The sequence below is a fragment of the Podarcis erhardii genome, assembly GCF_964252035.2.
Source record: "Podarcis erhardii genome assembly, chromosome: 12".
NCBI lineage: Eukaryota > Metazoa > Chordata > Lepidosauria > Squamata > Lacertidae > Podarcis > Podarcis erhardii.
This window is the reverse complement of record NC_138513.1, coordinates 791,717-931,406: the sequence shown is the minus strand read 5'-3', so window position 1 is coordinate 931,406 and position 139,690 is coordinate 791,717. Positions and strand designations below refer to the sequence as shown.

Below are 139,690 nucleotides of genomic sequence, written 5' to 3'. Positions count from 1 at the left end.
AGCACCACAACCCCAAAGTCGGTCACAACCGGACCTAACGGTCAGCGGTCCCTTTACCCTTTACCTTTAAGATGCGGACTTACTTTCACTTAAAAGTTATAGGCTTTTAATTTCCTTATTAAATAATGACTATAAACTATTTGCCAATATACTTGCCAACTGAATGAAAGGAGTTTTGGTAGAAATAATTCATCATGATCACTCTGGTTTCCTACCAGGACACCAGATGTAGGATAATACAAGAAACATAGACTATCTAGAGGTCAGGAATGAGAAACAAGCTGCTTTAATGTTTATAAACACTGAAAAGGCCTAATATTTCATGGGCTTTTATGAAGAAGAAAATAAAAAAAGATGAATTTTGGGAAACTATGGAACTCCCTCCCACAGGGTGGCCACCAACTAAGAGATGCCCATAAGAGGCACCTGGTTGGCCGCTGAGAGACCAGGATGCTGACCAGACTGGCCACTGGCCTGATCCAGCAGACAGGCTCTTCTTATGTTTTTAATGGAACCTCCAGGTCCACAGGCAGTCTATGTAGAGTCCCAAGTTCTTGGGGGGTATTTGGCCACACTGTAAGAACAGGGTGCTGGACTAGAAGGGTCCTCTTGGGCCTGATCCAGCAGGGTTCTCCTCGTGCCCTTAAGGCTGAGGGAGGCAAGCGCTGCCTGCCTCAACTGGAGATCCCAGAGCAGCCAAAGGCAGCAGCAGCAGGCAGGAGGAGGAGGAGGAGGAGGAGGAGGATCAGCCCCTGGCTCTGGGCTTGCCAGAACAGCACCCAAACTGGTTAGGCGGGTCTGGCTGCTCCAGGTCTCTGCAGAGGCAGATGTCTCTCAGTGTCATGCCCCCCCCCAGAGGCAGGGAAGGAGAGGGGGCACTGCAGGCAGAAGGCAGGGGGAGGAATGGGTCTGTCCAAGAGGGAGAGAGAGGTCCCCCCCTTTCAGGAAGCCTTGGGAGCCACACAGATAAGCAGTTCATCTCCATCTCTTGAACCTGCCCCATGGAGGAGGCATCTCAGGATGGGGGCAGGGGCGAGGGCTGCAGACTGGGTGGGGCCCCACCCAACACGCCTGCCCGGGTCAAAGCACAGAGTTCAGCAAACGGGGAGGCCCTCCCACCCCCCACGGGATTGAGCTCAGCTCCAGCCGCGCCCCAGCCCTGCCCAGACAGGCTGAGCCAGTCTCTTGCACAGAGCCCCCCCCCCAACTTCTGCCATCACCTCTTCCTCCGCAGCCTCTATGCAGAGACTCAAACCTGGCCACGGAATCATAGAACTGTCAAGTTGGAAGAGACCCCCAAGGGTCATCCACAAGGGAATCTCGATCCAAGCATCCATGATGAGAGATGGCCGTGCAATCTCTGCTTAAAAACCTCCAAGGAAGGTTTAAAACCTCCGAGGGAGACTTGTCCAAAGCCAAACTGCTCTTAGCTCCTCACAGCTATTCTCTAAGACCCAAACTGGGGGAGGCTGGGGTCCTATCTGGACCGGATGCCAAGAAGGCAGGCAAAAGGGTCCCCTACCCCCGACACACACACCTTCAAAGCCCTGAATGACTCAGGCCCCCCATATCTGAAAGGCTGGCTCCTTCCCTGCAGACCCTCTCGGGGGCTGGTTTGGGGCGGCGGTTAAGGGGAAGAGGGCCTTCTCTGTGGTGGCCCCTAAACTGTGGCACTCTCTGCAGTGGTGGGTCTGGCACCTTCACTATTCAGCTTCCGGTTAAAGCAGAGGACACCCCACGGGAAGCGTATGCCTTGCTTTTTGCGACTGAAAGTTGTTTTAAATATTGCATTTTAATGTTGCAACCCGCCTTGGGACCTTGGGGTGAAGGGTGGGCAACAAGTAAACAAACAAAGCTGCTCAGCTTCATGAGGGCCAGGGACTTGGGGGAGGATTTAGGGAAAGTGAGTCAGAGCAGACTGCCCTCCTCCTGGAGACACACAGGACTGCACAGACAACCCCAAGGACACGCCTCAGTTACCTCAACACATTCTGACTTCCTTTTCCCAGGCAGAAAAGAGCAAGAATGCAATATTCAAATGCAAATATCTGGAAGATTCATATGCAGATCGGGGAGAACAGCCTCCCCACAAAACATGAACCAGAGCCAGTTATCCCAGAACTGGGAATGGCAGGATTGGAAGCGGAAGGCACCAGCACCCTGCAATGTCCCCGTCTCCACCCTGACCCCCAGTGCCCTGCATCCCTGCATTGCAGGGGGGTGGACTAAATGACCGCTGGGGTCCCCTCCAACTCTATGATTCTGTGATTCAAGCTAGGCTCCCTCCTTTATTCCGACAGGCCTTCAGGAACTGGCTGCTTTCATAGACAGGCCTGGTGCTCTGTTTCTCTGGCTGCTGCTATTTGCATTTTTAATAGATTTGATTTTTATATTGTTTAAATTTTATTCGGACTTAATACTTTCTGATGACAAACTTTCCCCCCATGCTTTTAGTTTTTCTGTTTTATCTCTGTGCTGCATTTTTTATCCATAAGTATACTTGGGACACGGGTGTCGCTGTGGTTTAAACCACAGAGCCTAGGGCTTGCCGATCAGAAGGTCAGCGGTTCAAATCCTGACGGGGTGAGCTCCCGTTGCTCAGTCCCTGCTCCTGAAATCCTAGCAGTTCGAAAGCACGTCAAAGTACAAGTAGATAAATCGGTACCGCTCCGGCGTTTCCGTGCGCTGCTCTGGTTCGTCAGAAGCGGCTTAGTCATGCTGGCCACATGACCCAGAAGCTGTCTGCAGATAAACGCCGGCTCCCTCGGCCAATAAAGTGAGATGAGGCAACCCCAGAGTCGGCCATGACTGGACCTAACGGTCAGGGGTCCCTTTAACTTTATAATAATAATAATAATAATAGTAATTCCTACCTCACAGGATTGTTGTGAGGATGAAATGGGACGGGGGGAGGAGGAACTGTGTGTGGTGCCTTCAGCTTCTTGGGAGGAAAAGTAGATTATAATGTTCTAAATGAATAAATGAAAATGTAAGGGCCCTCTGAACAGTAGCCAAATATGCATCCCCCCCCCGGCAGAATCTCAGAACTGCCTGTTGCGTTGCAATTCTGCCCTGAGACTGAGATGTAAAGGGGTGCACTGACTTCAGTCCAACAAACACAATTCCTTGTGGTTTTCCTGACCCGCAACTTGGCTCCTTCGCTGCTCATGCCTCACTCTAGATGACTACGATGAACTCGAGGAATTAACTTCCTACGGGTAACAGCAAGAATATTACACACAAAGGCTTGGAGGTTACACAGAAAACCCACAAGGGGGGGGGCATGAAAGAGAGCGGAGGAGATATATGGGAATCGGCTTTCATGGCAAAATGGACATTTTTGCCTCCGCTGGTAAAAAATAATAATCAAAGAATGCAAAGAAGAGAAACATGTTCTCACAAGTGGTGGCTATTAAGGTTTATTATAGCTCTGTGTGTTTCAAAACGGCGCTTGCTCCTCCAGGAACGACCGTGAGACGATCAAAACTGCAAAAGTCAGCTACTGCTATATTAGAGAAGCACTACGCAACAGCATTTAAAATATCTGTGATTGAAAACAGCTACCAATCATTTGAGACCATTGCATCAAACAGAACCATGAAAACTGTCAGGACTACACAGACGCCCCTGCAAAAGCCACAATTGTGAGACTGCAGCATCTCTGCAGCAACCCCAAAGCCTCTCTGGCCACTTCAGAGAGTCTCCCTACAATCCAAAATTCTGGCCTAAAGAGACACCTGGGGTGGGGCCCTCGCCTTGCCATGCACCTGCCCTGACAGGTGGGAGAAGATGCACCACTTTGCCCAGGCTGGAGGGGGGGGGAGGCACACTGGGCACCTGCACTGCGGCCTCAGATTTCTTTTGCATCTGAATTCAGCCTTTTGTCTTACGCTGCTACACAAGACTGTGCAGGCAGAGCCTAGACGTCCTGACTAGTAGCCAGGGTTCAAAATTAGCCAGGCGCATTTTGCACAGGGCTATTGGCCACTTGCGACCAAGTGAAGATGCCTGGGAGCCAGGATGGGGCCTGACATCTTGGCCGCCTGGGGATCCTTGGATCGGGACTGTTTTCACACACTAAGACCCCATCCTGCAGAATTCTATCTGTAGATATTTTATCTGCACAATCAGAATGAACTTCTGTAACCGAAATGCTTTTTCTGGGCAGCCAGAGCAGGAGCAGCAAAAGATGTTATAGCTAATTGTTGCTTGTCTTCATCCCCCCCGCCCCCCTGCTCACATATGTGAAAACTATGCCTACATTATGAATGGTCACCATTAAGAAAAATAATCTTGAATAGGCTATATCTGCAGACTGTCCCTGGATCAAAGGACTTTCCTTCTTTAAGTTTTCAAAAATCTTAACCCTCTGAACTAGCCAGATGTTTCACTGAGAATCAATCAGTCAGTTCGCCATTTGAAAAATAAAATTTTGGAGCAGTACGGCCTTGAGGGCTAACAAATTCATCATGGCACAACCAGCTTTCGTGGACGGCCATCGACCTGCATCAGGCGGCACAATCCTGACTTGCAGGTTCCCATTAAGGTGCGGGGGGGGGGGCTGCAAAAAGGGAGCTCAGAAGGAAAGGAAATGCAGGAAAGCCCAGACAGGGACTGTGGAACGGAGCGAGCCGCCTGGCGCAGGGTCAGGCCGTGGATCCATCTATGCAGCGCAGGACTGATGACCCCAGCCCCGCCCCAGGCTTCGCTCAGGGGGACCCGGGCGTCTCTGCCAGGAACACTAGCAAAACCTGAATTCTGTGGAATTGCAGCAGCAATGCAATAAAATGTAATATGTTTTAAAGAAAAGGAGGGATAAAAACACAATTAGAAATCACTCGGCATCGCAGTGGCTGCAAGAAGCATGATAGGCATTGGGTTGTCTGCCAGGACCCTCGGAAATCTTCAAGTGGGGGGGCATTTGGCTCTCCAGGGTTTCAGGCAGGGGTTTGTGCCAGCCCCACGGCCCCCTCCTGCCCCCTTCCTCCTATCCACAGACCGCAGGTGTTGCCTGACATCCCTGCCCCCACCCAAAACACACAAGCTCCTGGTTTGGCCTCCTGCCCAGCTCCTTGGCTTGGCTTGCCATCCCTGGCGATGATGACCTCACCTCACCCACCGGCTGGTGCCCAGGCACGTCCCTCTGACGTTTACCTGCCCTTCCTGTGCCAAATCTGCTTCCCACTTGGCCCCTCCTGCCTCCACCCAGCATCTTCCCACCAGAGGCTCCCTCCAGACATCTCAGGAGGGCCACTGGACCTCAGGGCTATGGAGCAAGGAGAGGACCTCACCCTCTGCCCCCAGCAGAATCTCCTGGTAGGACCGGGAGAGACCCCAGGGCCTGAAACCAGGGTTAGAAACTCAGGTATATAAGTGAGACGGCAAATGGTCCCTTAAACCAGGCTGACAGTCACTAAAATGGATTGCCTAGTTGCCATGTGGGGGCCTGACAGCTCAAAAGTCGTATTTTTCAGTATGACATTTGGGTTCCTGAAATTTATTCTGCTTCTGCAGATAAAATATAACAGATAGATTTCTACAGGACGGGGTCTTAGTGTGTGAAAACAGTCCTGATCCAAGGATCCCCAGGTGGCAGAGATGTCAGGCCCAATCCTGGCATCCTCACTTGGTCACAAGTGGCCAAAATCCAGGTGCAAAATGTGCCTGGCACTTGGCAAATTTCGAACCCTGCTCCTGGGTGCTACCTTGGGGTGCCGGGATGGGGGCAGATAGAGCCTGGGGCCTCCTCTCTGGGGCACTTACCCCAAGTGCCGTCCCTGACCCACTTCACCTCCCACCCCAAACCATTGGGCCTGTGCTTCGTCAGAGGCAACGCTGGATCAGAGCCTCTTGACCCCTCCCCCTATGGACCAACATGGCTAGTCTGCGCTTTATTGTACGCAGATCTGGCCAGGTCCTTGGGAAACCTCAGAGGATCAAACTCTGCCCCCCCAACACTGAGAGTCAGGAAGTTCTCCCATGGCCAGTGACAGAAATCTCCCAGACGCATTTTGCAACTGGCATGGGTCCGACTGTGACCACACGGAGATCTCTGGGTGCCGGGTTGGTGGATGGGGAAAAGCCAAATGAGCTGAAAGATTTTCCTTGAAGCCGGAATTAGTTTTACTCTGGGTTGTTTCATACGATGTTTTAATTGTGTTGTGAAGAGCTTTGGGATTTGTTCTTTAAAATATAAAGTGACATAGAAACGGAATTACAGTCGTACCTTGGTTTTCGAACAGAATGCGTTCCGGAAGTCTGTCCGACTTCCAAAAATGTTTGACAACCAAGGCACGACTTCCGATTGGCTCCAGGAGCGTCCTGCAGCCTATTGGAAGCCACAGAAGTGGCACCGGACATTAAGCTTCTGAGGCCAAGTTCGCAAACCTGAACACCTACTTCCGGGTTTGCGACGTTCGAGTTCCAAGTTGTTCATGAACTAAGCTGTTCAAAAACTAACAAACAACTGTAATAATAATAATAATAATAATAATACTTCGTTGGGAAAAGGCACCTAGACATTCCATGGTGGTGACTGTACCCAGGTTTAAGATACCATTTGGGAATTAGATTGTGCACCTGAGTTTCTAGCACTGCTCACGACTCTCTTCCTTCTGCGCCCCCATCCCCCCCGAGAAGACTCCTCTGCTCCCCCTTCCCACCAGCAGCTCCTCTGCTTTAGCTTCTGCCCCAGCCAAGGACCTCATGTCTTGAAGGATCCACTCGCAGCAAACCAGGGGGGAGTAGGAAGCTGCCTTGCACAGAGTCAGAGCAGGGGCCCCTCCAACTCCATACTGCCGGCACAGACTGGCAGCAGCGCTCAAGGATTTCAGGCAGAAAATCTCTCGCCCACCCCTGCCTGGAGGGGCAGTGGAGACAGAGGCATAGCTGTCAACTTTTCCCCCCTTTTAAGGGAAATTCCCTTATTTCGAATAGGATTCCTTGCAAGAAAAGGGAAAAGTTGATAGCTATGGACAGAGGTCTTCTGCTTGCCAGGCAGATGCACTGCCCACTGAGCCACGGATTAATAGCCAGGTGTTTGCCATGGAAAACAAGAGTCTGCAGTCCAAACGAAGTGTCCTCTACCTGAAGATGCCTGGGGGGGGGGTCGAGGGGCCTGTCCTGTCCCCCCACGTTCCCAGCTGGCCCACTGCTGGGGTCTCTAACTGCCCAGCGGTGACAGAGGCTGCCTATGTGGCCAAGCTGTGGGGTGCAGGGCTGCAGCGGCTCAGAGGCCCAGAATCCTTTGTCTGCTGGCACCCACCTCTCTCCTCTAGGGCAGCTATGAACCAGGTGCTCTGCACATCTGGCCTTGGAGAGACGAGGGAGAATGGCTCTTTCCAGAGGTTCTTGGTACAACGATTCTGGGGCCCCCGAGGTGGTGGGGGGAGACTCCCACATCCACATTCCTGGCCATCCCTAAACATCCTCTGCATTCCTGCCTGCCCTTGGCTTCTTGTCTGTGAGCAGCCAGAGGGAAAGGATCACAGGGTTGAAAGGGACCCCCAAGGGCCATCTAGCTCAACCCCCCTGCAATTCAGGAATCAGGGTGGATAAAAATCAATAATTTTTCTTAAATCAAAAAATTTGGATTTTTAAAATTTAAATCGGATTTTTAAAATAAAATGCTTTTGGAGGAAAAATATTTCTAAAGATAGTTTTCTGTTTAAGTTACATTATAGTCTAAAGCAGGCATAGGCAAACTCGGCCCTCCAGATGTTTTGGGACTACAATTCCCACCATCCCTGACCACTGGTTCTGTTAGCTAGGGATGATGGGAGTTGCAGTCCCAAAACATCTGGAGGGCCAAGTTTGCCTATGCCTGGTCTAAAGGCTATTCATCAGGAAATAAGGATTTGTTTTACGTTTTTCATTCAGTCATATATATATATTTGTTTAACCACATCAGTTAACAAACATGGATACATAAGTTATAATGTTATTGTTTTAGTTAAATAAACTATTCAAATTGTTATTCAGGAAATGATTTTTTTCTCTTTTCAATAAAGTACAGCAGAAAAGTTGTCCAACTATAAACAGTCAACTTATTAAACCTCATGATAATTTCATAATTATCTATGTATTTCTGACAGTATAACCAAATCAGTATTTTTTTTATATAACTGTAAAAACTACTCTGAAAATGTATTATTCCAAAAATGAAACCTTCATCTGGTTGCAAATATTAAGATTATACCAGCGAGAATGAGTCTTTCTGTAAAAAGAGAGAGAGAGAGAGAGAGAGAGAGATTTAAATCAAGTCTTACTGACTAGTCATTTAAATAGTGATTTAAATCGATTTGATTTCCATCAAATCTACCCTAGCAGGAATCATAGCTGAAGCATCCCTGACAAGCGACCTGCTAAAAAGCAGCCAGGGTGGGGTTGGGTGAGAAGAGAACATTTTAAAGGGAGCCCTCTCCCGCTGCAAACCACACCACTTCCATGCCCCTCCCTTGCCAGCTTCTAGACAGACTCCAGCTAAGCGCCCCCCCCCCCGCAAGAGAGTTTGGCTGTCCAGCCTCCCTCCAGAGCTACATTGGCACCAAGGGCAAAAGTCCTCCTGGCACAGCCTCAAAATCTTTCCCCAGCCCAGCCAAGGGAGACTCCTTGGCCACAGTGGGACTTCAACCAACGGCTCTCGGCTCTCGTGGGGTCTGCAGATGGCCCCTGGGCCTAAACACCCCCCAGAAAAAGGAGTGGACTCCTGCCAGCTGCCCTCCAGCAAGCCCAGTCTCAGATAACAATGCTAGCAGCCTACTCTGCAGAGTAGCTGGGTAGACAACCAGTCAAAGTTGCAATCATAATAATTATTTCAGCATCCTGTACGTAGGGCTAAAAAGTTGCAAACGAGAGTTCAGGCATAGACCACTCAAGGGAGCAGGAGGAAAACACACAGGAAGGAGCTGCCTTCAAACACTCTATACTCAGCACTGCCAACCCAGACTGGCAGCACCGGAGGTCCTGTGTGCAGCTGCCAGTGGGGCCTGAGCCAGGAAGGTTCTGCATGCAGAGCAGGTGTTCTGTCACTGAGCTACGATACCCGAGAGCCAGTGGTGGAGCAGTGGCTAGGGTCGTAGAATCACAGAAATTAATCAGAAGGGACCCCAAGGGTCATCCAGTCCAACCCCGCTGCAATGCAGGAATCTCAGCTCAAGCATGACAGGTGTCCAGCCAAGCTCTGCTTAAAAACCTCCCAGGCAGGAGAAGAGGACCGCTGTCTAAAAGCTCTTAACTGCCAGAAAGTTCCTCCTGTTCCCACAGCGGCCAACCAGAGGTCTCAAATGGAAACCAGCAACCAGGATTCGAACTCAAGCCTGGGGTTTCCAGCGACTGGGATTCAGGTGCATTGGTGCCTGTGACTGTGGAGGCAGAACAGAGCCGGTAGATATTAAAAGCTGCCTCCGCCATGAATTATTTTACAGCCATCCCTGTCTCTTGTGGCAGGGAGTTCCACAGTTTAACTTTATTAAACTGACCAGCCAACCTCTGCTTCAATGGTCAGATGGGAGAGACCACCTGGGACAGACCACGGTTCAAATCCACCAACTCAGCCATGAAGTGGCCAGTCACTCCCTCAGCGCCCAGCCTACCGGGCAGGCCTGTTGTGTGTGTGTGGGGGGGGGAGGAATATGCAGGCCACCCCCAGCTGCATGGAGAAACGAGTGGGATACATATGCAACAAATAAATCAAAAACAATATTTGTTTTATCTTTGTTATGCATATGTAATATTTTTGTTTCTATATTGTATTGTATGGTTTTGTTATGTTTAACTTTTTTTCTTTTTCCTTTCTGTAACTTTCAAAATTTTAATAAATATTATTTTAAAAAAACAACAACAAAGAAATCAATTAAATATAATACCGTCCACCTCCCCAGACCCCCCACCAAAGAAGATCACAGCCTTGGTGCTACTTCAAGGGCGTCCCCCCCCCGGCTTTTCTCCGTCCTTACCGGGCGCCCTCCCGCTGCTGCGGCGACTCCCCACCGAGACGAGGACGGGCTCGGCCCCCGGGAGGCTCCAGAGGGCGCTGGCGGGGCTGGCGCGGGGGTCGAGGGGGCTGAAGGAGCGGCCCGCGCAGCGCTCTCGGCGCCGGAGGCGGCCCGCCAGCAGCTTCCAGAGGCTGCCTCCTCCTCCGCCGCCGCCGTCGGGGCGCGCCCGGTCCCCGCGGGGCTGCGCGGCGTCGGGGTAGAGCAGGTCCCGCTTGCTGGGGAAGGTGTGCAGGGAGCTGGCGTCGCCCTCGCTGCGGGTGCGGAGGCGCGCGGGGCGCAGCAGGCCGGAGCCCGAGCGGTGCAGCTCGTGGCCGCGGCGCAGGCGGAAACTGAAGCTCTTGCGCAGCGAGCTGAGGCCCTTGCGCGCCCCGTCGGCGCGGGCGCCGAACAGGTTCCAGCGCCGGCTGCCCCACAGCGAGCCGCCGCGCAGGAACCCCCCGGGCTCCGTCGGGGGCGCCTCGGCCGGCGGGAAGGCGGCGCTGGCCGGGCGCGGCGGCGCGCCTTCGTCGTCGGGCCGTCGGGGCGAGCGGAGGCGCAGGAAGTCCAGGAAGCCGCTGCGCGCTCGCGTCGGGGGCCGGGCGGCTCCGAGAGGCCCGACGCCCAGCCCGTTGCCCACCGAGCAGAGGCTCTTGGGGCGCTGGCGCTGGCGCTCGGCCGCCTTGAGGGCCGCCTGGACGGCGGGCACGCCTTGCAGGTCCAGCGACTCGCACACGCTGACGGCGCGGCGCGGGCACGCGCGGGGGGTCCCCGGCGGGCGGCCCGCTTCACGCCAGCGCCAGCCCTCGGCAGCCATCCTCGACGGCGCGCCCTGGCCGGCTGCTGCCGCTGCTGCGCATCCCCGCGGGGCTCACGGCCGGGCCCCGGCGGCCCTGCGCCCCATGCCGCCGCCGCCGCCGCCGCCGCGTCCGCGCTGGCCTGGCCCCGTCGCTGGCAGAGCCTCCTCTGGCTCGCGCATCGCAGCCCGCGCCAGGCAGCGACGTGCCCGGGCCTGGCCCCGACAGCGCCTCGCAAACTCTGGCGCGGATCCCGCCCTGCCCGGAGCGGAGGCCCGACGGCGCGCAGCTGGGAAGGCGGCCTCGCCCAAGACGGAGCGGGCCGGCAGCGGCGCGGCTCCCACGGCGGGGCCGAGGAAGAGGGCGAGCCGTCGGGCCACCCAGCCCTGGGGCGCGGTGGGGCCAGCCGAAAGGCAAACCCGGGCTCGGCCGTCTGGGAGGCTGCGGGCCAGATCCACTCCAGAAAGGCTCGCTGTGGGGCCAGTTCTGGAGACTCCAAACCCGGCCCCCGAGCTCGGGCCTCTGCCAGGAGGGACGGGCACCCATTAGCCCCCACCCCCAAACCCAGCCCCAGACCTTCCGAACCCCCGAACCGTTTCTTTCCTAATGCAACAGCACCCTCTGCTGGACCGTCGAGGCCGAGCCCGGCCAGCTCTGCGCAAAGATAAGGCCCCCCCCCAGGTCAAGGAAAGGTTAATCCAGGCAGCCCAGAGGCCTTTCCTCTGGCGAGGGGCTGTCACTCACCTGGGACCATCTGCACACAAAAGAGCCTCCTGCTCTGGAGGGCAGGACTTGAACCCATGGCTTCAAGTTACAAGCATTGAGACTAAACATCAGGAAGACCTTTCTGACAATAAGAGAGCTGTCCGGCAGTGGAACAGTAGTCTCCTTTGGGAGGCTGTGGCCTTTCCTTCCTTGGAGGTTTCTAAGCAGAGCTTGGCGGCCATCTGTCATGGATGCTTGAGCTGAGATTCCTGCATTGCAGGGGGTTGGACTAGATGACCCCTGGGGTCCCTTCCAAGTATACAATTCTGCGAAAGCAGGGGGCTCTGCCACTAAGCGTCGCTTCTGCCAACAGTCAGCGCATGGAAGCTTCTGGGTGCAAGAGGTGAAGGAGGAAGGACAGCTGTCTCTGCCTCCGCTGAGGAGCAACATCTTTGGCTCAGGTGCATTTGTCGGGGGCAGCTTCCACCAGAAGAACCCCCTGCACACGAGTAATAGCATAGCTGTTACAGGTACCACATAATCTTTTAGCGTGATCTTGGCACCTGCACTTTGGAACTCCCTGCCTATTGATAGCAAGTAGGTGCCTTTACTGCAATCTTTCTGGCACCTGCTAAAAACATTTGTATTTGGATAAACCTTCCAGTTGCTTAGGAAGCTAATGTGAGCTTTACTGGGGGGTTTTGTCTGTTGTTATTTTAACTCTTTGAAAGTTTTAAATTTTTCCTATTTTATTTATGAGATTGGGGTTGATTTGTTTTTCCCAGCAACTGGCATATAACATTTAGGAAATAAAATAACCCCCAGGCAGAAGCTCACAGCCACCCTTTATACTTACAGCTGCAGATTCGCCTGCCAGGCTGCCTTGGACACGCTGGGCATTGGTGGCCAATCTGAGGTTTGCAGGAGGTGGCACACGCCATTTCCTACCCACCGGAAGCTGCCACGTAGAGCTGGCTTGTTGGATCCCCGGCCAACGTCCACACAGAGCCGCGCCAGTTCCTCCCCTCAGACTTTGCCGCTTGCCTGAGGGGCCTCTTTGCGTGTGAAAGTCCGGTCTGCCTTTGGCCGGGAGAGGCGGCCTCTGAAGGGGCACGGAGGCCCAGCGACCCATCCAGGTTCGGGAAAAGTGGGTCACTCCTGGAGCCCCTTCACAGAGACTCAGCCCACTGGAGTGACTCTGATTCTCAAGCCGTTATTGGCATACGTACAGTGGTACCCTGGATCACAAACTTAATTCGTTCTGGAGGTCCATTCTTAACCTGAAACTATTTTTAACCTGAGGTATTCTCCCATTGCCCGGTCCCAGCTCCTGCCAACCTAGCACATCAAAGTGCAAGTAGATAAATAGGTACAGCTCTGGCGGGAAGGTAAACGGCGTTTCCGTGCGCTGCTCTGGTTTGCCAGAAGTGGCTTAGTCCTGCTGGCCACATGACCCGGAAGCTGTATGCCGGCTCCCTCAGCCAATAAAGCGAGATGAGCACCGCAACCCCAGAGTCATCCGTGACTAGACCCTAACGGTCAGGGGTCCCTTTACCTTTACCACTTTAGCTAATGGGACCTCCCACTGCCACCGCACCGCTGCTGCACGAATTCTATTCTCATCCTGAAGCAAAGTTCTTAACCCGAGGTCCTATTTCTGGGTTAGGCGAGTCTGTAACCTGAAGCATCTGTAACCCGAGGTACCGCTGTACAAGATTCCAGGAGGGTTCAATACAAATACAAAAACATCCCATAAAAATACCCTGCATCTGACACTCAAATTAGTGCCATCTAGCATTCACAAATCCTCACTGCAGGTTGCAGAAACTTGGCTACTACCTCCATCCTGAGTAAACCTAAGGCAGGCTACCTTGCATTTGTCCAAATTCCACTCCCTAATAGCAACCAACTGATGAATAAACATAGATCGAACTGTCAGATACCAGGGTCAGTGCAAAAGAACATGCAAGACTCATTCCATTTGTCTCTGTCCACATTCTTCCTGCCAGTGCTGTTTTCTGGAATCTCCCTTGCAGCGCTGCTGAGGGCAAGCCATTCAGTCTCACCGGCATCTTGGCCCTGCGTCCATTTGGGTTGGTCCAAGGGGAGAGAAAAGTCGGCCCTGGCTTCTCACCTCACACAGTCCCCAGACTTGTCCAGGTGCTCTTCCCAGTTTGGCTGCCAAGTTATTGGACTCTGTGGTTTTAACAATCTGCGTTGGATTATCTCAAACGTGGAATTTTCGGACAAGCCGCACAAGGTCCTCTGGTGAGATTCCTCTCCTTCTCTCTCTCATTTTATTCTCAATCCCACTGAACCATCCCGATGGTTGGTATTTGGCTAACATGTCCGTAACCAGGCTATTAGGTTCAGCCCCGCAATGCAGCCGCATTCGAGGCACAGGCACAGGGCAGCGTAGGGGACACCATTTGGTACATCAAAAATTGATGGAAGGATAATAAAACCTGTCTAAGGGCAGCAAAGTCCACAGAGCAGCTTTGCAGCCACAGGGGCCTTGCAAGATCTCTTCAGAAGCTGAGGAATCTGGCTCTGTTGCTCTGCTCCAAATCTTGCTCCTGGCTGTCTCCCCGTAGAAAGCCCCCCCAACACAGAGGCCCTGCTGTCTGCACCAGCCTGCAGTGGGGTAGATCAGTCAGCAGAGCCTGAGACTCCTCATCTCCTTACTTCTCTCGCCCTGATCTTGCCACAGTGATCCACGCGACGGCCACCTCCAGACTGGATCATTGTAACTCGCTCTATGTGGGGCTGCCCTTGAGACTGACCCAGAAACTCCAGCGGGTGCAGAATGCCGTGGCGAGACTCCTTACGGGGTCCTCGCTGTGAGATCACATTCACCCGGTGCTATACCAGCTGCACTGGCTCCCGGTGGAGTATAGGATCAGGTTCAAGGTACTGTTTTTCACCTTTAAAGTCCTATACGGCCTAGGACCCTCGTACTGCCACTCTTGGTATGTCCCACGGAGGACCTTATGGTCTTCAAACAAAAACTTCTTGGAGATACCGGGCCACAGAGAGGTTAGGCTGGCCTCGACCAGAGCCAGGGCTTTTTCGGCTGTGGCCCCGATCTGGTGGAACGCTCTGTCCCAAGAGACCAGGGCCCTGTGGGACTTGACATCTTTCCGCAGGGCCTGCAAGACGGAGCTGTCCCACCAGGCCTTTGGCCAAGGCACAGCCTGACCCCCTCCTTTGGCAATCCTCACAGAACTCTAGCCCAATGGTTGCCATTAATTTGATTCTGAATTGATTATAGAATGAATTGATTTTAGAACGTATTTCAATTAACTGATTGTGATTTTATGTAAACTGTGTTATTTTTACTGTTGTTAGCCGCTCTGAGCCCAGCTTCAGCTGGGGAGGGTGGGATATAAATAAAATATTATTATTATTTTTTATTATTATATCATGGTCACGGGTTCAAGCCACACGCTGGGCAAAAGAATCCTGCATTGCAGGGGCTGGAGCAGCCGATCTTCCCGGTCTCTTCCAACCTGTACAATTCTATGGTGGCCACTGGAGGGCAGCCGAGGCCACTTGGAGGAAGGACCTGAGCTTTTCCTTTGCCTTCTGGTTTGTGGGCCAGAGTTCAGCAGGTCAGCAGAGATCTCTGGGACCCCAATCCGCCACCCCTCTTGCAACAAAGCCTGCCTCATCAAGGGCATCAGTCATCTGTGTGTGACACAGAAGTCGGGGCCACCACATAGCCAGGTTTCTTAGCTGGGGAGTCCTTGCTCAGAGGCCCCTGCTGGCCCTTCAGCTCTGCCCTCCTGGGGGGAAGGGAGTGAGAAGGGTGCCCCAAAGCCCCCCTGAAGCCCCTGGGGCCACAGAACCAGAGCTGCCTCAAGGAGCCCTCTGGACTCACTCAGCTGAGGAGAGCCCCCTCTCCTCCTTGGAAAGGCTTCTGAGTCACTGGGGGCTGCATCTTGTGGCACTGAGTCCCACAAGCTGCAGACCCTGGCTGCTATCTTCTGCAGTCTCCGCTGCTGCAACTGTGCAAAGCCCCATCAAGGCCTTTCAATATCGGCACCTGGATGGTGTATTTATTTGTAAAAAGACTTGTATGCCTGTGTGTCATGGACAAATGATCAAAGCAGTTTGCAGCAGTAAAACCAGACAAAAAAAGTTAGCAAGAAGGCATCAGTTCACCATGGATTAACCCTGAGATTAAGGGTCTTCTGCTCTACCAGCTGAGCTACCCCTGTTTCCTTCTCTCTCCCACTTGCTTTGGGGGCATCCTGGGGGAGGGGCCCTCCCCATGTCCTGACTGAGGAGACGCTTTGAAAGGGGGAACAGAAGCAAAAGGGGTTTCTCTTAGGGCTCCAGCCAGGAGACCAAGAGAAAGGCAAATTGGGAGTTGTAGAATCACAGAATAGAATCACAGAATTGCCAAAGAATGGATGCTTTTGAATTCTGGTGCTGGAGGAGACTCTTGAGAGTCCCATGGACTGCAAGAAGATCAAACCTCTCCATTCTGAAGGAAATCAGCCCTGAGTGCTCACTGGAAGGACAGATCCTGAAGCTGAGGCTCCAAGACTTTGGCCACCTCCTGAGAAGAGAAGACTCCCTGGAAAAGACCCTGATGTTGGGAAAGATGGAGGGCACAAGGAGAAGGGGACGACAGAGGACGAGATGGTGGGACAGTGTTCTCGAGGTTCCCAACATGAGGGAGGTAGTGGAAGACAGGAGGGCCTGGCATGCTCTGGTCCAGGGGGTCACGAAGAGGCGGACACGACTAAACAACAACAACAGAATCACAGAATGGCGCATGGGGAGGGACCCCGAGGGTCATCCAGCCCAACCCCTGCAAGGCAGGACTCCCAACTAGAGCGCCCATGACAGGCGCCCCCCCCACCTCCGCTTCAAAGCCTCTGGTGAAGGTCTTTCGCGTGGGATCCACGTTCTACTCAAGAGTAGACCCATTGGGTGCTCTCAACTGCTGGTCCCCGGCTGATAATAGCAACGGGACTGAGTTGGTCCCTTTATTTCAACGGGTCGCCTCTGAGCAGAACTGAATCGGCGCCGGGAAGCATTGGGGGGGGGGGAATCTGAGAACAGGGGGCCCAAGACCCTCCCCCCATCACAGGCAAGGGGGAGGGGAGGGCGAGGGTGGCCCCCCCCCGTGCCAGGCTGCTGGCGCCTGGAGAAACGTCGGGGGGATTTTTTTTTTGGGGGGGGAGAGTGACGCCCGCCTGTCCGGACGTCAGTCGTGGATCCGGAGGGGCTGCGCAGTTGGGCTCGCGCGTCATTCGGGGACGGGGGGGGGGGACAGGAAAGAGCTCCGCCCCCGCACGCCCCTCCCCCTTCCAAGCCGCTCCGTCCGCCTCCCCCCCCCCGGCTGCATCTCTCCCCCCAAACCCATCCCTCCCTCCTCGCAATGCAGAAAACCCGCCTGCGGAAGAGCAGCCCTGCAAGCTCTGCTTATAGCGAAGGGATCCCGGCGTCGCCGCCGAGTGAGGAGGGCTCCCCAAAGGGCATCTAGCCAGGAATTGCAGCTCAGAACCTCCTCTTCCAGGTCTGCCCTTCTGCCAGCTGCAACGGGGTCCTTCTGCTGTGCACCCAAGGGTGGGTCTGGCACCTATCCAGACATCACCCATCACCCTTCTGGTCACTGCTGAAACCCTCACTCCCCCCCCCCCCGCCTCTGCTCCAGCCCTTCATTAATTGCACTCCTCCTGCAAGTGACTTCACAATCCCACCCCACCCACGTCACCAGATTATTATTATTATTATTATTATTATTATTATTATTATTATTCCTCTGCCTTTTTCTCTGACAGGTTCTCAAGGCAGCTTACAGATAAAATAAGAACAGCTAAAGACATTGGGGGGGGATGAATAAAAACAAATAAACATTGATAGAATTAAAACTATCTATATAATAAGAATAGCACGGCACCAGCCCTGTCCTCCTCCCTTCAGGAAAAAAGAAAAGTGATGAAATATGGAAATATTGTGAGACTTGGAGTTGCTTTGATGTTCAGGCTGTGGGAAGTAGCAAAATTAGAATTAAATTCAGAATTGGATTTGTTTTTATGTTAGTTTTTTATTTTCATTGTTTTATGATTTGATATGCTAATTGGATGTTTTTATTGGAATATTAATAAACGCTCTAACAAAAGAAAAAGTGGTCTACTTTGCAGGGCTGGCGTAAGTTGCCCTCTCTCAGCCACCTGCAAGATGTGCCAGCGCATCTGCATTGGCATCAACAGTGCATTTTAAACGTTTACAGACTTAGAAGACGTTTTTATTTTGGCATATGAAGTGCGGCCCAGGTCTGCGCTCAAACGCTGGATCCCCAGAAAAACCAGCAGAAAAGGCTTGAGGAATGTGTGTTTTGCTCTGGCTTTCTCTGTGTCTATTGGCTGGATCCCTCTTCCCAGATGCCAGTCATTGCTATGACTCCTCTCACTGGCTGGAAATGCCAGAGAGGCGGGAGTAGCTGAGTTCCCCCGCAGAACCAAGGAGGATAAAGGGGGTTGTGGCTCAGGAAGGAGGAAAGAGCCACATTCCATGCGCAGACCCACGTGGTGAGGAGGAAAACGTTGCGGAGAACACTTTGCAAGGACAGCCCAGCATTTGTTCCCAGTTAATGACAGGGATAGGTGTAAATCTGCCCATCTGAGGCTGCAGGTCCAGCGCATGCATTCCTGTGATGCCCTCACTTCCGAGCAGCCAGTCACACACGTGTGAATGTCTGCAGACATGCGCCCAAACATGCGCACTCTGGCATGCAAGGCAATTGCCGGGAGTCCAGCCTCCTCCCTGGCCTGATCTGGCAACCAACACATGATTATTGATTATCAAGAAGCTCGTTTTTCCGAGCTCTTATGCACAGGGTGCAGATGTGAAAATAAAGGGCTTTCGAGCATTTATTCCACCATTTCAGACAGGTGTTAAATCTCACATAAGTGCCTGGAAAAGGGGAAACAGGTGGCCCACAAAGAGCCCCCCCTGGTAGAGCATCAAATGCGTCACTGGCAATGCATTAGAACAGATCAGAGAAAGACCTTCTTCACGCAGGGCAGAGTCAGACGGTGGAACTCCCTGCCACTGGAAGAAGTGATGGCTTCAACCAACCTGGTTGGCTTTAGAAGAGGATTATACAAATTCCTGGAGGAGGAGAGGGCCAGGGGTGGCGACTGAGCACAAGGGCTCTGCTCTGCCTCCACAGAGTCAGCCATGCTTCTGAATCCCAGAACTTAAGACGCCACAGGAGGGCAGAAAGAGGTTCTTGCACTCAAATCCTGCTCCAGGCCAGGAGAAGAGTTCATATCTGTCTCCTAAAGGCAACTTCAGAACAAATCCTGCTTGCAGGTTCTCCGTAATGGGCATCTGGTCGGTGACCGTAAGAACTAGAGGGTGTTGGACTAGACGAGTCTATGGCCTCATCTAGCAGGCTCTTCTTACAGAATCAGAGTTGGAAGGGTCCCTGAGGGTCATCTAGCCCAACCCCCTGCAATACAGGAATCTTTTTGCTCAACCTGGGACTCAAACCCATGACCCTGAGATTGAGAGTCTCTATGGATGGAGCTATCTGCTATGTCTTCAAAAGCATCTTAAAAAGCAGAGACATCACCTTCCAACAAAGGTCCATATAGTTCAAGCTATGGTTTCCCCAGTAGTGATGTATGCAGTTTAAGTAGCGGTTATCAAACCGCTTCCTAAAAAACCATCTTTAAATGCTGCCAATATGGCCAACTATCTTGAAAGACCTACACTGGCTCCCAGTACATTTCTGAGCACAATTCAAAGTGTTGGTGCTAACCTTTAAAGCCCTAAATGGCCTTGGTCCAGTATACCTGAAGGAGCGTCTCCATCCCCATCGTTCAGCCCGGACACCGAGATCCAGCTCCGAGGGCCTTCTGGTGGTTCGCTCACTGCAAGAAGCCAAGGTATGGGGAACCAGGCAGAGGGCCTTCTCGGTAGTGGTGCCTGCCCTGTGGAACGCCCCACCACCAGATGTCAAAGAGAAAAATAACTACCAGACTTTTAGAAGACATCTAAAGGCAGCCCTGTTTAGAGAAGATTTTAATGTTTAATAGGTTATTGTATTTTAGTGTTTTGTTGGAAGCCGCCCAGAGTGGCTGGGGGGACATCATCATCATCATCATCATCATTATTATTATTATTATTATATTATTATTAAAGTGAGAGCTGGACCATAAAGAAGGCTTAGCTCCAAAGAATTGATGCTTTTGAATTATGGTGCTGGAGGAGACCATGGATTAACCCTGAGATTAAGGGTCTTCTGCTCTACCAGCTGAGCTACCCCTGTTTCCTTCTCTCTCCCACTTGCTTTGGGGGCATCCTGGGGGAGGGGTCCTCCCCATGTCCTGACTGAGGAGACGCTTTGAAAGAGGGAAGAGGAGCAAGAGGGGTTTCTCTTAGGGCTCCAGCCAGGAGACCAAGAGAAAGGCAAATTGGGAGTTGTAGAATCACAGAATAGAATCACAGAATTGCCAAAGAATGGATGCTTTTGAATTCTGGTGCTGGAGGAGACGCTTGAGAGTCCCATGGACTGCAAGAAGATCAAACATATCAATTCTGAAGGAAATCAGCCCTGAGTGCTCACTGGAAGGACAGATCGTGAAGCTGAGGCTCCAAGACTTTGGCCACCTCATGAGAAGAGAAGACTCCCTGGAAAAGACCCTGATGTTGGGAAAGATGGCGGGCACAAGGAGAAGGGGGCGACAGAGGAGGAGATGGTGGGACAGTGTTCTCAAAGCTACCAGCATGAGTTTGACCAAACTGCGGGAGGCAGTGGAAGACAGGAGTGCCTGGTGTGCTCTGGTCCAGGGGGTCACAAAGAGGCGGACACCACTAAACGACTCAACAACCACATCTGCTATGTTCTTACGAAAACCAGAGGAGGGGAGAAGACTTGTACCCGTTTGGGGGTTTCCCTTGGGGCAACTGGCTGGCCGTTGTGGGAACAGGGGGCTGGGCTGGGTGGGCCCGATCCAGCAGGCACTTATGAAGGTCTACATCATTGCGCGGCCACAAGCTCCTCTCTCAGCCTCCTCGATGGGGATGGTGGCAATGTGACAACTCTCAGCCTTGAACCAGAGAGGCTGCTCCACACGGCCCATAGCCTTGTTCCCGGGGCTGTCGGGATGCGGTGCAAGGCCTTTCCAGAATGGGAGGGCTCTCTGTTTCCCGGGAGCAAGCAAGCAAGTAAAGTGGAGGGGGGGTCGTTGAACAGGGCTGGCATAAGAGACAAAAAGGGGTTGGGATACGTGGGCGAGTCTGTGACCTATTTGAGGCTCCCCCCCCCCCGACTGCTCAGACACCTGACTCAGCCTGCAAAAGTGTGCTGGGGGCGTTATTTGTAAATATCTCTCCCCCCCCTTTTGCTTGGGTTGCTGAGTCACCTCATCTGGGTCACCCGGCTCAGCCAGCTGTGGCTTCTCAGTGGGGCCCAAGGCAACAGCTGAGCCATCAAGTCAGGACCCCATTTGCTGGGTGGGCAAAGAGAGGAGGACTCTGTGAGGAAGGCTGGGGAGGAGCCCAGGGAAAGGGGGGTTCACCTGGAGATCCAAGCAGGGGGGGGGAGATGGGGGGGAAAGGCTTGGGGGGCACCTGGCACCCAGGTTCACTTTCCTCCCTGTAGGCAGATGGAAAGATATTTGCAGAGGCGGCGAAGGGGCTGGAGGGGAAGGGGAGATGCAGAGCCAGAAGAGGCAGGTGGGGGAGGAGAGTGACCCCCCCCTCCGGAAAAGCAGGAATTCCAGGAGGCAGTCTGTGTATGAGAGGCTAGGCGCTTCCCCTGGAGTGGAAGCCAGGGCCCAGCACACCATTCGCCACAGGACAGCCTATAGAGGGAGGGGCACATGCAGTGGTGGTCAGAGGCTCACCGAGGCTGAGAGGGACCAAAAGTGCACAGAGGCAACATGTCCTCTGGGGACCTGCCTGGCCTTAGAATAACAGCAGCAGCAACAACAACAACAACAACAATTATTATTATTAATACGCCGCCCATCTGGCTGAGTTTCCCCAGCCACTCTGGAAGGCTCCCAATCGAGTGTTAAAAAAAATACAGCATTAAATAGTAAAAACTTCCCTAAACCGGGCTGCCTTCAGATGTCTTCTAAATGTCATATAGTTGTTTATTCCCTTGACATCTGGTGGGAGGGCGTTCCACAGGGCAGGCGCCACCACTGAGAAGGCCCTCTGCCTGGTTCCCTGTAACTTCACTTCTCACAGGGAGGGAACTGCCAGAAAGCCCTCGGCGCTGGACCTCAGTGTCCGGGCAGAACAATGGGGGTGGAGATGCTCCTTCAGGTATACAGGACCAAGGCAAAGAATTGTAAAGTTTGGAGGGACCCTGTGGGTCGTCTAGTCCAACCCCCTGCTATAGCAGGAATCACAACTCCAGAGACCCTGGCGGGTGGCCACCCGGCCTCTGCTTAATAACCTCCAACGAAGGAGAGTCCACCACCTTCCGGGGAGTTGAAGAGCAGAAGCAGACAGCCGGCTATGCAGACGCCTTGGACCCCGGCCTCCCCTGGGCAACTGAGGGGCTCCTGCCTGGCAGAAGAGGAGCTGCCCCCCCATGGGAAGAAGCACTCTGCTTGGCAGGGGCATCTCTTAGGCCTTTCAACAAGAGAGGGATTGAGACTGGCTCTTGGGGACCCAGAGCCAAATCCCAGGGGCAAGGAGGAGCAGGAGAGTGGAAGCAGCGAGCAGATAATTGCAAAGAAAGGCAGAACAATGCGCTGAGTCTCTGTTCTCAGTTCTTCCTTATGTCCCCCCTTCTGAGTCTGGGATGGCCTTGAAACGAAGGTAACCAAATTCAGACAGGTGACAAGTGACCCCAGAGGTCCACTGTGCTTGCTGGGCTGCATCTCCTCTAGACTACTGCAAGGCGCTGGCTCTGGGGCCTCTGCTGCAGAAGTCTGGGGAGCTGCAGTTGGCGCAAAAGGACACAGGAAAAATAGTTGCCCATGGGTGGGGGATGCTATGACATGAACACGCTGCGTTCCTGGCCCCGTGAAACTTCTTTCCCAGAGGGGCTTCCCTGGCACCGACTTCATTCCCTTTCTGTCCCCAGTTTGCCCAAGAAATTGGCAGAGTCCATTTCCAGTGCAATTCCACTTCCATGGGACTGCCTCTCCCGGTCTGCCCCACGAAGGACCTTAAGGTCCACAAATGACAACACTTTGGAGGTCCCAAGTTGCAAGGAGGTTAGATTGGTCTCAAAAGGGCCAGGGCCTTTTCAGTACTGGCCCCGACTTGGTGGAACGCTCTGTCACAAGAGACCGGGGCCCTGCAGGACTTGACATCTTTCCACAGGGCCTGCAAGACGGAACTGTTCTGCCTGGCATTTGGTTTGGACTCAGTCTGACCCTTATGTTTCCCTCCCCTTACGGTTTTGATCTATGGGCTACTTTTAAAATGAGGCTGCATTTTAAATTACATTTTAACCTGTATTTTAAATTGGTGTTTTTTTTCCTAGTATGTTTTTATTATAATTTTACTGATGTTACCCGCCCTGAGACCAGGTCTGGCTGGGGAGGGCAGGGTATACAGTGGTACCTCAGGTTAATTACTTAATTCGTTCCGGAGGTCTGTACTTAACCTGAAACTGTTCTTAACCTGAAGCACCACTTTAGCTAATGGGGCCTCCTGCTGCTGCTGCGCCGCCGGAGCACGATTTCTGTTCTCATCCTGAAGCAAAGTTCTTAACCTGAAGCACTATTTCTGGGTTAGCGGAGTCTGTAACCTGAAGCGTATGTAACCTGAGCGTATGTAACCCGAGGTACCACCTTACCGTATTTTTCCATCTATAAGACACACTTTTTCCCTCCTAAAAAGTAAAGGGAAATGTCTGTGCGTCTTATGGAGCGAATGTGTGGTCCCTGGAGCTGAATTGCCCAGGGGCAAAAAGCAGATCATGTTGTTGTTTTTTCTTTTAGAAAGAGGGAAGAGGGTGTTGAAATGAAGCCGCTGATCGGCCAGCGATTGGGAGGGGAGATAAGGGACTCTGAAGATAAAGGAGGCTGCCTGGGAGGGGGGAGGTAAAAGCACATGGATCCTCAGGATTTTTGCATTGGGTCACCCCAAATTCACCATCAGATCACATAGCATGTCCATGGCTATAACCTGCACCAAAAAATCACGCATCCATTATTTCGTGGGGCCGCAATGGCGCAAAAACGTGGTTACAAAGCACAGATCCACATGGATCCTCAGGATTTTTGCATTGGGCTACCCCAAACTCACTGTCAAATCACATGTCTGTGGCCACAGCATGAACCACAAAAATCATACATCCACTGTTTTGTTCAGAAGGTTTTTTTCTTGTTTTCCCTCTCTAAAAACTAGGTGCGTCTTACGGTCAGGTGCGTCTTATGGAGTGAAAAATACAGTAAATTTGTTGTTGTTGTTGTTGTTGTTGTTGTTGTTGTTGTTGTTGTTGTTGTTGTTTCCATCGAGCCGTTTCCCTGTGGCATTGGGCTTCTACCTGCTGCCATTTGTCCCTGACCCTGCGCGGCATTTCTTCCAATTCTCAGGCTGCGTCCGTTGCTCTGGGAAACGAGGCTGAAGAGCAGCGCCCGTTCAAATAAAAAACGGCAAGGAGGGGGAAAACTATCCACCTGAACAGCGACCAGAAAACATTTTGCTCACTGCAGGTCTGCGTGATATTGCAACCCCAAAGGCGACCCAAATCCATCTCCCTGCTTGCTGGCATCTCCCCGCTGCTGAAGGGAGGAGTCCGGGGGGAAGGCAAGGCCAGCCGGGCATTGAGACCCAAAAGCTTCTGCAGGCAGTAGCTGAACAGGAAGAGCCTGCCTGGAACCTCAGCCGGGTTTATTAATAACACTTAGCAGAATTTGGGGCTGCTCAGCCGAGTCTCTAAATCCCACCTGCTCTTCTGCAGGGAGGCAAAATATTGCTCTGCCCAGGCGTATTTCAGAAGATACAGGCTGCACCCACTCCTTCCTTAATGGATTCAGATGACAAGGAGCAGCCCTTTGGGATCCGGGTGGCATTTATCCTGAGGCAGGCAAGCAGGGAAGCTGCCAGAGCTGGTGCCCACCAGAGCCCTTTCCGAGCCTCAAAGGGGACATTGTGTCCTCTCCTGGAGAACTTCTGCTGCAGCCTCTTTGTTTCTGCAGAGGCCACAGGCTGAGCCTCCGTCTCGCTTGGAAATCAGGAAACTGAGCCCCCAGCAACACGCCAAAGGCGCTTCCTTCCCATTTGCAGAACAAGTGTCAAGAGAAAGAGTCCCGTTTTGCTGTCGGAACAGGAGCAGCTGTCTGGGCACCACAGTTCAAGAAGGACACTGACAAACTGGAACGTGTCCAGAGGAGGGCAACCAAAATGGTCAAAGGCCTGGAAACGATGCCTTATGAGGAACGGCTAAGGGAGCTGGGCATGTTTAGCCTGGAGAAGAGGAGGTTAAGGGGTGATATGATAGCCATGTTCAAATATATAAAAGGATGTCACATAGAGGAGGGAGAAAGGTTGTTTTCTGCTGCTCCAGAGAAGCGGACACGGAGCAATGGTTCCAAACTACAAGAAAGAAGATTCCACCTAAACATTAGGAAGAACTTCCTGACAGTAAGAGCTGTTTGACAGTGGAATTTGCTGCCAAGGAGTGTGGTGGAGTCTCCTTCTTTGGAGGTCTTTAAGCAGAGGCTTGACAACCACATGTCAGGAGTACTCTGATGGTGTTTCCTGCTTGGCAGGGGGTTGGACTCAATGGCCCTTGTGGTCTCTTCCAACTCTATGATTCTAGGATTCTAATTTGTTCCTCCTGGCGGATGAAGCGTCACGGCAGTCGTTCCCTTAAGCCATTTGCCACCTGCCTTTTGCAACCTGGCTAAACAGTAGGTCTCTGCAGCTGGTTTGGACCACAACTCCCATCAGCCCCTGCTTGACACAGCTCCACGGCGGTGGGGCAGCAGGTGGGAGCACAGTCACGCTGGACTGGGGATGATGGGATTTGTAGTCCAGCTTGGAGGGTGCCAAGAGGGGGAAGGCAAAGCTAAGGAATTCGCTGTTGTGGTTGTTACTAACTTGTGATTCTAGGTTCTAGGGAGTGTTGCAGCACAGGAAAATACAAGAAAGGCAAAAGAGCCCCTAGTTCCATGCACACCCTTCCATGTATGCCCCCCCCCATCTGTAGACCTCCGGGTGGTTCACAACATAAAACTGCAGTATATAAAAAGGGGGGGATTTGAGGCCAGGTCTCCCAGACAGATGCTTTATAGCCAGATTTTAAATCTGCACCAGCTCATTCAGCACAGGACTTAAGAACCAGGTTGTGTGCAGAACTGGAAACTGTTTTACACCCCAAGGCTGCATATTTGACTGTGGAACAGGATCCCTCAGAAAGAGGTGGTCTCTCCTTGGCTGGATGTTTTTAAGCACCGGTTGGATGGCCACCTGTCAAGGATACTTGAGTTGAGATTGGGTTGGACTAGATGATCCTCAGGGGTCCCTTCAAAGTCGGCCATTCTAGGATTCTATTATTCTCCCCTGTCCCAGTTGGATACTTTATCACCAACCTGCCTCCCTGTTTAGGGAAGTTTTTAATATTTAATGCTGTATTGTTTTTAACACTCGATTGGGAGCCACCCAGAGTGGCTGGGGAAACTCAGTCAGATGGGCGGGGTATAAATAAAATTATTATTATTATTACTACTACTACTACTATTATTATTGTTACTCAAGGAGACAGAGCTGGAAAATATTTTGCATCCCAGGGAACTGCACTCAAGTGGGAAAGTTAAGCAATATATTGATATATAATCCAAAACCAGTTTGAAGTCCGTATTGTGATATCGTGACCTGGCAATATACTGCAAATCCTGGGATTTCTCCTGGTCCCGCCCTGCTCTTCGCTGCACTAGCGACGGAGAGGAAGGTCACCGCAGGACAGAGATCTTAAGCCCTGGTTGGCACTGCCAGATGGGCACACACGTCCCCTCACCCCCCTCCTCCTGCTCAGCGGGTTTGCCTTTTGCTTCTGACCCCTGGGGAGCCTGGCAGGCGGGCAGAGAAGGTCAGGCAAGCTTCCTCTCCAGCTGTGAGCTTGCTGGCCAGATGTGCAGCAGCTCAGGCAGGCGAGAGACTCTGGCGGACTCTGCAGGTCAGGAAGGCACCGATCCTGCGAGGGCTACAAGGCCTGGCCTGGCTCTCCTGCCAGGGAGAAAAATGCAAGCTGGAATCTAGGAACCTTGGGGGCAGCCAATCTGCGGGGTAAAAGCCTGCTGGTTTGGGGAGAAGGGGGTTGCAGGAAGCGCCATGAGGGCAGGCAGCTGTCCTAGCACAAACTGTGATGGATCCACACCCAAGACCCCGATTTCTCTTAAGAAATCAGCCAGGAAGCTAAGAAGGCCAGTTGAGGATGTCCTGAATAACACAAGCAGAGTCTGCCAGATTAGGCCAGTGGCTCAACCCGTCCAGCCTCTTCTTCTCACAGTTTCCTCCCAGATGCCCATTATGGGAAATCCACAATCAGGATTCGAACACAAGAACCGCATTCCCCCCTTCTGTGGCTTCCAGCAACTGGTATACGGAAGCACTGCTGCCTCCGACTGTGGAGGGCAGAGCCAATAGCCCTTTCCTCCTCCCTGAATTTGTCCAAACCTCTTTTAAAGCCATACCTGCCTCCTCTTTTAAAGCCATACCTGTGGCAGTGAGTTCCACAGTTCAACTTTGCACTGCATGAAAAACTTCCTTTTATTTGTCCTGAATCTTCCAGCTTCATTGGACACCTGGCCCGGGAGCGGGTTCAAGGTGGGGCTCCCCACACACAAGAGAGACCCCCACACTCCACAGGCTACCCTTCCCCTTGCGGGGGTTGGGCTAGATGACCCTCAGGGGTCCCTTTCAGCTCTACAATTATATGAATCTGCTATTCTCCCTCCACAAGATGGAGACCTCCCTCTCTGGGTTTCCTAGGCAATGACAGAAGCCAAGGAGGCTCTGGGCTCTCGGGCCAAAAGGCTTTGCCAATTCCCACTTCCAGCTGCAGGACTGGGAAGCAACCTCTTGCCTTTGGCAAGGAAAGGGAGACACTCCGTGGGAAGAGGACTCGGCTGGGGAGGCAGGAGGCAGATTTATGTTGGGGCTGTGGTGAGCCAGCAGGCCTTCAGAAGCAACCAAGAACCTGGTGGGTGGTGGGGAGTAGATGAATCGGAGAATTACAGCGTTGGGACCCCAGGGGTCATCTATCCCAACCCCCTTCAATGCAGGAATCACACCTAAAACATCCAGGACAGACAGCCCTCCAGCCTCTGTTGAAAAACGCAAGATGAAGGAGACTCCAGGGGAGTCTGTTCCACTGCCAAACAGCTCTCCCTGTCTCAATGTTTACTTGCAATCTCCTTTCTTGTCAATGGAAGCCACGGGTTCGAGTCCTACCCTCCGGAGCAGGCGAAAACAAGCATGTTCCCTCTCCCATGTGACAGCCTTTAAGATAGTTGAAGGTGGCTCTCGTATCTCATCTCAGTCTCCTCTTTTCCAGGCTCAACATACCCAGCTCCTTCAGCCGTTCCTCATCAGGCTTGGTTTCCAAATTCTCTGCCCACGTTCCAGCTTGCCACAGAGTAAGAGAATACGAGAGCTGGAAGGGAACCCCAGGGGTCATCTAGTCCAACCCACTGCGGGGCAGGAATCTCAGCTGAAACATCCCTTGTCCATATCCTTCTTAAATGGTGGTGCCCAGAACTGGGCACGGGACTCCAGGACAACCTGCTCTTGGGTGGGGGGCTTCAAAGCCTGACCAGCCTGGTCAGGACAGAGGAAAGGAAGCCCTTCTTCATGCAGCACATAAACTGTGGAACTCCCTGCCACTTGGGGCAGAGATGGCCACCAACTTGGAGGACTTTAAAAGAGGATTAGACAGATTCACAGAGGAGGAGAGAGCTGCCAGCAGCCCTTAACCACCCTGGCACGGCTCTGCCAGGGGCCAGCAACACTTCTGAATCCCAGCTGCTGGAAAAAATGTTTAAAATAACCTTTTCTTAAAGAAAACCCCCAAAGCCTTCCTTGGAGGAATTCTAAGTGCCAAAATCCCATTGGAGCAGGAAAGACTATCTATGTTCGCAACTACAGCTGTGCGGATGTTACTGGCCCAGAGATGGAAAGAAGATCAAGTCCAGAGAAGGCAGGCAGATCAAGTGGATGAATTATGCCAAAATGGCCAAAATGACCGGAAGAATCAGAAATCAGGAAGACCAAAATTTCAATAAGGAATGGGGAAAATTTATAACCTATCATAAAAACCATTGCAAACAGTTAAAACCTTTAGTAGGATTGGAATACCACTCGTAGTTTAAAGGTGAACTTTGGACACAACGGAGAGGTAAAAGATTTGGATTATCATAAAAGATGCAGGAGGAAATGATTAACAGTAGGACCCACATTGCTTTTCTTGGGAGAAAAGCAATGGCAAACCTAGACAGCATCTTAAAAAGCAGAGACATCACCTTGCCAACAAAGGTCCGTATAGTTCAAGCTATGGCTTTCCCAGTAGTGATGGATGGAAGTGAGAGCTGGACCATCAAGAAGGCTGATCGCCAAAGAATTGATGCTTTTGAATTATGGTGCTGGAGGAGACTCTTGAGAGTCCCATGGACTGCAAGAAGATCCAACCGATCCATTCTTAAGGAAATTAGCCCTGAGTGCTCACTGGAAGGACAGATCCTGAAGCTGAGGCTCCAAGACTTTGGCCACCTCATGAGAAGAGAAGACTCCCTGGAAAAGACCCTGATGTAGGGAAAGATGGAGGGCACAAGGAGGAGGAGACGACAGAGGATGAGATGGTGGGACAGTGTTCTCAAAGCAACCAGCATGAGTTTGACAAAACTGTGGGAGGCAGTAGAAGACACGAGTGTCTGGCGGGCTCTGGTCCAGGGGGTCATGAAGAGGCGGACACAACTAAACAACTAAAAAACAACAGGACCCACAAAGGGGAGGAGGAGGGAATTCTGGGAAATTCCTGGGAATCTTACTTATATGTTTGATATGTGACTGTAAAGTTTTAATCTGAAAAACCAAATAAATATATGTATTGGGGGGGGGGGAGAATCCCAGTTGCTGGAAATTGTGGGATGGGAGAGAGCTCTTATGTTCAGCTCCACCTTGGGGCGTCTGGCTGACCACTGCCCTGATGCAGCAGGCTCTCCTTGGATTCCCAAATCGAGCCTCCATGGACAGAGCCAGTCTACCTTGAAATGGCAGAGAGAAAGAGTGGGGAAAGGCTCCCCTTTGGAGGCATTTGGTTGGCCGCTGTGAGAAGAGGCTGGAGGGCTGGAGGAGCCACTGGCCGGATCCAGTTGAAGGCTTTCCTTGTTTTGCCTTTGTCCACACATAGCCAAGGAAGGAAGAGGGAAGGAGGAGTCCCCGGAAGGTGACAGCCGTGCCTGTCCTCCGGCCCCCCCAGGGAGCCACCACTGGGGAAACCCAGGCGGAAGCCGCAAGAAGCCGCCCACAGCCACCTGCGCAGCCCAACAACTTCCTGGTGCTGTCCGCAGAACTTCCTGCCTCCCGGGGCTGCTCTGAGACAGGCAGGGTCAGGCAGGCAGCGCCAGGGAGGTGGGCAAGACATGCCCAGAAGGGCACTTCTAGGAGGAAACCTCAAGGAATTCGGCAGCTTGGCAGAATCCCTTGGGGTGACTCCAAAGAGCTCAAAGAATCATTGAACTTCAGGGCCAGAAGGGACCCAAGGATCATCTAGTCCAACCCCGTGCAATACAAAACCCACAGCTGATCACCCAGATGCTGACTCCTCTCTCCAAACACCTCTGTTTCCTACTTCTGAGAGCCAGGTCACTCACTGTCTTTCTGAAGGTGAACCTCTTTTTAATATTGTATTTTAATATTGTATTGGAAGTCGCCCAGAGGGCCTGGGGAAACCCAGCCAGATGGACAGGGTATAAAAAATAAATTATTATCATCATTATTATCATTATCATTATTATTTCAATACTCCCCCCTCCCTTTTCCCTATTTTTGGACAGGCATAAAATTGAGATTAATCTCTTTATTGCCAGATCCTGAAAGGGAGCTTTTAGCTGTGATTTTCGCATTGCAGGCGGTGGGACCAGATGGTCAATATCATGTTCCCCTTATACAAATCTAGGGTGCAACCACATTTGGAATAATACTATAATATTGTAGAGTTTGAAAATGTTCAGAAAAGGGCCACCCAAATAATTGAGGGGAGGAGCGACTCCCTTAGAAAGAAATGTTGCAGAGTTTCGGACTTTTCAGTTCAGAGAAGAGGCTAGTGAGAAGTGACATGTTAGAATCACAGAATTGGAGAGTTGGAAGGGACCACACAGGGTAATCTAGTCCAGCCCCCTGCCATGCAGGAATCTTTTGCCCAATGGGGGGGGGGGGCTCAAACCCACAACTCTAATAAATTACAGTTGTACCTTGGAAGCTGAACAGAATCCATTCCAGAAGTACGTTTGACTTCCAAAACGTTTGGAAACCAAAGCACAGCTTTTGATTGGCTGCAGGAAGCCCCATTGGACTTTTGGCTTCCAAAAATAGTTGGCAAACCGGAACACTCACTTCCAGGTTTGCGGCGTTCGGGAGCCAAAACGTTTGAAAACCAAGGTGTGACTGTATTATAACGCGTGGAGAACTTGTGGACCTTCAGTGATGTTGAATGAGGAGATTCAGGGTGGATGCAATAAAGTTAACCTGTGGAACTCCCTCCCACAAGAGATAGGGGTAGCTTGAAGAGAATATTAGAGGAATTCATGGATACAGATATCCATAGCTGGCTCTGTTCTGCCTCCACAAGTCAGAGGCAGCAATGTTTCTGAATCCCAATTGCTGGAAACCCCTAGAGGGGACAGCATTGGACTTGAGTTCGAATCCTGATCACTGATTTCCATTTGAGGCATCAGGAAGAACTTTCTGACAGCACTGGCATTCAGTGGCAGCCACAGAGCATGCCAGGCAGCCTGGACGAAACGGCGGCTGAGGGCAGTGCCAGCCTGTGAGTCAGAGGGCAGAGATTCCTCATCCAGCTCCAGCCTTCTGCCCCCACCCTGCCAGTCAGCTGGTGACCCAGCCCCCACCCCAACTCCCACGCCAGCTGCCGGAGGGGAGGGAAGCAGCTGCCCCATGGCTTGCCAAGGCCTGGAGGGCAGTGACCACGGGCAGCTCAGGCCCCTTCATCACAGCAGCAGCCCCTCGACCGCCCCATGGAGCAGAGGCGGAAAGGGAGCCTGGAAGAAGTGGGACCCCCCAGGGAAGGCAGGAAGCCCCCCACCCCAAGTGGGCTTCAGCCAGCCCCCTTTTCCAGCCTGGCCTACCTCGCAGGGCTGATGTGGGGACGAGGCGGGGAAGATGGGAGAAGCAGGCAGCAACCTCCCTTTGCCCCTTGCCAGCCAAAGGACTTCTGCATTTTTCAGGAAACTCAAATTGTTGCCTCTGCGATTCCATTTGTAACCAGCTCAACGTTGTATTTGGTGTTGCATCCTGGAGCCCTGACAGCTGCCACTCCCTCTTCCAGTTCTCTCTCCGAAACAAGGCTCCCTTTTTGTAAAAATCCACCACCAAAAATCCCCTCTCTTGTTGATGTTGTTTAGTCGTTTAGTCGTGTCCGACTCTTCGTGACCCCCTGGACCAGAGCACACCAGGCACTCCTGTCTTCCACTGCCTCCCGCAGTTTGGTCAGACTCATGTTTGTAGCTTTGAGAACACTGTCCCACCATCTCGTCCTCTGTCATCCACTTCTCCTTGTGCCCTCCATCTTTCCCAACATCAGGGTCTTTTCCAGGGAGTCTTCTCTTCTCAGGAGGTGGCCAAAGTCTTGGAGCCTCAGCTTCAGGATCTGTCCTTCCAGTGAGCACTCAGGGCTGATTTCCTTCAGAATGGAGAGGTTTGATCTTCTTGCAGTCCATGGGACTCTCAAGAGTCTCCTCCAGCACCAGAATTCAAAAGCATCAATCCCCTCTCAAAACACCTCAATTCCCTGATTCTTAGAGCTGAGCTCTCTCTCTTAAGGCAAACCTCTTCTGCCAAGTCTTCGTTTCCTTGACAAGTTACAGACGGGCATAAAATTGAGATCCATCTCGAAAATCACATTATTTGTAGATGGGGGGAGGGACACACACACGCAGCCCACCTTTTGCTGTGCTTCATGCATTGCAGAGGCTTGGACCAGATGACCTTTGGGATTCCCCCAATTTCTACGATTCTATATGCCAACTTTGATTTGGGGATGCTTTCAGGCTGGGAGCAGGAGAGTTTTCTAGGGACCCGGGGGCAAATTCCTGACTTCTTAGAATTGGGGGGGGGGTTAGGAATCACGGAGCCACAACACAATATAAGATTCAGTGCAGTAACATTTCCAAAGAACAGGATTTGGGGGAGCCTGCAAGACCCCAAATATCTGAGCAACAGGGTGGATAAAAATCAATGGTTTTTTAACAAATTTAATCAGATTTTTTAAAATTTAAATTGGATTTTTAAAATAAAATGCTTTTGGAGGAAAACCCTTTCTAAAGATAGTTTTCTATTTAGAATACATTATAGTCCAAAGGCTATTCATCAGGAAATAAGGTTTTGTTTTAAGTTTTTCATGTGTGCTAAAACTCAGTCTAAGGGTTTGTTTGTTTTTTAAAAAAATGTTTAACCACATCACTTAACAAACATGGATACATAGGTTCTAATGTTATTGTTTTAGTTAAATAAATTGTTTAAATTGTTACTAAGGAAATGATTATTCTTCTCCTTCCATTAAAGTACAGCAGAAAAGTTGTCCAAATATAAGCAGTTAACTTATTAAACCTCACAATAATTTCACAATTGTCTGTCTATGTATTTCTAATAGTATAACCAAATCTGTATTTTTTTATATAACTGTAAAAAGTACTCTGAAAATTTATTATTCCAAAAATGAAACCTTCATCTGATTGCAAATGTTAAGATTATACCAGCAAGAATGAGTCTTTCTGTAAAAAAATAATGATTTAAATCAAGTCTTACTGACTAGTGATTTAAATCAATTTGATTTAAATCAAATCCTCCCTGCTGAGCAACCACGCCCTCAGACAGACCCCACCACAAACACACACACCCCAGTCTCTTGGGCGAAGTTTGGCCCCGTCACCTGCAATGGGGAATCTGCGGGAGGGAGGCCAAGTTCCACTCACCCGCCTGGCCTTGGGCAGCCCCCTGGGCACCACATCTTCCTCATATGCCTCTCCCAAGCAGATGCCCCCAGCAGCACCTGCCCTCTCCCTGCTCAGCTGCCCCAGCGACCAGCCCAAGGCATGGGTCAGGGTGGCACAACATGGCAAGATGCCCACTCAGAGGCACCTGGGCCCAGGCAAACTCAGGGGTGCCAGGTGCTCTTTCTGTGTGCAACAGGACTGGCATCAGCTGCCCATCTGCCAGGCTCTCCTTGGCTTCCCTGGCAGGAGGGAAGTTGGAGAGGGTGGCATCAGCCCTGTCTCACATGGCAGAGTCGCCTGAAGCCAAGCAGAGGGAGCTCAGTTGCTGGAGCATAATAATAATAATAATAATAATAAAATTTTTTATTTATATCCAGCCGTCCCCAGGCTCAGGGCGGCTAACACCAATAAAATAACAGTGAAAACATAATAGGGGGGGATTTAAAATACAGGTTAAAATGCAATTTAAAATGCAGTCTCATTTTAGTAGTAGCGGCCCATAAATAAAACCGTAAGGGGAGGGAAACATAAGGGTCAGACTGATTCCAAACCAAAGGCCAGGCGGAACAGCTCCGTCTTGCAGGCCCTGTGGAAAGATGTCAGGTCCCGCAGGGCCCTGGTCTCTTGTGACAGAGCATTCCACCAAGTCGGGGCCAGTACTGAAAAGGCCCTGGCCCTAGTTGAGACCAATCTAACCACCTTGCGACCTGGGACCTCCAAGGTGTTGTCATTTGTGGACCTTAAGGTCCTCTGTGGGGCAGACCAGGAGAGGCGGTCCCATAGACTCTTAATCTCAGGGTTGTGGGCAAAAAGATTTCTGCATTCATTGCAGGGGGCTAGGCTAGATGACCCCTGGGGTCCCTCCAGCTCCAGAATTCTATTTTTCTAAGGCAGCGGCTGTGCCAGTGTCAGGATGTGTCTGCTGCACACAAGCTACGTGGTGGCAGGCCCCAGAGTGCCACGTGGTGCCGTGGGGAGTGCTGTGGGTGGGTGGAGAAGGGGAAAGGTGGCCCCCACATGTGGGCAGAGGGCGAACGTCCTTCTGAGCCTGGGCCTCCACTGCCAGGTGGTAATGTTTCTTACGGTCAGGCCGATGTGCAGGATTTAGCCCCGTGAGCAAGACCATAAGCCCAAAGGACTCGCACTCAAGACCAGCAGAGGCAGCTGCCAGGAAGAGGGGTGCTGAAGCCCCAAGCAGCCCCCACTCCCCCCCCCGGCAGCCCAGATAGCAGACGGCAGCTCCCTCCTTGCACTGTCCCCCCCCTGGTTTGAGAGGAAAGAATCTTTGAAAACGTGACAGAAATGTCTTCTGTTGCTTGGAAACCAAACGGCAAAATCAAGCGAACCCCCTAAATTACTATTCTTAGGTTCTGGAGCGGGTGGTCGCAGACCAGATCCAGGCGCTCTGGGAGGAAGCAGGTTTTCTGGATCCGTTTCAATCGGCAATTAGGCCTGGTCTGAGCACAGAAACTGCTTTGGTCTCCCTGCATGACCACCTCTCTTGGGAGAAAGAGGGGGGAAATTTGTCCCTGTTAATTCTCCTTGATGGCTCAGCGGCTTTCAATTCCATCCGCCATGGGATTCTTTTAGACTAGGGGTGGGTGGAACCGTTTTGTGGTGGTTCCGGTCCTACTCAGACGGTTTGTTCCCAGAGGGTGATGCTTGGGGGGGGTGTTCTTTGGCCCCATGGAGCTTTCACTGTGGGGTTTTTGAGGACTCAATTCTATCCCCTATATACTGTTCAACATCTACATGAAACCACTGAGTTGTGTTATTCTGAGGTTTGGGGTACGCTGTCGGCAATATACTGATGACACACAACTCTACTTCTCCTTGACACCTGCAGGTGAGGAGTGGAAGTGCTGGAAGTCTTGCCTCAGTAATGGACTGGATGAGAGCCAACAAACTGAAGCTCAATCCAGATACGACTGAGGCACTGTTAGTGGGTGGTTCCTCAGACCAGATGGCTGGGAGGTGGCCTGCTTTTGATGGGGATACGTTTCCTCTGAAGGAGCAGGTTAGTAGCCTGGGGGTCCTCCTGGATCAGCTCGGGGCTCAGGTGGCCTCAGTGGCCCGGAGTGCCTTCCATCATCTTCAGCTGGTGGCCCAGCTATGCCCCTATCTGGACAGGGAGAGCCTACCTACTGTTGTCTGTGCTCTGGTATCCTCAAGGTTAGATTACTGCCATGCGTTCTACGTAGGGCTGCCTCTGAAGACTGTTCAGAAACTTCAGCTGGTGCAGAATTCAGCGGCCATGTTGCTCAGCGGAGCAAGACGGTCTGAGCATCTTACACCAATTCTGGTCCGACTGCACTGACTACCGATAAGTTTCTGGGACCAATTCAAAGTTTTGACCAATAAAGCCTTAAACGGCTCAGGACCGCAATACCTCAAGGACCACCTCTCTCCATATGAACCTACCCGGTCCCTGAGATCACCTTCCGAGGTCCTTCTTTGTGTGCCTCCTCCTCGAGAAGTCCGCAGGGTGGCAGCACGAGAACGGGGCCTTCTCTGCAGTGGCTCCCCGTCTGTGGGATGCTCTCCCCAGGGAGGCTTGCCTAGCACCACCATTACATCTCTTTAGGCACCAGGTGAAAGCATTTCTCTCTAACCAGGTCTTGGCTGATGAACATTCTTTGGCCTTTTCTGTTTCTGGGAGGGGGGCGAAGGGTTCGCTTTTGCTCTTGTTCTTATCACGCATTTTGGCTTCTCACTTCACATTTCTATGTTGTGAATCACCCTGTGGTCTTCAGATGAAGGGTGGTACACAGATTTAATAAATAATAATGAATAATAATACTATGGTGCTCGTTCCACAATAAATGGTGACCTATGAGATTAGGAAAAGAGATACGAGGGAGTTGCCAGTGCCCACCCACCCCACAAAAAATGGGTCAGGCTGAGTGGCCAAGAAACGTGTGGGAGGGTGGAAGGAAGGAAGGGAAGACTAGAAGCTTGTCTTTGACAGAGCCACAGAAGACGGGCGGGTGCCTGTCCCCACCCCCAGAACACTTGTCGCCTCCAGCACAAGACAAATTGCAAGAGACAGGCCAACGCCCAGGAATCTGCCACACTCCGGCCCCCCAGAGCTGCTTGTGGGTCAGTGGAGCTCTTGAGCCACAAACACAAGGCAGCTGCCGCAGGATCCAAGCACAGCAAAAGCCACAGAAAACCCAAAAGAAAAATGTGGGGCGTTTCGTACCCTAGCTGTAAGAGCCCCAAGGAGGGGGTGTGGCTGGGAGCGACCCACAGAATCATAGAATTGGAGCGGTGGAAGGGAACTCCAAAAGACATCTAGCCCAACCCCTGCCATTGCAGGAATCAGAGCCGCCTCCCTGCCACACTGCCGGACCACCCCAGACTTCAGTTCTTCCCCCCGCCGGACTCCAAAATCCAGGGTTCTTCAGAGACCCCCAAGCAGCCCAAACGAACCATGCAGCCCAAGCAAAGGGGCACAACCCACAAATCTGGAATGGAATGGGGAGGCCATGGGCACTGTGCAATATATATATATATATATATATATTACCAGCCCTCTGCCCACAATACACTTTTGGGGGGGGGTGCAGTGGAGAAGAGCAGAGTTGGCCACTAAGCCGGTTGCCCACTGTCTGGCACCAAGCAAAAGGCAATTTGTTCCAAGCCAAGCTTTCCTTTGCAAATCCTGACTTGAGTGTCCCTCCAATGAAGGTGGAACAAGCTGGTTTTCTGCTGCCTGGATTCAAACTACAAGAAAGGACATTCGGACTAAACACCTGGAAGGACTTTCTGGCGGAAAGAGCCATTCAGTGGTAGAATGGACTCTCCTTCCTGGGAGGTTTTTAAGCAGAGATTGGGCAGCCATCCGTCAGGGATGCTTGAGCTGAGATTCCTGCATTGCAGGGGGGTGGACTAGAGGACCCCTGAGGTCCCTTCCAACTCTGCAGTTCTACAATTATATGACTCCCTTTCCCATGGTTAGCTCAGAGTTAAGAGTACCTGAAATGGGAACGGGCACAGGAGCAGAACCTGTTTCTGGGCCCCAGGATGGCTGAATGTCCCAGAGGCAGAGAGCAGGACCCCTTGCAAGCCTTGCTCTCCCCCCACCCCCAGCCCAAAATTGCAGAAGGGAAGGAAGCAACTTCTGCCACAGCTTCACTGTGATACAAAATTGCTTATAACACACATAGGAATGTATCGGATATATTTAATTCAACTGAGATCTTAGGAAGATTAAACTACAAAGCCGAAAGTTTCAGCTGTGTGAATTCGTCTTTCGCTAGCGGTAACACAACAAAGAAGCAAACGACATGCTGGGCATCTGTACAGTTTTGCCAAATTATATACAGTCATACCTTGGGTTACAAGGTATTTCGGGTTTTCGGGTTGTGCACTGCGCTGAACCCAGAAGTACCGGAACGGGTTACTTCTGGGTTTGGGCACTCACGCATGGACAGAAGCACTAAATCACGCTTTGCGCATGCACAGAAGCGCCGAATTGCAACCCGTGCGTGCGCAGACGCAGCGCTGTGGGTTGCAAATGTGCCTCCTGCACCGATCACGTTCGCAACCCGATCGTCCACTGTACAGTGGTACCTCGCAAGACGAATGCTTCGTAAAATGAAAAACTCGCAAAACGAAAGAGTTTTTCGTTTTTTGAGTTGCTTTTGCAAGACGGATTTCCCTATGGGCTTGCTTCGCAAGACGAAAACGTCTTGCAAGTTTGTTTCCTTTGTCTTGCAAGTTTGTTTCCTTTTTCTTAAAACCGTGCATTCACTTCGAGGAGCAACTCATAGCACGCGGTGTGGTAGCCTTTTTTTGAGGTTTTTGAAGACTTTGGTGATTCTTGAAGCTTTTCCAAAGTCCGTGCTTCGCGAGACGAAAAAATCGCAAGACGAAAAAACTTGCAGAACGAATTAATTTCGTCTTGCGAGGCACCCCTGTACTATATTTGAAAGAGCAGGTTAAAAGTTCTGTAAGAGCCCCTTTCCTTGATCCATAGGAACACAGGTGGACTAAAAGCAAGAATGTCTCATTTTGTATCAACTGCAGGGGAAGCTGTATCCAGTTAATGACTAAGCAAAATAGGACTCCTCAGAGGCGCCACAAGAAGACCAGAAAGTATCGTCCTTTATGTTGGAAACATCAGGCGAAGAAACTCACTTTCCATTTTGGTGTCTCTTTCCCAGAGAAGAAGCTCTTAGGGGATATGTGAGACCACAATGACACTGAGACCTTCTCCCCCTGATGCTGACAGGGCCTGAAAGCAACAAGGTCACCTCAACAAGTCCTAACAAGAATCAGAGAACTGCAGAATCGGAAAGGACCCCAAGGGCCATCTAGTCCAACCCCTGCAATGCAGGAAGAACCCAGGATAAACCAAAGAAAGGCAAGCCAGTTATTGGGAGCTACACGTTGATGCTGACCCCTAATTAGGGAATGGCCCCTAGTTAATGGAGATCTTCACTAAAGACTCCAGAGGAAGCTGAATGGTTGTGGGGCGAGAGGAGAGGTCCTCCTCCTTTTGAAGCAGAAGCTGGCTAGAGAACTGGAAGTGGGGAGCAGAGACAAATGGGGCTGCTCCCCACAGAGGGATGTGGAAAGCACCCTCAGAAAGAGCAGAATTAGGGCATGAGCTTTTTGACTTGTACATAAATTGTCTGGAGTCGGGTGAACAGTGAGGTGAAACTGGAAGCACCAAATCCCCCACGCGAGAGATCATTAGGAAAGGAACCGGAAATGAAACTGCCATCATGCCATCTATAATGTGATTTGGGAGGCCTGCGCCCCGTTCTGTTCGCCTCTCCTCCAAGAGGATATCGCACAGCTAGAGAAGATTCCGAAAATGATGGAGAAGGGGATGCAGAAACTCCTCTCTGGGGAAAAGTTGCAGCACTGGGGGGTTTTCCGTTTACAAAAAAAGGTGGACAAGAAGCGACAAGACGGATGTTTATAAAATTAGGCACAGTGCAAAGTTTTTCTTCCTGTCTCACAATGCAGCTTTGTGAGCCACCATCGAAAGGGAGATCCAGAACTGACTAGAGAAAGTCCTTCCTTCAAGCAACTTGTAGGCAACTTGAGGAATTTGATCCGGCCCACCTGCAGGGCTCCTCCGAGGTCCTCCTGGCCTGATCACCACCGGCACACACCTAGTGAACAGGTATGGCACAGGTAACAACGCCAGGGCTTTTCAGGTACTGGGGGAAGCCAGCCGGCGTCCAGCAAGTGGCAAGGCCAAAGGAAGGCAATTCCTAAAGGCTGAGGACCCCGTGGGTCAGGCAAGTCACCGGCTTCAGCACCCAGCCTCCCCAACGGGGCCACCAGGGATGCCAGCTGCTGAGGTGCCCCCCAAATCTGGGCCATAGCAATCTAAACATGGCCAGACCAGTCTTAGAAACTCCGATATGTCAGCTAGGTACCCAATGGCACCTGAGAAGCAAGGTTACAGTCAGCAAAACGGAATGTCTACTTGCCATTTTTGGGGAAGATGGCTCTCTAAAGTCATTTTTCCAAATGAGGGATTGAGTGTGATTGAACATCCAGCCATTTCATATGACAAGGCTGAGATGGGTGAAGAGCTTTGAGAACTTAAAGGAGGAAAGTCCCTTGATCCAAGGACAATCCACCTATATATTGGCCTATCCCGACCTCTTTTTCTTAAGGTTGAGACAGATCATTCATAAAATAGGGACATTCTTCGGGAGTGTGAACTAGGCTGGGGTGGGGGGGAGCAAAGATAAGCCACAACAATTCACTTTAACATTCCTTCCAGTAGCACCTTAAAGACCAACTGAGTTAGTTCTAGGTATGAGCTTTCGTGTGCATGCACACTTCTTCAGATACACTGAAACAGGTTTCCTGTTTCAGTGTATCTGAAGAAGTGTGCATGCACACGAAAGCTCATACCTAGAACTAACTCAGTTGGTCTTTAAGGTGCTACTGGAAGGATTTTTTTTATTTTGTTTTGACCATGGCAGACCAACACGGCTACCTATCTGTCACTTTAACATTGGTCTCTTCTCCTGCTCAAGGCTGCACGGCAAAAGCATTTCGGTTCCTGAAATTCATTCTGATTGTGCAGATAAAATAGAATGGATAGAATTCTACAGGACGTGTTGCTAGTGTGTGAAAACAGTCAGGATCCAAGGATCCAAGGTGCAGGCGCGCACCTCCAGATAGTGGAGACGTCAGGCACCCTCCTGGAACTCAGGCATCTTCACTTGGTTGCAAGTGGCCAGGAGCCAGGTGCAAAATGCGCCTGGCAGATTTCGAACACAGACCCAGGACACCCAAGGAGGCTGCCTTTGAGGAGTTCCCTTGGCTGCACCTGAATGCCACATAGAGATTCTGGAAGGGAAAAGGACACCCACAGAAGGATACAGGATGGGTGCAGGGTTCAACGCCACCCTCACCCCTGGACTTCCAGCATTGAAGGCCAGAACTGGATGAGTCCTTGGCATAAGGCTGGCACCTGTGGGTTGACCTGGCATTTCCAGCTCTTGACAAGATCCCCGCCTCCGAAACCAGTGATGCCCTCTCAGTCCCAGGTGTCTCCTTTCAGGGGGGGGGGGGCTCTTGCAAGGCTCCTCCCTTCCTACCAAGCAATGAATGCCAGGCCACAGATAGACAGAAGGCACCTCTTTCTGATTTTTCCTGCTGCCGCCAAGGCCCCATCCTGCCCCTGGCAGCAGAGTGGACATACTTTTGAGGCTCCTACCAGCTCCCAGCACTGCGCTGGTTCACCAGAAGTGGCTCAGTCATGCTGGCCACAGGACGCGGAAAAACTGCGGACAAACGCTGGCTCCCTCGGCCTATAGAGCGAGATGAGTGCTGCAACCCCAGAGTCGTCCGCGACTGGACCTAACGGTCAGGGGTACCTTTACCTTTTTACCAGCTCCCAAATAGTAGTGGGAGGCAGAAACCCCCTGCCCTGATGGATCATCAGCGGAAGCTCAAAGTCCACCTCCCTTTCTTTTTTTCTTTTCTTTTTTGAAACTATGTGTGGCTTCCATTCCCTGCAGCAGCAACCTCCCTCCCTCTGATCCTGCCAGCTTCTGCGTGTCTCTTTCCTTCTTCTTCCACCCAGGGATGCCCAGGAACAGTCCAGACTCTGCCCTTCTCTTCACAGGGGTCCCCCCCCAAGTACACCCCAAGCTCCCCCGGATGCAGGTGGCCCTTCCCAGACACCATCGTCTCTCTCTCTCTCCCCCCCCCCCGCCCTTTGTCCCACGCCAGTCTCTCACCCGGAATCGTTTTCTTCCTTTGAGGCTCCCCGAGAGCTCCTGCCAAGCAGCACAGGTGGGGAGGTGGCGCTACAGGTTTGCCAACCTGCCAGCGGAGCGCAGGTGCTGTGCTGCCTCAGGGCAAGGCTTTCGGAGCAGTTCCACGCCCAGGTCGTGCGCAGAAAGTGCCACCCGCCTTCCCTGCCCGACAGCTTCCACTCCCCCAGGCTGCCCTTCTTAGCAAGGGAGAGGGAAATGGGGTGTGGGCAGAACAGCTGGCATGGCTCCCGCCCCCCAGAGCCCCCCCCCGCCATGCAGAACAACAGCAATGGGCGCAGGCAGTGCCACGCAGAAGGGCCTCCTGCGCAGAGAGATGAAGCCGCCAGCAGAAACCAAGGGAAATGGAGGGTGCTGCCATCGCCGCCACCGTCTCCATGGCACTGAGCCCCCACCCCCAGGGTCCGCCCCAGAGGGATGCTTTCACACCCTGACCCCAGCCAAAGGCAGAAGGGTTCTCTGGCCTGGGCACTCCAGCCCCAGGACCCTTCCAGAGAGCACCCGCTGGGCCTCAGAGCACCGGCATGAAAACAGTGCCTCTGAGCTCGTGCAGAGAGTGTTTCTATAACTGAAGCCAGGTTCACCGCAGAGTTTACCAGGCAGGAGAAGCAGAGGGTGGGCAGTCTTTGGTTCCTTGGAGGGGTTTGGGGCCCTCCTCACAAACCGCCAAGGGTCCTTGCCTGCAACAACGCCCAGTCAACCTCCCAAGCCCAGGACCCCCTTGCTGGAAGGCGGATGATTTGGGGGCTGCCCACCTGTTTTTTGGGGGGCCTTCCTGGGGTTCAGAATGAGCTGCTTTGCACGCCAGGCTCCACTGCCCAACCCTGGAGGTTCTCCAGACCCCCAGCTGGCCAACAACCCTCCATCCCTTTGGGGCGCATCTGGCAGCATCAACATTTGCCAGTCCCCTCTCTGGCCAGGAAGGGCACAGCCAAGGGCAGCCACAGGCATGGGGTGTGGAGGGGGGCACAGCGCCACCCAGGGAACCTGGCGCAAGAGAGGCTGGCTTTGTGCGAGGAGGCCAAGGGGGTCTCCTTTCTCCCCCTCCCCAAAACCAGGGTCCCTTGCAAAGTGCCAACAAACTCTGCCAAGTGCCAAAGCACGTGGTGTGGTGGTGGGGGGGATGCAAGAGGAGAGAACGGAAGGAAGGAAGGAAGGAAGGAAGGAAGGAAGGAAGGAAGGAAGGAAGGAAGGAAAGGAGGAAAGAAAGGAGTGACATTTGGCAAGGGATTAATCACAGCCTCTCTGCAGAGCCAATAAAACCTCCCCCCCCCAATCGGGAGCTCCATTTTCTGCTGCAGGAGAGAGAGATGCACACATAACAGCCCCCCCCCCCGGGCGGAGGAGGCGGGGGCGGCTCCTCTGGCAAGGCAGGCGCCGCACAGCCCCTTCGGCCGCATCCTTCCCAGAGCATCCCCGAGGCCGCGCGGCGCCTGAGAGCCCCCGCCCCATCCCTTGACCTCCCCCCCCCCGCCGAGGCCGCCGCCCCTCCTCGCCGCCGCAGGAGCCCCGGCGCCCCCGGCCCTGCCCCCCCCCCCCGCCAGGGGTCTCACCCTCGATGGAGATGACGTGCTCTCGGATCTGGCTCTGCAGCGCCAGGTCATCGACGCGCTCGACCAGGTCGTAGATGGCGTAGATGTTGGGGTGCACCGACTCGAAGCGCCCGATCTCGGCGCGGATGGCCGCCGAGTTGGACAGGCCGAACTGCGGCGAGGGCGCGCCGCCCGCGCCCGACGGGCCCGACGGGCCCCCCGGCGCCGCCAGGCTCTGCTGCGAGCCCGGCCCGCCGCCCTGCCCGCCCGGCCCGCCCTGGAAGTTCATGGCCGGCGCGGGAGGAGCACGAGCACGACGACGACGACGGGGATTAGGAGGAGGAGGAGGACAAGGGCGAGGGGGCGGACGAGGCTCGACGGGGCGGCGGGCGCGGCGCGGCGGGGCGGCTCAGCGGCGCGGGGCGGCGGCGTCCGGGGCTGCGGGCTCCCGGCGCTGCATGGCGGCTCCCGGCGCTGCTCGGCGGCGGCTGGTCCTCCTCCTCCTCCTCCTCCTCCTCCTCCTCTCCGGCCGGCGGCCCCGCCAGCAGCACAAGCAGCAGCGGCAGAAGCGGCGGCGGCGGCCCCGCGTCACGCAGCCGCCCCCGCTCCTCCTCCCGCGTCAGCGCCGGGCTGGCACCGCCCCCGGACGGAGGGAAGGAAGGAAGGAAGGAGGGAAGGAGGAAGGCAGGAAGGAGGAGGGCGGCCGAGAGGGAGGAGGGATGCAGGGATGCGGGGCCGGCGGCGAGGGAAGGAGCCGCCTGCGCAAGCCCGGCCAAGGCTTATGTAAGGCGCGCGGCCGCGCCGTCGGGGGGAGCCGCGCGTGGCCCTCGCCCGCCTTGCGGGGACCCTCGGAGGGGGCCGGGCGGGGGTCCCGGGGCAGGAGGAGCGCAGCAGCAACAGCAGCAGCAGCAGGAGCGCGGCTGGTAACGGGCAGGCCGTCGGGGGGCAGCCTCGGAAGATGAGCCCGCCGGATGGATCAGCCCCAGTCCAGCAGCCTTTTCCCACGGGGGCCGAGACAACGTGGCTCCTAGCCTTCGCCGGCCCCCTCCCCCTGGCAGGGGCGCCAACCTGAATAAAATATGGTGGGCGCACCCTGCATAACCAATCACTAGATGTGGCACGTGCACACCATTTTAATGGCAATGCCCATCAACTTTGGGGGGCTCAGCCCCCTCAGATATTTTATTGGTGGGGGGTGAAGGGATCTCGCCCCCTAAGAGAGGGCTCCTGTGCCTCCAAGATGGCCTTCTCCAGCCCCACAGCTTGGCCAAAGCGTCCTTTGGAAGCCCATCACTTCGACTCTGTGCTGAGAAGCCCTTCCTTCCTTCCTTCCTTCCTTCCTTCCGCCTGCCCAGTTTGGTGCCTCCAACAGGGGAGGTGACAGCGGCCGCAGTTGGGGGGTGACCCACACCTCCTCCAAGGCCAGGGGCGTACCTAGGGGCTGGCTCCCACTGAGGGTGCAGGCGCAGGGGGAAGGATGCTTCCCAAAAATCTCAGAGTAAGATGGAGAGAGCCAGAGACTGAGAGCTCCTTGCCAAAGAAGGGGGCCTAGAATGGGTCAGTTTCGGCCCTCAGCCCAACCCAGAGAGCGTGGAGTCCATTTCATTTATTTCAGAGACTTCTGCCTTTCAAAACACAGTTTTCTCAAGGCTTCTCACAACAAGTGTAAAGCATTTTTTGAATAAGAAACATCAATATCTAAAATACTAACAACAAATATAAAACAAATTTTAAGTAGCAAACACCAGTATCTAAAATATTAAAAACTAACAGAACAGCATAAACCAGGCCAGCACAGCAAGACAGGAATGGCAGATTCATTGTTTTTTAAAAAAACAACAACCAACAAAACACAATTTAAAACAAAGAGGATCATTAATTGAAAATCCAGTCCATCTTCTCTCTTAACTCTCTAAATATGTTTTTTTTATCACTCATTGCTTCCTTATCTTTAGTTACACCCAGGGCTTTTTTTCCAGCTAGAACTCACCACAACTCAGTTCTGACCCCTCAGGTGGGCACCATTGCCATTACAATAGAACAAGGTGAGTTCCGGCACCTCTTTCCCCAGAAAAATAGCCCTGGTTACATCGCAGAACTGTAACACCGGAAGGGACCCCCCCAGGGTCTTCTAGTCCGACCTCCTGCAATGCAGGAATCACAGCTAAAGAATCATTGGCAGATGACCATTCAACCTCTGTTTTAAAAAACCCAGAGAAGGAGGGCCCAAAATCTTCCCAGGTAGTACATTGCACCATCAAACATCTTCGTGATGTTTAGCCAGAATCTCCTTCCTTGTAACTTGAATCCATGGGTCCGGATCCTGCCCTCCAGAACAAGAGAAAACAAGCACGCTCCCTCCTCCATATTGGGAGATGGCTCTCATATCTCCTCTCAGTCTCTTCTTTTCCAGGCTAAATACCCCCAGCTCCCTCAACCGCTCCTCATCAGGCTTGGTTTCCAGACCCTTGGTCATCTTGCTTGCCCTCCTCTGCCCACCTTCCAGCTTGTCAACATCCTCCTTCAATTGTGGTGCCCAGAATTGAACACAATATTCCAGGTGTTTGTCTGACCAAGGCAGAAGAGAGATGGACCATGACCTCCCTTGACCTGGAGACGGTTGACTCCTGTTCAGCTTGTGGTCTATACTAAGATCCCTGATCCTTTTCCCCATGTCCTGCTGTCAAGCCAGCTGTCCCCCATCCAATATTTGCACATCTGGCTCTTCCTATCCAAGTGTAGAACTTAGGGAGGGTCCCTTCCAACTCTATGATTCCATGTCCTGAATCAGGGATCAGCAAACTTTTTCAGCAGGGGGGCGGTCCACTGTCCCTCAGACCATGTGGTGGGCCAGACTATATTTTTTTGGGGGGGGGGGATGAGAGAATTCCTATGCCCCACAAATAACCCAGAGATGCATTTTGAATAAAAGGGCACATTCTACTCATGTAAAAACATGACGGTCCAGATTTAGAAGGTGATTGGGCCGGATCTGGCCCGCGGACCTTAGTTTGCCCACCCCTGTCCTGAATCTTCCAACCTTGAGAGTACACATTGCAGGATACAGCCCCTTGTCTGTATGGGTCCAGAGTTCCCTGCTTCCTTTGGCTGGGGGTGTTGCCCCCAGCCCAATCCCAGATGGATTGCTCAGGGCATGGCTGTCCTTTTCACACCATTCTGGGCATCTGCGTGTGCTCCCCCCCCCCACTCCTGGACCCACGCAGGAGGAGTCTTGGCATTTATTTCCCCCCCCCCCGCCTAATTGCTGCATGGGATTACTCTGCCCAGAGAGGAGATGTGCTCACTCAACATGCCTCCCCAGAGAAGCCCAGTTTTGACCAGCAGCCCTGTGCCTTCCGGGAGGTCAGCTAACTGGGGGTCAGCGGAGGGCTGCAGACCCAGCCCCCACCCCATCGCTGGCATCTTCTTCAGGCCCAGAGCGGCACCCCCTCCAAGTGCCTGCACACACATCCTGCAGTTAATTGGCACCAGCTGTCAGATCAGCTGGGTGCTAATTACCCCCAGGCCCTAATGGGAGGTTTGGGTAGCAGAGCCCGAGTGACTCATCCAGAGGGCAGCAGGAGACGGGCAGGGAAACCTCCCACAGCTGGCGACAGACAGACAGACAGACGGATGGAGGCACACAGCCCTCACACCAAGGCTGGACTGCAGCTTCTTTGCATTCCTCGGGGCTGCCCAGGGGGAAAGAGCTCCCTTTGCTGGGTCCGGCCAAAGGGTGCCTGCCCAGCCCAGGATCCTGTCCTCATAGTGGCTGAACAGATGCCCTCATTGGGAAACCAGCAAGCGGGATCTGGCCACGAGAGCAACTCTCCCCTCCTGCTGTTTCCAGCAAATGCAGACCCTCCAAGTGCCCCCATATTCCAGGGACAGTCCCGGATGTACAGAAGCCATCGCAGTTTCTCTCTTAATCCTGGAATGTCCTGCTTTTCCTTAGGACGTCCCTATTTTCATTGGAGAAATGTTGGAGGGGAGGGTGGTCTTCAGAAGCATCGCTGCCTCTGACTGTGGATGCAGAGCACAGCATCCTGGCCAGGAGCCACCGACTGCCTCTCTTCCTCCTCCATCAATTTCTCCAGTCGTCTTTTCATCCCTCTGCCATGGGAGCATGTTCACCCAGTGCTTTTCCAGCTGCACTGGCTCCCGGTGGAGTCCAGGGTGCTGGTTTTGACCTTTAATGCCCTTCACGGCCTAGGACCCTCGTACCAGTGCAGCTGGTGAATGTGATCCTGCGGCGATGACCCCGTAAGGAGTCTCGCTGTGGCATTCTGCACCCGCTGGAGTTTCTGGGTCAGTCTCAAGGGCAGCCCCATGTAGAGTGAGTTATAATAATCCAGTCTGGAGGTGACCGTCGCTTGGATCACAGTGACAATCTGCGCCTCCATGGAAATCCTTTTTCGGGCGGGAACGCCAATCCCCCCCCCCCCGGTAATTCGAAAAATGTGAGGAAGACTCATATGTGGGGCAAATGTGGGGAAGGCTCCAGGTCCATATTCTGTCCCCCGGAAGGTACTGTTTGCTTATTTCAAATGCGTGGAGGAAAGGGATGTTCTTGGCTCTTAGCCAAGGGAGTTCTGCTTTGCCTCCATGAATTCCAGTTTCTGGAATCCGCACTCGGGTCTTGCTTGCAGGTTTCCCATTTTGGGCAACTGGTTGTGAGAAGAGGCTGCTGGATTAGATGAGCCAGCAGGGTCTCCTTATGTTTTTATCTATTAAACCTATTAGTTTCTTGTCACCTAAAACCGTCTCCAAGCAACATACACAGAATAACACTATAAAAGAGAATTATTATTATCACCACTATTTTGTATACCACCCTTCCTCCAAAGATCACAGGGTAGTTCACAACATGGATCATTCTTTCTGTATTGCGCGGGACTGAGCTAGATGATCCTTGGGCGTCCCTTCCATGATTCTATAAAATATTAAAATTCCATGCAGCGTATAGAAAAACAAAAAACAGAGAAACCCCAAACAGTGATCACAATGGCAGCACAGGAAGGAAAAACAACATGACGTGTCCCACCCCCTCATGAACCAGCAAATGAAAATAAGGCCTTGCATGATGATACACACTCTGCTCCGGCCCAGCAGTCCTAGAAGCATGGCATTGTAGTGGGACCCTCAGAGGCATCTAGTCCAACCCCCGGCAATTCAGGAATCACAGCTAACCCATAGTGGGTCCAACCGTCAAGGAGGCATTTTCTGCCCATGCCGTGGAGATGAAATGGGGGGCTTGTCAACCAGGGAAAGTTGCCCCTCCAGGAGAAGGAAAACTCTTATCCTAAACCTCCATTTGTGAGAAAGTCTTCAGGAGTAAATTTGTAGAGAGAGAAGACAAGGTAAGGAGTGATGTCCAGCGGATTGCCAAACAATGTGCCTGTGATGGCCTGGGACTCAGGGTCGGACTCGGAACCAGAGGAGTCTCAGTCTGCACCAGATCCTTTGCCTCAGGCATCATCTGAACCAAGTCTGGGGCCTGATCCTGAAGAGTCCCAGTCTGCACAGGTTCCCCTGCAGCAAACACCAGCTGGGCCAAGTCAGGGGCCTGAGCCTGCCCTGGCTCCAGACGCTGGGATGACCTCAGATGACCTCGTTGCCTCCAGCTGGGCCATCACTTCCAGCTGCTCCATTACCGGTTGGGTCAGGGGAGGCTGAGGCGGCCCCTGGGTCTAGTAACCCACCAACGTCTCCCGAGCTGCAGAGACTCAGGTCTGAGAGAAGGAGAGACCTGAGTACTCGCAGGAGGAGTGCTCGCCTTTGGGTGAAACAGGGAGGTGAGTCACCCGGGGATCAGGACCGGCCGTTACCCTGCCAAAGATAAAAGGCTGTCACACCCTACCCCAGGTTGTGGGAGCAACATTGCTGTGTGCTAGATCCTGCCTGAGATCCTGTACCTGTCCTTGCCTGGTTTCCTGCCTTGGCCCTGTTGGACTGACTCCCAGAGGAACCTTCAGGTCCTGGACTGGTCCTGGACTGCGTTTCACAGGTTACCCCTGGGCCCAGCACAGTGCCAATGGCTACTGGCTAAAACTGTGTCAGAGCATCCAGCTCATTGCTAACAGCGGCAACGCTTGCAAAATGTACGAAGGCATGTAGAAAGCTTTTGGGGCAACAATCAGGAAAAATGCCCCACGGATCGTTGCAGACTGCAGCAAGCCAATGAAGTGATGATGGGCAGAGCACTCTCAAGAATGCTACTCACAGGAAATTGACAGAATCCAGACTCTGCCTCTCTTGGAATTCTAACAGGCCCTCCCTCCCTTGACCAACTAAAGAATGCCCTCAACTCTCAGGCACGTGGAAAAGGCCCAGGGCAGGATGGAACCCCCCCCCCCAGAAGTGCTGAGAGCCAGATTCCGTTCCTCCCTCCTGACACTCTTCCACAGCCTCTTCTCGCAGTGTTGGGAACAAGGATCCGTGCCACAAGACACGCGCGACTCCAGCATTGCGACAAAGGTGACCACCATGACAGCAAGAGCTACCATGGGATCCCTCTGCTACTGCAGGGAAAGCCTTGGTCCATGTAGCGCTCAGCGGATTGTGGTCACTCACCCACAGGGTTTATTCCAAGTCACAATGTTGAGAGCACAACATTGAGCCACAGTTGACATGATGTTCTCAGTGCGCCAGCTGCAGGAGGAATGCTGAGAGCAGAGATGCCCCTTGTACATCGAGGCCTTTGACCTCCTCAGCCAAAAAGGACTCTTCACGTGGCTCCACCAGATAAGATGTCCACCTCAGCTTCACAAAACGATGGTGTCTTTCCACAAGGACATGTGTGGCGCCACCCCATGTGATGGCTCATCCTCAGACGCCTTCCGCACAAAGAGTGGTATGAAGCGGTTGGAGAATGGATGGCGGCTAACAGATTGAGAGTGAGGTACTGCTTTTGGGGGACAGGGGGTGGGCAGGTGTGGGGGACTCCCTGGTCCTGAATGGGGCAACTGTGCCCCTGAAGGACCAGGTGCGCAGCCTGGGAGTCATTTTGGACTCACCACTGTCCATGGAGGTGCAGGTCAATTCTGTGTCCAGGGCAGCTGTTTATCAGCTCCATCTGGTACGTAGGCTGAGACCCTCCCTGCCCGCGGACTGTCTCACTAGAGTGGTTCATGCTCTGGTTATCTCCCACTTGGACTACTGCAATGCGCTCTACATGGGGCTACCTTTGAAGGTGACCCGGAAACTACAACTAATCCAGAATGCGTCAGCTAGATACCCTGGTACTGGTTTGAATTAACTACAGTAAATAATGTTTTTTGTTTGATAGGTATTTTTAGTCTTGTAAATTTTTTGGTTTTATTGTCGTGTGTTTTTTGTTTTTTCCCCTTCTTTTCTCTCTCTCTATTTCTTTTATATAATACACATTTATTCTAGATGTTTGATAATTTGATTATGTATACTGTAAAAACTATCTTAAGTCTAGAAATATCCAATGTAAGATTAGTTGGTGTTTTTTCCCTTCTTTCTTTGTTTTATTTTTTGCATGTAATGTATGTTTAATAAAAGTAAAGACAACCACAACACAGAATGCAGCAGCCAGACTGTGGACTGGGAGCGGCCGCTGAGACCACATAACACCAGTCCTGAAAGACCTACATTGGCTCCCAGTACATTTCCGAGCACAATTCAAAGGGTTGGTGTTAACCTTGAAAGGCTTTGGCTTGGTATACCTGAAGGAGCGTCTCCACCCCATCATTCAGCCCAGACACTGAGGTCCAGCTCCGAGGGCCTTCTGGCAGTTTCCTCCCTGCGAGAAGCCAAGTTACAGGGAACCAGGCAGAGAGCCTTCTCGGTGGTGGAGCCCACCCTGTGGAACACCCTCCCACCAGATGTCAAAGAAATAAACAACTATCCGACCTCCAGAAGACATCTGAAGGCAGCCCTGCATCAGGAGGTTTTTAATGTTTGATATTTTATTGTGCTTTTAATATTCTGTTGGAAACCACCCAAAGTGGCAGGGGCAACCAGTCCAGATGGACGGGGTACAAATATTATTATTATTATTATTATTATTATTATTATTATTATTATTATTATTAAATTAAGCAGGGCTGTGGTCTTCTTGCCCCAACCCTCTTTGGCATATTCTTCTCCCTGCTGCTCTCCTCTGCCTTCCTGGGAGTCCAAAGTTGGTGTCTGGCGATGGGGGTCTGCGATGGGGTTCTGCTCAACCTGGCACATCTCCACACCCAGACAAAAGTGGGCCTGATCCTTATGTGAGAGATGTTTGCAGATGACGCTGCTGTGACAGCGCACTATGAGGAAGCTCTGCAGAGACCCCTCAACCGCTTTGCCCAAGCCTGCGGGGAGTTTGGCTTGATCACCAGCCTGACAAGGACCAAGATCCCGGGCCAGGACATCGCCAGCACTCCAGGCATCAGCACTGGGGACCACAGGCTTGAGGTGGTGGAAGATTCTGTTACACTAGGTGTGCTGGGCCAGGGGGTAACCCGTGAAATGCGGTCCAGGACTGGTCCAGAATCCAAAGGTTCTGCTAGGAGTCAGTTCGATAGGGCCAAGGCAGGAAACCAGGCAAGGAGAGGTACAGGATCTAGCACACAGACTTGGTTCAAATGATGCCTGAGGCAAAGGATCTGGTGCAGACTGAGACTCCTCTGGTTCCAAGTCCGACCCTGAGTCCCAGGCCATCCCACTGGGTTCTCCTGTAACCAGAAAACTCTCCATTGATGCTGATCTGGACAAGCATGTTGGCAAGGCAGCTCTGACAATGGCTGGCTTCTCCAAAAGCGTCTGGGAGAATGGGATGTCCAATATCAAGACGCCTGCATGTTGAGCATGCTGCTTTGTGGCACTGAGTTGTGGGCAACTTGCAACTGGCAGGAGCAAGGCCTCAGTGACTCCCGCATGCGCTGATGAGGGGAGACTCCACCAGGCAGGGCCTCCCCCCACCTGCCTTGCCCCATTCTCTGCTTCTCAGCGTGTATTGTATTGTTTTGTGTGCTGTTGTTTTATTGATTATAGTTTAGTTATTATTGTAACTGTTGAGTGGATTTCTGTTTAACTTTTATATGTTGATATTATTATTTTATACTATTCTAATGATTGCTGAATGTTCCTTTTTTGATGGAGTTTGCCTCTTTTAAAGTTATGATTTATTATCACATTTTTGTATTGCATTAGATTGTTATAAGATGTACATTTTTTTGTTTCTTTGGCTTGTAAACCGCCTTGTGTATTGTAAGATAGAAAAGGCGGTATACAAATTAAAAATGATGATGATGATTATGATGATGATGCAGTGCAACCAAAGGATTGGGGGGCGTCACACGACAGGACAGAATTCCAAACCAAGAAGTGGTCTCCCAGGGCAAGACTCCCAGCACATTCGCACTCCAGTCTCAGCGACGTTTGGCTTGGTCGTGTCCGTTGAATGGAGGATGGCAGGATCCCCAATGCGGTGCTGGCTTCGGGCACCAGGCCAACTGGCAGAGCAACTCTGCCTTACCAACATGTCTGCCAGTGTGACACAAAGGCTGGCAACATCAGTCCTGCCATGTGGGAATCCCATTCAGATGCCCCCAGTGCCTGGAGACAGGCAGGCAGGCCCTGCATGAATAGCAATGACCAGAGAAGGAATGATGGCTGGAAGGAGAAATGCCCTGGTGCATCTGCAACAACACAACCGGACACCGGCTGCAACAAAACATGTCTCTCCTGTATCAGTCTCTGCAGCCACAGCAGGTGCTGTAATAATAAAAAAAATTATTTATACCCCGCCATCCCCGGCCAGAGCCGGGCTCAGGGTGGCTAACACCAATAAAATCACAGTAAAAACATAATAGGGGAAAAAAGAAGGGGGGGGACCAATTTGAAATACAGGTTAAAATGCAATTTAAAAGCAGCCTCATTTTAAAATAGCCGATAAATCAAGACCGTAAGGGGAGGGAAACATAAGGGTCAGACAGAGTCCAAACCAAAGGCCTGGTGGAACAACTCTGTCTTGCAGGCCCTGCGGAAAGACGTCAAGTCCCGCAGGGCCCTGGTCTCTTGGGACAGAGCGTTCCACCAGATTGGGGCCACGGCGAAAAAGCCCTGGCTCTGGTTGAGACCAATCTAACCTCCTTGAGGCTTGGGACCTCCAAAGTGTTGTTATTTGTGGACCTTAAAGTCCTCCGCATGGCAGACCAGGAGAGGCAGTCCCATAGGTACGAGGGTCCTAGGCCGTGTAGGGCTTTAAAGGTCAAATCCAGCACCTTAAACCTGATCCTGTACTCCACCGGGAGCCAGTGCAGCTGGTAAAGCACTTGATGAATGTGATCCCGCAGCAAGGACCCCGTAAGGAGTCTTGCCACGGCATTCTGCACCCGCTGGAGTTTCTGGGTCAGCTTCAAGGGCAGCCCCACGTAGAGCGAGTTACAATAATCCAGCCTGGAGGTGACCGTCGCGTGGATCACAGTGGCTAGGTCAGGGCGAGAGAGGTAAGGAGCCAACTGCTTAGCTTGGCGGAGATGGAAAAATGCCGCCTTTCTTATAGCTGCAACCTGTGCCTCCATGGAAAGGGAGGCATCGAAGGTTACACCCAGTGGCGTAGCGTGGGTTGTCAGCACCCGGGGCAAGGCAAGTGATTTGCGCCCCCTAACCCGTGGATTTGCGCCCCCTAACCCGTGGATTTGCCCTAACCCCAGAAGTTGCGCCCGGTGCGGCCGGCCCCCCCTGCACCCCCCACGCTACGCCACTGGTTACACCCAAGCTCTTGACAGAAGGCGCTGGCACTAATTGAGCCCCCGCAAGAGATGGGAGTTGGCCCCCCAACCCCATGCCGTCCCAACCCAGCCAGAGGACCTCTGTCTTCGAAGGATTTAACTTCAGCCGGCTCCCACGCAGCCATCCAGCCACAGCTTCCAAGCATCTGGTTAGTGTGTTTGGGGCTGAGTCAGGGCGGCCGTCTGTCAACAGATAAAGCTGGGTGTCCCAAAACTCCGGACAATCTGGGCAAGGGGGCGCTTAAGATATAAAAAAGCATTGGGGAAAGGATTGCGCCCTGTGGGACTCCACATACCAAGGTGTGGTGACAGCTCCCTCCCTTCCAACAGCTTGACCTCACCCCCAAAGTGCATTTTTTCCATGGTCTCCCTAGCCAGACAGATCCCATTCAACCATACCATGCTGCTTGAGACCATCTAGCCCTATATTATTGTTACGGCAAAAATCTGGGTGCGAGGCTGCTCTGCCACCCAGCTCATCGGACTAAGTCCGTGGGTCCCTGCGGAGGAAAATGAGCTCAGCCGGAGACAGGAGCAAACTGCAGAAGATCCAAGTTTATTGCGCAACAGGTTCAAGGCGAGATTGAACAGTGAGAAAGGGGTGACATGAGTTTTTGAAACTCCCTCCATGTCCCAGAATACAGTGCAAAACACGTCATGAATACATCACAGAAAGGTGGGGTTACACAGATCAGCACTTCAGGAAGGTGGGGGGTTACACAGATCAGCACTTCAGGAAGGTGGAGGGGGTTACACAGATTAACATATAGAGGAGGGAGGGGGGAATATGCAGAGCTGGAGATATGCACAGATAAACACTTCCTGGGGATGAGAAAACAATGGTCCCAAATATGCATAGTCTGCCACCTGACATTGCCTGGAGGAAAGGCTGATCACCTTGACACCTTGCTTGAGGGATTATGCTGGACAGGGGAGGTGTGATGGAGTCCTAGAGTAATTGAGCAAACTGGCACGCTGATTTTCTATGAATTTTATAGATTTTAGTCCCTTTTGACAATTGGAAATAAATTGATATATTGTAGCGAAGAAGAAGGTGAAGAAGACATGCCCCCCCCCCTTCCGTAACAATTATCTACACTGACTGGCAGCTGCAGCTCTCCAGGGTTTCAAGGAGGAGTCTCTGCCAGCCCAACCTGGAGGTGCTGCTGGGAACTGAACCCCGGACCTTCTGCCTGTCGCTGAGCTACAATCCTAATAATGCACAGAATCACAGAGGGACCACGAGGGTCACCTAGCAGAGGCTGTAGGCTCAGGCGCTGCCCTGCCTGGTCCTGCCATTGGCGCCGTTTGGCTGGCTCTTGGGGTTGGGGTGCGGACGGGGAGGCATTTTACTCCTGCGCAAGGCCATCCCTTGAGGCATTAAATTCATCCTCTGATGGGGGGACACAATGAAGCCGAATGTTGGAAGATTCGGGGCAGATCAAAGAAGGTCCTTCACACAGCACAGAGTGAACCTGTGGAACTCTCTGCCTCAGGAGTGCTAGATGGCTTTAAAAGAGGAGGAGAGGGCTTGTTATGTACTGAGTTGAATAGGATCCAAACTGCAGCAGTCTGATTGGTCCTAGAACAATAGGCTCCAAAAGGCAGCAGTCTGATTGGTCCTAGAACAATGCAGCAGTATGATTGGTTAGCAGGAACCACCCAATCATGCTCCAGATAGAAGTGAATCCACAACCTGATTGGCCTACAGTAGAATCCTGGAATTAGCCAATCATGTGCAGCCCATTGTGTAAATAATGTATATAAAGCAGATACTTTGAGGGGACATTCATTCATTCCTCCTCACCACTATGAGCTGAATAAAGAGCATGAAATCACTTTGCGACTCTGAGTATATTTCACTGGCGACGAAGGTGGGATCCCGCTGAGCTGACTGCCACACACAGCACCGCAGCACCGCCACCTGCCGCACCGCTGCCTCGCACCGTGTATCCAGGCTTCAGCTCCGGGACACAAGGAACTCAGAATGGCAACTGACAGCAGCTTCTCGCCATTCAACCCAGCATCTGGAGACTGGGAAGCGTACGCCTCCCGTTTCACCTTCCTCCTAGAAGCCAAAGGGGTCACCGATGAAGAAGACGCCAAGAAGAGGGCAATATTCTTCAGCGTCTGCGGAGAGGAGACATTTGAAATCGCCCAGGCTCTCCTTGCGCCTGAAGACGTCGCTACTGTTCCATACAAAACAATAATGGAACAGCTGAAGGGGCACTTTTCGCCACAGCCCTCAGTGGTGGCTCGTCGAAATGCCTTCTACGCAAAGCGGCAAGCCCCTGGGGAAACCATAACTGGGTTTGTGACCTCTCTCCGCCAAGCTGCCCGGTTCTGCAACTTCTCAGAGCTGGAGAACATGCTTCGTGACCGCCTCGTCGGTGGCCTGAAGGATGAGAAGCTGCAACGACGCCTCTACGCTAAGAAGAACCTAACGTTCCAGGTCGCTCTGGAGGAGGCCCTGGCAACGGAAGCTGCTGAGAGGTCGACGCAAGAGGCACGGCTGAGCCAGCCGTCCCAACCGAGGGTCCACCACGAAGACCTCACCAACGACTCGGGATCCGACAGGGAGGAGGTGCACAGAGTACAGCAGCGCACTCAAGCAGCCCACATACCACAGCTGCCTCGACGAGAAGGAGGGAACTGCGCAAGCTGTGGAGAAAGTCACGAGAGGAGGACCTGCCGTTTCCGCAACGCAGAGTGCAGGCAGTGCAGAAAATTGGGACACATCGCCCGGGTGTGTCGGGCTCGGCCCACCCGAAGCCAGGCATCAGATGACCAATCCAAGAGCCCCAGGTCCCGGGGCCCAACGCACCAAGGCAACTCGACGGAGCTCACAGACTTCCAGGTATACCAGTTGCCCCACCCCAACGTAGAGAAAATTTATGTAGAGGTACAGATAGAGGGGGCCCCATGCCGCATGGAGCTTGACACGGGTTCAACTCTATCCATAATCTCGGCAAGGACCTTAAGGAAACTGTGTCCTACTGGGGGTCCCAAACTCAGGCCGGCCCCATTCACCCTCCGGGACTTCCAGAAACGTAAGGTCCCCACAATGGGGGTGGGGACCTTCAGGGTGCAATACCGAGGGCGGACGCGGCAACTGGACTTGCTTGTGGTCAAGGGCCCCTACATTAGCTTACTGGGGTTGGCATGGTTTGGACCACTGGGACTAGCCATCACCGGGGTGAACCACATGAGCTTACAAGTGGACGTGGACGCCATATGCAAGGAGTTTCCGGGGGTTTTCGATGGGAAATTGGGACAGTATACGGGCCCCCCCATTGCTCTACAGCTTGACCCCGCAGTACGACCAGTCAGGCTCAAGGCCCGCCGGGTCCCATTCGCCCTGAAACCCCGTATAGACGAGGAATTGGACCGACTCGTGGAGCAAGGAGTGCTGGAGCCGGTGCCTAATGCCCCCTGGGAAACCCCAATCGTCACACCCGTCAAGCCTAATGGTTCGGTCCGCATCTGCGCAGACTACAAATGTACCATAAACAAGGCCCTCATGGCCCATGCATACCCAGTGCCAGTGGTCAGCCATGTCCTTGCCACCCTGGCTGGGTCGAAAATTTTTGGCAAGCTGGACTTGGCCCAAGCATATCAACAGCTGCCAGTAGATGAGGCCACAGCAGAGGCACAGACGATTGTGACGCACAGAGGAGCGTTCAGGGTAAAGCGGCTGCAATTCGGGGTCAGCGTGGCACCAGGCATATTCCAGAATCTAATGGACTCTCTCCTTAAAGGGATTCCTGGTGTCACCCCCTTCTTTGATGATGTGTTGATTGCCGGGCCCACACCAGAGGAGTTTGAGGACCGCCTCCGCACTGTTCTGCACCGTTTCCAGATGGCGGGTCTCAAGGTGAAGCGGGAAAAATGTCTACTAGGAGTGCCTCAAGTGGACTTTCTGGGATTTATGGTGGATGCAGAAGGGGTTCACCCGACTGGGGACAAGGTACGGGCCATTTGTGATGCCCCAGCGCCCAAGAACAAGACTGAACTTCAGGCCTTCTTGGGATTATTGAACTTTTACCATTCCTTCCTTCCCCACAAGGCGGCGGTAGCGGAGCCCCTACACAGACTCCTGGACAAGCGGGCCCCTTGGGTGTGGGGCCAGCGCCAGGAGGCCGCATTCCAGGCAGTCAAGGACTTGCTTGTCTCAAACTCGGTCTTGGCACACTTCGACGAGAGGCTGCCGGTGGTGCTAGCATGCGACGCCTCGCCCTATGGCATCGGCGTTGTCCTGGGACACCAACTCCCGGATGGAAGAGAGGTACCGGTAGCATACTTTTCCCAGACACTCAACGAAACCGAGCGGAACTACTCGCAAATCGACAAGGAGGGTCTGGCAATCGTGAAGGGAGTAAAAAAATTCCATGATTTCTTGTACGGGCGGCCCTTCACCGTGGTGACTGACCACAAGCCGTTGCTTGGCTTGTTTGCCCCCGAAAAGCAGACCCCCCAAGTGCTGTCTCCTCGCGTCCTCAGGTGGTCAATTTTCCTTGCCAGCTACCAGTATGCACTGATTCACCGCCCTGGAAAGGCGATGGGCCATGCAGACGCCCTCAGCAGGCTACCACTACCGGAAACAGGCCCCGACCCAGCACCTGCACAAGAGGTTATGAGCCTGGAGCTGCTTCCTGACCGCCCCATTCAGGCACAAGAAGTTGCACACCATTCCAAGAAAGATAGGGTCATCTCCCGGGTCCTGGACTGGGTGTGGAGGGGATGGCCCAGCCGCAGCCCCGGGCCAGAATTCGCCGGCTACACAACCCGCAAACATGAACTGTCAGCCCACAAGGGGTGCCTGTTATGGGGAAGCAGGGTCGTTGTTCCCCAGCCCCTCCGCAAAAGGGTCCTCACAGCCCTACACGAGACACACCCAGGGGTAGTAAGAATGAAGGCCCTTGCCAGGAGTTATGTGTGGTGGCCGGGGATCGACGGAGAGATAGAGGCCTGGGTCAAACACTGCCAGGCCTGCCAGGAATCCCGCCCAGATCCCCCAAGGGCCCCAGTCCAGTCCTGGGAGTCTGCTCGAGCACCATGGTCACGCCTGCATGTGGACTTCGCTGGCCCCTTTCAGGGGAAAACATTCTTCATAGTGGTGGACTCCTACACCAAATGGCTGGAAGTCGCACTGGTACCGTCCACTTCTACGTCCGCAGCCATCCGGGTACTACGCAGGCTGTTTGCAACCCACGGGCTCCCTGACACTCTCGTCTCAGACAACGGGACTGCATTTACATCAGGAGAATTTCAAACCTTCACAGTGCAGAACGCCATCCGCCACATCCGTTCGGCGCCATTCCACCCTGCCACCAATGGCCAAGCAGAACGCATGGTGCGGACCACCAAGGACACCCTTCGCCGCATGACGCAAGGGGATTGGGAGTACCGCCTTGCCACATTCCTTCTAGCACAGCACAGCACCCCCAGCTCAACGACTGGCCGGAGCCCCGCTGAACTACTAATGGGTCGGCGCCTTGCAATCAGATTGGACCGCCTTCACCCCGATAGAGCTCAGGATGAGGTAGTGGTGGGGGAAGGCAGGAACCCCCGGACCTTCGAGGCCCAGGACCCAGTGTACGCAAAGAATTTTGGGGCAGGCCCTGCATGGGTACCTGCCACAGTCACCAGGGTCACGGGCCCCGTGTCGTACGAGGTGCTAACAGATGGGGGGCAATGCTGGCGCCGCCACTGCGACCAGATACGGCGACGATTCCCGGGAGAAAACCAGGAGGAGGAGGACAGGTCAGAGGAGTCCCAAGGGAACAGTGGGGCAGTGAGGCCCATAGAGCAGCAGGGGCAAGCAGGAGAGGCAGAATCAGTAAATACAGAGAGGACCCGCGAGGCCGAAAGGACACCGGAACCAGAACCACGACTGAGCGAGCCGGTTGCGCCAGACCAAACAGCCCCATCCTTGGAACACGAGCCAGAACCTGAACCCCGGACCAGGGAACACCCCAGGCCGCAACGCACACGTAGGCCACCGGCGTACCTTGAGGACTATGAATGCGACCTCCCGGGCAGGACTGGAACTTAGAGGGGAGGGGTGTTATGTACTGAGTTGAATAGGATCCAAACTGCAGCAGTCTGATTGGTCCTAGAACAATAGGCTCCAAAAGGCAGCAGTCTGATTGGTCCTAGAACAATGCAGCAGTATGATTGGTTAGCAGGAACCACCCAATCATGCTCCAGATAGAAGTGAATCCACAACCTGATTGGCCTACAGTAGAATCCTGGAATTAGCCAATCATGTGCAGCCCATTGTGTAAATAATGTATATAAAGCAGATACTTTGAGGGGACATTCATTCATTCCTCCTCACCACTATGAGCTGAATAAAGAGCATGAAATCACTTTGCGACTCTGAGTATATTTCAGGGCTTTTGTTGGCCAGTGGCCTGATCCTTCTCTTCTTATGGATCTGTGGACATCAGGGCCGAGAGGAGAAGAACTGAGGGTCTCCTTCCCCCAGTTCCTCTCGAAGCTGTCTGTGGACTGAACTGACATTGGCTACTGCCCCCTTCTGGCTGTCCCTGGCCTTGCACGTGGCTATGGGGAGAGTTGGCTACTGCGAAGCCCAAGCGCCCGTCACCCTCGGGATTCGGAGGGGCCATTCTGCCAGGGAGTCTCCTTTCCCTCTTTAATCCTCACAACAAGCCTGTGTGGTAGTCAGGCTGAGAAGCACGGCCTCTTGGTGAAAAGTTGAAACTACAGAGTTTTGAGAAATTAAAACCTAAAGTCCGAGACTGGTTACATTATTACCAGATTAATGAGACCTTTAAGCAGGACAGGAAACTAGGATTCCAGAAGGAGAGGTCAAAGCTAGAAACAGAATTGTTAGAACCCAATACTAAGAATCTGTCTAGAATGTACAATCTGCTGCTAAAATGGAACACACAGGATGAAACGGTCAAATCAGCTATGATTAAGTGGGCACAAGACATTGGTCATGATATTATGTTTGCTGACTGGGAGCAGTTATGGACCACAGGTATTAAATTCACGGCATGTAGTGCCTTAAAAGAGAATATAATGAAAATGATCTATAGGTGGTACATGACCCCAGTCAAGCTTGCAAAGATATATCATTTGCCCAATAACAACTGTTGGAAGTGTAATGAATGCGAAGGAACTTTTTATCATCTTTGGTGGACCTGCCCGAAGATTAAGGCCTACTGGGAAATGATCTATAATGAAATTAAGAAAATCCTTAAGTGGACATTTGTAAAGAAACCGGAGGCTTTTCTCTTGGGCATGGTAGGCCAAATGATTCCAAAGAAAGATAGAACATTTTTTATGTATGCAACAACAGCAGCAAGAATTCTCTTGGCAAAGTATTGGAAGACTAAAGAACTACCTACTCTGGAAGAATGGCAGACCAAGGTGACTGAATTTATGGGACTGGCAGAGATGACCGGCAGAATTCGTGACCAGAGGAGAGAGACAGTGGAAGAGGACTGGGAAAAATTTAAAATTTATCTTAAAAATTGTTGTAAAATTTCGGAATGTTAAGATGTCAAGGGATTTGATATAAAGAATTACAGCTGTAAAAATTTAAGCTTAAGAAATTTTTAAAGAGAATTAAATATAAAAATGGATGAAGGATTGCTAAAAAAATTTAAAACAAGGATGCAGTGAAGGGGAGGTTTGGGGAAGTCGCGTTATGTTTGTTTGTTTTTTGTTTGTGTTGTAAAATTAATAAAAATCATTTAAAAAAAAAAAGAGAGAAGCACGGCCTCTTGTGGCAGTGAGTTCCACTGTTGAACTCTGTGCTTCAGAGGAGGACTTCCTTTTGCCTCAACCTTCCGGCCTTCCACCGCGTTGGATGCTGCCCATGAAGGAGGAATGATGCAGCGCAGAAGCCATTTGAGAGCCTGCTGTCCAGCATCTTGTTCTCACAGAGGCCAGCCAGAGGCCCCAATGGGAAAACCTCAAGCAGGACTCGAACCCAGAGCCGCTCTCCCCTCCTGCCTTTTCCAGCAACTGGTCTTGGGAAACATTTCTGCCTGCGATTGCGGAGCCAGAGGACAGCCCTTCCTATCCTCTTCCTCCTCCCTCAATTTGCCCGAGCCTCTTTGGAAGACATCCCGTTGGTGGCCTCCTGTGGCAGGCAGTTCCGCGGTTCAACTCTGCGCCGCAGGAAGCCGCCTTCCCTTTCTTCCTCTCGACTCCGCCTCCTCGCCCGGGAAGGGAAAACTACAGCGCCCACAATCCCCTGCGACGACGAGGCCCCCGGCGTGCCTTGCGCTTCCGGGGAGCGAGGGCGCCCCCGCCTGGCAGGCCACTCTCTCTGCGCCGGCGCAGTCGCTCCCGCCCCGGAAGTCGGAAGTCGGGCAGGCGGGGACTACGAGGCCCACAATGCCGCGCGCGGGCGGCCGGGCGGGCGGCCGGAAGGGAGGGCGGGAGCGCCTGAGTGGCAGCGGGAGGAGGATGGAGGAGGAAGCGGCGGCGGCGGCGGCGGCGGCTGGCGGGGTCGCGGGTGAGTCGGGGTCGCGGGGGGAGGGGGGGCGGTTGCTAGGAGACGCCTCCGCCGGGGGGGGCGGGGGCCGAGTCCGGGGGGGGCGCCCCTCCCTCCCTCCCTCCTGCCGGGCGCCCACCTCGCCGGGCTGTTGTGAAGGCGGCGCCTGCGCGGGCGGAGCCCCAGGAGAGCAGCTGGATTGGGGCCCCTCAGCCTGGAGCCCCCAAGGGAGCGCTGCCTCCGGGGGGGGGCGGGGGAGGGGGCTCCCAGCCGCCTTGAGTATTATTATTACTATTATTATTATTATTGCTAATGCTTTCTTTGCACCCCGCCCGCCTGGGCACCTGGCAGCCTACTGCCCCTAAAAACAGAACAGAACCTCAAACCCTGACCCGCCTTCCCTCTCCTGGGCTGCCTCTCCGATGTCTCCGAAAGGCGACCTTCTTCCTTGGTTCCCTGCTCTGTCCTGCAGACAGAAACGCAGCTATACAATCTCATTGCCCAATGGCACCTCGGAGCCGGGGCTCTCTTGCCACAGTGGAACGTAGGTCTCGGTTTTGAGGTTTCCTTGTTGTTCCTGGTTCTACAGTGGTACCTCGGGTTAAGAACTTTGCTTCAGGTTACAGACTCCGCTAACCCAGAAATAGTACCTCGGGTTAAGAACTTTGCTTCAGGATGAGAACAGAAATCGCATGGCGGTGTCACGGCAGCAGCAGGAGGCCCCGTTAGCTAAAGTGGTGCTTCAGGTTAAGAACACTTTCAGGTTAAGAACGGACCTCCGGAATGAATTAAGTACCATATTTTTCGCCCCATAGGGTGCACTGGCCCATAGGGCACACCTAGTTTTTTTTTGGGGGGGGGGAAATACAGAAAAAAAAAATATTTCCCCCCCAGGTGCGGGGCTGGGGTGGGGGAAGCCCGAGCTTGCCCCGACCTCAGCCCCCAAGAACAGGCTGCTATCCGCAAGCCGTGGGAGAGCTGCGCGACTTCACACAGCTCTCCCACCCTTGCACAGAGGTGCGCAAAGCTGAGCTCAGCGCCCCCCCAGGCTTCTGGGTGCAGGCAGCTCTCCCACGGCTTGCGGAGAGCTTCCTGAAGCCTGGAGAGTGAGAGGGGTCGGTGCGCACTGACCCCCCTCGCTCTCCAGGCTTCAGCGAAAGCCTGCATTCGCCGCACACACATTTCCCCTTCATTTTTGGAGGGGGAAAAGTGCGTCCTATAGGGCAAAAAATACGGTACTTAACCCGAGGTACCACTGTATACAGCTTTATCTTTTAAAGAAGAAATCTCAAAAGCGGCACATTGAAATACCAACTCCAAACAACCCAGAGCAAAACAAAGCCAAGCTTCCAGGAGAATATTTCAGCTCCTTCTTGAAGGGGCCTTTGGCTTCCCCCAGTCGCCAGCCTGGCACCCAGACATGCCAGTCAGTTGGACGTGCGCCAGTCGCAAAACACACCTGGCTAATTTCTAACGCTCAGCAAATTCCTCCAGAACCAGATGCTGAAAACTGCAGGAGGAGACATTATGGCCAGATCCTGCTTGTGGGCATCTGGTTGGCTCCTGGGCGTGTTGGTGGGGGTGACAAGCTTCCCATGAGCTGCCAGGCTGATTCCGGGTGAGACACCCCCACCCTCCCAACGCCCTTGGAAGCAGCAGCAAACGTGTCGTCTGCTTCCTCCGCTGGAGGTTTCCAGCAGCCCCATAGAGTTGGGGGTTGGCTCCAGATCTGCGACATCATTGTTTTAATTTTATGCATTTCCTAAAACCTAACCAGACTGTAAAACAAACCCCAATCGCCTCCAGGCTTTCTACAAAAAAAAAAAGAGAGAGAGAGAAAACAAGGAAAAATTGCAACAGCAGTTTAAAACACAAAAGGTTTAAAGAGCAGAACGGGTTGAGAATCTGCTTTCTAAGCCTTGTGATTCTGGGGGGGTGGGGAGTCTGCCTGCTGCTTCTCTTGTTCTCACTGCCCTCCTCTTTCCCTTCCGCCCCCCAGGCGTGTGAGGTGTGCCTCCCCCTGTCGCCGTCGGCCATGGCTCTGATTGAGGGCGTGGGGGACGAAGTGACGGTGCTCTTTGGGGTGCTGTTGGTGCTGCTGGTGCTGGCCCTCGCCTGGTTCTCCACGCGCACAGTGGAGCGAGGGGACCCCCTCTTTGCCGCCTCCCCCCCTCTGGCCGCAGGGGGGCAGCCGCGGGAAGGAGGCCTCTTGGTGGAAGACAGGCCTGGGGCGCAGGTCTCGGGGGTCCGGCAGGTCAAGGACGAAGGGGCGTCATCTTCAGCTGCTGCCTCGGACGCCGGGGAGCTAAGGCATCGGACGGCCCCCAGCCCTGCCCAGGGACCCCGGCTGGCCCCTGGCGCAGAAGCCCCCCCAGCAGACAACACCATCGTCCTGCGGCTGAAGTTCCTGAATGACACAGAGCGCCTGGCTCGGGTCCACCCTGACGACACTGTCGGCACCTTGAAGAGGTGAGGGGCTTCCTGTGGGGTTTTGGGGGGCTGCCCCAGCACTGCTGATAGCTCCCTGTTCAGTGAGTTCCCAGCCCCACTGAAAGGAGCTTCACCACCCACCCTTTGGGGGGCTGCAGTGGCGTCAGAATGCAAATACGCAGCCAGCCCCCCTTCTCTGTTAACCAGGGATGGATTTGAGCGATGAGATGCGTAATCTGTGTCACTTTCCATTCAGACAAATCCCAAAGCGGCTCAGAAACATTAATAGGACATCACAAGTACGGCATAAAACACTGTTATTATTATTATTATTATTATTATTTATTTAATTCTTGTTTAGCCCTTCGTCTGCAGATCTCAGACAGTTCACAACATCAAGTGTATAATTTTAAAAAATCAACAATTATGGTCTAGAAAGCATGATTAGCAACCCAGCAACTGAGAAATAAGCTCAATGTCGCCGTTGTAGTGTAAGTCATATGATAGGCTTAACAAACCAATAGGGCATTTGTAATCTGTGAAACAATATTGACAAAATGGCAACTGAAAAATGAGCTGAACGCTTCTGAGTTCACACACACACACACACACACACACACTCCCAACCACAACTATTCAGTTCATTTAAATGCAGTGCATTAAAAGGACCCTGAATTAGCAGAAATACCTACAGCAGATCCAGAGTTCCACTCATCAGGGGACCATCTCCCTTTGGAGTCAGCCAAAAACTTAAAACCTAGGGCAGGGGTTAAGCCGCTGTCACTTATTAGTGGTATTTGTAGACGGCCCTCCAGATGTATCACAAACTGAGCAGTGTTGGCAGCTTCCTTGTACTGAGTCTGACCCATTACTTCAACTCACTTAGTACTGCCTACACTGGCTGGCAGCAGTGGCCCTCTGGGATTTCCGGGAAGGTTTTCCCCCAGCCCTGCCTGGAGATGCTGTCGGTGGGGAGGGAAGCCGGGACCTTCTGCTTGCGAGGCAGATGCTCTGCTGGTTGAGCTGTGCCCTTTGGCGTTGCTCGGGGGGGGGGGAGCCTTGTGGGGTCCCTTCCGGCCCTCCTGTGCTCGGATCCCCTTATTCAGCCCGTGCCAAGGGACATGAGCCTCTCTCCTTCTCTTTCCGCCCCGCCAGGACCCACTTCCCGGGCCAGGAGCAACTGGTGCGCCTCATCTACCAGGGCCAGCTCCTCCGGGACGACTCTCAGACGCTCTCTGCCCTGCACCTCACCCACAACAGCGTGGTGCACTGCCACATCTCGCAGAACCGGCCGCCGCCCACGCCCGCCCATGGCAACGGCGCCCAGGCGGACGCCGCCCAGGCGGCCCTCAACGTGGGCAGCCTGATGGTGCCTCTCTTTGTGCTGATGCTGGGCGCCCTCTGGTACTTCCAGCTCCAGTACCGCCACGTCTTCACGGCCACGGCCACCACCTGCCTGGCGGGCCTCACCCTCGTCTTCAGCTTCGTGGCCTTTGCCGTCTACCGCAGATAGCGCCTGGACGAGGCCCGGACTCTGCGCGCCAGCCTGCCAGGGGAGGGCAGGGCCCCCAGGTGGACAGAGACCTCGCAGGCTCCCTGACTGCTGCCTTAGAGCTGCCTGGATGTGTGTTCCCTGCCTTTCGTCTTTGCGCCTCCCCCCAGGACGCTGCGTGCAGCAGTGGGCGCCTTGCATGTACCTCCAAGCGGGACTGGACTGGAGGGGGCTGGGGAGAGGGGGGCAGGAGCCGCCTGTGGTGCCTAAGTGGGGCAAGGGCCCTGGGGGAGGGGTGGGTGGATGGGGGGCCTTGTGTGCCTGGGCCGAGAGCAGCGGGCGGGTGGGGGCGTGCCTGGCCATGGCTTCTTTTAAAATTAAAACTGTGAAGGATGGGAAGTGGTCTCCCTCGTGGTGTGTGGCTGGTGGGGGGGGGGGCTAGAAACTCAGATGCATAAGCTCATCACCAAAGGCCACCTGAGAACTAGGTCATGGTTGCCACAACAGACTATCTAGGCACCAATCCCCGCCCCCGGATGAAAATCAATTATAATTATAGAATATATAATTATATTTTAAAGAGAAAATCTCCAAGCTGTTTACAACACATTGGACCATCAAATAAAGCAATCCGGAATGAAACGAATGCAGGCTTCAAGGAGAATATTTCAGTGGCATTTTGCTTTCCCTGTATTTATTTGATGACTTCGTTTATAGAGCTGCCCCACAGCAGGAGGACTCCAGGAAGGCCGTGTGGGGCGGTGGTGAGTGTTGGACGAGGACCTGGAAGATGAGGGTTCGAATCCCCACTCTGTCCCAAGTCTAGGCAGGTGACCTTGGAGTCAGTCGCAGCCTCTTGGCCTCCCCCACAGGGTTGTTGTAGGGATTAGCTGAGGAGGGGGTGAACCGTGGACTCCTTGCGGGGGGGGGGGGAAGGTGGGGCACAAATGCAGGGACTAAGCTCTTCTGCTGACCTGCTTCAGGAAGCTGGAGGGAGCAGCCAGGTGGAGATGGCTGGGGGCCAGAGGTCTCAATGTGGTTGCAGCTGGACCTGTGCCAGTAGCCAAATGCGTCTGGCGCCAGTCACATCTCTTACCGTGGGTCCTGGCCCATCAGCTGTGGCCGTGGGGGTCCCATCAGAGGCAGGATACAGAAGGGCTCCGAGGGTGGGGGGCAGGCGGCCTGGAGACCTTGTTCCAAGCTTTGTTGGCTGTGGGGTGGAAGTGCTTGTGCTTCGGGGAAGAGAGCTGAGTGGAGCCTCCATGGCTAGGGGCAGACCATGACACCTGCTTGTTGGCTTCCCCTGGCAGCCACCTCCTGGCTGCTGCTGCTGCTGCTGCGAGCGTCCGAGGCGGCCTGAGGTTCCTGCCCAGAGCCAGCTGCCTCCTCAGCACGGGAAATGCCCCAGCCAGCCCATCAGTGGGTCGTGGGCATTTCCCCCTCCCCACCCTGTGCCAGGGCACCCTGCTCCTGAGAGAGCCAGCGTGGCATAGTGAGCAAAACGGGAGAATCCAGGCGCGCCAGGGGGGGGGGGCGGGGGGTGTCGTGCGCAGCCAGTGGGGAGAAGGCGGGGGGCAGATGCAACGATGATAATGGGAAACATAATAGACCCTCAGTTCCTCGTTGGAAGGTTTCTCAGCAGAGGCGGTGAGAGCTGCAACCCTTGCATTGCAGAGGCTGGACTAGATGAGCCCGGGGGGACCCTTCCGACTCCGATTCTGGGCTTCTATGTGGTGGAGTTGGAAGGGACCCCGGGGTCATCTAGTCCAGCCCCTGCAGTGCAGGCATCTTTTGGCCCACGACCCCGAGCTCAGGCGCTCCTCTTCCCCCGCCTGGGGCCCGGCCTCTGTCTTCCTTCTGCCGCTGGCCGGGGGCCGCGCTGGATGGCCTCGGGGTGCCCCCTCGCTCTCTCCCAGGCCACGCCCCCTCCCTCTCTGCCCAATCGCAGCCCGGCGAGTACCCGGAAGCTCCCTCCTCCTGCCGCTCGCTCCCGACCGGAAACCGGAAGAGGCGGGGCGGCGTCCGGGACGCATGCAAAGGAGGGGGCGTGGCCTGGGCGGAGAGGGCGCCTGGAGGTCGCGTCGGGCGCGCAGGCCGGCATCGCACCGGTGCAGCTCCGGGGGAGGAAGCGAGGTGAGGAGGAGGAGGAGGAGGAGGAGGAGGAGGAGGAGGAGGAGCGCCCCGGGACCCCCGGGAGAGAGAGGGAGGGAGAAGGGGGCCCGGGGTCACCGGAAGGCGGCCTTGGCCGCAGAGGGCAGCGGAGAAGCTCAGCGAGCTCGACCCCCCCCCCAGAATTAAAGGGGGGAAAGCCTGGATGTGCATTTCCAAAAGAGAAGATAAAAAAGCCCATAAAATAACACCTCCATCCAGCAACCGTGTTGGGTGTTGTGTCTGGACCTATAAGGTCCTCAGGGCTCAGCAAACCTTTTTCGGCTGGGGGCCGGTCCACTGTCCCTCAGACCTTGCGGGGGCCGGACTATATTTTGGAAAAAAATAATAAAAAATGAACGAATTCCTCTGCCCCACAAAAAGCCCAGAGGTGCATTTTCCAGAGGCGGGACGCTCTGTCACTCCCCAGAGACCCCGGGGCCCTGCGGGACCTGACCTCTTTCCGCAGGGCCTGCAAGACGGAGCTCTTCATAGAATAGAATCCTGGAATCCTAGAAGAGTTGGAAGAGACCACAAGGGCCACCGAGTCCAACCCCCTGCCAAGCAGGAAACACCATCAGAGCACTCCTGACATATGGTTGTCAAGCCTCTGCTTAAAGACCTCCAAAGAAGGAGACTCCACCACACTCCTTGGCAGCAAGTTCCACTGTCAAACAGCTCTTACTGTCAGGAAGTTCCTCCTAATGTTTAGGTGGAATCTTCTTTCCTGCAGTTTGGATCCATTGCTCTGTGTCCACTTCTCTGGAGCAGCAGAAAACAACCTTTCTCCCTCCTCTATGTGGCATCCTTTTATATATTTGAACATGCCTATCATATCACCCCTTAACCTCCTCTTCTCCAGGCTAAACATGCCCAGCTCCCTTAGCCGTTCCTCATAAGGCATCGTTTCCAGGCCTTGGACCATTTTGGTTGCCCTCCTCTGGACACGTTCCAGTTTGTCAGTGTCCTTCTTGAACTGTGGTGCCCAGAACTGGACACAGTACTCCAGGTGTCCTTTGGCCAAGGCACAGTCTGACCCCCTCCTCTGGCAATCCTCACAGAACTCTTGTCCAGTGGTTGCCATTAATTTGGTTCTGAATTGATTTTAGAATGAATTGATTTTAGAATGCTGTGTTACTTTTATTGTTGTTAGCCGCTCTGAGCCCAGCTCTGGCTGGGGAGGGCGGGATATAAATAAAATTTATTATTATTATTAAATAAAAGGATACATTCTACTTGTGTAAAAACACACTGATTCCTGGACCGTCCATGGGCCAGATTGAGAAGGCGATTAGGCTGAATCCGGCCCCCGGGCCTTAGGTTGCCTACCCATGTATTAGGTCCATCAATTACCATACAGTTATACCTCGGGTTTCAGATGCTTCAGGTTGTGTTTTTTTCGGGTTGCAGACCGCCGAAACGCGGAAGTACCAGAATGGGTTACTTCCGAGTTTCGGTCGGTGGTTGCACAGAAGCTCTAAATCTCAACTTCTTGCATCCCACACGGACCACATTCGCAACCCAGGCATCTAGTGTATAGCATATATATTCAACACAAAAAAACTGCGGCCATTTGTTGTTGACAAAGGACAGCTGGACATAGAAAGGGCCCCATTCCCTTCAGGAGCTGAGGGCCACATCAGACCTCAATCCAGCCCTGACTGGAGGGATCTTGGCCTCGAGAAAGGCAGACACTCTCACCCCAAGGGGCGGATGAACATTGCTTTGGGTTCTGGGAATGGACTCAGGGTGGGGGTTCCAACAGACACTGGGGGGGCCCCTTCTCCGCCTCCGTCCGGATCAGTTGGCCCCATCGCTCTGGACCCAACTGGACACCTTCCTGAGCCAGGCCAAACGTCTCAAACGTCAAGGCAAAGTCCGACCATAATTTGCTTCCTGGACATGTGACAGGCGGCTGTTCCACAGGGTGGGTGCCCCCACCCAGAAGGCCCTCTCCTCTTTTAACGCCTCCCAGGTGGGGGGCCCCCTGCCTCTTGTGGCAGGGCGTTCCACAGGTTAACAACAACCCCCTTGCCTACGGGCACAGTGCTGCGGAGTGGCCCCCACCTGTGTTGGCTGGGCTGGGGGTGCCGGATCTGTACCTCACCGCCTTCCTTCTCTCCCGCAGGTCTGGGGCTGCTGCTGCCCCCCACTTTGCCCCCTGCCATGCTGCCGCTCCTCCGGGCCCTGAGCAGGGGGGGCACCAGCCCCTCGGCCCCCTGGGCTGACCTGGGCGGGCCTGGCCTGCTCCCGACCTGCAGCTTCTGCCTGGGGAGGGCCAAGCCCCCTGCCTCGCCGCCGGAACCCGGCCCCCTGCATCCCACTGCGGCCCCCGAGGGGTCGCCGGAGAGGCGGAGCAGCTTTATGGCCCTGAAGCGTCTGCTGGAGCGATCGCGCAGCGTCCCCGAGCTCCTGCGCTGGCTGTGGCAGAACCCGGGCCGGGTGTCGGGCGTGCATTATGCCCTGGCCCTCGGCCACCTGGGCCGCCTGCTCCCCCCGGGCGAGGGGGGTCCCCGCCTGGAGCCCCTCCTGCACCAGCCCGACTTCCAGCACCTCAGCCGGGCCGTCGCCAGGCGCTGCGCCCACTTTGACGACGCCACCCTCGTCCGCTGCCTCCAGGCCTCGGCTGCGCTGGGTGAGACCCGGGAATGGGGGGGGGCGCGATCTGGGAATGGTTGAGCGGGAAGGGAACCCCAAAGGTTCTCTAGTCCAACCCCCGGGCTCTCAATTCTCGCCCAGGTCCCCATGCCAGGGCCAGCCCAGTAGCTCAGAGCCTCTCTGCTGATGCTGATTTATTTATCCCATAAACTTATTTATACCACGCTTGATTGGGAAAAGACCTCAAGGTGGTTTAGGAGAAAGGACAAAGCAGTGAAATTGCCACCAGGAGGAAGGGAAAATAATTTGAAAAGTTAAAATAACAGCTTAGCCCTCAGCAAAGTGACGCTCCTGTGGGTAGAGCCACAGACTCTGAATCTCAGGGGTGTGGGTTTGAGCTCCACACTGGGAAGAAGATTCCTGCAGGGTGGGGTTGGACTAGATGACCCGGGGTCCCTTCCAGGATTAAAAACAGAGTAAGACTTGCACCAGCGCAGGATTTGTCCGATTTATGTTTTTAGCAGGTACCGGAAAAAAGAGCACAGTGAAGGCTCCTGCCTATCAGTAGATCCAAAATGTATTATTATTATTATTATTATTATTATTATTATTATTGATTAACTTTATGTATCGCCTTTCATCCGAAGCTTCCATGGCGGTTTATAATATAAAAACACAAAAATACAGATCACAGTAACAAACAAAAGCAATACACTCCCATTTTGAAAGACCATAGATAGTTTAAACAGCTTTAGTCCTGGCGCCTAAAGATAGGTAAGGAGGGCACCAGCTGAGTCTCTTGTGGGGGGGGGGATTGCACAAACGGGGAGCCACTGCAGATAAGGCCCTGTTCTCATGCTGCCACCATGTGGGGCGCTGTCGGGTCCCTGGGGGCTTTGGGGGGTGGCGGGGTGTGTGGGCAGGAGGGGCCGAAGGCAGTCCTTGGCGTTGACCAGGCCTTTCTCTTCTGGCTTCCCAAGGGCCGCCCCGCGGGGTCGGGCAGCGGTGGGACGGCCTCCCCCTAACCCCTGCTCTGCCCCAGGCCTGCCGGGAGACGGCTGCCTGGTCCTGGCGCTGCAGGATGAGGCCCAGAGGCGGCTGGAGCGCCTCCGCCAGAGGGACATCTCGATGGTCAGCGGCAACACCATGCACCTCCGCCCACTGAGCCACGCTGCTGCTGCTCCCACCACCCTTCCAGCAGAGTCCTGCCAGAGCAGCCCAGAGGAACAGCGCCGCCTGCAGACCCTCTTCTTGCTCCTCTCCTACTACCGCCTGCGGGCCCAGAAGCAGCAGGAAGAAGCCCCACCGGTGCAGCGTGAGTTCCTGCGCCTGGTGCGTCTCTTGCTGCGCCAGCTGCAGGTTGCGCAGGAACAGGAGCTGGCGCTGCTGGAGGAGATGTTGTGTCTCTGCGCCCGCGAGGCCACTGGCAGCGATACCCTGGGCGCCATCTTCGGATCCCGGCTCTTCTACCAGAACCGCCGGGAGAACTTCATCTGCAGCATGGCAGGTGGGTGCCGGGGGGGTGGGGGGCGTGCGGGGAAGCGGAAGGCGGTGCCCCAGGGGGGTCAGCTATGGGTGCAAACGTTTATTTATTTTCCCTTTCTAAGCCTGTGTAGAAAAACCCCAGACTGGATATTTTACAAGTTTGTTCTTGTACTTCACCCGATCCTAACCTATTACTGTAATTGTAATAATAGGTTCCAAATATCATTGAATTTGTCACGGCAAGTCTGCAATTAATATGCAAGCTGTTCATATGTTGTGAGTTTGTACAAGTCTTCAATCCAATCATAGAAGGGAACTGCATTTTTGTTTTTCCAATTCATCAGCATCAGTTGTTTTGCCATGGTCAGGGCACAGAGAGTCCATTCGCATTGTCCTTTTGCAAGGTTCCATGTGCTGGGTATATAATTCAAGAGGATATTTTGCTCTGTAAATGTAAGGTTGCTCCATACAGTTCTGTTGATGGTTTCGGTTACCTTCTGCCAAAAAATATTTCAATACAAGACAATGAAAAAACATATGTTTTAGAGAAGCATTGTTCCTGTTGCATCTCCAACAGTTAAATACCTTAGATAGCCTTTTTAAAAATAAATGTAATGGGGTCCAATATATTGTAAATATTATTTTTTGTTGTATGAGCCTCAATTTAAGATCCAGAGACGCCTTTGTTATAGCAGTTAAAACAATTTCCCATCATGTGGTTGAAACTGAGATCTGTAGCTGTGGGTGCAAACATGTGGGTTTGTCCAGGGGGGGGGGTGGCTCTTGGGCACAGAGGGGGCTGTGGGCGGTTCGGTGCCCCCCCATGGACTGCTGCTGCGCAAATGGCTCCCCCGCACCCTTCATCCCAGGATTTGCAATTACGATAAGATATGATAGGATATATTTATTGTCATTGTCCCATACAGAACAATGAAATTGAAAAATCTACATAACACATTCAAAAACCCCTAAAAACTCTGAAACCCCATTTTAAAATGCAATATACTCCTATAGAGACTCTTTATACTGCGTTTAAAACCAGTAGAAACTGTTTCTCAGGCGGCTAGTCCTGGTCTTTATAACCCTGGACCTTCTTCCAGAAGGCAGCAGAGGGCGCCTCAGAGCCTTTTATTGAACCACTTCATATAATCCCATAGTGGTACAGCTGGGAGGGACCCCGAGTCCAACCCCCTGCAATGCAGGAATTTGTTGCCCAATGTGGGGTTCGAACCCACAACCCTGAGATCAAACGTCTTATGCTGTACCAACTGAGCTATCCCTGTGGGCGGCAGAAGGGTTTTTTTCCTATGGGGCTGGTGGGGCAGAGCCCCAGTGCCCCCCAGGGGAGTAGAAACACATCAGTTGGAGTGAGTGAACAGAGGAGGAGGCCAAGGGCAGAGAAGGGCTCTGAGGAAACCAGCGGGAGAGACAGTATGGTGTAGGGGTTAGAGTCATGGACTAGGACCTGGGAGACCAGGGTTTGAATGTTGCCTCTCAGCCGTGAAGCTCCCTGGGTGTGACCTGGGACCAGTCCCTGGGATAGCTCAGTCGGCGGAGCACGAGACTCTTAGGGCCTTGGGTTTGAACCCCGTGTCAGGCAACTGATTCCTGCATGGCTGGGGGTTGGACTAGATGAACCTGGTGGTCCCTTCCAGCGCTACGTTTCCGTGATTTTCCCAGCCTCGCCTCCCTCACAGGGTTGTTGTGGCGTTGACTGAGGGCCCCCTACGCCTCCTTGAGCTCCTTGTAGGAAATGAGGTGGGCTTCTTAATGCCAGCAAGCAAGGGGGGGGGCTTCTGGGGGTCTCCTCGCAGCTCAGGCCCACGGGACACCCCCCCCTCTGCTTAACCCCTCCTGCCACGGAGAGCCCTCCGCCTTCCGAGGAAGCCTGTCCCACCGCCTTCAGGGGGCACACTGTTTATTTGGGGGGCCTGCTGAGCTGCTCTTTCTCCCCGCAGACTGGTTCCCTGGCAAGGCGGGGGGCTTGACCCCTCCCACCATGGCCCTGGTTGCCAAATACTTGGCCCGCCACCGCCTGAGGGAGCCTCGCCTGCTGGACGCCATCGCTACCTTCCTGCTGGAGAGGGCACAGCAGCTGGACAGCAAGGTGAGCTTCGGGGGGGGGGTAGCCTTCCTATTTGGGGTGTCCCCATCCAGAGGTCAAGGAGGACGGACAGACCACCGGGCGCCCTGTGCCCCGGGGTCAAGAGAGAGGGAGCAGTATGGCACCTCCACTCGCCCAGCCTACCAGCTCAGCTTGCTTGCTGCTGTGGTTTTTTTTTGGGGGGGGGCTAAGGACCTGGGAAGAGCCAAAGTACAGGATGAGGCCCATGGCCCACTCAGTATCCTCTTTGCACAGTGGCCAACCAGGGGCCCTAAAGGGAAACCCCTCAGCAGGATTCGAACACAGGAGCAACTCTGGGGTTTCCAGCAAGCATCCCAACAGAGGCGAGAGAGAGAGAGAGAAGCCTGCAAGTACAGGGCGCTGTACAAATTTAATTAATAATAATAAGTCACTGCTCGCCGTCTCCTCCTCCACAAATTTGCCCATTTCTCTTCTGAAGCTGCCCAAGATGCTTCCCATCCCTGCCTTCTGTGTATCGGTTGGATTTAGAGATGGAGGAGAGGATGTTAAGTAATTATCCTTCCTCTTTTCCTGTGTGTCAGAGTCCAGATACCTGCTTCACTGGAGAAAAACCACCTGTGTGCAGCTCATCTCTAGAAGCTTTGAAGACGAGGTTGCATAAACCTTTAGAACCATTAGGATGCTTTAGGCAGACTTGCATTATCTTCTCATTTTTTATCTTAAAAAAATCACTCTCAGACTCTTGGGTAAACAAGGAAAACATAAGTTTTACTCACATCAAAAGTCCTGCCAGGGTTCAGCAGGTACAGTGATGAAATTTTTGCAGGCAGTAACCCCTAATGGTTACGGAAGTCCATGGCCCAGTTCAATTTATGTGCTCCCTGGAGTAGAGCAGGCTGAAAGAAATGGAGATTAAGTTTCTCTTGTTCCCTTTTCCTCCACACAGGATTAGGGGATATTATTATTATTATTATTATTATTATTATTATTATTATTATTATTATTAAAATTTATATGCTGTTCTTCATCCGAAGATCTCAGGGTGGCTCATTTGTGATCTCGGCTGCTCATCCTGTGGCAGGGAGTTCCACAGTTTAGCTGCTGGGGTTCTCCCTGATCCCTGGAGCAGCTCACCTCTCTGAGGCTGCCCTGGTCTGAGGCTCTTGGGGGTCTGGAAGCCCCACCAGCGCAGGTCCCCTCCCAGTGTGATCAGCTGAACACATCGGGACCCGCTCCCTGGCTAGTGCCCTCCATGGGGTTGGCCTAGATGACCCTCGGGTCCCTTCCGACCGGGCGGTTCTGGAAAGCATGCTTCGGAGTCCAGGCTCCCTGGGGCTTTGGGGAGGGGCAGGACGCGATGTTGGGGGGGGGAGGGCAGAGAGGCTGACCCCCCAGGCCTCTCCTCCTGCAGATGATCCAGAAGCTGGTCTTCCCCTTCAGCCGGCTGAACTTCCGCCCGTCCAACCACGCCGCCCTCTTCCCCCGCCTGGAGGCGGCTCTGCAGAAGCCGGGCGTCTCCCCGCTGGCCGCCCTCAACGTCCTCATGTCCTTGGTGCAGCTCGGCCACTTTCCTCCTGCCCTCCTGCGCCAAGTCTTCTCTCCCGCCTTCCTGGCCAACGTCACCAGTAGGTTCCCGCCTGGCGGGGGGTTGGGATGGATGATCTCTGGGGTCCCTCCCCTCCCAGGCTGCCGTTCTGCCATTCCGTGGGCCTCGGGAGGCCGGGAGGTTCAGTGTTTTTTGGGGGGAGGTTGCTGTTCTTCGGGGCCCCCGCCCTGAGCAGCAGATGAGGGGCAGCTCCTCTTCTCCCCCCCCCCCAGGCAGCCCCTGCGGGCAGATTGTGCTGCGCTACCTCTCCCTCTTGGATGCGGCTGTGGCGCTGGAGGTCCCCGGGTACCGCGGCCCCCGCCTGCCCCCCCAGTACCACGTGCGCATGTTCGAAGGGGCGCTCACTGCAGACGAGGCCAAGCGCAAGTACAGGTCAGAGCCCGGGGGGGGCGCGGGGAGGGGGTTGCTCTTTAGGGCTGGGCTTGCCAGGGGTTGGGATGGATGACCCTCTGGGGTCCCACTCATCTCTCCTAGGAAATGCCCATGGACTTGGTGTGAATGACTCCATCCTTTTTTGGAGAGGGGAATATTTAACCTCGGGTTGGGTGCAATAACTGGGGGAGAAAGACCCCCCCCCAGGCTAGGAGGGGAAGAGGGGCTGAGCTGCCATGTGTCTTTTGTCGCACTGACCCCCCCTCCTCTTTGCTCCCCAGCTACAAAGGCCTGGTGGGAGAGGCTCTCTGCCAGCTGGTGGGCAGGGGGTGCTTCCGGCAGAACGAGGTGGTGCCCCCGGGATATGGCCTAGGTGAGTCAGGGGGGCCCATCCTTTGTGGTGGGGAAGGGCCCCCCAGCCAGAGAAGGGGGCTCGGCTTCGGCCCCCAGGTCCCTGACTTCCTTTGCTGTATCAGAGCCGAGGCTCGCCTTCCGCCAGGGCTGCTCTTTTGGGTGATTCTTGGGGTTGGACTAGATGACTCAGGGGGTCCCTTCCAAGGCTCCGATCCTTCGATTCTCGGAAAGGTGCCCTGTGTGTGTGTTGGGCAGGGGAACAGGAAGCTGTTGGATGCGGCGTGCAAAACTCTCCCTCCAACTCCCCTGGCATTTAAGGGGCAGAGGCGGGTGAACAATTTTCCATTCTAAAAACCGGTCGTAAAAGATCACCAACGGATCCAGTCTCAGTTCTGGGGTCATATTGAATTTTCCACGCCAAAGTCTGTCTGTTTCGACAGCCTCTTTGCTTTGTCCCACTTTAGGTATACATTGATGGATCCCATTAGGATGCCTCATCTTTTAAATATTTGCAAATATTTCAACAGAAACGAATTCCTGCTCTAAACACTTGGAGTGCCTTTAAGGGACGTTTTATAGAATCCGTGGACTCGGGGGTTGGGCTGGATGACCCCTGGGGTCCCTCCTAACTCCGCAATCCTGAGATTCTATGAATCTTTCCTCCCACCCCAATGAAACGCTCCAGTTCAGCTGCTTTGGGCTATTGGGGATAAAAAAACCATCAGGGATTTTTCCTTTCTTAATAATTTGGAAAAACTTGCTTTCATCTCCAAGCCTTTCCAAACTCTGTTCTGATCAGTTGGACCTTCTTGGTCCTTTGACATGTCACATGCAGTGGATCGTGCCCCCCCACATGTAACTGCAGGCTCCCTGGGGGAAAGAGTGCTCCTGAGCCCGTGCAAAGTGTTTTTTAGCCACCAAGGAACCCCACTTCTCCCTTTGTCTCGAACCCGCAGCCGATCCCCCTTTCTCTCTTTCTCCGCAGACTTCCTGCTCTGGGTCACCTCTTCCGGTGGCATTCTCCCCCTGGAGGGTCCCCACAGCTCTCCCAAGGGTGCTGCCCACGCCCTCGCCTCTGGATCACAGAACCCGGCATCTTTGGGGCTGGAGTCAACAGCAGGGTCTCAGCTCACCCCGGACAGCTTGTGTGGCCCCAGCCGGAAGCCCTCGCCAAGGACCCCCTCCCTGAGCAGCCCCACGCGGACGGACCCCTCCCCGGCGGGCCCCCCCTGCAGCAGCAATGGGACCCACTTTTTCTTCCCCGCCTGGGGGCCAGAGACTGGGCAAGAGCTCTGCCTCCCCCCAGCGGACGAAGGGGGCCCCCTCTCCCCCCAGGGGCCCAGCACCAAAGGCGCAGCGCAGGGTGGTCCACAGGAGGAGGAGGTTCACAGGTACCTGCAGCATGAATGGGGGGGAGGCACCTCTGACCTGGGGCCACAGTCTTGAGTGGGGGGGGGTGCTTTTCCCGTCGCTTGGCCACTGAAAGGAGGAAAGTGCTTTGCTCTCAGCCCATTCTGCTGCGGTTCCGGCATTGCAGTGGGTTGGACTAGATGACCGCTGGGGGTCCCTCTTCAGTTCTGTGCTTCTCTCCTTCCTGGCCCAGCGAGGGCCCAGAGCCAGCTCAGTTTGCAGGCTGCCTGCCCTTGCCCCCCCCCCCCCATTTGCAGAGCAAGGCAGCGGCCAGCCTCTTGTGGCGATGGCTCACAGCCTCTGCTCTGAACATGTCTGGGCTCGGCTGGGCTAGGAATGCCAAGCCTGAGGGGGGCTGAGTTATGGGGAGGGAGGGGATTGGAGCCTGTTTGCGGAAGGGGCAGTCGTTCTGGGGGCACAGAGGAGCCAAGCCTGACCCCCCCCAAACCCCTGGCTGCCTCTGGAGGTGGCTGTGCCAGGGTGCCCTCTAGTGCCAAGGGGGGGCTCTCCCCCATCTTCTTGCATCTGGGGAGGGGGCCTGCCCCCCGTTTCTGACCAGGGTAGGCGGCCACATCCTCCAGACCTTGCAATGTTTTTTTCTGGGGCTCTTATTGGGGGGAGCTTGAGTGACGGGGGGGGGGTACACTCCCTTTGATACCAGCACCCCATTTCCTCCCCCCCTGCCAGGGTGGTGCTGTCTGTCAACGACCAATGGCACTACTGCCACGGCTCCTCGGTCCTGGTGGGCTCTCGGGCCATGCGCAGCCGACATCTCCGCCTGTTGGGCTACCGCCTGGTGCAGGTAAGCAGGACTCTCCCTCCCCACACTTCCGGATAGGCTGGGCATTTCTGCTCCTGGGCAGCTGTTTCCCAGCTCTTCTGCTCAGAGGGGTCCCCTTGGGCCGAATCTGGCAGCCAGGTTCTTCGGACGCCCGCATGGAGCCTCCGGGAGTAGGAGCAGTCTACCTGGACGCCCAGGGTCCCGGGGTCTTTTGGTCGGCAGGCTTTTCCTCTGCTCTTCCGCTCTGCAGCTGCCCTACCAGGAGCTGGAGAAAATGAGGGGCGTCGAGGAAACCAAGCTCTACCTGAGACGGAAGCTGGAGGAGCTGCAATTCTGAAGGAGACGCCTGGGTGTGGGTCTGTGTGGGTCACCAGACAGCGGGCACGTTTGGGGATGGTGTGGGTCTTTTCTTGCAGAGCACACCTTCCCCCAGTGCACCCCGGAGAGGGATTCGTTCGAAGTGCAACAGAGGGTTTTTCTTTGCAATAATAAATTAAAATAAATTAAAATAATTATAATAATAATAAAGAGGCGAAAAGTCCAGACCGGCTTCCTTCTCTTGCTTTATTTGCCTCCGTCGTTCAGCAAGGAATGGGGCACAGGGCTCCCTTCCGCCGCCCCCCAGCCTCCCCACAACGCATCGTCCTGCCTCCAGCGCGGCCCTATGGACCTGCCCCACTCACTTCCTCCCGGGGGGGGGGGGATGCCCAGCCCCACTTTCCTGGGGGCACCTCTTCCTTGGCCTTCAGCTGGGCATGGTTGGGGAGGCAGTGCTCCCCCAGCTGAGGGCAGAGCCCCTGCCCCACTGCCCTTGCCGGACGCCTCGCCCTAAGAAAGCTGCACTGAGATTGGATGGGGCTGGAGGGTGATTGTCTTTGGGGGCGAGGGTGGGGCACGCCCCCCGCCCCCTCTAAGGCTGGCGCAAGGAAGCAAAGGGGTGGGGGTGTCTCGGGGGTGTGAGTGTGCTGAGCGCCACATGAGGCGGCTGGGGGATGTGGGGCGACCCCTCTGCTCCGGGGCAAGAAGGCACTGGGGGTGGGGGTGGCTGGTCAAGGCACTGGGGTGCCATCTCCAGGGCCCTTTCCGGCCGCTGCCCTGCGGGTCTCCATCCATGCTGCCCACCTCACACGGGCATGGGCATCTCGTTGTACTCGTCCACCCCTTCCCTCTCATCCAGGATGGGCTCGGCCTCGGGTGCGTCCAGCTGTGGGGCAGAAGAAAGGGGGGCTCAGCGGCAGCGGGGGGAGGAGGAACGGGCTGTTTCTGCTCCCCCGCCACCCCCGTCCCGGGAGCGGAGGCGCCAGCGCAGCCCGCTTCCCCCCTGCCTTGTGAGGGCTCTGCGCCTGGCGGGGCCTCCTCTGCGTTGGCCACTTACACACTTCATCTCCCTCTCGGTGAAGATGCGGCTGAGCAGGCACATGCGCAGGGGGACCGTCAGGATGAGGATGAAGGGGAAGGCCAGCGAGGCCACCGTGGACATGACGGCCCACAGCACCGCCAGGCAGGCCAGCTGCAGCAGCGTGAAGAGGTGCATCCGCAGCGTCCGCACCTGCAGGGTCACAAGCGCAGCGTCGGAAAGGGGACCCCGGGAGGTCATCCGGCCCAACCCCCGGTTACAGCTCCAGGATCCCTGGCAGGCGGCTGTCCAAGGAAGACCCACAAACGAGGGCAGAAGCGCCCTCCGCCTTCCCACCTCACTGGTCCCAGAAGAAGGGGGGGGGGGCAGACATGCTTTTTGAGGCTCAGACTGTGATGGGGGTCCCATCGCAACCAGCAACGAGGTCCAGATCACCCCTTTCCCTTTCCAGTGGGGTTTTTCCATGACAGAGCCCCACGTTAAAAAATTAAAAATTAGCTGCTACAACAGATTTTGATTAAAATGTCTGCCCTGGATTAGCTCACCTGTCAAAGTCACCGGGCTGAATAAAAATGCCCAGTGCCATATAGTTTTCCGGGCCCCACCTTGGGCAAAGTATCCCTGCCTTGCAAGGGGTTGGACTGGATGACCCTTGGGGTTCCCTTCCTACAATCCTGTGATTCTTTTCTGAGCCACACATTTGCATCCCAAGAGTTTCCTGGCCATGACACTTCCCGGAGACGATGCTGGAAGAATCTGAGCGCTCTTCAGCAGAACAGCCAACTTACCGCCTTTACATTTGTGCCGCTGAGTCTCAGACTTTGGGATTGTTGAAATAGATGCCGCTAGAAATTAATCCGTTTCAGTCATGCAGCTCAAACTGGGTCAACTGGACCCATTTTTTTTATTTTTTTAAAAAGCAATGTGGACTGAATTCGCTTCTGGGCCCCTCCTGTGGAGCCAGGGGCAGAAAGACCCTCTGGACTCTGGGGAAATGGGGCTCCGTGGGGTGCAAAGAGCCTCTCCTGGGTCTCTCCCCTGACCCCCCATGGGAGACCCACCTGCCCCCACCCCAAACCCCAGGCCAGGGCCCTCCCTTCTGACCTTCTTGACGTAGGTGACGTCTGGGTGGTGCTTGGGGGGCATAAGCAGGAGGTGGAGTCGCTCGTAGAACTGGATCCCGTTCAGAGAGGTGACACCCATGTAGAGGAAGATGCCAAAGAGGACGGCCAGGGGGATCTTGCGCAGAAGGTCGCCAATCACGATGGACAGGCCTGGAGAGGAAGGGGGGAACAGGGCGGTTCAGCCAGAGTCCTGCCAGACCCCAACACCCCCCCAGGAGGGGGGCAGAGGGGGGTCTGCCTCCACCAATGCCCCCACTTTGGGGCATCTCCATCAAGCAAAGTGCCAAGATGGAGAATGCATGGAGAAGTATGATGACGCATTTATACAAAATATAGCCATTTAAAAATAAACCCGAAAATATTTGGGTAATGAAACCAATACCTAGACAAGTATATGGAATAGTAAGGGTTAACTCTTAGGACTCATCGAAATAGCCATTTGATTGCACTATAAAAATGAATCACCAGATGGCGCAAGACAGCAGGACATTTTAAAACGTGGTTTTCCATAGAGATTTTACCTTTTTGTTATTCTGACTTATTTATAGTGTTTTTCCTCCTGTGTCTAGATCAGGGGTTCCCAATTAGCTCATTACTGAGGGCTCCCTATTTTTCAAAACCAAGCCACGGAACCCCTACTTCTGAAAATTTAGATAACTCTACGGGAGTTACCGCCACAAAGCAATTTTTGGAGCAAAATGTGGGGTAGCCCCTAATAAGCAAATGATTTTAGGTATACTGAAAAACAGACTAGGACTGAGCGATATCTGGTTTTCAGCATAGTGACGTATCAGCAGCTAAACATTGTGATATCCCAATATATGTCTGAAATTGGAGATCAGGCGTGGGGCTGAGGGAGCAATCCTAGAGATTAGGTGGTTGGGGGGCACACAGATCTGGCATGGGGCTGAGGGCTGGGCAATGTCAGATTTCCAACATTGTGGTGTATCACCAGCTGAACATTGCGGTTTGGTGAGACGCAGCAATGTTGAAATGAGCTGCATTGGCTGCTGTCTGGGGCCAAGGCAGCTACCTAATTCTGCCCCCGGGCTCAGCTGCAATGCAGGAGTTTAGTAATAATAATAATAATAATAATAATAATAATAATAATAATAATAATATTTATGCCCCACCCATCTGGTTGGGTTTCCCCAGCCACTCTGGGCGGCTGCCAACCGAATATTAAAAACACAATACAGCATTAAACATTAAAAACTTCCCTAAACAGGGCTTCCTTCAGATGTCTTCTAAAAGTCAGATAGTTGTTTATTTCCCTGACATCTGACAGGAGGGAGCCACCACCGAGAAGGCCCTCTGCCTGGTTCACTTCACTTCTCGCAGGGAGGGAATTGCCAGAAGGCCCTTGGGAAGAGGACCCTGGTGTCCGGGCTGAACGATGGGGGTGGAGATGCTCCTTCGGGGTCCCCCTCAGGGTCCTCCAGCCCACTGTAGGGAGGGGAGCACTCCTGGTCCTTAAGACCCCCCCCCAAAAAGCAAGGAAGTCTCCCTTATTATTGCATTTGCCTTTCTCTCCCGCCCTCTCCTGGTTCTCCTCTTTCTTGTCCGCAACCACCCTGCCAGGCGGGCTCCCCTGAGCCGTCCCTGGTGTGTTTTGTCAGAATCTCCACTCGGCCAAGCTGATAAAGCTCATCTTCCGGCCGAGCCTTTGGAATTGCCTCCCGACGAATAATGAATGACCTGAGCCTTTGATGAGGCTCCAAGGCACGTTCCTCCATTCAGTAGACTTTCCAGCACAGGAAAGAGACGAGAGGTTTGGGCTACATAGCAAAGAGTTTTATTTCTAAGCTACACAGACAAAGAAGACATCCTCTCTCTGTGAAAGCAGAGAGCAACTGAACAAAGGGACAAAGGAACAAAGGAACCAGGAAACCACTAACGTCACATCCCGTCTCCCATGAGACTTCCAACAGCCTGGAAGGTCTCTGGAATGTAAACAGAGTCCTGTGACTCCAAGCAGCTGCTCAGTGGCAAACAGAAACTATCATGTTTGTGGGGTGGGCCCCCTTCCCCGGCCAGCGACTCACCCACAAGCAGGGCCACCACCAGCCCGGTGACGCGCTGCTCCTTGACCTCCTGGATCTTGGGCTTGTCCCCGGGCGCCACGGCCTTGCTCATGACGGTGAGGGCGTTGGCATGGGTGACGGAGCGCACGGTGGCCGCTGCCAGCCAGGGCAGCCCAAAGAGGGCGCAGAAGCCCCCCATGGCCACAATGAGGAGCAGGTCCAGGTGGAAGCCGGAGCCCTTCTGGAGTTTCCGCTCCTTCTTGCTGATGATCAGCCTGGGGGCGAGGAGATGATATATAATGAATTGGGAAAAAAGAAGTTTAGAATAACCCAAAGCCTTCCTTTGAGGAATTCTAGGAGCCAAAATCCCAAGGGAGCAGAAAAAACCCTTTATGTACGCAACCATGGCTACATGGATGTTACTGGCCCAGAGATGGAAAGAAGATAAAATAGAAGAATGCCAGATCTAGTGGATGGATCATGCCGAAATGAGGAAGATCAAAATTTTAATAACCTGATGAAGAGAGCACAGCAGAGGTTAGATTTTTCTGAGAATCCTCTGGAAAAACAATCTCTCAAAGGACCTGTTGATGGTATTTTACCATTGTACTGTTGAGAGTGTATTAATTTATGGTCTCTGTGTGTGGTTTGGGAGCTGCACGGTCAGGGAAAATACAATGCTGTCCAGGGTTGTAAAGACTGTGGAGAGAATAATTGGGTGCACTCTTCCCACCTTGGATCAAATCTATGCTTTTAAATGCAGTGTAAGGTGGTCTCTGTGGGAGTATATTGTATTTAATTATGGGGTATCAGAGTTTTTAGGGGCTGACCAGGTTGGGATAGCTGGGATAGCAGGCTTGTTGGGTTTTGAATGTCTGATGTAGATTTTTTCCAATTTCGTTGTTCTGTATGTGACAATGACAATAAAGATTATCGTATTGTAAAAATAAGGAATGGGGGAAAATTATATTTTACCTTAAAAACTATTGCAAACAGTTGAAATCGTTAGTAGGGTTGGCAGAACGCTTGTAGTTTAATGATGAACTTTGGACATAATGGAGATGTGAAATATTTGGACTATTATAAAAGATGCAGGAGGAAGTGATTAATAATAGGACCCGCAAAGGGGAGGAGTCCAGGAGATTCCTGGGAATATTGCTTTTATGTTGTATGTTGGTGTTTGTAAAATTTACAAGTGAAAACCAAATAAATTTATTAAATGAAATAAAAATAATATTAAGAAAGGAACTGGCGCCCCCTGAAACCCCTTGGCCTGCCCTCCCCTCCCGATTCCTAGAGAGGACCCCCCCCCAGGCCAAAGGGTCCCCCTTGGGACAGACCCCGGGCTTCCTTGGCGTGACTCACGTGGTGATTTGCGTCTCCATGAAGATGAGGATGAAGACCAGGACGGCCGGCAGGGCACTGGCCACCATCATCCAGACGGGGAAGGCCTGGCTCTCGCCCAGGGGGTTGATCACCCAGCCCCGCTTCTGGGGGTCCGTGACCGAAAAGCCGTGGGGCACCGAGAGTTTCTGTAGGGGAGGAGGGGAGAGAGGTGGGCAGCGGGTGAGGGAGAGGAGAATTGTAGAAGGGGTTCCGGGGAGGAAAATGGCAGAGGGATCCCCAAAGGTCATCTATTCCAACCCCTGGCAATGCAGGAATGTCCACTAAAGGAGATAGCCAGGCACCCTCTCCTTAAAAACCTCCAAGGAAGGAGGTTGTGAAGATCCAACAATCTAGGCACAATAAAAGGAACTCTCAAGACACCAGCAAATAATTAAATTGTTGTTGTTGGCATTATTATTATTATTATTATTATTATTATTATTATTATTATTGGTATTGTTAACTGTTTCTGCCAAGTTCCGGTCCAGCCCTATAACCACTGCACAGCACTGCCTGCCTCCTCCGTTCCAGGATTCTTGGGGGCACTGAACCCGCCTGCCTGCTCACCTGTGTGTAGGTGTCTCGGATGCTGTAGTCCACCAGCACCATGATGAGGATAGCGATGGGCACCCCAAAATCCCCAATCACACGCCGGACCTGCCCAGAGAGAAAGAGGGAGAGACTTGCTCAGCCCTGGCCTCCAAGAGCCGTTTCTGGTGAGCATGTGTCTTTAAGGGAAGGGGCCTCTGAGGGTGTGCAGAGTGCCCCTGAGACCCTCCTGCCATCTGCCCAGGAGGCCTCTGCCCCCTCTCGCCACCCCTCCATGTCATTTTTAATTTGAATCCCATCTTTCTCTATTGCTGCATGCAAAGCGGTTGCCAAGCTGAAGAAACCCCAAAACGTGCAGTGTAACAATACGATCCAACGCAAAAATATATAATCACAATTTTAAAAGGTTTTAATATAAACATAACGTAGAGTGGCAGAGTTGGGAAAGACCCCTGACTGAGGGTCATCCATCTCACCCCACTGCCATGCAGGAACTGGTGACGGGATCATCCAATCTCTGCTTAAAAACCAAACAAAGCAACATTCGATAATCTACTGGACACATAAGACAAACTTTCGAAATTCCTGCAAATAAGGGAATCCTCTCTCTGGGCAATTGCGGCCGTTCTCTTGCTCCCTGACCCCCACCCCCCGGCCACGCACCCGTCCCGGGAAGAAGCGGCTGTTCTTGAACTTGCGCAGGAAGAAGGCGATGAAGAAGGTGCCGGCCATGAGGACCAGTGAGAGGAGGGCCGTGTTGGGCTGGCCGGTCACTTTGGCCGCGGAGCGGACGGCCGTCCCGTTGCCCAAGACCAGGGTGGTGTTGCCGTCCAGGCTGATGTCGCCGGTGCCGTTGGCCTTGGTGCAGCTGTTGAGCGGGTGCTCCTGGAAGATCTGCCCAGAGACAAAACCTTTCCCGTTTGTTTCTTGCAAGGAATCCTTATCCTTGCTTGGTTGGTTTGTATATTGTTTCACAGAATGCTTTTTAACTGGTTTTCTACTGAGAGTGTATTTTGGCAGTGGTGGCATCCCTCTATCTCGAGAGACAATGGAGTCTGCCTCTGGGGATGAATTCAAACTGCTGCCAAAATGAACTCTCCGGGGCACAAGATATAGGACATAACATACAAATGGAACACTGGGAAAGATTATGGAAAGTGAATTTAAAATTCACTGATTGCATGTTGTTAAAAGAGAACTATATGAAAATGATGTATAGATGGTACATTACAGCTGTAAAAATGGCAAAAATGTAGAGAACAGGCTCCAACAAGTGTTGGAAATTTAAAGAAAAAGAAGGCACATTTTTTCATATGTGGTGGGCGTTGTAAAATAATCAAAAGCTATTGGGAGATTATTTATAATGAGATGAAAAAAAATGTTTAAGATAACTTTCTAAATAAAAAGACCAGAAGCTTTTTTAGTAGGCATTTCAGGTCAAGAGTTGCCAAAAGAGAAGAAAAAACTAGGATGCTGTTAGCCCAAAGATGGAAAAGAAGAATGGCAAGAAAAACTGACGGAATACGCTGAAATGGCAAAATTAACTGGAAGACTATGAGATAAGGATAACAGAGACTTTAAGAAAGACTGGGAACCATTTATGTTATCCCTACAGAAACAATGTAGAGAGATGGACGAATTAGAAGGTTTTGATTAAACATTTACAATTACCAAAACAAACGTAGAAAATACAACATTGAACTCGAAAAAACAAGAAGAAAACAACGATAAATATATTAGATTCCAAATTAAGAATAACAAAATATGCAGCAGAAATCTGTGGAAGAAGGTTGCAGGGGCTGCCCAGGCCTTGGGGTCCCCCTCATACGCTCCGAGCTTCAGGGCCCCCCAAATGTGGGTCCGCCACTGACCTTGATAAGCTTGAAGAAGGTCTCGTAGATGAAGATGAGGGAGATGAGGAAGGCGAAGATTTCCTGCGTGAAGCGGGAGACATAGCGCACCAGGAAGCTGCCCTCAAATGCCACCATGACCAGCACGATCAGGATGAGCCAGAATCCGATCCAGACGCGACCCACCAGGTAGTCCAGGCCCTGCGAGGTGCAGAACTGGGGCGGGGGGAAGGACAGGCAGTGAGGGGTGTCTTCCAAGGGCCCCCTCCCCACAGTCCTGGGTGGGGGGCACCTGTCCACCTCTTTCTCTCTCTCCCCTCCCTTGGCAGAGAGATGCTCTAGGGAGAACCAGTGCCTGTGGGGTCATTGAAAGATAACGCCATCAGGCTGCAAGGGGGACCCCCATCCAGCCCAGCCCCCCTTCTAGCGGGAGACTGATTCGGTGGGCAAAGAGGTTGGGGGGCCACCAGCCATGGATCCTGGAGCTGTGACCCCTTCATTGCAGGGGTGGGTTGGACTACAGGACCTCTAGGGGTCCCTCCTGCTAAGGAAATACCAAAACCCTACTTGAAGGGTTTTCTCTAACCTGGCTGCGCTTTCTTGCTCGAACCAGACCAACGCTGAACCTGCAGGACCAGATCGGGACAAAGCCGGGAAACCTTTGCAGCAGGGAACCCCGAGTTTGGAGATTTCCAGCCCGGCGGTTATAGGATTTCCCCCCCCCCCCGCCCTGGGCCTTCGGAGGGGAGAGGAGGTCTTGCAGGATCGCAGCTCCGACGGGGAGATTCAAGGGGGAGACGGGACGCTAGGGAATCGGGGGAGACCCCAACCTCCTGGAAAAACTCACCATGAAGAAGGCCTCCTCGAAAACGAGGAGGGGTCCTGAGAAGCCGATGACCAGGAGGGGCTGGGCGCCCAGCAGGCAGAAGAAGATGCCCTGGACCGAGGTGGAGATGATCAGCTCCGAGACCCCAATCAACCCCTGCGTCTTCTCACCTGGGTTTTTTTTTTGGGGGGGGGGGAGAGAGCAAGGCTCAGAGGGGGCTGGCCTACCTCGCGGGGCTGGTGTCCCAGAGCACCCCAAACCCAGCCTCAGCCCTGCAATTCCTGGGAAGGGCAGCTCCCCAAAGGCGCAGGCAGTGCGGGGTCTGGCCAGGCCAGGCCGGGCGGCCTCTGTGCCTCAATGTGGGGCGCTGGCCCCCCACTCACCTAGCAGCCCCCCAAAGGTGATGGCCGGCGACAGGGCAGCAAAGTAGATGAAGATGATGGCCGCCAGGCACTGGGCGTCCAGGGCATCCCGGAAGTCGCTCAAGTATTTGGGGTAACGGCGGCAGACGTCCTGGACCAGACCCCCAAAAGGGCGCCCCGTTCTCCGGAGGGGGTCCGGCTCCTCCTCCTCCACCTTCAGCAGCGCTGTGGGGCAGACAGGGGGCGGCAGTGAGGGCGTGCCCCCCCAAGAAGAGACTAAGACCCCCCCAACGCTGCAACATATTTCCACGGCTGTGTTTAACGAGTGGGTGTTCGTGGCAGGTGGTTGGACTGGATGGCCTCTGGAGGCCCCTTCCAACTCTGCAATGCTATGATTCTCTCGTTCCCATATATATCCCCGGAACATATATATTTTAGATAACAATGGTAGCATTATGGCAGATCAAGTCATTGCATTTTGGCTCATGAGCTTTCCAGGCTACTGTCGCTTTGAGGCTGGTTTTGTTGCAATATATTTTGATTATCGTTTTTATTTATTTTGTATATTTATTGTATATACCTTTCTCCTCGGGGGACTTGGGCTCCATGGCGGCCCCCAGGAGGAGGCGCCGCTCCTGCTCCTCCCTCCGCCGCAGCATCTCTCGCTGGAAGTGGGCCACGCTCCGCAGCAGCTCCTCGCCCTGCACCTCCGAGGGAGGAAGCACCACGCTGCAGTCCAGGAACTCGTTGATGGCGTGGAGCAAGTCCTGGCGGTCGTCGGCCAGGTAGGCGGCTTCGTGGAATTGCTGGGGGGAGACGGGCAGGTGAGGCTGGGGAGGGAGCCCCGCTGGACGGGAGAGGAGGAGGAGAGGGTGGCGAGGATCGGGGCCTACCTTGTCGGACATGAGGGTGGAGATGGAGCGCCCGATCTCATGGTAGTCCATGTTGGCACTGCTGGGCCCCAGCAGGACAAAGAGGAAGCGCACCGGGACGGGCACCTCCAGGACCGAGTCCATCAGCGCCGCCTCCTGCAGCCGCACAAAGGCCATGGTGGGCTGGTCCAGGAACTCCACGCTGCCTGCGGGGGAAGAGGGGGCAGCGGATGGGGGCCAAGGACCAGGATCCGAGCCACAAGAAAGGGGAGCTTCCTGACAGCCAGAGCTCTGGCACCGTCTCCCTCGAGATGCTCTCCTGCCTGGCAGGCTTTGGAGCAGAGGCTGGACGGCCACCTGCCGGGGGCACTTGAGCCGAGATGTCCCCTGGCATGGGCAGGAACGGGCACTTCAGCTCAGCGCTGCAGGAAGGTGTTGAACCTGTCCTGAATCATCCGTCCTTCCACCTCATGCAGAGATGTAAGCCAGGAGCCAAATGGCTCCTTAAACCAGACTGACAGGCGCCAAAACGGAACAGCTAGTTGCCATTTGGGGGCCAAAATACAGCTCCAAAGTTGTATTTTTCAATATGACTTGTTGGTTCTGATTGTGCATATAAAAGAGAACGGATAGGATTCTGCATCTCCAGATGGTGGAGACGTCAGGCACCATCCTGGCAACCGGGCATCTTCACTTGGCCACAAGTGGCAAATAGCCAGGCGCAAAGTACCGTATTTTTCGCTCTATAAGACGCACCAGACCATAAGATGCTAGTTGGCTGTCCTGACTTATGGGATAGCTGCGCGCAGCCTCCGCTGGGCAAGGGGAGCCTTCATCCCGCTGCCGGGGAGAGGCTGTGCGCGGCTAAGGCTCCCCCAAGAGCCACGCTCCCTTTAAAGAGCGTGCAGAGCGTGTGTGCGGCTCTTGGGGGCTTTTGCCCAAGGAGGGAGAAGGGCAGGGGAAAAGCCCCGAAGAGCTGCACACACGCTCCATGTGGCTCTTTAAAGGGAGCACCGAGCAGAGCCTCCCGCCTGCATTCGCTCCATAAGACGCACACACATTTCCCCTTACTTTTTAGGAGGCAAAAAGTACATCTTATAGAGTGAAAAATACGGTATGCCTGGTGAATTTTGGACGCTGCCCTTGGGGTCCTTTCTGTGATTCCTAGTTCTCCTGTGCTCCAAGGGGATCCCTTCCAACAATTTTATGATATTCCCTATCCCTGATTAAGTTTGGCGCTTTTGTTTTTGCTATTTATTTTGCCTTTTTGATTTCGAGGCTTTTTCAATTAATTTGTTTTTGTGACTATGTGGAACCTAGTTCAGCTACTGATTGATTATGTGACTGCGGAAATGAATAAACAATGGATAAACAATGACTATCATCAGTGCAGGTTTTTTTTTACTGTATTTTTCCATGTATAAGATGCCCCCTATTTTGGGGGACTCAAACTTAAGAAAACGAACTATGCACTATCCATGTATAAGACGACCCCTTATTTTAAACTTCAAAAATTTAGGGAAAAATATAGTCTTATATGGGACGCGGGTGGCGCTGTGCGTTAAACCACTGTCCTGCTGGGACTTGCCGATCAGAAGGTCAGCGGTTTGAATCCCTGAGACAGGGTGAGCTCCCGTTGCTCGGTCCCTGCTCCTGCCAACCTTGCAGTTCAAAAGCACATCAAAGTGCAAGTAGATAAATAGGTACCGCTCCGGTGGGAAGGTAAACGGCGTTTCTGTGCGCTGCTCTGGTTTGCCAGAAGCGGCTTAGTCCTGCTGGCCACATGACCAGGAAGCTGTATGCCGGCTCCCTCGGCCAGTAAAGCGAGATGAGTGCCGCAACCCCAGAGTCGGCCACGACTGGAACTAATGGTCAGGGGTCCCTTTACCTTTACCTTTTTATAGTCTTATACACAGAAAAATACGCTAATTTTAATTTTTATCATCTACAATACAGTGGTACCTCTGGTTGTGAACGGGATCCGTTCTGGAGCCCCGTTCGCAACTTGAGCAGAACGCAAGCCACATCTGCGCAGGTCACGATTTGCCACTTATGTGCATGACGTCATTTTGAGTGTCTGCATATGCACAAGCGGCGAAACCCGGAAGTAACCCGTTCCGTTACTTCCAGGTCGCCGGGGGACGCAACCTGAAAACTCTCAACCCGAAGCAAACGCAACACGAGGTGGGAGTGTACTGTCTTATTTATGTACTTCGCACAGTACATAGATTATTCCTTTCATTTTATGGACCAGTGGCCTCGTTAGATATTGAATTGCTGTTTTAGGGGTTGTTTTTAAAAGTCCGGAAAGGATTAATTCGTTTTGCATGACTTTCTATGGGAAAGAAGCGCCTTGCTTTTGGAACGCTTTGGTTTTGGAATGGACTTCAGGAACGGATTTGAGAACCAAGGTGCCACTGTAAATAAATACCTCCAAGGCTACGATTCCATGATTCTCTGCCCCCCGGCTCCCCCTGCCCCCCCGAGACTCTCCCCCTCTGCCCCTCCCTTACCCACAAGCACCACGGTGGCCTCTGCGTTGTCTGGGATTTTCTCCAGCAGCTTCAGCTCGTGCTTCGACTTGGACCTGGTGATGGGGCCGGGGAGCGTGGGGGACGCCACTTCGCGCTGCAGAGACCCCCGGGTGGGGGGCGGGGAGAGTGAGAAGCAAGATGGGGAGACTCAGCCGGCTGCCGCGCATCCTTGGTGCACGTGCGCCCCCCCCAGCCGCCCCACCCCAGCCAGGATTCCGGCATTGCATTGCGGGGGGTCAGGCCAGATGGCCTCTGGGGGTCCCTTCCCCGCTTCCTCTCACCTCCTTCTCGATGTCCACCCGGGTCTCGTGCTCCCCGGCGTGGCCCCCGATGAGGGGGTCGGTCACGGTGGGCTCGGCCCCCTCGCCGACGTGGTTGGCGCTGTGGTGGTGGCCCAGCAGGGAGCCCAGGGAGCCGGCTGAGATGTTGCGTGGGAAGGAGAACTCCTTCTCGTCCGAGGGGTGGCTGCGAGGAAGGCCAGCGAGTCAGGGAAGGGGGCTCCGTCCGTGGGGGGGGGGGGCTGGGAAGGATACCCACCAAGCCAAGGGAATCCTCCCTGGGATTATAGTATGACCCTTATTTCCTCCATGGAGGCCAGGGTGCAATACTCCCCCCCCCCATTTTTATCTTTGCAACAACAACAACAACAACAACATCTGAAGGCAGCCCTGCTTAGGGAAGCTTTTAATGTTTAATAGGTTATTGTATTTTAGTGTTCTGTTGGAAACCACCCAGAGTGGGTTTCCCCAGCCAAATGGGCGGGGTATAAACAATAAATTATTATTATTATTATATAAAATTCATTTATACCCCACTCATCTGGCTGGGTTGCCCAAAACACTCGGGGGGGGGGGGCTTCCAAGACATAAAAATTAATAAAACTTCAAACATTAATAGTAATATAAAATTTTATATATGTGTGTGTGTGTGTGTGTGTATATATATAGATATATATATATATAAACCACAATAACTTTAAAATAAACAGCTTATATCAAACAAAGCAACATTCAAGAATCCATCAGGAACTAATAGTAAACAGTAAAATTAAACAGCAAATAATAGTAATAATTAAACAACAACCCTGTGAGGTAGGTCAGGCTGAGGGAGACTGACTTCCAGGGTCACCCACTGAGTTTCATGGCCATGTGTCAGAATTTGAACCCGGGTCCCTTCCAGATCCTTGGGTCCCTGGGTGCTGTTGGTCTACAACTCCCATCGCTCCTGATCGACGGTTCTGCTAGAGAGGGACGATGGGAGCGAGCGCAGCACCCAGGGACCCAAGGCGGAGAGAGAGGCTGCTCTAACCACTCCACCACGCTGTCTCTGTGGTGCCAGAGCTGGCAGGAGGAGGAGCCAGAAACTGCCCCCACCCCCTGCTTGCCTCACCTGTGCTTGAGGAGCAGCGCCCGCAGCACGTTGGCGCGGTCCTCCGCTCGGATCTGGTCTGAAATGATCATCTGCTCCACGACTTGGTGTGCCACCCCTGGCAGGGTCTTCTGGTCCAGGTCGAGGAGGACGGCCCCTGGGGGGAGAGAGCAAGGGGCACTAGCCAGGGGACAAGGGTCTCTCCCATAGACCCCCCTGAAAAGTTCCTCACTGAGCCCCATTTGCACCCAGACCCTCCTGCTGCAGTGAGTTCCACAGCTCCCCAGGGTGCCAAAAGAACCAGACCTGGCCTCCCCCGTTAGCTTAGCTAGTTGAAGGGGGGGGGCAGAAAATGTCAGGGTCGCAGGTTCGATGCCCATATGGGCCACCTGCATATTCCCCCTGCCTTCTCATCGAAGGGCATTGGATTATGGAGCTGTGATTCTGGCATCGCAGGGGGTAAGACTAGATGGCCCTCGGGGACCCCTTCCAACTTGACGTTTCTACAAGTTACAAGGAAGGAGATTCTGGCTCAACTCTGATGACAGTGGAGGAGCCTCTCCTTCCTGGGAGGCCTTTAAGCAGAGCTGGGATGGGATCCCTCAGGGATTCCTGCCTTGCCGGGGGTTGGTCTGGATGACCTTCAGGGGTCCCTTCTGACTCTACAAATGAGCCTCCCCTCTCCCGGTGCCCCTCTGCCCTGCCCACCGTGAGCCAGGGTCCTGCGCAGCTCCAAGAGGCTCCGGAAGGAGAGGGAGGCCACGTGGGGCTTCCCCCAGCGATCCGTCTCCTCTTCCACGTCCTCCTCAAACTTGATCCATCGGGCCGTCTCCTTCCACTGCATCTCCTGGTTCTTGTCCACAATCAGCTCGTTCAGCTCGACAAAGACCTGGGCCGGGCGGAGAGGGTGAGAGCGTGGGAAGAGTGGCTTGCCAAATCATTGGAGTACAGTATTACAATATGTCCCAAACAATGGGAGAAATCGGAAGGATCTCAAGAGAGAAGATAGACAGGGACTGGAAGGCGTTTAAAGGAGATTTGCAAAATCACATTGAAAAACCAGAACTCCTATTGGAATAAACAAGTTCCAAACAATATGGATAACAACCGAAAAAGAAGTAGAATGGTTTAATAGTGTGTGAAAGAAAGTAATAGAAATGGAAAGAAATTGCAATTGAGTAGATTGGAAGCACAGGGATGGTGGTGGGAAAAGGAAGCATGTGTGGGTTTGTAAGAATATTTTTAAGGATTGTATGAAATTTATGTTTGTCTGTATATCCGTAATATGTATGCACAAATGTATAAATGTTGAATTATCTCAATAATATATATATTATATGGATCAGGCCCAAGGAGACCCACGGAACCCAGGCTCCTGTCCTTGCAAGGACTGATCGGACGCAGGATTTGAACACGAGACCAGCCCTCTCCCCCTCCTGTGCTTTGCAGAAACCGGGGTTCAGAAATACTTGCGGCCTCTGATTCTGACTAACAGCCCTGATCAGAACTTGGGGGGCAGGAGAATTTGGGGTGATGGCTAAGGAGCTTCCTCTTCCTGCAAGGGGGTGTTCTTGAGCCCCCCAGGCTCAGAAACACCATGGCCCCCCCTACCCTGAGGGAATTTCCACAATCCAGGCCTGGATTTGTGGGGAGCAAGTGCCCCCCAGGAAACCATGCCAGTGAGTCAAAGAGGCAGGTGGAGGAGGAATCCCAGCCAGACCCCCAACTTAGGGGTCTCTGATAGCCCTGCAACATCTGGGGCCGGCGTCCAGTTTGCCCCAGTGGTCCCTCAGCCCGCCGGCTGCGCCCCCTCCTTCCCACAGCCTCTTGCCAGGGGGTGGCGAGGAAGGCCCCTGCCAGGGGCGCAGGCAAGGAGAGGGCGCAAAATCTGCTAAAAATATTTCCACAGATCATAGAATCATGGAATCATAGAAGAGTTGGAAGAGACCCCAAGGGCCATCGAGTCCAACCCCCTGCCAAGCAGGAAACACCATCAGAGCACTCCTGACATATGGTTGTCAAGCCTCTGCTTAAAGACCTCCAAAGAAGGAGACTCCACCACACTCCTTGGCAGCAAATTCCACTGTCAAACAGCTCTCACTGTCAGGAAGTTCTTCCTAATGTTTAGGTGGAATCTTTTTTCTTGTAGTTTGGAACCATTGCTCCGTGTCCGCTTCTCTGGAGCAGCAGAAAATATCCAGAAGATATTTTTGATGGAAGTCAAAAAAATTGAATAAGATGTAAAAATATGATTAATCACTGTTGAAAATGGTATGTTAAAAAACCAATAAGAATTTATATATAGATAAAATATTTCCACAAATATGTCTATAATAAGATTAATTATTGCCGCATAAGAAAAGGTCTTAAATAGAGGGTTTTTGCACGATATGTGGATTTTCCCTGTGCCACATTCCCTAGGGGGCGCAATCTGGATGCTTCTGCCAGGGGCGCCAGATCACCCAGCTATGGCTCTGCCCCTTTGCCCCCCATCAGGCCACAAATCGCCCCCCTGCCCCCCCCGCTCACCTCGTGGGGCTGCCGGTCCTGCTTCCTCTGCCGGGCGCTGGGCTCCTTGCGGTCCTTGCCAATGTGGACCACCTGGCCTTTGGCGCTCTTCCGGACCAGGTGGCGCCGCACCCCGGGAACGTCCTCAAACCTGTGGCCTGCGGGGTGGAAGGACAAAAGGCCCTGAGTGGGGGGGTGCAGAGAAAGGCCCTGATCCGTCCTCCTTGCGGCTCCCCTACATCCAACTGTCTTCCTGCCAGTCTCTTTGGGTGCCACCTGAGAAAGGTGAAGTACCTGAGCCCCAAGTGCTGTCACGCCATTGGTCAGAAAGATCCTGGGGTCCCTCCCTCCAAAGACAGGGGAGGAAGACCCCCAGGGATCCAGGCCAGGCTTTCTATTTTTGCTGCCTACTTGCGAGTAAACCAGAACAATGACAGCCGAGTGAGCAGGCTAGGATGAACCCAGGGCTCAGAATATTCTGTGTTCTGCCCACTTTTGCTCTTCTGTGCAAAATAGTTTCCCGATTTGACCGCCAGAGACCCCCTGGCAACACCGCAGGGCTCTTGTGTCGCAGCTGGGTAATTTTTCAGTTTGAAAAAAATCCACTCCTGCCTTTCAGGGGGGTTGGACTAGATGCCCCTTGGGGGTCCCTTCCCTTCTAGGATTCAAAGGGGCAGAATTAAAGGAATGAACACCCAGTGAGCGGAAAAGTGAGCGGAAAATGCCACGGATGGCGAAAGGATAGCCCAGGCTTCCTCAACCTCGGCCCTCCAGATGTTTCTGGCCTACAACTCCCATGATGCCTAGCGAGCAGGACCAGCAGTCAGGGATGATGGGAATTGTAGTCTCAAAACATCTGGAGGGCCGAGGTTGAGGGTGCCTGGGATATACCATATAGTTTTGTAGCCATAATTCTGTTTAATGGTTACTTTGTTATTGCTGTTACCCTCTGTTTTTAAAAATGTTTCTTAATGTATTCTCTTCCTCTCTTTCTGTTTTCTATTTTTTCCTTTTCCTTCTCCCTTGTTTACTTTTATTTGCTATAATCACAAGGTGCTCTTTGCCTTTGGAGAGAGAGAGATTCCCAGCAAAGGCAAGCTGCCCGGAAGAAAAATTATTATTATTATTATTATTATTATTATTATTATTATTATTATTATTATTCTGAACCAAACAGTGGATGTATGATTTTTGTGGTTCATGCTGTGGCCACAGACATGTGATCTGATGGTGAATTTGGGGTGACCCAATGCAAAAATCCTGAAGATCTATGGGCTTTTACCTCCCCCCCTCCCAGGCAGCCTCCTTTATCACTAGCATCCCTTATCTCTCTCCCAATCCCACTGATCAGCTGCTTCCTTTCAACACTCCCTTCCCTCTTATTTGCCTTGGTGTCTTTTTCTTAGCAGTTTTTTGCTCCTCCTTTTCTTCTAATTTCTCTCCTCATTGATTTAGTCTTCCTGTTTCTGATCAGCAGCTTCGTTTCAACACCCCCTTCCCTCTTTCTAAAAAAAAAAAAGCACGATCTGCTTTTCGCCCCTGGGCAATTCGGCTCCAGGGACCACACATTCGCTCCATAAGATGCACATTTCCCCTTACTTTTTAGGAAGAAAAAAGTGTTTCTTATGGAGCAAAAAATACGGCAACTCACAAAGCCCTTTATACTCCGCTGCACAACCCCCCTGCCAGGTAGGCCACTGCCTTAATAATAATACTAATACTTTATATACTGCCCTTGATCAAAAGATCCCATTAAGAACACATTTTAGAAGAGCATCAATAATACATAATAACCACAAAAAATAATCCTAATAGCAGCTTTAAAGTGCCAATGATGGTTTCATGGCTTTGCCTAAGAAAGAGTTCATGCCAGGCAGCCAGAGGGCATCCCAGCTGGTGGATTCACACCTGGGACTCCTCCCCCTCTGTGCTCCTCCCCCCCCGCGCCCCCCGCCACTCACTCTTCATGAAGTCCAGGTCGGCGGAGGCCAGGGTCTGGGCCTCGGACTCATCTGTTGGCACCTTGGGGTAGCGGGTCTGCTCGATGCCCGTCATGCTGCCAATGCGCCGGCGCTCGTTGAGGTTGTAGCTGCGGTGCCCGGGCTGGGACTTGGAGAGCGCCCTCCCGGGGGAGCCCGCCTCGGCCATGCTGGGCGCCTCCGTGCCCGCGGGTTCCTCGGCATCTGAGCTGTGAGAGAGGCAGACTCACAGGCGGGCACTGCACCCGCCTCGGGCGCCAAGGAGGCAGCTCTGCGGGGCTGGCATAAAGTGAGGGAAACCTCCTTTCCCTTAACAACTGGGCACCGGTTTCCCCGCAAAATCGCCTTGCCCCAGACCTGCCCGCTTGGCTGCTTCGATCGGCACAACTGGCACTCTTACAGGTGCCGCGCAATGGCCAATCTTGCAGGGTGGCAGCACCTATAACCTTTGGAACTCCCTGCCTAGGGATCTCAAGGTGCCTTCCCTGCTTTCTTTTTGGCGCCCACTAAGAACATTCTTGCTCAGACAGGCCTGCCCAGACGCTCAAAAACCGGCAAGGAGTTTTAATTCTGTTTCTAGTTGGTTTCGACTTTTAGGAAGCCTTCCGGTTGGTCATTCTTCTCTTTGGAAAACAGCTCTGAGGGTTTTTTAACGTGCGAATCCAAAGATTGACCACACTTGCAACTGATGAACGGACTTCCTTGGTTTGGACAAATATATTGATACCTGAAACGAGTTTACACGGAATCGAGGGGGTTATTAGTGACCATATATAGATTAGGATGATAATATCACTCCTCTATAGAATAATCTATAGAAAGGAAAGGGACTTAATTATTACACTGTACATTCTGCATTGTTTTCTGTCTTCTCCTCTGTCTTTCTTTTTCCACACTCTTTTCTTTTCTCTCTCTCTCAATTTCTCTTTTATACATGAAAACCTTTCAATAAAGTATCGATTAAACAATCAGCACATGATTTCATGGAACAAATAGCCTGATTTCAGATGCTGTGGGGAGAGACCCCCCCCAATCACGCAGGGAGCCAGAGCCCACCTTCCTTCAGGGACCCCCCAGGAGGGAGGAGGTGCCCCAAACTCTCTCTCACCCCCTCACTCCCCTCCAGCTGAAATCTGCTGCTCAGGGCAGACCCCCTCCTTCCTCTGGACCCCCTCCCTTCAGGCCCCCACCCCGCACTCACCTGTCTGCTTTGGCCCCCTTGGGAGCTGGGGAGCTCCCAGAGTCCGTTGAGGAGCTATGGGGCATTGTGGGGCTGGCTGCCCCCTCCGCCGGCCGGTCTACTCCATCATCCTCTTGCAAGAAGAACTGAGGGGAGAGAAGCGGGGGGTCAGGGGCTGGGGCCGGGTGCTCCCCTCCCCTCCTCGGCCTTCTGGGGCCAGGAAATTGTATTTTGATCTTGTTTTTTAAGTTGCATTTCAATCAATTGTTTTATATCTGGTGTTAGCAGCCCTGAGCCCAGTCTTGGCTGGGGAGGGCAGGGGATAAATAAAATTTATTATTATCATCATCATCATCATCATCATCATCATCATCATCATTCTACACACAGTTCTACACACCTACAAACACCTTTGCCGTTTCCACCCCCATCCCGAGCTCCGGGGGGGGGGGGCGGGGGGGCGGGATGGCCGTTGTCGTAGCTCAGAGGTTCAATCCCCAGCCTGGCCTGGGATTGCGGAATTTCTGAGTCGGGAGGGAACCCCAAAGGTCATCCAGTCCAACCCCTGGCAATGCAGGAATCTCAGCTGAAGCCTCCATGGCAGAGGGCCGTCCCAGCTCTGCTTAGAAGCCTCCCAGCAAGGAGAGGCTGCTCCACTGGCATCAGAGTTGAGCCGGAATCTCCTTCCTTGTAGAAATGTTGAGTTGGAAGGGGTCCCCGAGGGCCATCTAGTCTGACCCCCTGCGGTGCTGGAATCGCAGCTCCAGAATCCCTGACTGGTGGGCATCCAATCGTAGAGTCAGAAGGGACCCCTGAGGGTCATCCAGACCAACCCCTGCAATTCTGGGATCGCAGACTGGTGGAAACAGCCTCCCTGCCTGAACTGCTGCCGGTCAGTGCTGTCCCTCTGAGCACGTCATGCTGCCCCCCCGACCTACCTGCACCCCCTCTGGAGAGCCGTGCAGGTGCATCAGGTCCTCGGGGGCCTGCTCCGTCTCGGTGTCGCAGGTGTCCTCGTCAGCCTCCTCCTCCCCCTCCTCGGCCTCCTCCTCCTCCTCCTCCTCCTCGATGGTGGGGGTCTCCCCGGGGACGGAGGGGCGCTGCGGCTGCGGCTGCTTCTCCTTCTTCTTCTTGGCCTTCCTGGAGACGCCCTTCTTCCTCCGGGGGTCCGAGGGAAGGTGGCTGGACAGAGGGTGGTGGATGTGGTGGGACGACTGGCGGTGGTCTGTGGGGAGAAGCGGGAAGCGGTGTTGGGGGGGGTGATTTGGGGAGGAGGGGGCCTCCAGGGCCACCAGGAAACCGGCCCAGAATCACAGATGCTATTTAACACCAGTGAAGTCAGCAAAAATGTATCATAAATGCTGGATATGTCAGGAAAAAGAAGGAACCTTTCACCACATGTGGTGGACGTGCCCCAAAGTAAAAGACTTCTGGGAAAGAATTTATAATGAACTGAAAAAAGTGTTGAAAAAAACACATTTATTAAGAAACCAGAAGCCTATTTACTTGGTATAGTGGGGGGGGGGCAAAATCCCCCAAAATGATGTTACTTTTTTCCTGTATGCCACAATAGCTGCGAGAATATTGCTAGCGAAGAATTGGAAGAAATGAAATTTACCAACTATCGAACAATGGTAGATGAAGATGACAGATTATATGGAACATGCCGAACTGACCGGGAGACTCCAGGACCAGAGAGAAGAGATGGTGGAAGAAGATTGGAATAAGTTTAAGGAATATTTGAAAAAAAAAGTTAATATTTAAATCATAGAATAGCTTTGGAAGTAGATATAGGCTGTAGGGTTAGAAGTAGAAGATAGGGTATTTTAAAAATAGTTAGGGTATTTTAAAATAGTATTATTTGTAAGTGATAAAATGTGAAAAATTTTATGGTAAAAGTAAGCGTGATAAAAAAAATGGTTAAAAATTATGATATATGTAAACTGTAAAGATGAGGTAAAATGAAAATCAGATAGGGGGGACTTGGGGAAGCTCACCTAACAATGTTTAGGAAAAAATAAGGATAAGGCAAGAATTTGTATTGTTTTTCTGTTTCTGTTGTTTAGTTGTGTTATAAAATGAATAAAAAAAAATTGGGGGAGGAAAAACCGAAGGTGGAAGCAGCAAGAAGCATCAAGAAGGGGGTTATCTGTCCTGGATCTGGTCCTCAGCAACAGGAAGGAACCGATTGTCCAAGCAGAAGAACTGGGAAACTGGGTTCATCATATGTGGTGGTCTTGTAATAAGGTCCAAACTTACAGGGAAATGTCATATAATGAATTGAAAAGGATGTTCAAAATAACTTTTATAAAAACAAACCAACCCAAAAGGTTTTCTTGTAGGAATTACAGGGACAGAACTACCTAAATTGTATAGTAATTTATTTACCAGGCAGAGGGCCTTCTCGGTAGTGGCACCCACCCTGTGGAACGCCCTCCCATCAGATGTCAAAGCGATAAATAACTACCTGACATTCAGAAGACATCTTAAGGCAGCTCTGTTCAGGGAAGTTTTTAATCTGTGATATTTTAGTGTATTTCTGGTTTTTATGGAAGCCGCCCAGAGTGGCTGGGGAAACCCAGCCAGATGGGCGGGGTACAAATAATAAATTATTATTATTATTATTATTATTATTATTATTATTATTATTATTATTAATGTATGCAACTAAAGCAGCAAGAACATTGCTTGCCCCCAAAACGGAAAGAAGCAGAAGTCCCAGCAAAGGAAGAATGGATACAAAAACTTAGGGAATATACCAAAATGGTGAAACTTACCGGAAGAATAACAAATCAAGATAATTTTTTTATAAAAGAATGGAGATGGTTTATTGAATATTGACAGATAAATTGTAAACAAATAAAAACATTAGCAGGATTAGTGTAATAACCTGCAGTTTTATACGAGTATATATTTACAGCAAATAATTAAATGAGCAAGTTAAATGAACTTGGATTTGCAGAAGATATTAAGAAATAAATTTAAGGAGCCGCAGAAAAAGGGGGAAGGAAGTCAAATTTTGGAATGTCGAATTGATTGTAAAACTAATGAAATGTATAAATCTGAAAAGTCTAAATAAAAAACTAAGAAAGAGAGAAAGAGAGAAAGAAAGAAAAAGAAAGAAACTGAGGAAGAAGTGATCCTGTACAAAGAGAAAACTGCCAGGCCCCGTTGCCTGGTGCTGATAATGCGAAGGTTGCAGGTTTGACCCCCATGTGGGGCAGCTGCAGATTCCTGCCTTCCGGGGGTCAGACTAGATGACCCACAAGGTCCCTGCCAACCCTACAATTCTAGGATTCTAATAAAAGGAAGCGAATCCAGGCACAGCCTTGGTCATGAGAGGGTCTTCAAGACCCCCCCCCAACCAGCTGCCATCCTTGGACTAGATGGCCCCAGGAGGGCCCTTCTGAGTCTAGGAAGCCTTCCCTCGGCCACCATGATTCCCGGGACAAGCGCTGCAAGCCTAGGAGGCCGGGCAAAGGCGACTTCCCCCCAGACCCAGAGATAGACTTCCTCAGGACATGGGTGCTCCACTCAACCGCCACTCGCAGACCAACCTGAATGTGCCGGACACCTGCTTGGCATCTAGAAGGCGCCAGGCTCACTTTCCAGCTGGGGCCGGAGCTCTGGTGCCTTTATGGTCCGGTTTTTAAATGTATATAGTATAGCTTTAATTCTATCAATCTGTTAATGCTTGATTCCCCCCCAGCAGTGTTTTTAGCTGTCCTTATTTTTATTTTTAAGCTGCCTTGAATCCCTGCCAGGGGAAGAGGCAGGGTCTAATAATAATAATAATAATAATAATAATAATAATAATAATGGCAGCTCTGCATTCTCCACCCACCCCATTTCCTCCCCCCCACCCTCCCAACACAGCCTGCCTTCTGCCCCCCAGCAGACCCCCCCGGCCTGGATGCAGCATCCCTCCTTGCTCCCCCCCAAATAAAACTTACACTCAAAGTCCTCCTCGCTGTAGCTCCGCCCAGCCTCCTCCACGTTGCGCGGGTGCGAATCCTGCAGGATCTCCTCAAAGCGCTCCACCCGCAGGGCTTTGCTCAGGTCCTTCTCTTCCTCCTCCTCGGCCGCCTTCTGCCCCCCAAAGGTGGGCGATGTGGGGCTGGGCCCATCCTGCTCCGGCTGTGGAAGAAGCCCAGAGGCTGAGAGGGGAAGGAGAGAGACCCCCCCTGCGCCCTGCTCCCCCTCCCACCTGCAGAAGCTCCACCTGCTGAGCCTGACTGCTCTTCTCTGGGGTCAGTGGCTCTGCCTTGGGTGGGGTCAGACTAGATGACCGTTGGGGGTCCCTCTACAAGGCGGGAGAGGAGCTTTGCAGGAGAAACCTCTGGGACTCTGTGCTTCTCTCTCCTCCATTCCAGCTTTCTGGAAGTCGGTTATCTGCCTGCCTGCCAGGGGCTCTTCAGTTGCCATTCCTGCCTGGCAGGGGTGGTTTGGATGCCCACTGGGGGTCCCTCCCTTCTCTACAATGCCAGGCGCAGCCTCCTCCTCCCTCGCAGGCTCCCCAAACCCCACAGGATTAACCGGCTGTGCGACTACTGCATGTGAAAACAGGGAGTTTAAAAGGGGGGGGCGCAACTCAGTAACTCCCCCCCCCCAAAGAGACGTTCTGCTTGCCAGGACGGGGCTCCAGAGCAGCGCCAGCCTGTGCCAGGGAAGAGGCTGCTGGAGGGACGTGTGGCACGAGGGAGGGGGCAGGCAGGTGGAGAAGCCCCCTCCCTCCCCCCCAAGTTCCTGCCCATCCCGCGAGGGGCCCTGGAGGGGGGGTCCCCCTCTCCCTACCTTCGCCATGCCAAGCTGTGCCCCCCCGCCCCCGAGGCTGCCCCTCCGCTCTCCCTCCTGCCCGTCTCTCTGCGCCTCCTTCTTCGCCGGCCTGGCGCTTTATGATGCTGAGCTCCTCCCGGGCCGGGAAGGTCACTTCGCCCGCAGAGAGGAGGCGGCAGGCGGATCCGTCCCCTCTTGCCACTCCAAATATTGACGGGGAGAGGCCCCCCCTTGCGCCGGCAGACACCCGAGCAGATTAGCCGGCAGGAGGGGGGGGAGGAGGAGAAGGAGGTGGTCCCCCCCCCCCAGGACTCAAGGTGACAGCTGCATGGAGGCTCCCAGGGAGAGGGGGGGCATTGCTTCCTGGCCCCCCCAAAGTGCTTCACGGGGAGGGGCTGGCTGCCCTCCCCCTCCCCGGAGCCCCCGAGGCTGGGCGGGTAAGAGGATCTCCTCTTCGGGAGAATTTTTGCATTGCTATCGGCCAGGGATGCTCCAGGTGCGAATCCTGCATTGCAGGGGTTGGACTGGATGACCCTCGGGGTCCCTCTAAATCCCCATTTCTCAAGAGGGGGTGCACAGAAAGGCCCCTAACTTGCCCAAGGGGGAGGGCAGGAATATCCTGGGACAGGCCCCCCCAGCCCATCCCTGCCACTCATGGGGGCCCCTGGCAACCCCCCCAAGAAGCCCAGCAGGGCTTAGGGTCCCCCTCTGGAGGGCCCCAAAGAGGAGCAACCCCCCCATGCCACCATGTAAGTCCTGGAACATGTGGCAATAATGGCGCGTGCCTCTGAGCATGTACAGAGTGCTTTCTGTCTCCGCAGCACAGGCAACAGCCCACGCCCCCACGGAGCCAAGGGCAAGAGGTACCCTGGGCTGGGGGGCCCTAGAGATTTGAGCCATGACCCCCAGCACACGCTCAGGGGAGATTTGGGAGAGATTCACTTTGGTGTCCCATCTAAACCCGTTTTCGTTTAATTTGCATCTGAAAAGGCATCTGGTCGTAAAATATCTCCAGGTGGTTTAAAGTTGTCCGTAAAATGTTTAAAAGGGCTGTAAAGCACTAAAACTAACAGTGGAAATGAATGAAATGAGCTCTGAGTGAAAGGGCTGCCAAGCGGGCACCAATCACTTGGCTGGCGTCAAGTGGCAGGGAGTTCCACAGAGAACGTGCTGCTGAATTAGTCCTCCCAGCTTCTCCCTTTCCCCCCACCTCCCTCTCCCCCACCTCCTACCCCTCTCCAAGTCACCCAGGAGGGGGTCTCTCCTCTTCCTGCCCCCCACCCAGCAAGCAGTGCTTGGCACCCAAGACAGGGGAACTCCCGGCCTCTGGTGAAAGTCTGCCCCCACCACACGCCCTCACTTGAGTGAGGGGGGGGGAACCTCCCAGCTCCCTTCTCCTTTGCTGAAATGCCCCCCAGGCAGGAATTGCCCCATGGGAGATGAGAGCTGGTGTTCCCACCCTGCGGGCGTCAGGAGAAAGCTGCACCCAGAGACCCCCCTGCCGCCCCCTCCCCTCCATTCCCCCCCCCCCCGGCACCCAGGCCTCCCCAGGTGACATCCCTCAGCCTGGCAGTGCCTGGGGGGTTGGCCTTACCTGTGGGCAGAGCAAGAAGTCCATGGCAGCCCAGGGTGTGTGGGTGTGTGTGTTTGGGGGGGAGGAAGGGGGGGTCCCAGCAGCACCCAGCCCTGCTGCCTTCTCCCAGACGCTCCTTCCTGGGTCACGGGACTCGCCCAGTTGGGGGGGGGGACTGGGGAGCAGGCAGCCATGCAAAGGGTTAATCATTAACCCCACAGGAGTTCAGAGCAGGCGGTTCCCAGTGGGGCAGGCTGGCGGCTGGATCCCCCCAGGGCCATAGGAGCCAGCTCCTGGGATCGCAGCCCCTTTGGCCCCCCCATAAAATATTTGAGGGGACCGGGACCCCCAAAGTCGACGGGCATTGCCATTTCAAGGGGGTGTTGATGATGCCCCACCTGCTGCCCTCCAGGAAGTGGGGCTGATGTGAGGGGAGGGGGCCAAACAGCGGGTGGGTGGGAGGGAACAGAAAGCTCCCCCCCCCTGCTGCAATCCCCCCACCCAATTAAAGGGCTGGAGCACTTTGCACATGCTCTGGAGCTACATCCTGGGAACTCAGTTCTGGGGGTGCTGCAGAAGGTCAGCCGCAGGAAGGGGGTCAGCAAGTTCTCCCCCCCCCAACCTGCTCTGGACCTCTGCACCAGCCCCACCTTGACCAAGGGGGCGAGGACACATATCCCAGCATGCACTGCTCTCCCCATCTCCCAGGAGGCCTGTGGGTCGGCCTGGGATTCCTGACCCTTCCTGCAAGGTCCCAGCAGGCAGCAGTTCCACAGGGCTCCCTGAAAAGGCTTTTGGGGGCTTGAGGGGGGGGCAGGGGGCGGCTGGCGCACTGCAAAGCAGGGGCTGCCCCACGGCTCCTTCCCTTCCCTGGCAGGCCTCATCCTGCACGTCTGCAGGCAGAAATTCAACCGACAGAGCTCTTCCCATGCCCTCCAGGCTGCTGTGATTTTGCCTGTTGGAGCCCAGCTTCACCCCGGGCTCTGTTCTGAGCTCTGCCCCACACAGGACTGGAGGGGCTGAGCCAGGTGCCCCGTGGGCTGGGGAAAGAGGTGGGCAGCACATGGCACAGTGCCCGCTTGCGCCCGCTCTCCTGGCACCGCTTCCCAATGGAGCAAACCAGGCTCACCTTTCTGGAGCATCTCAGGCGTCGGAAGCCCCCTGCCCGGCCCCCGCCCAGCCCCCCCCCGTGGCCCCTGTGAGGTCCAGAGAGGCTCACCTGAGGGCCGGCCTCTGCTACTCACCCCCTCAACGGCCCCGGAGACCATGCGGTGGAGGTCAGAGGAGACCTGCGGGCGACTCATGGCGGGCTGTGGGCAAAGGCCCCTCTAGCCTTTCTCTTTCTCCCTGGCACTCAGAGGGCAGAGTGAGGGCACCATAACCTGCAGAGAGAGAGAAAAAAAGCCAATTATCACAGAATCAGGGACCCCCCCAAGGTCATCTAGCCCAACCCCTGGCATGGCAGGAATCTTTTGCCCAAGGTGGGGATGAATCCCCGACTCCGATCCAGATGAGGGGCCTTCTACCCGCCTGGCTGCCCACAGGGTAAATGGTACCTCTGGGGGCTTGGAAGATGCCCCCCCCCGGCAAGAACCATCCACAGAATGCAGAGGGAGGGACTTTGGGCAAGGCAGATGCCCCCTTTCCCCTCCAGAGGGGGTCCCTGATCGTGGCCCCTGCCAGGCGGGCTCCGACAGCGCCAGCGGGGCAGGAAAGAGCTCTTTCCGGTGCCCAGCGGGCAAAGTCGGGATCCCATGTCTCATGAAATAAAGAAGGAGGAAATCGGAGGAGGAATTGGGCAGCGGGAGGGAGGGAGTTTGGGGGGGGGGAGAGGATTGCAAGCAGAGCTTGGCTGGCCCCCTGCCAGGGATTCCTGCATTGCAGGGGAGGGGTGGGGCTGGATGACCCTTGGGGGTCCCTGCCGAGGAGGCGGCACCTGAGCAGGGAGGCCAGGGGGAGAGGCGGGGGCACCCCTGGAAGAGGACCAGGGAGGCGGCACTGGGGGCTTTGGGGCTGAGAGGAAAGTGTGGGGCCCCCCTCGCTCTCAGCACTGGAATTCGTGGACAAAACTGGATGTCGGAAGATTCCCAAGGGATCTTGTGGGGCAGGGATTCCACACGGCTGGATTTTCCTGGAAATGACCAGGGTTTGGGCAGCAGAATGGCGTCCGGGCGGTTTTTTGCCAAATCAGTAAAATGTCCAGGAACACCCAGACATATAGCAAGGGTGGTAAATTACAACAAAGCCCCCAAACTTGATATTTTTGGGGAGATGTTAAAGGGGGACAAAAAAAAAACAAAAAACAAAAAGCTCTGGACAAATTTTCACTTTTGGGAATCTGGGAACCCTATTGCAGGCCAGAGCTAGACTGTGGAACTCCCTGTCACAAGAGGGAGGCTTGGCCACCATGAAAAGAGGACTGAGCAAATCTGTGGAGGAGGAGAGGGCGATGGCTGGGCTCTCCCTCCCCAGCCAGAGGCAGCAAGGTTCTGCTGGAAACCAAGGGAGGAGTTCGAATCCTGCTTGTGGGTTTCCCTTGGGGGCCCCTGGGATGAGATGGCTTCCTCCCTTTGCCTTCCTCCAGCAGCCAGGCTCTGTTGACGTCCTTACAGAACCTTCAGGCCCAGAGGCAGTCTATCTGGACTCTGCGGTGCAATGGGGCATTCGGACGCTGCACCCGATGGGCCCCCTTTGGCCTGATCCTGCAGCTTTCTCCTTATGCTCTGCTTCCTGGGTTCAGCAAGGGAATCCCTGTTCACCCAGGGCATGTTAGGAGCCCACGTGGAAAGAGACCCCTGGGAATTTCCTGTCCCCCCACAAACACCCCCCATCCTGCTCAGGACCCCCTCCTTCTGCGGCCCCCATCTCAGGGTGGGGGTGTCCCCGCCATCGCTTCCCAAGCTGCACATCTACAAATAGTTCCGCCTTCGACCTCGCTGCCTCGCAGGGGGTTGGTCTGGATGACCCCTGGAGGCCCCTTCCTGCAAAGGCCAGCGGCCTCTTCCTCTGGGAAAGCCTTCTTCCTCCTCGCAGCTGCTGCAATGGCCTGACCCCGGGAAGATTCCTGCATCCCAACGAGGAGGAGGAGGAGGAGGAGGAGGAGGAGTGCGGTCTCCCCGTTGGGCCGGGCGGGTGAGGCAGAGGCCACGCTTGTCTTGGCCTGACGCTCTCCCGCGGCAGCGGGTGCCAAGAGCAACGCCAGGCACAGAGGGGGATCGGGTCCCCCCAGGCAGCCGGTGCGGCTGGTCTGATCCGGCCCAGGCTCAGCTCCCCCCCAATCTGCCGCCTGCTTTCTTGCCATGAATCGCACTCGTGACTCAAGAGAGCTCTGGGGTTGCCCAGCATGAGTCCCTGTGCCCCAGAGCAGGGAGGGTGGCAGGGGGTCTCGGGGCATCTGGGCGGGGTGGGGGGAGGGCACTGGGAGACAGGCACTGGGAGCCTTCAAAGGGGAACGTGGCGTTGGGGGGACCCCAGGCGGTCATCTAGCCCAGCCCCCCACAATGCAGGAGTTGCCCCTGACGGAGGAGAGTCATCGCATGAAAGAACTGAAGGCTTGGGACCCCAAGAGGTCATCCAGACCAACCCCCTCCCCTGAAATGCAGCAATCACAGCAAAAGTGTGACAAAAGTGTAACAGAGCGCCATCCCACCTCTGCTTCAAAACCTCCAGGAAAGGTGGGTAAAGTGGCCTCTGTGAACGTGCAGAGGGCCTTTTGCTCAGGCTGCTGGGTGCAGCGTCCTTTCTGGAAGCCAGACAGTTTTTGCCTCCACCCCCCAGGGCCTGTCCAGACCCCCCACCTCTGACGATTGAGCCCCCCTTTGCCCCCCACCATCGTGGGGCTGGGCTCCCCCCCTTTGCTCACCTCCGTCGCTCCCCCAGCGACCAGCTGCCCCTGCCTCCAGCTGCCAAGTGAGGGACAGCAGCTTCCCGCCACCTCTTATGGCTCCCCCTGCGCCTCGTGATGCCAGCTGAGCGGTGACTGTCCCTCACAAGGGACGCTCACTCAGCCTGCTGTCACCCACAGGGCCGAACTCTGGCTCGCCCTGCAGGGAGGGGGACACACACACATTCCAGGCAGGACCCACAGGGGCACCAGGTTCTCACAGCACCCCACAAAACATCCAGCCCCCCATGCCAGGTCTGGCAATTCCTGCCCTGCTGGGATTCCTGCCTCACTGGGGTTGGGCTGGATGACCCTCGGGGTCCCTTCCGAGTCTACAAGGCTAAGCTCCTGGTTCCAGATCCCACCTCCCAACTGGCAGGCCCCCCCCCCCGGCATTGTGGGCTTCTCTGCCTGCCTCCTTTGTGAGGCTCCCTGGCTGGTCGGGCAGGAATGGCACTCAAGGCCCAGGCAGCCCCCTCCCCAAATAAGGTAAAGGGACCCCTGACCATTAGGTCCAGTCGTGGCCGACTACGGGGTTGTGGTGCTCATCTTGCTTTACTGGCCGAGGGAGCCGGCATACGGCCTCCGGGTCATGTGGCCAGCATGACTAAGCCGCTTCTGGCGAACCAGAGCAGCGCACTGAAATGCCGTTTACCTTCCCGCCAGAGCGGTACCTATTGATCTCCTTGCACATTGACGTGCTTTCGAACTGCTAGGTTGGCGGGAGCAGGGACTGAACAATGGGAGCTCACCCCGTCGGGGGGATTTGAACCGCTGACCTTCTGATCCACAAGCCCTAGGCTCAGTGATTTAACCCACAGGCCTTAATCTCTGCTTCTCAGAGAACAGAGCAGAGCAAGTGGCGGCAGGCGACTCGAGCAAGTGAGCCCTTTCAGATTCCAAGGATGCCCAAGCAGCCCCCCAAGCCCACTCCAATGCAGGGGTGCGAAAAAGAGCCCCCCTCCCCACTCTCTCAGCCATGACATCTTTTTGCTGAGACAGCATCCCTTGCTTGGCAGTGGGCTGGACTAGAGGGCCTTTGGGGGTCCCTTCCAACTCTCGGGTGCTATGGCTCTGCCTGGATCCTGCCAGCCTGAGGGGCCAGTGACTCCTGTCCCAAGGCTTTCACAGCCTGCCCCCAACCCCCCCCCCCTTGCACAAGATAGGCAGGTTGGGGGGCAGAAGAGGAAGAGGGTTCCACAGCACCCTCTGCTGGAGGAGCGCAGGAATGCCGGCCCCAAACCAAGCACAGAGGAGCCCCTTTTTCTCTTGATGGGGGCAGGGGGGACCCTGCAACCGCCCCCCCAGAATAGGGCTGGACTCCAACTCCCATCAGCCCCCAGTGTCAAAGGAAGTAGCCCCTCCAGACATGATGACTGGCAGCTGGAGGACCATGAACAGAATCTAGATTTAATCTTTCTGGGCAGGGAAACACTTTCCTAAACTGCATCCGTGTTCATTTGCTAGGGATGGAGAAGTGGGGCAGGCGTGGGGGGGGAGAGGAAGCTCCCCCCAGGCCAGGCCAGAGGTCAGAGCCAGGACCCCTTAACCCCGGTTCAAGTGCAGAGGCCGACAGCCCCACATGGAGACCCCAGGGATGGAGAGGGCGCTTTCTTCGGAAGAGGGTCAGTCTGCCCCATCTCTGGGGCAGGGGCTCAAAAGACTAGTGCGCCCCCCACAGAATAACCCCCCCCAGCCCATGTACCCGCCCCTCTGAATAAGCAGATTCCTTTCCTTAATCCGGCCGCCCTTGTGTGTAGCAGGAGGGGAGGATTAAGGGCCGGTAAACAAATTTCAGATTGTTCTGGGGAAAGCCGAGCTGAGAAGAGGGGGCCAGACTGGTTCTCACGGGTGGGAGAGTCCGGCGGCCGCACACTCCTTCCCCAGCCCAGCAGGAAGGATCGGAGTCATGGGATTGCAGAGTGGGACCCCTGAGGGTCATCCAGTCCACCCCCTGCAACGCAGGGATCTCGGCTCAAGCATCCGGGACAGAAGGCCAGTCAAGCTCTGCTGAAAAACCTCCACAGACTCCCAAGGAAATCGGTTCAGCTCTTCTTCCCGTCAAAAAGTCCTCCCTGACATCCGGCCGGAATTTCCTTTCTTGCAACTTGAATCCATTGCTTTGGAGTCCTGATGCAGAATCTGAATCTCCTTCCTTGCTCTCTGCCTGCATTCATCAGGGCTAAGCCTCTGGGCACGTGCAAAGTGCCTTTCCCACACACGCTGGGGGTGTTGGAAGAGGACCGACCTGCCTCCCCAAGAGGGAATGTTTACTCCAAGGGTGCTGCTTGCAGGAGGTGGGGAGGGGGACAGGGAAACATTGCCACAAAGATGGCCATCTGCCAGAGGGTTGGACTAGATGTCCTTCAGGGTCCCTTCCAACTCTACAGTTCTAGGTTTCTGCACCTGGGGAAAGCTCTGTCCTCAGACAGTCGATCTCCCAGCATGCAGGGGGGTGCAGCCGTTGCAGACCCTCCACTGCCTCCCTTTAATCTAAGCACTAATGCACACGGGGGGGGGGGGAGGAAGGGCACTCTGCACATGCTTCAAACTGCTCTGCCCCCATTGCAACCCAGTCCTGCTCCTGCAGCCCCCCATTGGGCCTGCCCCACCCAGGAACTGGCACCTCTCTGGCCCCCTCCAGGACCCCCGCCCAGGGGCCCCAACGCCTACCCTCCCTGCCTACCTTGGGGTGCCAAGGCGGTGGAGGCCAGCAGCCTCTGAGCGGCACCTGCGAGGCTTCTCTCTCGCCCCGGCTCCTCTCTGCCACGCTGCCAATCTCCTGCCTTGGCACCCAGGCGCTCGCCTCCTCCTGAGCCACTCCCCCCTGCGCCACCCAAATATTTCACGGGGCTTTAAGCGGCGGACAATAGGTCCTTGTGGCAGAGGGAGACGCCGGGCAGATCAGATCCCGGCCAGGCTGGGCCAAAGACCCCACAGCGGCTGACACCCCCCCCGCACCACTCAGCGTTTAATTACAGACTGACGCACCTCCTGAAGTCACATTCCAGGGGCGAGCCCCAACTGGCCCGCCTGATCCCACTAAGGCGATTATGGGGGGGGCGGGGGGGCTGTCAAAGTCGCTTCAGAGAGGCAGCCTTTCACCCTGGTTCTCCGGAGGACAGACTGTGCCCCAGTCTCCTGACCCTGGGAGAGGGGGCTGCAGCCAGCAGGCAGAATTACAGGACTGCAGCATTGAAAGGGACCCCAAAGGGTCATCCAGACCAACCCGCTGCAATGCAGGAACCGCAACTGGAGCATCCGCACAACCTCTGCTTGGAAACCTCCAGGGAAGGAAAGTCTCCCTGTCTTGAGAGATCTTCCTAAGGCTGAGTTGGCATCTCAAACTCTTGAACCTTTATTGGCATTTATGCCAGATTGCAGTAGGGTTTTCCACAATAAAAACCTAAATCTCATGCTTAAGTTAATGTATAACGTTATAGGATACACTTCGTTTCGTGTGGCAGAAACGTGGCCACTATCTGAATCTTATAGGTCAGGAAGGGGACCTTGTCTTTGTCCAGATGTCGCTCCCCACTAACAACCAACTGATGAACCAACTTCGATCGAATGGTCTCATCTCAGGGACAGTGCAAAAGAACATGCGTGACCCAGTCTAGTTGTGTCATAGAATCGCAGTCGGGTTGGAAGGGACCCCAGGGGTCATCCAGTCCAGCCCCTCCAATGCAGGAATCTCAGCTCAAGCATCCCTGAGAGATGGTCATCCAGCCTCTGCTGAAAAGCCTCCAGGAAAGGCGAGTCCACTCTGTGAGTGGCGTTTTCAGCACTCCCCCCTGCAGGACTGGCAAAGGGGTCCCATTCAGTCTTGCTAGCATGGACGCCCTGTGGTCATTCAGGGTGGTCCAAGGGGAGATTCCCCAAATTGGTTCCGAAGTTCTTGGAAATGGTCGTCTAGCCACCTGTGTCTAGTTCTCTCAAATGCAGGATTTCCCGATCAGCAGTGCAGTCAGCATCTCCTTTCCTGCCTTTTAATTTGTTATTACTTATTGAATTTATGATGCCCTCCAACACAACATCTCACAGATCTCAATTCGGCAGCTTGCGTCCTGCTTCCTAGAGCCGCAGAAAACCAGCTTGCTCCACCTTCCCTTGAGATATTTGACGATGGCTCTCATATCTCCTTTCAGTCTCCTCTTTTCCAAGCTAAACATCCCCACCTCCTTCAACCGTTCCTCATCAGGCTTGGTTTCCGGACCCTTGACCATCTTGGTCTCCGTCCTCTGCCCCCCTTCCAGCTGGTCAGCATCCTTCTTATAATGTGGCTCCCAGAACTGGACCCAGGACTCCCAGGTGGGGTCTGACCAAGGAAGAACCGAATGCTCTGGAGGGCAGGATCCGAACTCAGGGCTTCAAGTTGCAAGAAAGGAGATTCTGACTAAATTGTGGGAAGAACTTTCTGAGGGCAAGAGCCGTTGGGCAGTGGAGCTGCCTCCCTGGGAGGTGGAGGTTTCTAAGCAGAGGTTGGAGGGCCACCTGCAGGGGCCTAATCAGGGGGGTGGACTACAGGACCTTTGGGGACCCCTTCCCACTCTGCAATTCTAGCACTCCATGGCTTTTGCAGGGAGAGAGGCACAGGCGCTACGAGAAAGCGCAAAGCCTTCCAAGGAGGACGAAGGTCACTCTGGGAAGGGATCACGTTCAGCCACATCCTTCCTGCTCCTTCTATTGGCACCTCCGCCCTGGGGGGGGGGGGGCAGGGACTTCTTCTCAGACAGGATTGCCTCTCCCCTCCTGCAATTCCTTTCACGTTTGCTCCCCACCTCCCCAGATTGCTTCAGGACCGCCCCCCCATGCGCTGAGACAGGCTCAGCGGATCCCTGCTTATTTGACCACAAGGGGTCAAGTAGGGCTGCTTGTCAAAGGGGGTTTAAAACTGGGGGGGGGGATGAAGGAGGACAGTGAATCTTGGGGGCTTGGAAGGGGTCTGACTGCAGCAGAGAGAGATGGAGAAGGCTTTGGGTTTTGATGGAGTTGCCTGATTCACTCCTGGACCACGAGAGCAAAGAATCCGACAGTTTGTAGGGACCCCAGAGGGTCATCCAGCCCAACCCCCTGCAGTGCGGGACCCACAGCCAAGGCTTCCATGACAGGTGGCTTAAAACCCTCCTCCCCACACTGGCCTCTCTGCCTGGGCCCCAAGAGGAAAAGGGCTGGCCAGAAATACCCTCTCTCAACTGGGCGCCCTGAACCAAAGCAGGGCACCTCTACCCTCTGGGCGTGGTTGGTACAAGGCTGGGCCCGAAAGCTCCACCCCCGAGGGGGCAGGCCAAGTGCCGCAGCCCCAATGAGGACTAGAAAGTTGCTTCTCGTGACCAACGTGAAAGTCGGATTCCCAGACCCAGTTTTACACTATGCAGCCTAGGACCCACGTACCTATGGGACCGCCTCTCCCGGTCTGCCCCACGGAGGACCTTAAGGTCCACAAATGACAACACTTTGGAGGTCCCAGGTCGCAAGGTGGTTAGATTGGTCTCAACTAGGGCCAGGGCCTTTTCAGTACTGGCCCTGACTTGGTGGAACGCTCTGTCCCAAGAGACCAGGGTCCTGCAGGATTTGACATCTTTCTGCAGGGCCTGCAAGATGGAGCTGTTCCGCCTAGCCTTTGGTTTGGACTCGGTCTGACCCTCATGTTTCCCTCCCCTTACGGTCTTGATTTATCAGCTATTTTAAAATGAGGCTGCATTTTAAATTGCATATTAACCTGTATTTTAAATTGCTTTGTTTTATTTTTTTCTATTATGTTTTCATTGTAATTTTATTGGTGCTAGCCGCCCTGAGCCTGGCTTTGGCCGGAGAGGGCGGGGTATAAATAAAAACATGGGAGAGACCTGGATTCGAATCCTCACTTGGCCATGAAGCTCAGTGGGTGGGACTGGGAGCAGTCCCTGCTCTTTCAGCCTAGCCTTCCTCACAGGAGTGTTGGGAGGATAAAACAGTGGGGGGGGGGGGAGGAGAAGACCCATGCATGCCCCCTTGAGCTCCTTGGAGAACAAAGATGGGCTTGGCAGCAGTGGCCTCAGTTCTTCAGCTGTGCAATGGGCAGAGCAGGGGCAGAGCTGAGCTCACAAGGTGGCACAGTTGCCCGGCTCTGTTGCTCAGCTCACAAGGCCACCCCGAAAGTGACTGACTGCTGGGGGGAGCCCTCCAGCATCTGCCACTCCCCCCATCTGCCAGCCTGCCCCCCCCGTTAAAAGAGCACCCGCTGGGCCCCTGCAAAGCCCCAGAGAGAGGCCTGGACGGGCAGAGCCAGCGCCAGGCGCCTGCCACCCGCCCAGACCCAGTTAAAAATAGCCACCAGCCGCCTCCACAGAGCAAGTAAGACTATCCTGAGGATGAATCACCAGAGTGCCCCCCCCTGCCCTTCAGCACGTGCTCAGAGGCTCCTTGCGGACGCAGCAGATTTCCTCTTCCAGCCTCGCACACAAACCTCTCCTCCTCCTCCTCTTCCTCCTTCCCCTGCCCTGCACCATGGCCTCTGCAGATCCAGGAGGGTACAGAAGCCGGAAGGAGACTCTGCCTCTGCCCTGGAGAGCAAAAGGCACTCTGCGCGGGCTCAGAGGCTACCCAAACTAACAGCAGCATACACGAAGTGTCCAAAGAGATCAGGCCCCCCAGATCCAGCCCTGAAAGCTGAGGGATGTCATACCGTGAAACAACCTTGTGCCTTGGGGCATGTGCAGAGTGCATTTCTATCAGCCCTGAATAAGCCCCAGAGGCCACAACACTGGAGGCTGCGGGAGCTGGAAAATATTCCCTCCACCTCCACCTTTATCCATCAGGAGAACAACCACAGTGTAATAATAATAATAACAATAATAGTGATAATATTAATAGTAATAATAGTGATAATATTAATAATAACTGTGTTATTTTTACTGTTGTTAGCCACTCTGAGCTTGGCTTTGGCTGGGGAGGGTGGGATATAAATAATTTTTTTGAATTATTGTTATTGTTGTTATTATTATTATTATACCTCTTCCACTTCTTTTGGCAAAAAGAGACTCAACTCCATGTCCCGCCTGGCAAGGATGTTGTGGGAATCAGAGAACGGCAGAGTTGGAAGGGACCCCCCAGGGTCATCCAGTCCACCCCCTGCAATGCAGGGATCTGAGCTCAAGCATCCTCGACTGATGGCCACCCAGCCTCTGCCGAAAAACCTCCAAGGAAGGAAGACCCGAAAGCACTCTGCACGTGGGAAGCCAAACCACAACGAGGGGGTTGGACTAGATGACCCCTGGGACCCCTTCCAGCTGCGACTGGGGGGCCATTGCCACCCCCTGAAGGGCACCTCCGGACCATGGAAGAATGGAAGCAGCGGCTTCTCTCTCCGGAAGCCAACGGCCAGGAATCTCCCCTCTGGGCACCCAGGAACCGGCCCCCTCCACTCACCCCATAGGCTCCTGCGGCTGCGGCTTCCTCCGTGGGGCGGGCAGAGGGGTCCGGCGGGTTTCCTGCCCGGGAGCTGCTACAGGAAGCAGGAAATCCTGCCAAAGGCCGAGGCTGCCAGGGTGGCAGCCCCTGGGCAGGGCGGGAGGGCAGGGAGGCAGCTGCCGCAGGAGAAGGGGGCACCCTCTGCCCAAGCGGCTGCCCTGGCACTGCCCTCGGAGGAGCCTGCAGAGTTTTTTATACCTGCCTCCTGGCAGGGAGAGAGGGAGGGAGGCGGGAGGAAAAGTCCCCACAGCAGAAGGAAGGGTGTGGGGAGGGACGCCGGTCCCCATAAGTGCCACTTCAGCGCTGGCCACTCCTCCTGCGGGCACCGCAAATACACACACACACACACACACAGCGCAGCCCACAGCTGCTCCCCTGCCAGGCCAGCTGCCCTGCCCTGCCTTCTCCCCCCCCCACTTGTGGAAAGCACTCTCTGCATGCTCAGAGGCCCTCTCTCCCTACCCCTGCCCATCACCCCATGAAAAGCGGGTTCTGGGGCCAAAGGGGACCATCTAGGGCAAGCTTCCTCAACCTCCAGATGTTTTTAGCCTACAACTCCCATGATCCCTAGCTAGCAGGACCAGCGGTCAGGGATGATGGGAACTGTAGTCTCAAAACATCTGGAGGGCCGAGGTGGAGGAAGCCTGATCTATAGGGCAGCCCAGATGCCCCTCTCGGGAAACGCAGGATCTGGCCATGTTTCTCCCCTCCTGCAGCCTCCAGCCACTGGGATTCAGAAGCATTTAATAATAATAAATTTTTTTTATTTATATCCTGCCCTCCCCAGCCCAAGCCGGGCTCAGAGCGGCTGCCTCTGAAATTTGCTGCCTCTGAAATTGGAGGGCAGAGCAGAGCCTCTCTCCTCTCCAATCCACTTTGGATCCACATGGAGGTCGCCGGCCACCTCTTCCCCCTGTGGCAGGGAGTTCCACAGCTCCATGGTGAACTGTGGAGGAGCAGGAGAGAGCCCAGCTGGGGAGGAGGGAAAAGACCAGCCAACTGAGTTGTGGGGGAGACGGGGCTCCTCTGAAAGTGGGCCAGTCTTGGGAGGGGGCTCCCTGGCCTGATGGCCGGCATGGGGGTGGACTAGATGATCCCTGGGTTCCCTTCCGGCTCCAGTCTTCTATGGTGGGAAGGGAGAGACACCCCTGGGATTGTGCAGCTGGAGCAGGGGGGCAGGTGAGGGCCCTCGGCAAGGCACCCCGGGGGGGGGGCGCTGTGGGGGGGGAGCCCTGCAAGGCTCCCGCCACCTCTCCCCCCCAGCCCCCAGCCAATTTCTCCTCCTGCGGGTGCTGCTGTGTCAGCAGGGTGGCCGGCTGGCCTGGGTGGTGAACCAACCCCTGCTGCTAATGCCAGGGTTGCGGCAGGGTGCCCCCCCCCCCCCGTCGCCCAGACAGCCTCTCCCTCTTCTGGCCCCACTGCCCTGATAGGGGGTCATTACCTGCCCCCCCACAAGCAGGCTGGTTATTTCCTGCCCCCCTTCTGCCCTCAGGCAAGACAGCTCACCTGTCCTGGAGGAGCAGCAAACAGGTAAGACCTAGTTGGAGGGGGGGGCATGAATGACACATCCCCAGGCAACCTTCCTCACCTCAGAACCTTCTCTCAGAAACTCTCTTTCAGGGGGTCAGGCTGGATGACCTTTGGGGACCCCTTCCAATTCTAGGATTCAATGGCCTTGGAAGGCAGGGGGGCTCTCCTTCATTGGACGTTTCTCAGCAGAGCTCAGGTGGTCTCCTGCCAGGGATTCTTGAACCGAGTCGCCTGCCTGGCAAGGGGGTCAGGCTGGATGACCTTTGGGGGGCCCTTCCACCTCGACAGTTCCAGGGGAGGGAGGAAGATTCTCCCTCTTCCTCTGCCATGCAGACGCCAATGGCTGCACTGGGGGGGGGCATTGGTGTTCTTGGCTGTGACACCCCCCAAGAGAAATAAAGCCGCCCCAGGAGGCGGGTCCCATTCTGCACCCACCACCCCAGTTCCCCGCTTCCGAGTTAGCTCAGGATGCAGCCAGGCCCAAAGGCATCATGGGGAAACGAAGGCATGGCCTGAGCAGGCACTTAACCCGGGAGAGCCCAGGGTTCGAATCCCCACTCGGCTCGGAAGCTCCCTGGGTCTCTCTCAGCCTGACCTACCTGGCAGAGCTGTTGTGGAGAGAAGCACGTGCGCCACTTTGATGGGATATCAATCAATCCATCCATCCATCTTCAAACTGTAGCACTGGAAGGGACCCGAGGGTCATCTAGTCCAACCCCCTGCCATGCAGGACGTTTTTGGGGCTCGAACCCGTGACCTGAGATTAAGAGTCTCCATCTCTGCCGACTGAGCTGGGGGTCAGGGGGCCCTGGGAAGGACCCCGCTGTGGGGAGGGCTGGTATGGAAATCCAGCTGGCATGATGGGCTGGGGTTTTGCATATTTGACCCCAAAGGGACTCCATGGGGCTCTTCCCCTGAAGCTCTGCACCCCCCAAGTGACACAGGAGGGGAGGGAGGGTCATCAGGGACACAGAGAGAGAAGTCAAGAGTTGCTCAGAAAGGCAGTTTCCTTCCTCTGCCCTCCTCCCCAGATGGACGCCACTCACTCTTTGCAATGGGGGGGGGGGAACCCTCCCCAGATTCTCAAGAAGGCTCCAATCCTGGCTCATTTGACCCCCCAGGGGGAAGCCTCCCTGGCCAATGGGACACCCCAAAGGGGAGGGATCAATGAATCACAGAAGCGCAGAGTTGGAAGGGACCTCCAAGGCCCATCTAGTCTGACCCCCGGCAATGCAGGAATCGCAGCGCAAGAATCCTGGACTAAGAAAGGAGAGCCGAGCTGAGCTTCTCCTCTTTCTTCCTCTGTTAAAACATCACAGAGTAGACCCCCAGGGTCATCCAGCCCACCCCGAAATGCAAAGGGGGAGCCAGAGAAGGCCTCTGCCCCACGGCGAGGCCAAACGGGGCAGTAAATTGGAAGCCTGAAAGTGCAAACAGCCCCACTTTCAATGCTCCCCTCCTTCCTCGGTTTCCCCTCGCAAGCAACCACCCCCTGAACTGCTTGCAAAGAGGGGTGGGGGCTCAGGGTGGGAGGTGTTGCTAGAAGGCATCACTGGGGAGCAGAGGCCAGTCAAGTGCAAGGACAGGCCCAGCGCCCAACCCCCCCAATATGCCCCCCAAGAGAGTGGGGTCTAATAGAGCGTCAGACTGGGACCCGGGAGGCCAGAGTTTGAATCCCCACTCAGTCGTGAAGCTCCCTGGGGGTGGCCTGGGGGACCAGCCCCTGCTTCTCAGCCTGACCTCCTTTGCAGGGTTGTTCTGGGGATTAAATGAGGATATAAATTCAAAAGCGGTAAATAGGCAAGATTCCCTTCCTTACAGATATAAAGACTAAGAGGGTCTCCCTCCCCGCAGGGTATAAATAATAAAGTAATAATCCTATTAATGGCCTGAATGGAGGACCCTGTCCAGCCCCCTCTCAGGGATTCCTCAGCTGCAACTCCTGCCTTGGAGGGGGCTGGGCTGGATGGCCTTTGGGGGTCCCTTCCAACTTGGCAACTGCATGGTTCTCTGACTCTGGTGGAGGCAGAAGGGGAGGGCTGAGCCTACGGCCAGAGGCTCTTTGGCCATCAAGAGCCCCCCCACTGGCGCCCGGAGCCCTCCAGTGACCCCAAAGAACTTGAAAGGCCCTCCTGCCCCACGGCAGGCGCTGGGCTAATTGGCATGGGCAGCCAGAGGCCCCCCAAGCCGGCAGGAGGAGGAGGAGGGCCGGGCGAGGAGAGGCAGCGCTCTGCCCTTCCCTGCGTCTGGCCTGCCCTTCCTGGCTGCCACTCAGGTCCCCCACTGCCCCCTAAGCGGCCCTAATGAGGCGTGGGGAGCCGCCTCTGGGGCAGCCTGGGGCAGCGCCAGCAGCAGGCCGGGGAGGGCAGTGCCAGCCGGGGCAAGCGCTGCGTCATCTTTGTCCTGGCCGGCCGTGGGGGTCCCATCCGGCCAAAGTCAAAGGCACAGCACCCCCAAGTCCCCACTTGGCATCTGGGGGGGGGCAGCAAGGATGGCGGCCCCCGTCAGTCACAGGGCAGGCAGTCAGAGAATCGTGGAACTGGAAGGGAGCCCTGGGGCTCATCTAGTCCACCCCCTTTGCAAGGCAACAATCACAGCTCAGGCAATCTGCAGCAAGGTTTTCATTAAGGTCGGGTTTTTGGAACCCGGGTTCTGCAACCCCTTCCCCCCCGGTGTCCTTCACTGGGCCTGACCCCTTTTCCGCCTTGCCCACATGCCCACCTTGCAGCTGGCAAACTCTCCTGGGCATCAGCAGGAAGAACCTCTTTCTGCAGCTGCAACCCCCCCAAAAACCAACCCCCCTGCTCCCCACTTCTGGGCAAAGGGTAGCAGGAGTGGGTCTTAGCTTAGTTTGGGGGTCACAGCTTGCAATGCAGCGGGTTGGACTAGATGGCCGTTGGGTCCCTTCCGGAACTACGGTCCAATGTGCTCCTTGCGGGATTGAGCAGAAGGACTATCGATATACGAATGGCGGCTCTAGACAGACCCCCAGACCCCACTTGGCCCAGGACCCTCATGTCACCCCCCATGTCCTGCCCCAGGGCGGCTGATGCTCTTGGGGCAGGGTCCCCTTCCCCGCCCCCCCCCCCAGTTCCAGAGGCGGCCGGCAGACCCCCACCGCGCTGTGCAAATCTACATTCTTCCCCTTGACAGGGCGGAATAATTGGGCTGGCGCAGCGCCCTGACCCGCGGCTCAACCTGGGGCCGCCATTGTGAAATCCGGCCCCACAAGCAGCCCCCCGCACTTCCTGCCCCCCCAGCCCAGCCCCCAAATCACCTTCACTGCGGAGGGCCGAGTCAACACGCAGCCGGTTGCACAACACAAGGCACACACAGCGCAGCCAGGAAAACGAGGAAGGAGCCACTTGTCAAAGCACAAAACTCAGCCTGAGGGTCGCAGGTTTAAGGCCCACCTTGGGGGTTGGGATAGATGACCCCCAGAGGCCCTTCTAACTCTGCAGTGCTATAAATCTAGGACTCCTTGGCCAGAAGCCCTCCAGATCAGGCATGCCCAAACTCGGCCCTCCAGATGGGACTACAACTCCCATCATCTCTAGCTAACAGGACCAGTGGTCAGGGATGATAGTAATTGTAGTCCCAAAACATCTGGAGGGCCAAGGTTGAGGATGTCCGCTCCAGATACTCAGCTGGAGGGTGCAGAGGCTGCTGGGAGTTGTAGTTCAGCCACATCTGGACAAAGTCTGGAAACAAAGCCCCGCCCTACACTTTCAAGAGGGAGTTTCCAAAGAAGGGGGCTCATTCTGCCCCTCACACCCAGCAAGCCCCTTCCCCAGACTGTCTCTACCCCCCAGCAAAGCTCCCCTCCTCATTAAGGAAGCCGCCTTAGTCAGACCATCTAGATCAGTCATACCTGCGCTGACTGGCAGCAGTCGCTGTCTGGGGATATTCCTGGGTCTACCAGGAGATGCTGTCAGGGTTCGAACTCGAGTCCTTCTGCATTCCAGGCAGGTGCCCCACAACTGAGAAGTGTGGCATCCCCCATTTGCCTATTGCAAAGGCCCCACCAGCAGAGGAGGCCGGGCAAAGCACACTCAGAGAAGGCCTGAGTGGTAACCCCTTCCCTCCCCAAAGCCCTGATTCATCCCTGATGGGAAACACAGAAGTGACTCAGCTCCTCCCGTGCCCTTGGAAACCTCCCTCTCTAAAGCCTGTTTGGGGAGGAAGCCACTCTGTCTGGTGGCAGGAGGTTCCAAAGGCTGCACAAGGAAGCAGCTTTCTCTCGAGCAGGGGGGAGAAAGGGGTGGCTGGACAGCATCCCGGTTCCTACTGCTCTGCTCAGTCTCAGCCCCCAAAAGCTGGTATAAGACTCAAACCCCAAACCCAACACCCTACCGCTCACCCTCCCCATGTCCAATGGCAGGGGGTGTACTCACCTCCTCGCCAAATTCCTACAGGGTCTCTAGTCCTCAGGAAAGGCAGTGAAGAGGAGGCCTTGCCATCTCAAACTCGGCCAGTGAATAGGATACTGAAAAAGAAGACATCCAGGAAGGGGGTGAGCCCCCTCTTTGTGGGTGCTGTTGGTCCCCCATCCATCTCATCCCCAGGGACACCCCTTCTGCGGACGCGGGTTGCAAGAGGGGATGGGAGCCGCCTCTGAACCTGTACAAGCGAGGAGATAGTCAGGCAGCCACCAAGTGCCGTGGCTGGTTGCCCAAATGTCCAGCATGCCTGGCCCCACACTGAGCCCCCCAACCAGGCCCAGGAGACTTCCAGAGGGGAAATACATGCAAACAGGCACTCAGAGCGCACAGGACATCACACAACGCTGCCCGAGTCACAACGCTGCCCGTGGCACAAAGGACAAGCGCGTCCTCGTCTCTGCTTCCCCTCAAGCAATGCATCGGTGCAGCAAATTGCGAAATATATGAGCGGAGTTTCCTTACGCAGGGGGCAGCTAACCTACGGAACTCACTGCCACCAACTTGGGCAGCTTCCAAAGAGGACAGGGCAACTTTGTGCAGGAGGAAAGGGCTATTGAAAACCAGGGTGGCTGGACTCTGCCCTCCCCAGTCAGAGACGGCCGTACTTCTGAATCCCTGTTTCTGGAAGCCCCAGGAGGGGAGGGGGCTCTGGGGCTCCAGTCCCGCTTGCAGGTCCCCCCCCCCCAGCATCTGGGCAACTGTTGTGAGAACAGGAGGCTGGGCCAGTGGGGCCTCTGGCCTGATCCAGCACATACAATTCTTTATCTGCTTGTAATTTGAAAACATGCAAAGCTATGCAAAGAAGGCAGAACGGCAAAACAAAGCCACAGTCAGAAGTCAGGAGGACTGATCAGGAAAACTCAAAGCTGCGTCTCAAAGACCAGTGGAACAAACTCTGTTGGGGCTGCTTAGAATCATGGAAGGATCCCCTGAGGGTCATCTAGTCCAACCCCCTGCAGTGCAGGAACCTCAGCTCAAGAATCCATGACAGATGGCCTCTGCTTAAAAACCTCTGCTGTTAAACAGCTCTTCTTGCCTTGGGCTCCCTCCCAAGCCTGCAGTTCTATGCGTGGGAGGCAGATCTTAAAACTTGAGCAAGTCTGTAGGGCAGACCACACCATCATGGGGCTGTAGAGCTGGAAGAGACCCCCAAAGTCCAGCCGCCTGCAGTGCAGGAATCCCAGGCCATTGGGGGCCTCAAAGGTCAATGGAAGCCATTCAGGCATAAATGAACAAGCAGGAAATGAGAATGCCAGCACCAAAAATGAGCAGGTAAAGAAGCGAGGGACCACAAGGAGCCTCAGGTGAGATGGCAGGCACCTCACCCGCCACAGTCTGGCCTGGCAGGAGCTCCTGGACCGTCTCCAAGGGCAGCCCCACAGAGAGAGCACAGAGGTAGTCTAACCTTGGCGTGACAAAGGCAAGGGTGTCTGCGTCCAGGTCTGAGTTTAGGAAGGATTTTAAGTTCTTTCTGGCAGGGGAAACCAAGCAGGTATCAGAGAGATGATTGCCAAAGAAGAAGTTCTGTGGGGTAGGAGGGCTGGGAAAAACTTCACACCCGGCAACCAATTTGTCCCTTGGTTTTCAGAGAATAGATGGGGAGACGAGTCTAAAAAGCCCAGGGCACAAGATTTCATGGCCCTCTAGTGGCTCTGGTGGCCGCTAACATACCGTATTTTCACTCCATAAGACGAACTTTTTTCCTCCTAAAAAGTAAGGGGAAATGTCTGTGTGTTTTATGGAGTGAATGCATGGTCCCTGGAGCTGAATTGCCCAGGGGCAAAAAGCAGATCGTGCTTTTTTTTTTGGAAAGAGGGAAGGGGGTGTTGAAACAAAGCCGCTGGTTGGCAAGTGATTGGGAGGGAGATAAGGGACTCTAGAGATAAAGGAGGCTGCCTGGGAGGGGGGAGGTAAAAGCCCATGGATCCTCAGGATTTTTGCATTGGATCACCCCAAATTCACCATCAGATCACATAGCATGTCCATGGCTACAGCCTGCACCAAAAAAATCACGCACCCACTGTTGTGTGGGGCCGCAATGGCGCAAAAACGTGGTTAGAAAGCACGGATCAACATGGATCCTCAGGATTTTTGCATTGGATCACCCCAAATTCACCATCAGATCACATAGCATGTCTGTGGCCACAGCATGAACCACAAAAATCATACATCCACCGTTTCATTCAGACTATTTTTTTTCTTGTTTTCCTCTAAAAACTAGGTGCGTCTTATGGAGCCAAAAAAACGGCATTTAGCATTAACTCTGGAAGTGTGGACTCAATTCTGACCAGATTAAGCCCCCTAGAGCAGACTATACATCATTACGACTCCCTCTCCAAATGTCACAGAACCACAGAATTGTAGAGTTGGAGGGGACCCCGAGGGTCATCTAGTGCCGCCTCCGCAAATCACTCATTGAGGGTTCAAGACCCCTTGGCTCCCCTCCCTGGGATTGTGGCCTCTGTCTCCTGCTGGCAGCTTCTAGGAGCCACGGGTAAGAACTGAGCACAGGGAATGACCCCAAAGGAGCAGGATGTGCCCCCACCAGATGTGCTTGTTGAATGGTCACTGTAAAATGTGAAGGTTCCTTATTGTTTCACAAGTTGTGTATGTCTTTAAGGGCCAGGGCAAATAACGAGACCCAGTCTTGCAGCTGTGAAACATAGCAGGTGCTGCTGAGTTGTGTTCATCAAGCTGTGTATATAAGGAGCAGCACCTAGCTGTCCCATTACCCTGGGGGGTGGGTTGGTGGTTGGGTCTGGTTTGTTGTTATCTTTAGTGTAAAAGGAGGGATTTTTTTTTGTTATTAAAACCTTGTTAAAAAGTTATTTTGAGTTCTTGGTTATGCATGGTCTCCCCAGCAAGCTCTCTGCAGCGCTACTATACTGCAAATAGCCAACAGTGCTGCCCCTCCCCTAACACCCCTAACATCTGGCCACACAGAAACGCAGCAAAGTGCTGCACCCCAAAAACATCCTGCCCTATGGAAAAAAGAAAGGGGGCACAGACCCACAAGTCCATTCCAGGAGGTGATGGCACCTGGTCCAGCCTGGCCCCAGAGAGCCCCATCTGCAGGAGCTGCCCCTTCCCCTGGCCAAGGGGTCCCCCAGGGCCCCCTTCAAGGAGCCAGGAGGTGCCTTTCTCCCCATTGTTCCACCTCTTATCTTGGCCGGATAAGGCCAATGTTGTCCTGGATCTCTGGAGTCAGTCAGCACTGGCTCCCTTAATCTCGCCTAATGTTTAACTGAATTCTGCCCTCTCCTAATCGGAACCCACAACTCCTGTTTTTTTTTGCCTGGTCCTTGGAGGGCAGAAGATGAAAAGGTGTCGCCAAGGACTTGTGGCTGTCACAGGGAAGGGGACAAGGAGGGACCCCTCTGAATCAGGCGTTGCGAGAGCTCAGCCACGGAACCAGATTTCAAAACACCGGAGCAAACAAAGCCCCAGAAATAAATAGGCGAGGCTTCGGAGCATGAACAGAGTGCAACTCTCTTCCCAATCCTTCAGGCACTGGCTTGCAGAAGTCATTCTGTTTCCCCACAATCTCCTTGTCTTCCTTTAGCACATTTTTGACCCCCTGGTCACCCAAGGGTTAACCCCTTCCTAGCCTAGATGGTCTCCTGCTACAAATGTAGTTAAACCACTTCTGGCCTTTGGTCTCAATGATTTTACCAATGTGCTCTTCAAAGCCTTTTTATTTTTTAGCATCCTTTACTATCTACTTTAACTTTCTTCTTTGGCCAAAGTTTGTGCTCCTTTTCGTTCTCTTCATTCAGACAGAACTTGCATTTTTCAGAAGAAGCCTTTGGGTCTCCGATGACTTCTCCAACTCCTGATCAATTTGGAGAGATTTAATCCTCCATTCTTTGCCTTTCTACTTCCTTGCCATATTATCAATGATGATGATGATGATCAAAGTTTTCATGCTGCCCTTCACCCTACGATCCCAGAGCGGTTCACAACAGAAAAATGCAAAATGAGGACAAAATACATTATTATGCATGTCGAAGGATGCACTTTAGAACATTTCCACCTCTAGACTCCAGCAAATTCCCAGAATGCTGCGTCTACAGACCGAACTCCCCCCCTACCTGCATTAGTGCTGGGCAATGTCTGGTTTTCAACATCGTGATATATCATGAGCCATACATGACGATATATGTATCGCAATGTCTGAAATAAGGGTGGAGTTAGGGAGAGACACTGGCCGGCTCCACGGTTTCCCTCCCATTGTAATTTCGGCACAGGGCGCGCACACACCATGATTTGCAATATATTGCCAGGTCAAAAATTATGAAACCAAAATCATGATATCTGGTTTTCGATGATGTATTGATATATTGCCCAGTCCTAACTTGCACAAAGGAGGCCAAAAGAGCTTCAACTGTATCACTGCCTCACTACCAGGCCTTTACTAAGGTTGCCAACGTGGTGCCCTCCATAGGGGGTTGAACTAAAACTCCCATCGCTGACCAATATCCTCATTGTGACAAAGTTTCCTCTTTGGAAGTCAAATGGGACCGTGTTGGATTTTCTGGGCAATTGGCCAGTTAAATGCACATTTAACTTAATAGCACAGTGGCTGCTGCTCCCAAGTGGTTGGGCAACCCTTCCCTCTTGTGCCAGGTTTTGGGTGCCACTCAAGGTTCAGTCTAGGGGTGCCCCCCGGTCAATTCCACCACCCACAATGAATCTGCCCCTTTGGGGTATTCTAGCTTGCTGGACTCAGTGCTGTGTCGGACGTCCAGAGCGAAACCACCTCCGATATGCTGCTCCCTGTCCTTCCCAGAGTTCGCAGCCAGAGATAACCGTCAGGTTTCCATGCTATTCACTGCACCAAAGCCGTCCTCTAAGACTAAGCGCTCCACTTTCCCCCTCTTGACTCAGAGGCATCCAACGCTGGCACAGAAACACTTGCAGACAATCTCTCCCAAGCGCCTTTGGGCAAGATGGAAGAACTGCTAGGCTGCGCACAGGTGGCTGGCGGCAAAATTATTTGCACCTGGCAAGGGCGGTTTGCAGACGTTCAGCTCAGGATTCCGCAGAGAGGGAAGGAGCACTTTCCGTGGGGCGGAAGTGTACAGAGAGAGTCTTTCCTTCCAGATTTCGGAGGGATATCTACCTCGACGGTCTTGCCAGACTCTCGATCTGAGGACAGGACGTCCTGCGCCAGGAAAGGGATTGGACCAGATAATTATTCTCCGCAAGATTAATTATATATTGTATTTTTAATTAACGTCATTATGCTTGCAAACCGCTCCGGGAATATTTATTGATGGGTGGCTAGATAAATTTGATTAGCGGCAATAAATAACCCTGTTCCTGATCTGGAGGCTGGATGCGGCCCATTGAGCTCTGGTATTCCTCCCCTCCCACCAGTGCCAGGATTAGACCTGAAAAAACCCTGGGAGCCACTAGGAGGTTTTCCGGGGGGGGGGTGTCTGTTGTTTGGGGAGGGGGATGCAGCTGCGGAAGGAAAGGCTAAACCTCCCCAAGCGATGCGATACCCCCCAGTGCCCAAAATGTCCCTGTGCCGCCTTTAGGTTCACAGAATCACAGAATGGAAGAGCTGGAAGGGATCCAAAAGGTCACGTGGTCCAAGCCCAGGCAGAGCAGGCATGGCAGCGCAAAGGCAGAGGGGTGTCAAGAACGAACGGGTGAGGCAGAGACACAAAATGTGTCTGAATGCCTGCTCTTTGCAACTATTTGTATGCCTGCGTGTGGATGCATGTGTTTTCTGGGGGGGCGGGTCTCTGCCCACTAGCGGCTCCGGCCACACCCCTTACAATTGGCCCCATAACCTTGGCCAGGGGTCAGCAACCTTTTCCAGCCGGAGGCCGGTCCACTATCCCTCAGACCTTGTGGTGGGCTGGACTATATTTTGGGGGAGAAATGAACGAATTCCTCAGCCTCACAAATAACCCAGAGATGGATTTTAAATAAAAGGACACATTCTACTCATGTAAAAACACACTGATTCCTGGACTGTCTGTGGGCCCCCCCACTTTTCAGCTCTGAATCAAGAAGAGGCGGAAACTCTGAACCAAAGATGCGTCATGTCAGGAAATGAGTGATATGCAAAACTTGTGGGCTGGAAAGAGGATGAGACAAATTCATGGAAGAGGAGGGGGGAGCTCTCCATGGCGCAACTGAACCCCCCTTTCTGGAAACCCCAGGAGGGCAGAGAGCTCTTGTGCTCAGATCCCACTTGCTGGTTCCCCACATGCTTCTGGTTGGCGACTGGGAGAAGAGGGGCTGGCCCAGATGGACCTCCTCTGGCCTCATCCAGCACCAGCCAAGCAGTTCTGGTGCCCTTGTTACTCACTGGGGAAACCTCACAACCCTTGTCCACGAGTGGGATGCCGGAGGCAGGTCCTCAAACTTGCCTTCCAGCTCAAGTTGGAAAGGGCCCCAGAAGTGATGGAAGCAGGCCTACCTCTTCCCATGTGCAGAGTGCCATTGGCTTCACAGGGGCCTCTGGGATTCGCATCATCATTAGGGCAAGACTTGGCCCAACTTTTTGCTCCAAGGGCCGGCTATGGGCCCCCTGCCTCCCAATTCAGGCTCCAGGGTGCACCAGAAGCGCCTTGTGTTGCCCCCGGATGCTCTCGCAGGGCCTGTCAGGAGGGCAGCCAGAGCTGGCGGAAGGTAAATCCCTTCCCTCCTCGACGGCCATCTCCCTTCCAGTGGTTTCCAGCAAACATGGAGGCCCAGCAGAGCCATGCTGACTCCTCGCCATCACTGGCCTTCTCCCACTTCATGAATTTGCCCTAACCCTCTTTGAAACCCAACCAGGTGTGTGGTCATGACTGCCTCCTGTGGCAGGGAGTTCCACAGTTCAACTAAGTGCCGCGTGAAGGTCTTTCTTGTACCTCTCCTGAATCTTCCAACCTTCAACCTCATGCAGGGTTAGAAACTCAGATATACAAGCTCAGGCAAAGGGCATCTTGAACCTCGGCTGCAGTCACCACATTGGGATGTCTATTCTTCAGGGGGCTGGACTGGATGACCCTTGGGGTCCCTTCTATGATTCCATTGTCCTATGCTCTCAGCTACGTTGCCTGCCTGCCGCTTGCTCCTCCAACAGTCTCCTTGTCCCAGGATGCAAGACGGAGAAACACACTCAGTGGGAATGGAAATGGCAATAGCTATGGACTAAGGCAGAGGTTTTTAAACGGCGGTCCCCAACCCGATGCCCAAAAATCTCCAGGAATTTGCACCTGGACCAGCGCCAGAAGCAAAATGCACCAGGCAGATGTCTAACATTGCATGGGATGCCCATGAAATCTAGTGTTATGAGAGAGGAAGAAAAGCTTTATAAACTTCTATCCCATTGCCTCTGACATGCCTTTTCTCTCAACTAAAAAGTTGCAAGTGCTGCAGGCCTTCCTCACAGGGGCGTCACTCATGGACCATTTTGCTCACCCTTTTCTGAACCCTCCCCAGTTCTACGGATCAGGACCAGCACCTGACAGCGCCGTCCCCCATTCAGGACCAGCCACTGACTCTCCTCTTCTGCGGAAAACCAGCTGACCGGCACATCTTTGCAGGCCTGGGCTGGCTGGCTTCCTTCTCACAAAGGCCGCCGGCCCTCCCTCCCACAAACCGCCCCACCTCCGGCCCCACCAGCCGGACTTCAAAACCAGACCGGTGTGGCAGATGCAACCCAGCCAGCCCCACAACCCATCATTAGGGGCCGGCAACAGACTCCAGCGGTCGGACCGGGAAGAAAGCAGGACAGGCGATGGAGAAGCGGAGACGGAGGACCAGGGCCCAGCTAGTTCAGAACTGTCAACACTGATGGGCAGAAGCAGCGCTTTGGGTTTGGTTTTTCTTAGCTCTCCCTGAAGACGCTGGCGGGGACGGAACAGGCGCCCTTCTCCACGCAGAGCTTTTTGATACAATTTATAGGCCATTGTTTCTACGCAAAACACTACTGTTTCTAAGCAAAGTTGCAAAAGAGTTATAATCTGTTTAAATTAACTAGACGTCTGAAAAGTGTCAACGGAGTGCCTGAAGTTCAATGGGGGGGGGCTGCTGGGTCTCAGCTGGGGGGCAGAGCCACAGAATTGGGCCAACAGGACCAAGAGCCCATCCCGCAGATGCTCCACCGAATATGCTCTGCCCAGGGTTCGAAATTCGCCAGGCGCATTTTGCACCTGGCTATTGGCCAATTGCGACCAAGTGTAGATGCTTGTGAGCCAGGATGGGGCCTGACATCTCGGCCACCTGGGGATCCTTGGATCGGGACTGTTTTCACACACTAAGATCCCATCCTGTAGAATTCTGTTATATTTTATCTGCACAATCAGAATGAACTTCTGTAACCGAAATGCTTTTTCTGGGCAGTCTGAGCAGGAGTAGTGAACGACGCTATAATGAATTGCTGGCGATTGTCTTCACTCCCCCCTCACCCTGCTTATATATGTGAAGAATCTGCCTACATTATGAATGGTCACCATTAAGAAAAAGAAGTCTGAATAGGCTAATATATATGCGGACAGTCCCTGGATCAAGGAATTTTCTTCTTTAAGTTCTCAAAGCTCTTAACCCATCTCAAGGTTGTCCTCTGAACTAGCCAGATGTTTCACTGAGAATCAATCACAGTCTGCCCATCATTTGAAAAATAAGACTTCAGAGCCGTCCGGCCCGAAAATGGCAACTAGACATTCCGTTTTGGCAACTTCAGCCTCGGTTTAAGGAGCCCTTTGGCCCCTAGCTTATACACCTGAGTTTCCAACACTGGCTAGACCATTGAACTACAGCCTACTCTCCCCTTCCAGCTTCCTCTAACACTGAGGCCAAGTCAGGGACGGAATCTCAGCTCCCCCCTCTCTGTGCCTGCTCCTGGTCCAGGGGGCACCCCCAGGATTCCTGCAGGGAGGAGGCAAATGGGGGGGGGCAGGATGCCAGCTGTACAACCTCCTGGTCAAGATGCTCTGCCCAGCAGCCCCCCCCCAAGGCAGTGGAAGAGAGGAGCAGCCCTTGCAAGGACACCCCCCCCCCCCCGCAATGTCTCTGCTCCAGTATGCTGTTATTTTGTGGCTGGTTTTATGCATTTTCAGGGCAATAATTTCTATAACCAAAAAAACAGAAGCAGCCTCCCTGTTGCTTTCAGAAAATAATAATAATAATAATAATAATAATAATAATAATAATAATAATAATTAATAATAATAATTGTCTCCCCAGCCACTCTGAGCAGCTTCCATACACTGAGGTCCAGCTCCGAGGTCCTTCTGGCGGTTCCCTCCCTGCGAGAAGCCAAGTTACAGGGAACCAGGCAGAGGGCCTTCTTGGTGGTGGCGCCCTCCCTGCGGAACGCCCTCCCACCAGATGTCAAAGAGAACAATAACTACTAGACTTTTAGAAGACATCTGAAGGCAGCCCTGTTTAGGGAAGCTTTTAATGTTTAACAGACCACTGTATTTTAAGACTTTGTTGGAAGCTGCCCAGAGTGGCTGGGGAAACCCCACCAGATGGGCAGGGTATAAATAATAATAATTTATTATTATTATTATTATTATTATTATTATTATTATTATTACTACTACTACTACTACTACTACTACTACTACTACTACTTGACTGTGGAGTGGACTTTCTTGAAAGACTCTCTCTCCTTCCTTGGAGGTTTTTAAGCAGGGATTCTTTGGCTGCGTCTCCAGATTTGCAGGGGGTTGAACTAGATGGCCCTTGGGGGTCCCCCTCCAACGCTTTCAATTGGGATGGTTCCATAAGCGGCCACCCGGCCCCCTCCTGCAATGGCAGGCCCACAGCAGGCCCTTCCCCCTGAGCGTGAGAAAGCAGAGATGAGGATCTCGCAAAGGAAGCCCCAAAAACACCGCAAGGTTCTCCCCCCGACTGCTTCCCAGGTGGGTGGGGCAGCGCCTGCAATTACGCAGCCCTGGACCTGTTCACCCAGGCCCCCTCCCCACCCCGGGGAGCGCAAGGGGCCGAGAACAAAACCCACTAATTACTCTGACACAATGAGCCTCAGGAACTCTGCTGACAGCAACTGCCGGCCTGTTTCACCGCAGAGAGAAATCTAGCTGCCAAGCCCCTCTGGCCTCTTGGCTGCTGGCCACCCGGCTCTGCTCTGCCTCCACAAATACACTGGTACCTCTACTTACGAACTTAATTCTGTTCTTAACCTGAAACTGTTCTCAATTAGAGGCGTGCTTTTGCTAATGGGGCCTCTTGCTGTTGCTGTGCCGCCGGCACACGATTTCCATTCTCATCCTGGGGCAAAGTTCTCAACTCGAGTTAACTCTTCCAGGTTAGCAGAGTTTGTAACCTGAGGCATTTGTATCCTGAGGTGTTTGTAATCCAAGGTGTTCGTAACTCGAGGTACCACTGTTCCCCTGAATATGGGCTGCTGGAAACCCCAAGAGGGGAGAGTCGCTCTTGTGCTCAGATCCTGGCTTGCCGATTTCCGAAAGAGGCCCTTTGAGAACAGGAGAGCTGGACCCAGACAGATCAGCTGGGCACCAAGCGGCTCCTTAAGCCAAAGTTGCAGTCGCCAAAACAGAAGGTCTAGTTCTGGTTGCCATTTGGGGGCCCTAAAGTCCTCTTTGGGGTGCCACGTCCTTCATGCTGCCAGCCTGCACCTGTCTCTTCTTTCTCCTGATAGGATGCCAACCGCTCTGGGGGCCTTTTTGGCCAAAGAGCCCAAACACGGCAAAGAGGCAAAGGAAAGAGGTGCTTTGGTGTTAAAAAAGGACACGGGGGCAAGTTGATAGAGGAGGAGAAGGCTGTCGATGGTTGCTAGCAGTGTGGGAAACTCAGATGTATAAGGTAGGGGCCAAAGGGCTCCTTAAACCGAGGCTGAAGTTGCCAAAATGGAACGTCTAGTTGCCATTTTGGGACCGGACAGCTCTGAAGTCTTATTTTTCAAATGTTGGACTGACTGTGATTGATTCTCAGGGAAACATCTGGCTAGTTCAGAGGACAACCTTGAGATGGGTTAAGAATTTTGAAAACTTAAAAGAAGGAAAGTCTCCTGATCCAGGGACAGTCTGCTGATACAGTAGTTACAGACGCTTCAGGTTACAGACTCCGCTAACCCAGAAATAAGAACTTTGCTTCAGGATGAGAACAGAAATCGTGCTCCGGCGGCGCAGCAGCAGCAGGAGGCCCCATTAGCTAAAGTGGTGCTTCAGGTTAAGAACAGTTTCAGGTTAAGAATGGATCTCCGGAACGAATTACCGGTAAGTTCTTATCCCGAGGTACCACTGTATATCGACCAGTTCCAACCTCTTTTTCTTAATGGTGACGCAGAGCATTCCTATCACACGAATATTCTTCACAACTGTGAAATGGGGGAAGCGGAGACAAGCAACAACTATCAACTATAATAGTTTGCTGCTCCTGCTCAGGCTTCACAGAAAAAGCATTTTGGTTCCAGAATTCATTCTGTGGTGTAGATGAAATATAACAGAGAGAATTCTATGGGTGTGTCATACCAGGAAACATTTCTGCATTGCAGAACCTTCCAACTCTACGATTCTATGGTTCTGTGACCAAGGATGCACCAGGGTTCAAATCTGCCCACTCAGCCAGGAAGGGGGACCTTGGGGGCCGGTGACCCAGTCTCAGCCCAACACGGGGTTGTTGTGGGAATTAAAGGAGGAGGGAGAGGAGAATCGCATAGGCCACCTCGGGCTCTGTGGAGAAAGGGGGGAGACATAAATGCAGGAGGCAAACAAACACGCCTGAAGGGGCTGCCTCCTCAAGAAACAAACAACGGAGCCTGCAGGCATGGTGGCAGACCCCAAGGCTCTCGCACCTGAGGAGGGCAAAGATCTGCCTTGCTGCTGGGCTCGGAGAAGGCTATGGCACCAACTTGATCTCCCAGCCAGCCTCTCCTTGGTTCTGTCCTGTGTCTGGTTCTGGTTTGGTGCCCTTTCTGCTCTTCCCCACCTCTCTCTCTCTCTCTCTCTCTCTCTCTCTCTCTCTCTCTCTCTCGGCTTCGACTGGAGTTTTGGCTGCTGCCCCTTCTGAGTGTGGGAAAAGCAGGTAATAAACTCAGGAGGTGAATAAGGCGCCTGTCGGAAAGGCCAGAATTGAGTGGAAACGGAAGGGCAGCTTCATTTCTGAAACAATGGACAGGGCTCTGCCAACGGCTTCTGCCAAGAGGCCGCCACTCTGCACATGCTTAGAGGCACCCACAAAACTGAAGAACTGTAGCCTAACCCCCTGCAATGCAGGAATCACAGCTGAAGAATCCACAACAGACCATAGCTTTCAATGTTTCCCTTTTTTAAAAGGGAAATTCCCTTATTCTGAATAGGATTCCTCACAAGAAAAGGGAAAAGTTGACACCTATGCACCAGATGCCCATCCAAACTCTGCTCAAAACCTCCTGTGAATCACAGAATTGTAAGGGACCCCGAGGCATCATCTAGTCCAACCCCCCGCAATGCAGTTCCCAGTGGAGTGAGGAGAAGAGAATGCCAGGCCCAAAGGCAGCGGCAGCAGCAACAGCAGGGTGAGGTGGGGTGGGGTGGGGTGTCCACACAAGCCAGGATGCTGCCATGGAAGTAGCTCTGGGTCAGAGGAGGAAGGGCCAAGGGGCTGCCTGCAGGGGGAAGCCAGGAGGGATGATGATGATGAGAACGGCAGGCCAGGATCACTCAGAAGTGCCAGGTTGCCAACCCAGAGTCTGGCCTGACCAGAGGCCCAGCCCCCTTCCTTGCTCCTGGCTTCATGTCCACAAATGAAAGGAAAAGCAGAGAGCAGCTGGGTCTTCTGGACCGTCATGGTCACAGCTGTGGTGCCTCAGGGGCCAGGAAGGTTGCTCCAGCGTCATGGGATGTGGCAGCCGCCTCAAATGCAAGAGCAGCTGGATCAGGCCAGTCGCCCACCTGGTCCAGCCTCCTGTTCTCACAGGGGCCATGAGATGCCCTTATTGGGAAACCACGAGCAGGATCCGAGCGCCAGAGCAACTCTCCCGCAACTGGGATTCAGAGGCACTCAGCCACCCCCACCGTCAATTGTCCTAACCCTTTTTGAAAGCCACCCAAGCTGGTGGTCATCACTGTGGGAGGGAGTTCCACAGGTCAGTTATCTGCTGTGTGAAGACAGACTTTCTTTCGTCCTTCCCGAACCTTCCACTATCAGGAGCAAAAGGTGAGCTGAGGTTCTGGTGCTGCACAGCGCCCAGACAGACCCAGGGCAGGGATCCAGGAACTCCTCCCTCTCGCCCCCAAGAGGGGTGCCGCCTGAACAGGCTGGCACGGCCTGCAAGGCAATGCAGGCCCTCCAGGGAGGCGGGAGGGAGTGCCAGGAATGAGCCCCCCCTGGAGAATTCCTCCCTGGTGACAGGATGCGGGCTGCAGGCTGGATCCCCCCCCCACCTCCAAGGTTATGCAACGGCGAGCAGCACCTTCCTAGTGGGCACCCAGCCCTGCCCAGAAAGCGAGGGAAGGTGTTGGCATCATCCGCGCCCACAGCAAGGTGTGTCCCTGGCGGCTCCATCCCATCCAGAAACATCGGCATCCCTCCTGCTCAGGGAAATGGATCCTGGCAAATCCCCCCCCCCCCGGTCTCCAGGCTTCCGGGTGCCCCCGCAGCGCCTGCCCCAGATGCCCTCTGCCTGCGGGGCCCCGGGGCCTGGATTCAGATCCTGCCCCACGGTGGGTGGCTCGCCTGGCCTTTGGGTTGGACCCCGGGCAGACCTCTGCATCGCGGGCTGAGCAAGAGAAGGGGAGACACCCCCCCCCCCGCCCAGGTTGCCACGGCAGAGCGCAATGCGCGAAGCTGGAGCCGGCGCTCTCCAAAAGCCAGGGGGATGTTCGGGAGTTGCGAGTCCCGCCTGCGGGGAATCTCCCAGCCCCACCGGCAAAGGCACCTGGCGGAGCGCAAGTCCTGGATGGGGGGCTCCTCGGCCGATTCTCCCCAGGGAGGGCGCTCCCTCGCTTCTCCGCCCAGCGCCTGCCTCTGAGCACACGCAGAGCGCGCCTGCCTCGGAGCAGGAGGGAGCCCAGCGCGCGGCCCCGGGAGGCCCGTCCGCCCCCCTCCTCCCCCTGGGCCAGAGGATGGGACGCAGGCACCCCACCCCAGTCCGCCCCCGGCTCGTCTCCCGGCCCCGAGAGGCTCCAGCTCCGGCCCGCCGGTGCCTCGCGCGCGCTCCTTCTCCTCCCGCGCCGCCGCCGCCGCTGCCTCGCGCGCGCGCGCCCGTCACTCACCCGCTCCAAGAGCCCCGGCAGCAGCCTCAGGCGCGCGCCCGCCAGCCCGGCCCCTCCAGGTCCGAGGAAGCAACCTCGGCTCGCCAAGCAGGGGGGAGCGCATGCGCAGCTGGACCCTGCGCGCTCCCGACTCCGCCACGTGCACGGCAGGAAAGCCCCCGCCCCCTGAGAGGAGAAGCGGGGGCCCCGCCCAGGCGGAGAAAGAGGCGAGCAGAGGGTCGGGCAGAGACCCCCCAGGGTCGGAGGGAGGCAAGAGGCGTGCACGGGGATGCCTGCTTTGCGCGCAAGAACCGCCAGAGCGCGCGGATCCAGGGGGCAGCTCGGCGCGCCCCGCAGCCGGCGCTGGGACTGGAGGCAGCCTGGCTGCTAGCCAGAGACAGCCTCCGCCTCCGCCAGGAATTTGTGCAATCCCCTTTCCGCAGGATCCTAGAATTGTAGAGTTGGGAGGGATCTCGTCCAGCCCCCCCCCCCCGCAATGCAGGAGTCTCCGCTCAAGCCGTCCAGGCCTTTGGCCATGCTGCCTCCATAGACTAACTAGGGGAAGAAGAACTTCCTTTCACCTGCTCTCAATCTTCCTGGGATGCTCACAAGGTCCAGCGCGATGAGGAAGGGAGAAAAACTCTCCTCTTTCCCCTTTCTTCCAGGTGTAACTGGATATCAACTTCCTTCCCGTCCCAGCTCAGAGGCAGAAGGCGAGACTTTCAGCGCTTTCCCTTGACCCGCGTGGGAGATCCCGACCAGATGGAGGGGGCCGGTGCCTTGCCAGGCGCGGCGGCACCCAGAGTTTATAAGGTGCCTTCGTTGTGAAATGCGTTTCCCCTTGACCTTAAACCCACAAGAGGCTGAGTCACCAGTGGAATAAAGGTTGGCATATTCTCCAAAGCTGCAGATCCCACGGGACAGGAGGAAGGAGGGACAGAAGGAAGGAGCGAGAGAAGGAGCAGAAAGAGAGAAGAAGGGAGTGTGGCACTAAAAAGAAAGAGGGAAAGGGAAAAGGAAGGTTTCCTCTGTCCTGAAGCAGAGCAGTTACAGATGAATAACATATGAAGGAGAGAAAATAATAGTAATATAAACAATCACAACAGGTACAGAGCCGTCCCTCCAAAGAGGAAAATATAACAGAAGCAATCCCAGTTGTGGTTCATTGAATGCACAATAGCCAGATGAAAGTATCGTTCATAGACTCGTAGAATAAGGTTACCAGATGTCCCCGTTTCCCGGGGACAGTCCCAGAATTTACAGATCAGTCCACATACAAAACCCATTGAAGTTGAAAAGTGTCCCTGGATTCATTGAAAAAAAATCTGGTAATTTTTTACTTGGCTTGATGGGAAAGGAGATTAAGACAAAAGATCAAAGACTGTTTATGTATGCCACAGGTGCTGCAAGGACTTTGTTGGCCCCAAACTGGAAATTAAAGGACGTTCCTACGATTGCGGAATGGCAGATGAAAGTGACTGACTACGCGGAATTAGCCAAACTGACAGGAAGAATTTGGGATCAGGACAATCAGAGATGCCCAGAAAACTGGAGTAAATTTATTGTATATTTAAAAGATAGCCTTACAAATTTAAGGACACTAGCAGGACTGAAGTAACTCCTACAATGTAGATGAAAAAAGTGAAAAGATAAAATACATAAATGGATGTGATATGGGAGGGAAGGCACAAGCTCGGCAGAGCTAAAATGGTTTTGTGTTGATTAAAGTATTGTAAGAAAGAATATGTAAAGAAAACAATAAAAAATTATTGGGGGGGTGGAAAGAAAAACATCTGGCAACCTTATTGTAGAATCCTAGAATTGCAGAGCTTTAAGGGACCCCAAGGGTCATCTAGCCCAACCCCCTGGGATGCAGGAATCGTAGCTCCAGGTGCTCTGACTGGGGGCCGTCTGACCTTCATTTATAAACCTCCAAGGAAGGAGAGTTCGCAAGCTCCCGAGGGGGACCGTTCCGCAATATTGCCATGTGGACGGAAGCCATGCTCAGTAGACCGTGCATATTCCACAAAAGGAATATGGCTCCCTAAAAGTTTGTGCTTTCCTTTCCAGCAGGGGGCTCTCAGTGCCAAGCTCTTAGCTTGCGCATAAGCATAGAGTCCTACATTTGCGACAGCCGCACCTCAAAGAGATTTACATTAAGAGTCTTCCTGCGCCTGACATTTATTAATCCGGCTTTTAACAAATGGGTAATAAGATCTTTATTAGGCATTCCTTGGGCTGGCTTCTAAAGAAAAATAAGCTAATCATGCTATTTTGGGATCTGATTGGACTGGGGATTTCATCATCTGGTTTATGGTCTGGAAACCTTTTTCCTAATAGGGAACAGTCTTTAGAAAGCACCAGCAAATGAGGTACAGGGAGCCAGGAAGATTGCAATCCTGATAAGTTGAGCACACCAGGCTCCCTCCTGCCCAGGAACCCAGAGAGGTTTTATTTTTTGTGGGGGTGTGTGTGTTCTTGGCTGGTGGCGTTGTGTTCCCTCCCTTGGCCAGAAACAGGAGCAGCAGCTTG

At 54.0% G+C, this 139,690-nt stretch overlaps 4 protein-coding genes across 12 annotated transcripts in view; 2 read left to right on the top strand and 2 right to left on the bottom strand.

The window, feature by feature from the left end:
* The window catches only part of AGAP3 (ArfGAP with GTPase domain, ankyrin repeat and PH domain 3), a 102,113-nt gene extending 58,377 nt beyond the window's left edge, over positions 1–43,736 (bottom strand). For 2 of the 3 annotated variants that reach the window (XM_081834221.1, XM_081834223.1), the window contains exon 1: positions 43,454–43,736. In XM_081834221.1, the coding sequence (XP_081690347.1) occupies positions 43,454–43,721 (268 nt within the window). In that variant the 5' untranslated portion in view covers positions 43,722–43,736. Of the gene's footprint in view, positions 1–9,956; positions 10,804–43,453 lie in introns of those variants that run through there. The other variant, XM_081834220.1, reaches the window with a different exon arrangement.
* Positions 43,737–62,571: 18,835 nt separating this feature from the next.
* TMUB1 (transmembrane and ubiquitin like domain containing 1) lies at positions 62,572–67,221 on the top strand. Its single transcript, XM_081834554.1, has 3 exons — positions 62,572–62,674; positions 64,653–65,122; positions 66,239–67,221. Exons 2-3 carry the CDS (start codon positions 64,689–64,691, stop codon positions 66,594–66,596), a joined length of 792 nt encoding a protein of 263 aa, XP_081690680.1. The 5' UTR covers positions 62,572–62,674; positions 64,653–64,688; the 3' UTR covers positions 66,597–67,221.
* A 3,630-nt stretch (positions 67,222–70,851) lies between these two features.
* Positions 70,852–79,958, top strand: FASTK (Fas activated serine/threonine kinase). The gene is made up of 9 exons (XM_081834308.1): positions 70,852–71,358; positions 72,364–72,828; positions 74,765–74,913; positions 76,304–76,517; positions 76,711–76,870; positions 77,152–77,243; positions 78,210–78,615; positions 79,322–79,436; positions 79,666–79,958. The coding sequence occupies exons 1-9, from the start codon at positions 70,890–70,892 to the stop codon at positions 79,750–79,752; spliced, it is 2,157 nt and encodes a 718-aa protein (XP_081690434.1). The 5' UTR covers positions 70,852–70,889; the 3' UTR covers positions 79,753–79,958.
* Positions 79,959–79,961: 3 nt separating this feature from the next.
* Positions 79,962–137,312, bottom strand: SLC4A2 (solute carrier family 4 member 2). Of its 7 annotated transcripts, XM_081834196.1 has the most exons (24): positions 137,180–137,275; positions 122,943–123,034; positions 106,928–107,065; positions 103,288–103,471; positions 100,273–100,559; positions 99,356–99,480; positions 98,137–98,363; positions 96,197–96,333; positions 94,376–94,556; positions 93,689–93,824; positions 92,581–92,764; positions 92,279–92,393; positions 89,787–89,971; positions 89,474–89,699; positions 88,915–89,118; positions 88,553–88,701; positions 87,727–87,921; positions 86,519–86,749; positions 85,874–85,963; positions 85,286–85,452; positions 83,942–84,195; positions 81,877–82,046; positions 80,791–80,964; positions 79,962–80,619 (listed from the first exon to the last, which is right to left on the bottom strand). In XM_081834196.1, exons 3-24 carry the CDS (start codon positions 106,985–106,987, stop codon positions 80,539–80,541), a joined length of 3,762 nt encoding a protein of 1,253 aa, XP_081690322.1. In that variant the 5' UTR covers positions 106,988–107,065; positions 122,943–123,034; positions 137,180–137,275; the 3' UTR covers positions 79,962–80,538. The 7 variants fall into 7 exon arrangements, with proteins under 7 accessions (XP_081690322.1, XP_081690323.1, XP_081690324.1 ...); XM_081834197.1 differs by lacking the exon at positions 122,943–123,034 and having other exon boundaries at positions 137,180–137,312; XM_081834198.1 differs by lacking the exons at positions 122,943–123,034; positions 137,180–137,275 and adding an exon at positions 116,977–117,123.
* Between the last annotated feature and the right edge of the window lie 2,378 nt (positions 137,313–139,690).

Bases quoted from the DNA above. Each gene is read 5' to 3' on its own strand.
- FASTK (XM_081834308.1), top strand. From the start codon at position 70,890: ATGCTGCCGCTCCTCCGGGCCCTGAGCAGGGGGGGCACCAGCCCCTCG. The intron at 72,829-74,764 runs GTGGGTGCCGGG...TTCTCCCCGCAG, and splicing joins CTTCATCTGCAGCATGGCAG to ACTGGTTCCCTGGCAAGGCG. The intron at 76,871-77,151 runs GTCAGAGCCCGG...TTTGCTCCCCAG, and splicing joins GAGGCCAAGCGCAAGTACAG to CTACAAAGGCCTGGTGGGAG.
- SLC4A2 (XM_081834197.1), bottom strand. From the start codon at position 106,987: ATGAGTCGCCCGCAGGTCTCCTCTGACCTCCACCGCATGGTCTCCGGG. The intron at 88,702-88,914 runs GTGAGTGGGGGG...AAAAAAACCCAG, and splicing joins CACCTTTGGGGGGCTGCTAG to GTGAGAAGACGCAGGGGTTG. The intron at 87,922-88,552 runs GTGAGTTTTTCC...CCCCCGCCCCAG, and splicing joins TCGAGGAGGCCTTCTTCATG to TTCTGCACCTCGCAGGGCCT.
- TMUB1 (XM_081834554.1), top strand. From the start codon at position 64,689: ATGGCTCTGATTGAGGGCGTGGGGGACGAAGTGACGGTGCTCTTTGGG. The intron at 65,123-66,238 runs GTGAGGGGCTTC...CCGCCCCGCCAG, and splicing joins ACTGTCGGCACCTTGAAGAG to GACCCACTTCCCGGGCCAGG.